Source organism: Colius striatus, chromosome 4, assembly GCF_028858725.1.
Source record: "Colius striatus isolate bColStr4 chromosome 4, bColStr4.1.hap1, whole genome shotgun sequence".
NCBI lineage: Eukaryota > Metazoa > Chordata > Aves > Coliiformes > Coliidae > Colius > Colius striatus.
The window spans coordinates 36,305,064-36,449,242 of NC_084762.1; the positions used below are offsets into that span (position 1 = coordinate 36,305,064).

At 38.7% G+C, this 144,179-nt stretch overlaps 2 protein-coding genes across 3 annotated transcripts in view; one reads left to right on the forward strand and one right to left on the reverse strand.

The window, feature by feature from the left end:
- Window positions 1–4,400, reverse strand: part of TIMM21 (translocase of inner mitochondrial membrane 21) — a 7,911-nt gene extending 3,511 nt beyond the window's left edge. Inside the window, exons 1-4 of the mRNA XM_010201125.2 lie at window positions 3,811–4,400; window positions 2,519–2,581; window positions 2,322–2,419; window positions 1,210–1,283 (exon numbers count right to left, since the gene is read on the reverse strand). Coding sequence (XP_010199427.2) covers window positions 1,210–1,283; window positions 2,322–2,419; window positions 2,519–2,581; window positions 3,811–4,099 — 524 coding nt within the window. The 5' untranslated portion in view covers window positions 4,100–4,400. The remainder of the gene's footprint in view (window positions 1–1,209; window positions 1,284–2,321; window positions 2,420–2,518; window positions 2,582–3,810) is intronic.
- A 6,500-nt stretch (window positions 4,401–10,900) lies between these two features.
- FBXO15 (F-box protein 15) lies at window positions 10,901–104,001 on the forward strand. Of its 2 annotated transcripts, XM_061995541.1 has the most exons (9): window positions 10,902–11,005; window positions 14,753–14,995; window positions 15,289–15,498; window positions 17,303–17,432; window positions 20,350–20,432; window positions 21,677–21,822; window positions 29,505–29,629; window positions 103,532–103,615; window positions 103,699–104,001. In XM_061995541.1, the coding sequence occupies exons 1-9, from the start codon at window positions 10,902–10,904 to the stop codon at window positions 103,720–103,722; spliced, it is 1,149 nt and encodes a 382-aa protein (XP_061851525.1). In that variant the 3' UTR covers window positions 103,723–104,001. The 2 variants fall into 2 exon arrangements, with proteins under 2 accessions (XP_061851526.1, XP_061851525.1); XM_061995542.1 differs by lacking the exons at window positions 103,532–103,615; window positions 103,699–104,001 and adding an exon at window positions 33,370–33,639 and having other exon boundaries at window positions 10,901–11,005.
- Window positions 104,002–144,179: the final 40,178 nt, after the last annotated feature.

Sequence of the window (144,179 nt, forward strand, 5' to 3'; positions counted from 1 at the left end):
GACACTTAGACTTAAGTTAGGTTATGTTCAAGTAAATGGAAAAGTCACATCACTTTCATGGCAACCACTTCCAGACACTAATGGTCAAACTGGAGTTCTGCTGCCAGTTTATGTTTCTTACTGAAATTACTAACTGCTGCATATGACTAAGCTTTTATTTCTATCAGTCACACCCAGATACACACTGTGAACTAAACTTCCAATACAGTTGACATGATGGGTTACAGAGAAAAAAGAATGAAAAGCCTTACTGCATTCACATTAAAAAAAAAAAACTCTGTACATTTTTGAGACATTTAAGGTCATTCTTATACTGCAGACACAAACTCTACAGTCTTACAGAGTCCTTCAGCTCAAAATTCACCTTCCTCTGGAAAGAAAAAATAAATAAATCTCAATTCCATGGTTTAAGTTGTGTATCTAGGCTTCTGTGTCTCACTACTCTGTATGAAATATCCTTGTATAAATTCAGATCAAAAAACCCAATAAAAAGAAAAGCCCCATTGGGTTATAGTAAAGGGAAGATTTACATTTTCTAGGAATTAGTTCTATTTTTTTCCCTCAAAAGAACAATAAAGACACACTCACAAACGGTTTAGGTGAGTGATGTTCTGTCAAATGCACAGTAGAGATGTGACCTCACGTACCAAAAGCCATATAAGAAATGGGCAGTAAATACTGTGTTATCAGCTTGGGACGCTAGTCACTGCAGTGACTATAAACCACACGGTCAGACTCAGCCTAGTTTTCAACAAAGCAAGTTGGGTTCTTCAAAGTCTGAAACTTAGTATCCTCTTCTCTTTCTGGCCTGATAAAAACCACTGCTTCAAAAGGAGAAAGAAATCACAAAGAATTTTTTTTCAAAGAACAATTTCACTGTATTTGAGGGTTTCAGACTGTAAGCTTCAGTGAGATCCCTGCAGATGCATGCCTAGGCCTCTGTACTACGCTTTTCAGACTCATCCTGTTTTGGAGACCAGCTCTATGTTTACTATGCTGACCACTGCCTGTTTTGAGGCAGTCAGAATTAGCATTTTATATTGTATATGCACTGAAATTAGTGGTATGTGCCACATAAGAAGTACTGCAAAAGCCTGCTTTCATTTTCACTCAAAAGTGACAGGGTACATCATATACAGTTCATTAATCTAGATCTAACTTGCTATGATGTGACCCAAAATATCTGTATGGGCAAACACCACATGGCACCTGACAAGCTGTCGTCTTCCTCTTCTTGTTGCCTCCCCATAACCTTTAATAGATTCACCAAAAACACCGATTATCTACAAGAGAAAAGAGGTTTGAATTGTCAGAAGCTATCACATTCAAACAAGATATTCCAGTATCAGCTCATGCCTGTTGTGAATGCATTTTCCTTCCACAAAATGTCCCTTGTGAGTCTGACGTGACAAGAATAAAAGAGTTTATGAAAAAAAACCTCTAAGGAAAATTCCCCAGTACTTCCTTACTTTTTGAGTCACATATTAAATGTATAAAATAAATCCTGCTAATATCTTTCATCTGTACTATCCTCTGAGATTATGACATTTTAATCTTTCTTCTTACTATTTTATACATACTGAAATTTTGTGTTAAAAGGAAAAAAACCTGACATATTTGCTTGGCTTCTCCAAAATAATGTTTCAGAGTTTAAAATGCAGATGCACTCCCCTTCACATTATCTAAAAGACATACTACTGTTCAATATTAACCTCGTTTTTAAAGTTGGTTAGAGAGTGTGATTTTTACTATCTCTTTTCCTGTTAGCCATAGGAATGCTAACTTTGTTGCAAATTAAGAGCTTAAATTTCTGGATACTTATGCAGTGCTCCCCTGAATGCCATAACCCTAGTGAAGTGTTCCAACAGAATAACCGTGCTGAGAAAAGGCAACAGGCCAGATATGCAAAACTTAAGCAGGACCAGTTGTCTTCCTGACCTGCAGAACTCCTCTTCCATACTACATTTAGTAGGCACTTTCAGGTATGCTATGAGACTTGCTGTCTGGGGACATAAACACATGATCTGAAGGGGCAGACATGGTATTTGCATCAGTTGCTGTGCTGTAGTACACTCACTGAACTTGGCTTTTAGCAGGCTAATTCACTCAGGCTCAGTGCTTGCTTTAACTTGTCCTAATGCAGGCTCCAATCTGGGGCTGACCCACCACTGGGCAGCTAAAAGCACAGACAGATGTGCTGGTGTTTGCAGTACAATGTGGGTTTTCCTATAGCTTTTCTTATAAGACTCCTTGTGCAAACTTCTGACTCAAAGACAGTAACTACTGAAAAACAAACTTATGACTACGGTTCACAAACCAACCTCAGGGTGAGATCTACATTTCTCCAATGCATCTCCATAGATCTTACTCGGACTAGAAGAAGAGAATAGCTCTTTAAAAATCACATAGAACAAACCACCTGTAACAGAATCAACAAAAAGCAGAAAGAACACTAATCAAATCAGATGGAATTAATGAAAAGTGTCTTCTGATGAAGAAGATAACTTTAAAAAATAACCTGTAACACCGATTCCCACAAGCACCACAATAAAATAGGTGAAGTCTCTTCCAGCTTCTTTCACTGAAACAGACAGAAAAGAACATGGGAGTTATAGTTCTGGATATTAAAGACTTGCATAGCTTGCTTATATAAATGCTCTTCTATCAGTCTGCAACTCAAATAACATTTTAGTAGAAAAAAACCCCTTCATCACTAAAAGAAAGAGACCATAAACCACATCTTTATGTGGTACAGGGCATGTTTATATCCCTGTACTAAACTTTATTATATTGTTTTCCTACTAGATGTTTTAGAAAACGAAATGTTTAAAAAGTAGATGTTTTAGAAGCTTATTGTTACTTTTTGTGCACAGAACTAATGAGGTATTAAGCACTGCAGTATTTAAGCTACCATGCAAACCCACAATCATTGCAATCCTTATACAGAGAAAGGGCAAAGCAAAAATAAAAACCTGTAAGCTTATAAATTGCACATGCTGACTGAAAAGAACTCATTTTATGAATTCTCAATCAAGTTAGCAATAAAACAGGGAGGTATTATACCAAAATACGTATTTGATTTATTGAGATCATTACCTGAAGATTACGTGACTAGTTCTTATCTGTTAGTTTTGAGAAAATATGTCAGTACACACCCCAAAAAACCCAGAGATTTTCTGTAACAAAATATTTTTTGAGAACTTGGAGACTACTGATCAGCACAAGCGATAAGGTGTTCCTTTTGGTGAACATGTTACAGAGAAAACTTTAATCATCGTCCTTTTTGCAGTCTTTGAGTCAGTTGAAGGTGTTCTTCATAAACCATTCTGAAGCGCTTGAAATTTCTGAGGCTAACTATGTAGTAACCACTTTTCACTGAAGTGAAGGAGACCAACCTAACTGATGGATATCCTATAAAGAAACTAGTATCAAATGTATAGCTTTCACACTTTTATTGGAGGTAAACTTGTTTTAACATCAGCATGAGGACACCTTGTGCGTGAAAAGGAAAATGAGATACTACTACATCTCCTCCCCGATGTCACTTACAATGCTACACCAACAAGTGGTTTGGAAGAAGCCACATATTTCTGGTTCTGCTTGTGCAACACACACAGTGAAACGTATCGACTGCTGCAAACAATACGACGTGAAAAGAACTGAGCTTAGTTCACTACAAATTCGATTTTTCTTTTTAATTCCTGAGTTTTGGGCTACAAAATCTCGGCTGCAGTAGCAGTTTCCTCCGCGCTCAGGCTCCTTGAGCGGCGCACAAAACTCTCACCCAGGAGTGCCTACAGCCCTCCTTACCTTTCTGCGCAGCCGACAGCAGAGTTTCATCTTTCTGGCCCCTCTGCACGGCCACACGTTTGCTCTCCTCGCCGGGTTTTTCCGCTCCCGGCCCGCCCGCATGCGTCCCCACGCTCTGTCGGGCGGCCCGGAAGAGCAGGGCGGGCTGCTGCCGCCGCCTCAGGCAGAGCCCCAGCCCCGGCCCGGTGGCCAGCAGCGCGCGGCCGGGGCGGGCGAGCAGCCACTTCCAGAGAGAGGCCCGCAGGCCCTCACCGCCCTGTCCCACCCGCGCGAGGGAGGCGGGCAGCATGCCGGCGCACGGCTCCCCAGTGCCTCACGCAAGTACGGCCGAGGCAGCGCAGACAAACGGAAAGTTTCTGCCGGCGGGCCTCCCGGGGAAGAGTCACGGTAGCCTCCCGCCCCGAGCGCGGCTCTGCGGCCTGTGCTCCAGGTCAGGAGGCCCCATTGCCCTTTACTCGCCAACTGCCGCCGTCCTCCATCACCACGGCGGAAATCTCGGGAGTGGACGGGGAAGAAAGTAGCAGCGGGCCCTGGGAGCGGTAGTTTGGACGGGCTCCCTCTTGCGCCCGCCGCCAGGAACGGCCCCTAGCGAAACCACTACAGCGACCGCCATGCCGAGCGCAGCCGCCGTCCCGTGTGGGCGGGCTGTGGCCGTGGTGGCGGCTGCTCACAGAGCTGCGCGCCCGCTGCAGTGGACAATTACTCAATTGTAAGCTGAGTTTGTTGACGTAGTGTTGTCGTGTTTTGGGTTTTTTTGGTTAATATATTGTTCTTTGATCTTGCACACATAGGTGCGCAGAAGCAATGCAGTTGCCGTTTCCATGAATGGAGACCACAACACTTGAGAAGACTGGGATACCGGTCTCGCCGGCATACCGGGAACAAGCGCATCGGCGCCGAGCTCACTGCGAGGCGCGGCGGGGAAAGCTGACAGGGTGCCTGTCCAGGTCCTGAGGATGTGCGTTATAAAGTGGAGTTTTCCTTTAAGCAAGGAGCTTAGTGTCTTGAGAAACAGGGTCTGGCGGTTAGAAGAAATGGTTAATGCCGAGCCCATAGATAGTAATACTGGTTAGGTTGGGATGACCATAAATCACTAGCTGCATTGCTTGAACCTGTATCCTTCAAGAGGGACGGGAGACTGATAAGGAGGTAACCTCTTGCCAAGGTGCCAAGGGCTGGATGGCTGCCTAATGAAATCATCAAACATCTGCAGCAACTGGGGAAGAGGTTAAGGTGTGAGATCACAATCACAGCCCACCTACCCAATGTATACCCCAGAACCAAAAGAGAGTGCAGGAAGTGAACATGTGTACTCATTTATGTGTCAGGCCATGAACTATTAACCAATCACTAAATGGAATAACAGCACAGAAGTATTGGAATGTAGAATATGCTAATGTTTTGTGTGTGAATACAGCAGGAGAGGCACTGTTTGGGTGTGCCACCTTTGTGGATTACCACCTAGCACCCATATCTGTGCAAATATGCAACAAAACACCTCTGCTCAGTGTGTGTTTATTCGCGCCTCAGACACAGGGTAAACGACCCCACTTTAGGGAAAACACCGACAGCAGCTCATGGCGGGAGCCACTGCGGTTACTCAGTGTGTTAAGGCTTCCTGTGTACCCCACGACAGCCTGCTTGGGAACCCCACACTGCGGCGGTGGGCACCGCAAAGCGTGCAGCTCTACGTGCACAACGCCACAACCCCGTCCTACCCCCGTGCTGTCCTTGATACCAGCCCCGGCGCACGCTGAAGACGGCGCACGCTGAAGACTCTTCACTCCCCCATTAAAAATAACCCCCTTCCGAGGGGTGAACACCAGCAGTGCACGCAGGTTGCCTTTCCCTCGGGCAGGGACAGAGCACCCGGGACGGCGAGCCGGGCTCGCTGCCCGTGCGTGCCGGCTGCCCCGGACAGCGCGCCCGGGCATGCCGCCGCATCACGTGGGAGGTGGCAGCGCTCCCTTAGCCCGCGGGCGGCGGGAAGGCGGGCTTGGCCGTGGCGGAGCCGGCCATGGCAGAGCTGGCCATAACGACGGGATCCGGTGCCGCGCCAGCAGCTGATGTGGCGGATTCCTCTGGTGTCGCCGAGGCCGACCAGCCGCGGCTGTTTACCTCGGTTGCTGAAGCTGCCGTCCCTCGGCCCGGGCCGGCTGTCAAGCCCAGGTAACGGCCTATCCTGCCGTTAGGAAGGAGCAGGGCTCAGTCGTCCCTGTGCGACCTGCCCTCCCCTTTTCTCTTTGTCTGTGGGGAGCGGTTTGTTACTTTCCCTGAACTCCCACTGCACCTCTGGGAAGCCCCCTCCACCCGCCTCAGTGCTCTGGTTTCCAGCTGTGAGCTTGTCAAGAGCTCTGGCCTGCTACTTCATGCCCGTGGTGCTTTTCTTTCCCTCCCCCGGCCTTGTGAATGGGGATGGCTTTTGTAGAGGCCTTGCAATAGGAAACTCATTTCTAGGTGTATGGCAAGCACAGGTTTATCACACTTGTTTATTGTCCAGGTAGCAGGGCTTTAACTGGGTATGTGCTTCAGCTTAGAGGAGGTAGTGTCGTAAGTGGTAGCCTGTGTACAAAGTGCTAGTTAGTTTAGTGGTTAGTGTATATATTTTAGGGGTAGTTAAGCATTTGTATTAAATGGGAGGATTTCGTTGTGGAAGATGTGATTTATTTAATTCTTATAGTTCAGCACCAGTCTTGGAAGCAATGTTGAGAAAGCAGGTTTTTCTGCTAATCCATTTGTACTCCCTTGAGTTTCATGGCTGTTTCATTCCCTCCATTTTTTTAACCTGTAAGTGGAGTGGATGTTACACGCCTTTTTGAAGGACTTTGGGATTCTTAGCTGAAGAAATAAAACCCCAGATGTAAAAATATTGCAGTAATTTCTGTTTATCCCAAGGTATGCTCTGACATTTGGAGGAGATGGGTTTTATCACTACTTAAAATTTTCTATACATTCTTTGAAATAGGTTTATTCCCTGACCAGCAAAAAGCCAATAGTCACGTTGCAAGTATGACAGGGTATGAAAGTGAAAATACCAGTACAAAACTGAGTCCCATAAGTTGAACACTAATGAAATAGCAATTGAGATTGTTATGCCTCCAAGCAAGAGCATCTCAATTGTTACTAGAAGTCTCTAAAGAGCAAGAGTAACAGCTGCCACCAATTTTTAACATGCACATACAAGCTTTGTCAATGCATCACAAAAGCGTTTTGTTAATACTAATTTTAAATCTTAGCACTCACAGTACTTGAAAAATAGTTTATGCAACAGATTTACTGTTGTTTCTGCATATCTTGAGAACATTTTCGTTTTGGAGGACATAAAAATTCAGTGTTTTTTTTTTTAAATTGAAGTTTCCAAAAGTGGTAGACAGTGTGTTGAAGTTTTCAAGGTGTGTGTAGGCAATACTCCTCTTACTTCAGAAATTCCTTCATGGAGTGAAGAAGAGGGGGATGCAAGGAGTGGTTGAAAAAGGAGCAAGGAGGACTGATTACAAGAAATGCAGATTGTGTTTGTATCAGGTAAATTTTGTTGTAAAATCCGGAATCCATCTCCTGATCTGAATTACTTCTGTGTCTGGAGTCTGTCTAGGTATGTCATTGTAGGGTATGCCCAAACTGGATATCTTTGTGCTTTCAGCATAGGTACAGGATAGAATAGCCTGGTACAGGCTGCCCAGAAAGATGCTCTGTTGAACGTGACTTATGTCTCTGAATTGCTTTGATCACACTTGAAAAATGCAGTTTTACAGCCTCAACTCATCACATATTTCTTGATAATAATACATAAGTAAAACATTTGCTTGACCTTCAGAGCATATTTGATACACAGGTACTATTTTTTTTTTTGCTATCAGTGATTGGCATCCAAGTTGCAATGTGGATCTTTTTGTGTTATGCTTATAAAAATTCTCTGCAAAAACTTCAGGATTTGTTTTTTTTTTCTTACATCATGCCATTGACAACATAGGGCAGACTTGTTCTGATTTTTAGAGCATAAAGCAACCTTAAATCAACAACAGTGTGCATTAAACGTATGTGATACTCATGTACTTCAAAATCAGATTATTTTTTTTCCCCCACTGATATCAATTGGCTGCTTAAAAACTGAGAGTTGGATTGACCAAGTGTTGGAATGTCAGCTGACAAAAGAAACCATCGCTAATAGAGTGTGTGGAGACCTTTGCCTGCTCAGCGGTATCAGTGGGTATGAAGTATAAGAATTCAAGTAAGACTGAAACTCCATCTGAATATATCTGTGTGGTCTACTGATAGCATTTGTAATTATAGTTTACAGAGTTCTTACTATCAGAAAAGTTGGGAAAATGTGTGGCCAGTTGGATTGTGAGAATTTGTGTTAGAAATACGCAGAGTTGTGCTTATCGTAATAACAAACAATTTCAGTCCAAATTGTTGCATGTTAATGAGCAATAAAAACATCAATATCCATCTCGCCTGTTGAACTGATGCTTGTCTCAGATTTGTCAGTATTTTAACTGGGGAAAATCTGAAAAGAGACTGTAACTTTGTTTTGAGTATGATTCTGTTGTGTAGTCAAGGGAATTCTTTTTGAGAAAGTTTCAAGCTTTTGTGTTTTTTGGTATCTTTTAATAGCTTGGCAGAGCTGGATGGCTCAAAAGCATCTCTGGAGTAATGTTGCAAAAGAGAAGATTAATCAGTGAGTTTGACTTACTGCAGGGGCCTGTCTGGAGTTTGATTATGGTGACCACAGTGGTGCGGCTGTCTGACGTTAATAGATCTCTTCTGGATTCAGGGTGATTTGGTGGTGTGACACGGTTCCCTTCCGACTGTGGAGAGATTAATCATAGGAGAGACACCTATGAGTTTAAATCTGACATCTTCCTGATGTCAGGTATTTTAGCTTGGTGATAATAGTTCAAATTTGTGAACTGATAATAGTGAGTTACTGTGTGATGCATTCCCTGAATGTTGTCTCGGTTGAGATGTGGCATCTATGTGTGCACATGCCTTTGTCATAATTTTGTGATGATGTGACTATGACAGCTTTTCCTTTTTGGAACTAGGTCAAGGAGGTTTTCTGACAGGCCTGGGAAATGTTCTCAAACTGTAACTGCTGGAATTAGAAGTCTATATTTGACACATTCCATGAAACTGAAACCTAATTTTTGCATTGCGAGGTGAGTATGTCCTTTAGTTTAGGAGTAAGAATGGAAGACCACTTGTAAACTCTAAGCTATCTTTTGACTGCCAATGATTCTAATGTTTGTACCTTGCAGATTTCCATGCCAGGTGTTCTGAGTCAAAAAGAAAATATTTGCTTTCCTGGCCTGCTTTGTGATCCCATGTTGATGTTCTAATGTTCTCTGCCATGATTCCCTCTCACCTTCTTTTCTAGGTTCATTTGAAGTATGTAGGCTTTCCAAGTCTTACGAAGCCTCCAGCAGCTCCTTTGCAAATCATGGACTGTGTTGTTCCTAAAAATTGTTATTCTGTTAGTTCATTAAAAGTCAGTTTGGAATTAAGCTTTGCATGTTTCTCTTGCTGCTTGTAGCTTTGTATAGAGAAGCTTAGAATGGTGAACGGGATGAGAGGGAAGGAATTAAGTGCCTGTTGTGTATTTGCTGCAAGGTAAATGTTTCTCTTCCTGTTTGTCAGTGAAAGGGCACTGTCAATATAATCATGAGTTGTTTTCTTTTTGAAAATCAGTTATATTTCTACTAAAAAATGTCTGAGAGTATGTTACGTGAAAGATTAGTTTTCTTTGTTTTATATGTTTTGTAGCTTCCCGCCCAATCATTTCTTCGTTTTCCATTGGATGGCCAGTTCAGTCCTTTATGCTCTTAGTTTGATGTGAAAGGCAAGAGAAAAAAGAGAAAAAATTTAATGTCTCTCAGCCTCCTTCAAATTAAAAATAATGTGGTTATAAAATCTACTGTTGAGAATTCTGATCAAGCCTATTCTTTTAGCTAATTTGCAGCTTTTTAAGGGATCATTTCTAAATTCTGTCTGGAATAAATGCACTAACTGCTTTGAGTGTTCAGAGTTTGAGTTATTTTGTGTAAGAACCACACAAGTTTTTGTATGGTCACCTCTATGTTAGTGCAGCCAAGATTGTGAGTTTTAATACAAACCTTGGAGAACTGGCATTATAACCATTTTATGCTAGAAAGCTATGTGTCTCTCAAAGTGTTATAAATCAACAAGTGTTGTAAATTACATAATAGTAATGGACGAGAGACACGGCTGAGGTGTTGACTTCCATGGCAGCTTGTATTTTCAGTGGTGATTTTGGTGTTACTGTACTCTCGTTCTCCAAAAAGGGTATAAAACATGTATTTTTTTAAACTCTGCCATTACCAAATACTACTTGAAGGGTGTATGAGGTTTCTAACTGTTAATACAAAAATCATGGTGTCTCACCTCTAGCTTATGCTCCACTGCTTGTTCGTAGGCTGGCACCTGTATTTCAGGCAGCCTTAAAGATGTTGCAGAAACATTAACGTTGTTAATGCTGAGTGGCATTGACATTAATGCCTCTCAGCTCTTATTTTCAAGTTCACACCTTTCTGTTGACATAACTGAAAAATATACATGACCCCTGAGCACACATGGCTTGAAGATTTTGATGAAGTAGCACATGGTCTTGCTGACCAGGACATTTCCATCCTGGTGGATCCTGAGTCCTGACACCACGGTGAGGAGAAGAGTGAGTATACGCAGTTCTGCCAAATGCTGGTGGTTATGGACTAAAGTCTTAAAACCACTGTACAAGCACTGAGAAAGTGAAGTTGAATTAGTTGCTTTAATGTCAAACTGGGTTGAAGTTAGCAAAGTTTAAGGACAATGCAAGCCTGTAACTTTTCATGTAATTGTGCTGTGCCGCTCGAATGGGTTGTGGTGAATTGTTTTAAGCAAATGTCTTATTTCAGAGGGACAAATTGGAACCAAAACTCATCAAATTAACTCTTCAGGTGAGTTTTGGTTTTTGTATTTTCAAAATGCTAATTTCCATCTCTTTTGTTCCGTGCTGGTTTGAAATTAAAGTTCCTTGCCGTTGTCATTTCTGGAATTTACAGGCAAGTCTAATGGTATTTATCTTGTTTTCCAGCATGCCACCGGAGATGCTGATAAAGATATTTTCCTATTTGGATGCTGTGTCCCTGTTGACTGTTGGTTGTGTGAATAAGCACTTCTATCATCTTGCCAATGACAAGTAAGGAGGAGGGAAGCATAAGTGCTAGTCTTAATCGTACAACAGTTAAGTTTACCCGAGCTATGAGTCTTTGTAATTTAGTTTCACTAGATGCCGGAGCACTGATGCATGTACCTACTGGCAGTTACTCTGCTGAAAATGTGCTGCATAGCTCATAGTAAAATGTCTAGCTGTGCAAGCCCTGTTAAGTTTAGTGGGAGATACGAGGTGAAAACTAAATACAGTGTTTTGAAATATTACTATTAGTGGGGTTTTTTTGTTGTAAAATTTGCATATATTTGTTTGTAGCTACATGTGCCTGCACAGGCTTTTTGATTCAGGCAATCTTTAGTGGTGTGTAGCCAGTGGCTTTGTAGAATTGTCATAGCTTTCACAATTATGAAGTCCTACTTAATTATCTCTTTCATCACGTTTCTGCATGGGGTTTGATTTTAGTCAAGTGATTTACTATTGGGTTTTAATTGTTGGTCTTTATGTCAAATTTGAAGACTTCTAACTGAAAACAAAATGAGCAAAGATAAATACTGATGCTTTTTTTTTGTAAGCAGTTGCTTATACAGAATTCACAAATTGCTCCTACAATATCATGATAATTTTATGGAAGGATCGAGAGGAGAGACCCTGGTTGGTATGAGACATCTAGGATGTCTGAGAGTTTTCTGTCTAGGATTCTGCTGCATTAGGATTGTTTAAATGAGAAATTGTCTTCCTACATAGGAAATTGCTGCATCTGGTATTCATCCATTTCTCTTTTATTTGACAAAATATGTACAGTGTATCTGTTAACATTGGCATGGACAGTTTTAGGACTGATGAATTTAAAGGCAAGACTATAATCCAGATTTATTTTTTGAGGCTGTTGACAGGTACATGAAGATAAAAATTATGTAGTTGACACGATTGTAAATCTTAATATGTGCTTTCCACTTCAGGATGGTAAGGTAGGATAAAATCATTGAGGCTCTTCAGGGGAAACTGATTAATCCGTCTCTATCTCCACAATGTCTCTTTCCATTTTCTAATCTCAGCAGAGATTACTCTATGTGCACAAATGGGATTTGCAGAAGAGATACTTTCCCTTATCTAGGAGACTGATTGGTTCAATGAGACCAGGTCACTTCTTCCCGCTGGATTTCCATGGACCTTCTTTAATCTCAATCTTGTGAAGTAACAGGAGTTATAATTGCAGTCCCTGCATATCTCTGTGACAAATCTGATCTTGGCTTTTAGGCAGAGTATCTTTTTGAGGATACTTCTGCTGAACTGGACGTATAGGATGTTGTCCTTGATGAAACAGGACCATCAGTCTCTCATTGTGATCAATCTGTGCTGCCTAATGCAGTGTTTTGTCTTTGGGCTCTTCAAATAATGTCTGCACTTAAAGAGTTTCTTGATACTGATGTCTTCAATGTAACTGTTGAAAGTGAGGAAAGGTTTCTGACCCCCTTTTCTGTACCCTCCTTTCTGTGTTATTCCTGCCTTCTTGTCATTCAGTGTGGGAAGCTCACAGAGATGGTAGATCTGAAAGCCTGAAGGTTTTGGTCACCAGCAAAGTGCTCTTTTGGGAAAGGAAGAAGCAATATGTAACTGAGACTGAGGAGAAAGTTTGTAGGAATTGGTGGCAAGTCTGTCTTTATTCAGCCTACATTGCCTGTGACTGTACCTTCAAAATACAGGAAATTCCTAACCTCTGTCTTTTCAGCATCATGCAGCCAGATGCTGAGTGAAAGAAAAAATGTCTGTCTTGGGAAGTTTTCTAGTTAACAGGAGCGGAATACAGGCAGTCATCTTGATGGACTTTTTAGGCTGAATATGACCAGTTGGATGATTTACAGATCTGTTTCCCCTGATGATGATGTGTCAAGGATATATCTTGTTTTCATCATCCTGCAGTCTGTAGCTGCTTCAGAGTTAAATAAGCATTTTCTCTCTTCGTCAGAAATATTTTATACCGTCTGATAATTGGATCGTCTTTTCTTTTCTGGTCTCAAAAGTGAAATATCTTAAATCTTTGTCTCACTCATAGGATTGTTCTTCATGTCCCTGCCTCCCTCCCCCTCCTCCTCCTCCACCGATTTGCTGAAAAGAAAGCTGGAAGCTCATGTTGACTGTGAACCCTCCCTTTATTAGTCATAGAAGCTTATGGGTCTGTGTGTTTTAAATAGCTTTAACTCAAAAAATGACAGTGGGAGATTGTGCATCTATCTGCAGAGCAGCAGGCTGGAAGGTTTTGCAAAATTCCCAAGGCCATTTGCATTAATAACAAAGAGCCCGACTCTCAGTGCGTGGGGACTTATTCTCAGCAGCTGATGAAGTCAGAGTGGCTTTTGTGGGTAGGAGGCAGTGTGGGATGGATTCAGTCCTTGAATGCTTTAATGCTTTAAGGAGAGGAAAAATGCTTTACAAAGCAGGTTAATGTAAGTTTCTCTGGAGATAAGTGATGACTGGTAAAGGTAATCTTGCTGATAAATGGTAGAGAATTTCTCTTGAGAATGCTGTTAATTTTCTTTAGTGAAGTTATTTAGACTGTGTGGCTAGCACTTTAAAATTAGAAAACGTATTGTAAACCTTTGATCACACATTGTTGTGTGAATCCTTTTAACTTCTTATACTTCCCTGAGTTATCCTAGAGATACTGAGGCACAGAGGGCAGAAATGTGACCTCATATTTTTCCTAACGAGGTGAACCCATCATTCCTGTTGCATGTTTTTTTGTCTCTTCAAAAAGACATCTCTGAGCTATTTAAAAGAGAAGGATTTGATGTGACAGTAGTACCTCCAGCAAATGGTGGATTCTAAGTGTTCTCTCCAACTCCACTTTCAGCTGGATCTGTATGAGAAACTTGAGGGGTCAACTTAGCACTTTTCCCTTCAGATAAACGTGTGTGAGGAGGATGCAGTATTGTTTTGGGGTGGAATTTTCAGAAGTAACTGCTTTACCTTAATCAATTTTCACTTAAGTCGCTGAGCTGTCCCTGAGCATCATCCTGGATCCTGTATTTTCAGGAAGAAAGACAAGACTTACTTTTTCTTTGTTTTCATGATAGCTTTCCCTTGGATATTTTCTGCTTTGTTTTGTTGTGATTTTTGTTTTAAAATTCTGCTTCATTGTGTGTCTGTGAAGGAAGCAGCAGCATAAGGGGAAGGTTGACTTTTTAAAAACCATATACTCTAACATGCTATTGAGATATCTGATGATCCTACTTCATCGAGTGCTAGACAATTTTTGTATATGTAGTTGAGATGTTTATCAACATTAGTGGCACATTGTGAGAATCAACTGAATAACTTTTAGGGGTTTTTTTTTACCCTGTGGTAGAGCAGAAAGTTGTAAGGGGGATCTCATTTGGGATGTATAATCCAGATCAAGAAATGTGTTCAGAGATTCCACATTGTTAGAGATGATCTGTTAAGCGCATGAGAAATGCTGGCATCTAGCATCTTCTGGTTTCCGAGTCTTCATGTTTGCAGTAGGGAAAGTGACCTCTTACTAGCTATTGAAAGGTCAAAATGGGGACAAGTGTACAACTGTGCTTTTGCATTTTCTTGATGAGTGCCTAGGTGGCTACAGTTTTTGGTCTTCTGTAAACTCAGATTTAGATCAAACCCAGTTTGTTGATAATCTAGGATTTTATATTTTTTTCCTGCTAACATTATGCTCAGTGGTAGTTGAGATGTGTGTGTAAGAATGATCACCTATTCCTGAAATTTATGTGATTTTCCTCTTTATTGCATTTTTATTTTCAGTGGCATATGGCTGAAAATCTACTCCAGTTGTTTTCAACCAAAAAGGAAAATTTGGAAAATGATATCTGAGCAAGCAGAAACTCTTTCCTTGGGCTGTGCTGCTCTGGATGATAGAAAGCCTGGGTATTGGAAGAGAGAATACATCTTCAAACAAATAGCTGCTGTCAAAGCTAGAGTAGCACGACTTGTTAAACCAGTAGATCCTTACACAGGTCTTCCATGTAAAAACAAAGAAGCTATGAAGTAAGCAATGCCTTGTCACAGAAGATGTATATACAAGAGCAATGTACAGAAAATTAATGGCTTTGCAAATGCTGGGGGGATATGGAACTCGAGCTATAAAATATATATCATAATGGGAAGATACAATGGCAGCCTATAACTGACCTAGCCTGAGCAACCTGTAGCAGTTAGTAGAAATGTAACATTTCTGTTGGAGGCATGGTTTCAGTTTTGTCACTTTGAGAATCTTTTTTTTATTTTTTTTTTTTAAAAAAAACCAACACCCCTCTCCCTTCTCAATTCCTAAACAACAGATCATTTGGCTTGAGTTGGATAATTGTTCTAAAGGACAAAAATGGAAAGGAATATGCAATGGAGAAGGCAAAACTGTCATTTAAAGACACGTCTGTTACTATATGTTGGTATAGTACAAACTGGCCATGCTTAGACATCCTGTCAACCCTAAAGTTATACGGAGTTGTGCCATTGTTTCCTGACCAAAGCAGAGTTCCCAGCAGGAATGGGTGAGTTTTAACATAGGATTTAGGGGTTTTTGACGTAACTGGGTTGGTAATGTGTCTGTAGGAGCTATCTGACCTTGGTTGAACTTAAGTTAGTTCTTAAAAAGCCTCTCTATATTATTTCTTCCAAAGCCTATGTTCTTCTCATCATTGATAGAGCTTTATAATAAGAAATAGATATAATCCAGCGAGCTGTGACATTAATTCATAGGTTAATGTAGCTACTGGCATGGAAGATATAGAGTGATACTACCTGCATTGCAAAGCTGAATCTAAGGCATAGATACAAGTGGGCATGAAACAAACATGTAAATCTAAAAGAATTCAATGTGAGACATTTAGATTAAAGCAATTAATAGTGTTTATTTATGTGGCTACAATCAGGTAACGTATGTTACTGGCACTTTTTTTTCAATGTGATAGGTGAGTATGTGAATTTAGGGAAAGTGGTGGTTGGCTGTGTGTGCGAAATAAATACATCCATATAAAAAATACTCCACAGCACAATGTGAGATAGCTGTTGCTTTGTAACTTAAGTGTGTACAATAATTTTCTGGCATTACATTCTGAGAAAAGATGTTTGAATTAAAAGTATATATTTGAAGTATGTATGTATTTGGTTGCTGTCAAGGAATTATCCACATATCTATGACTTGTGTGTCAGTTTAGTATAAACATTAACATCCACGTGCCTCTTAAACAAAGCACCTGGCAGTAGAGCTCTGAAAAGCAAGAATTGTTCACCTACAAAAATATGGTTGCTGAAGTAAAAGCAAAGCATTTTCCTAAAAAAAGAAGTCTTGTGTAAACAAGTCTTGCAGTCATATTATGTGGGATATGTAGTTGTTTTATCAAGATGATGACTCATATGTAGAAAATGGTAAAAGAAAACTTCTAGGCAGGTAGTGTATTTCACAGAGTTGTAAGTTGTTAAAGCTTGTGAATATACATGAAGGTAATGATTTCACAAATATCAGAATGCTACTCAGAATGTTAGGACTATAAGGAGCTAGTGCAGGGACTTTGGAAAAGCCCCTGTATTTATACCAGCCTGATTGAGACAAAGATGGAAAGGGCTCATGTCTCGTGCCTTCCCCAAATCTTCAAGTTCAAGGTAATGTGATGAAGTTGCTGTCAGTTGCTGCCTTCCTAGCACTGTGTAGTGGTAGGCGACACTACTGTGATACTATTGGAAATCTAGGAACGGCCTTGAATAGAACAAGTGCATGAGTCTGCAAAGTGTTTTGAGTATAAGAAAAGCCTAAGTCCATGAATGGTTTTAGAAAGATTAATTCTGAATAGGTAATGCAGACTGTGCTTTTTACTTTTTTTTATGCACCATTAGCCAATAAGAATGCCTGTATAGTCTGAACTTTAATTAAAGGGTGTTATAGAACTAAATTGTTTTAATTACAGGCAAAATCTAGAAATAATTTTCTAAAACATGAAAACTTCCTCTAACAGAAGATTTTAATTTATTATATGTACAGTTTGATCCTTTCTTTGGAATTTTGCTCTGTGGAAGAAGAATTTACCTTCTTACTAGCTTACTTCATACTGACGAATGTTCAGTGATTCCATCTGGTATTAAAAATAAATTAATAATGTAATTCTGCAGATAGTTTGAAATATTGAGCAAGCATGTAAGTTTTTAAAATAGCATATGAGGCCATCCTATGGTGGCTTTTGTTTCTTGTCTAGTGTTGAAATCCTGCTAGTATGCTGTGGTTGTTTAGAAGAAGGTTTATGGCTATGCATGCTGGATACTTTCAAAACCATTTACATCATCTATATGTTCTTTTTAAAGACCTCATTGGCGTTCCTTAGTTGCTGAATACTGTCTTGCTAACCTGACTGAAAGCAGTGTAGCAGCTGGTGCTGATAAGCTTGTCCAGCTCTTTATTCTGAATCCAGGACTCTTAGTAGGACTTTGGAAGGTAAGATAACAATTTTGTTTGTTAGTACTTTACTACAACTTGAAGAAACAGATTCTTTTGCCTTGTAGTTTGGGATTTTGAGAGTTTTTATGGGTTTTGGTGTTTGGTGTTTTTTTATTTTCAATCTTAATTTTTTTCATTGTGTTTTGAAACATCTTGACTAAACTAACAAAAAGATACAGGTAGTGACAGCTAGCTGATGATTTATTATATTCTAAAGAGTTGTCTCAGGAGCATCTATACTTTTCAAAAAATCCACCTCTAATTAAAAGAACAGTTATATATCATAGTATATCGGATACCGTCCTGATATTGTTTCTGTGTTCAGTTGTCTTTGCTTTGCAGTCTTCACATGCCAAAGTTTGGTATCCTAAAGACATTCTAAGTAGAACAGTTAGAGGACAGATGTTCTTCTTCCCCTGATTCATATGTTGCCTTTTCTCAATCACTCAAAGTGAGGATTTCCCACAAGGCAACTTTGCTATTTTTTCCTTTAATGTATGTCTCCAAGTAGTCGTGTCCTGCTCCAGCTGTAAGTCATGCCCTTCTGCGAGTATTCAGTTCTTGGTATTAAGCATCTAAGTTATGGGTTTAGACTATGCAGACTATGTGTAGAAATGAGTGCCTTTAGAGAGCAGTGTGGAGCATCCAAAGTAGACTTCTACTCTAAAAGAATCCGCATCTTTGCACTGAGTACATTGAGATGTATGTGTCTGCTTGAAGTTACATGTAGTTAGGTGCAATGGAAGCCTATCGTGGGTGTTCTGCTCTTGGACTGAATTCAGGGATGGCAGCCCTTTCTTCTGCCCACTGCCATGTTTATGACCTGGGCTTTTTATTAGGCACTGGCAAGAAACTTCCCTCAGGGAGCCTGTGAGCAGTTTCTCTGAGCTGTGTCTTGTTTCCAGATGGAAATTCTTGCTACCTCAAATATGCACAATCACTAGAGGAATTGTTTAAAACCACAGGAGGAATATTTGTTTCACTCTTTCTTAAACGTAAAATCCATTTTCTAGAAAACTTGAGACTGGCTGACCTGCATGAGCCTATTATGGGCTGTTGCAATCTATGAAAAGCCATTTCTTTTGTATCTTGTGCCCTTGTGGCCAAGAAGGCCAATGGCATCCTGGGATCCATCAAGAAGAGTGTAGCCAGCAGGTCAAGGGAGGTTCTTCTGCCTCTCTACTCTGCCCTGGTGAGACCTCATCTGGAGTACTGTGTCCAGTTCTGGGCTCCTCAGCTCAAGAGGGACAGGGAACTTCTGGAGAGAGTCCAGCACAGGGCCACCGAGATGATCAGGAGAATGGAACATCTTTCATACGAGGAATGGCTGCGGGATCTGTGGCTGTTTAGTCTGGAGAAGAGGAGACTGAGGGGAGATCTTATTAACATTTATAAATATCTAAAGGGTGGGTGTCAGGAGGTTGGGACATCCCTTTTTCTATAGTAGCTAGTAACAGGACAAGGGGTAATGGGATGAAGCTGGAACACAAAAAGTTCCACTTAAACATAAGGAAAAACTATTTCACTGTGAGGGTGATGGAGCAGTGGAACAGGCTGCCCAGGGGGGTTGTGGAGTCTCCTTCCTTGGAGGGCTTCAAGACCCACCTGGACATGTTCCTATGTGACCTGATCTAGGTGACCCTGCTTCTGCAGGGAGGTTGGACTAGATGATCTCTATGATTCATTCTGTGATTCAGAAGTTTACTCTGTGGTGGTGTCTCTATGGCCTTGCTAGCATGCCACCCCTTCCCCTGCTTGGAAAGAAAACTCTTTCAGCACCTGGAAATAGTTCAATCATAACTAAGTTCCACAACATTGTTAAGTGTCAAATGCCTGACTCCAGTACATTTTTCCTGCTTACTTTTCTGAACAGCTGTTCTTATTCTCTGTGTAGGCAGAGGAACATTAGGCAGTTAACTGTAGATAGAATGTAATAATCGTAAATGCCACACATTGTGGTTTTTTACACCTAGCTACGCAACAGAAATTGTTGATGCTAGCAATTTTGACAATCAAGGAGAGGTTATGTGGGCCTTTTGGTATTTTAGATAAAGTCTGAGAGACTCTGTGACTAATAAATCTCTGTCATTACATCTTTTATAGCTGTAATTTTGCACTACAAAAGTACAGGAGTAGCTGGAAAACAAAAAGTTTAGGTAGGGGATGTCATTTTCTGTTTTGTAACCCAAAATGGTGAAAACAATAGTCGACCACTTTTCTGGACTGCAATAGACTGCTGGCAGCAAGTAATGTTGCTATTGACTTGTGTGTTTGCAAATGTAGGACTTAAAAATGCTTTTTTTTCCCTTTTTTTAATAAAAAAGCTGAAATCCTAGCATTCTGAGTTGTTGAAGTGAATACATATCTGAGCTCTGAAGTTTTCTTTGAGCTATATAGGCCTATAGAAGGTATGTCTTATTATTTTCCCAGGAATATGTAATCTGGGGAAGACATCTGGGGTTTTACTTTGCAATTCAGTATTTCTGTTGAATAGCTCTGTATTCTGCAGTGGTGTTAGTCCTCTTTGCAAATAGTTCCTAACAACAATAAGCTAGTAAGTATGTAGTAGCTAGGTGTAAGGCCTGTTTGAACCTTTTTAGGTGTTTGATTTAAAGTGATATAAGTAGAAGCCAGAGAAGTACAATTCATGGATTGTTACTGAAAACTTTTGCCCTGGCATATAGTTTGTTTCCCTCTCTTTCCCCAAAAGACAGAAATGCTGTGATCTTTTACATATATTCTGTATTTTTGTGAAAAGACAATAGCAGTTACAGGAGTTAAAGCCATTATTAACATGATTACAGTAATTTTGAGAGTAATAAGCAGCGACATTTATCTATGAACACTAATGCTCAGGAAGACCTTGTGGAAAAAAGGTATTTCTGGATGATAATGCATCTACCTTAATTTTCAGGAGAAAAACGAAATTGCTTTTGTTATGGCAAGTCTTCATAATCATCAGCTTATTGAGAGAAGCATTTTGGGTTCTGCTACTGTGTAAGTTTTGGTTTCTCCTTTGTAGGTAATAAAGATAAACTTTTTAGAAAGCTTTGAGTTTTACAGTTAAAATTGGCTGCTTGTTAAAGGTTTATATTTAGTCAGTAATTAACTTGTTTAATATAAACAACAATTAAGGTAACTAGTTCCGTAATAAAATGTTGCCATTGTTATGCTATTAAGGAAATAATTTAGTCATACAAGTAGACTAGTACTTACTCTATTCAGAAAATTAGATATGAACTGCCCATACTTTCTCACTTTTCACAATCAGTCTTTTTATTCCCTCTTCTTATCTGAAATACCTAGAAAAGAGGGAGACATTTTAAGAAGCAGGAAAACAATTTTCAGCTATGTAAGAGGGGTGAAAGACATTCCAGTAAACTAATGAAGTGCTTGCATTTGCCTTTTGGTCCAACGGAAAAACTAGCTGGATTTGCTGTGAAGTATTTGTGTAGATGTGTATATAGCATTGTAAAACAGAACACGTGTTTATACACTGTAAAAATGTTTAAAAATATGTTTGATGTTTTTTTAGCTCTAGAAATGATTTTGGTGATTTAGTTTTCATAGAATCACAGAATGGTAGGGGTTGGAAGGGACCTTTAGAGATCATCTAGTCCAACCCCCTTGCAGAAGCAGGTTCACCTAGATCAGGTCGCATAGGAACATATCCAGGTGGGTCTTGAAGACCTCCAAGGAAGGAGACTCCACAACCCCCCTGGGCAGCCTGTGCCAGGGCTCCCTCACCCTCACAGTGAAATAGTTTTTCCTTATGTTTAAGTGGAACTTTTTGTGTTCCAGCTTCATCCCATTACCCCTTGTCCTGTTGCTAGCTACTATAGAAAAAAGGGATGTCCCAACCTCCCGACACCCACCCTTTACATATTTATATTTGTAGTTAAGCCAGTGCTTTGTGTATGTGTGTGTGTAAACAAGTCCATAATTTGGAGTTTAACAGATATACCTTTAAAGTTGACTGTCATATTTTCTGCCTTTGGCTAGGCTGGACAGCTGATTAAAAAAATGATGCTATATTGAACAGCTTAAAAGAAGTATGATGAACTAGAGATATTTACTTTTTCAAAAGCATTAATAAACAAGAAAAGTTATGCGTTCCAGTAATTTTTCTTCTCTTAAAACCTTTCCTAAGGTGATAGTCTCAGTCTAGGGCTGTTTACTATATCACTTTCTATGAAGCCCTTCCCCCTTGCCTAGTTCTGTAATAATACTTTTTTTTACAGTCAGTATGCCCTTCCACCTAACAAACCCCTACTGGATGATGTCGACTCACAGTATGGACTGCATGGCTACAGTCTACATCTTGATATGCACGGTGGAAAATGCACCTACCTGTGTGGAACATTAAAGAGCCTGTTCTGCATAAAAGGTAGAGTTGACAGAACAGTAATGTCTGTTTTTAAAATGATCCCTGCTGATATGTTTTCCCTCTCATATCCAATATGTCTGTTTTAAGGGGAGAAACTGAAATGGAGTTTTAAGAATAAGCTGTCTGTTTGTTGTGTGATTCCTTTATATTTGCATGGTGCACTGTGTGGTGTCGTGAGTTTGCTCTATATGAAGTCTACCTGCTCTTACATTGACACAGTGTCAGGCCTGAGATAGAAGTTCAGCAGATTGTCAGGATATTTTCGTTTGGTTCAGTGCTGAGCTAATAATGCAGTGGCGCAGCTTTTCGTCCAGGTTGATGTTCTTTTCACATGTGTGCTATAAGGGAGAGTTTTTTTATCCTCATAAATTTTGGAGTGCTATTTTTGTAGAATTCTACTCAAATACAGTTTGAGTGCATTGGCAGATTAAATATATAAATATATTTGTAGAAGATACTGTGAGTTTTGGGGTTTATAGCTTTTATTTAGGTCAACCTAAGATTGCCTGTTCTATTATCCTTTAGTTGTGTAATAAACAGCTTCAGTGGTTGTTTTTAACTGTATTGCTTTTTTTATCAGTTCTTCACATTTCTTTTCATGAGATATGATTAGCTGTCCTTGTTCATATACAGCCCAACTTAATAATTCTCCTAGGGTTTTTCAAGATATATGGGTGATCTCTCTTTTGACATAACTTCAACACAACCCTGCCTACAGCTACGCAGCTGTCTTTCTGTCAGCAGAGACAGGTTAAAATGTTAAACACTGTAGATTTTTCTTGTAGCTACTGGTGAGCCTTCTGTTGATTTCAGAAAATACTGTTCTGGATGAAGACAGTAGAGGGCACTGTTGTCGGGCTTGAGCACCTTTACAGTGTCAGAACAATTTTCCCTATTATTTTTTTTTAAATTGTATTTGATGACTCCAAGAACTGTCATTTAGGCTGTAGCCTTGTGTGCACAGTATGGAGTGTTTTAGTCCTTTGAATTTGAAACAAACCTGTTTTCAGATTCTCAAAAAGCTCCTGGCTTGAAATAAGGGAATACTCACAGCGAAATTCTGTCCATGTAGCAATGCAAGTCTCTCCTGAGGTGGTGTTCGATACAGGAATTCTCTTTATACCCTGAAATAATAAGAATAAAAAAAATGTTCTGTGACTTGGCCAGAGGGTTGAGTTTTTGCTTTAGTTTAGGGTTGTGTTTTTTTTTTTATTATTAGATGAATGTCATGTTTTGTTTTCTAAGATGCAGATTGTTGCTCCTAGCAAAACAAGAGCTATACAAGAGACAGGACCCTTTCTGTGTTGTTATTGTTTTGCTGCTTAGAAGCTACTTCTGGTTAAAGATTAAGCTGATGTTTATGCAAATTGTAGCAAATGTCCAGGAGCTACAGCTGTGATGCTGTCTCACTTTGCAAGTTAGAGAATCTGTTCTATGATCAGGAAGGTTTTCTAAACAGTTTCACTTTTATGTCCTTTAGCTGTATGACAGCTACTTCAGTCTGCTCTCACAGGACATCAGCCAGCTGAAGCCATTTGTCATCTAGTCCCTTCCATGTACCTGCACAGTAATTCTTTTTGGAAAATGCTTGATTTCCTCTATAATTTCTCCTCAAAAAATGATGTAGTGAGGCAGCTTATGGCTATCTGCTGTCACATATCTTCACAGTAATTTGTTGTTCACTTCACTCTTTCTGGTAAATAGGATGTTTCTGAATGTGGCCAACAGTATAGGTTTGTCTGAGCTGGTTGTACTTGGTGCTTTGTGCTTTGGTTTTAGGCTCACTTCTAATGATAGCCTTTGGCCTATTCTCTGAGAGGGCCTTGAAGCACAAAAGGCTCTGACAGATAGAGAAATCCTATAATTTCTTGGAATTCTCTTACCAATCCAGATTTATTTTAAGGTATGGATGAGGCATGCCAATGACAGTTTCTACAACCTGAAGCACAGATCAGTTGTCAGCTATTATACTGGGGTTTTATTTCTTTGTTTCCATTATAAAGCTGTAGGTACTCCTAGGTTACCAGGGAATGTCCAGTTGTTACTTTGCAGAATGTTTCATTTATTTGTTCATGTTTTATTTTTATGTGTTTTTTTCTTAGTGTTCATTAATGTTGTGCTTTATTTTGCTGCTCTATATTAAATTCTTTCTGCAAAATTCTCAACAGTAAATTGAAAAAGTTATGTCACTTCATTGAACTAAGGTGATGGACTGTATATGGCTTCACCTTTTTTTTTTTTAGTTTTTTTCCTAATGTTAATCACAAAATGGTTGGGGTTGGAAGGGACCTTTAGGGATCATCTAATCCACCCCCCCGCTAAAGCAGGACCACCTAGATCAGGTCACAGAGGAACACGTCCAAGTAGGTTTTGAAAGCCTCCAGAGAAGGAGACTCCACACCCTCCCTGGGCAGCCTGTGCCAGGACTCTGTTACCCTTAGAGTAAAGAAGTTTCTCCTTAAGTGGAACTTCCTGTGTTCCAGCTTGTGACTGTTACTGCTTGTCCTAGAATACTTGCACTGCAGTAACTAGCTGCTTTACTGCTCTGTTTTTGATGTTTTTTAGAGTTTTATTCTATGCTTCCTTCCATTTAAACAGGATTGGTAATATGGGCATGTTCACAGTGTAGGGTGAGCATGCTAAATACTTTCAAATTGAATTGAAATGAAAACATTCATTGTTTTCAGGAAGCTGTGGCAGATTTTTCATGTGACTCATAGAAGCCATGAATACTACATCTATCTTTTTATTAAACATTATTGAAATGTGTTTAGTTAGTTTTTTATCTTTTTATGCATAGCTTTGTAACCACACGGTAGTCTAATCTTTGGCTTTTCCATGTTATTCCTTGTTAGTTTAAGTGTATGTGTTTGTAAAATGTAATAGGTGGTTTTTTGTGTATTTAGGGAGCTTTTAAGATTTGTTTGTAAAACATTACATCATGTATTGGAAATGTTTTTGCTGGACCTTGAAGATTACAATGCAAGTTTAAAGGACTGTTTCAGCATGGTAAGCCTGATTGTTGCCATTAAAATTACTGTTAAGCATAGCCTTCCCTGTGAAAGTAACAATTGAATTACAGCTTGCAAAAAAGACTTGGTTAGCAAAACCAAACTATTTGTTCCTTTCCCCTAAGGATTGTCTACATGATACATGTTCTCTGCATTGATAGTCCCTTTATTTGGAAGTAGTTGTTCCCTATAACCTAGACTGATTAATGAGCTGCTTTGCTTCTATATGTGTCTTGCATAACCTCTGGACTGTAGATATTGTAAGGGAACAAAGAAACAAGTTCTAGATCAAGCTGAAGAGCACCCTGTCCAATTTACTTCCCCTGCATTTCCCCCGGTACATTTTACATTGCTTACTCTGCCCTTTAATTCGCTTTTCTCCTCTGACAGGGTGGAGGAAGGGGAGATTTCAGTATTTAGCACTTAAGGATCTTGGTAATTTCTAGTCTTACCTTTTCTTTCTTCTGCATATGAGGATTGTAACAGAGCTGTTAGATTTTTAATAAGTATATTATGAAGACTGATTTAACTAACCTATGAAAAATTATCCTTCAGATTCCTGATCTCTGTCACATATTTCTGGCTTCTGGCTTAAAGTTAAGAAGTAGCTGCAGAAGGGGATTTATAACTTACAGCTTTGCCAGGTGACCTGTCTAGCAATGCAGCAGTTCATGTTATTAATTCCATGCAATAGTAACAATGTCCTGGGCCTCATTAATTTATTAGCAATATGCTTTTTTTCTTTTTTTTTTTTTTTTTCCATTAAAATTTTCACTTATTTTGAGTGAGAGGAGTAGCTGAATTGTGGATGACTGAGCAGTCCTTTGGAAAAGCTGCTGGTTGACTGGTGTTGTTTAAGGTCTCTTGTATCAACTTTCAATGCAGACTTTCAATGCTCACTCAGTAAAGCTTGACTATTTAAAATATTTTTGTCTTGAATGAACTCTTGTTGTTGGATTTGATTTACTGCGGTTTAGCACTGAACCACTTAGGTATTCACTTAATAGCTTTTTTTTACACTTTGAGCTGTATCCTGAAAGTGGATTTTGCATACACTTTTCTCACTGACTTCTCTGAGACTTCGCTACAGGACAGTGGGTGTCATTGTCTGGAGGGATGCATTTTACTTCAACCATGCAAAATATTTCCTGGGCATAGTCATGATGGTTTCACTTTAGTCACACTCCTATTCCAGACAATGTCTGTACTGAAAAATCTGCTGTTCCTGTCCTCTTAACATGTGTTGGTGGGCTTCCTCCACCCCATAAGTATTCTTTGGATTCCCAGCTTGTGAATGATGTCTTTACAGCTTTGGTTTATGGCCAGACGTCACTTGGGAGTTGCTTGTCCCCACAATATCAATTCAAGGAAGTTTACTACATAAGCTAGAAACTATGAGCTCTCTTTCTTTGTCAGTTTGCCTCCAGCTGTCTGCCCTTAGCAGCCATCAAGCAAAGACATTTATTGCACCTTCACAGAGGCTTTAGCTTTTTAACTCAAAGCCAGGCTTTCTGATGTTGCTTTTGCCTTCATCTTACCATCCAGGGTCCTTTGCTACTGAATCCTGGCAAGCAATATTTTCCTGGGAATTCCTCTCTTCGTATCAATCTCTTGCAAGAGCTGGATACTTAAATCAGTTACTTTCTTTTTTTTTTTTTTTTTTTTAAATTTTTTTTAAAGAATTCAACTTAGAGGTCTCTAGTGCTCTAGTTTGCTCTTCTAAGACAGTATCTCATGTTCAAGGAAATTTATTTAAGGGATATCCTACAAAAAAAATCTGCTAATGTCGTTATGTCATATTGGTTTTTATGTTTTGTTCTGATTTTTCTTTTAGTCAGAGATCTTGTTTGCTATGATATACCCAAAATTATAATTGGACTGTTGGACTCCCTGTTTAATTTTCCTCCTCCAATAGTGAAGGGAAAAAGGAACAATTAAAAAAAAGTCTTCAGGGAAGAAATATAGTTATGTGTAGTAATAAAATAGAATAAAAATAACAGACAAGTCTTCATAATTTGGTCAAGAAAGGAAGGTGAGACTTTGGGAAGCTATTTAAAAAATGAACAATTCTGTAATTTAAAAACTTGATTAAAGCCAAGCTTGTCACTTAAAATGAGGGAACATTCTTTCTGAGGAAGACTGATAATTATCCTTATTTCCTGTTGTACAGGGTTATCTGAGTTACCAGAATGAGCAAAGAGGTTTGTGTTTTTTTTTTTTTTTCTAGAGAAGGGAGTTGGGGGGCTTTTATCTCACAATATGTTTCAAATATTATTTGTTGATTTCAATTCAGGGAAGTTTACTGCAGAAGCTAGAATCTATGGGCTCTCTTTCTTGGTCATTTTGGCTCCAGCTGTCTGCCCTTAGCAGCCAACAGGCAAAGGCATTTATTGCTCCTTCAAACAGGCTTTAGCTTCACACAGGCTTTCTGCTGGGAGAACTCAGGCAGAAAGCAGCTATCTATGAGAGGTGGAAACAGGGGCTGGCTTCTTGGGAAGAGTATAGGAACATTGCCAGAGCATGCAGGGGTGCAACTAGGAAGGCTAGAGCCCTTCTAGAATTAATTTTTGCCAGGAAAGTTAAGGACAGTAATAAGGCGTTTTTCAAGTACATCAGCAGCAGAAGGAAGATGAGGGGGAATGTGAACCCGCTACTAAACACAGAGGGTGTCCTGGTCACTGAGGATGCAGAGAAGGCCGAAGTACTGAATGCCTTCTTTGCTTCAGTCTTTATAGCCAAAGCCGGCGCTCAGGAAACCCAGTCCAGCAAGGATAACAGGATGGCCAGGACAGCAGAGGCCTTGCCCTGGGTGGAAGAGGAAGAACTTAAAGACTTGTTGGCCAAGCTTAAGGCTCATTAGTTGAAGGGTCCTGATAGGATGCATCCGAGAGTGCTGAGGGAGCTGGCTGATGTGATTGTTAAGCCTCTCTACATCATTTTTGAACAATCGTGGAGGACTGGAGAAAGGCCAGTGTCACAAGGACAAGAAGGATGACCCAGGAAGTTACAGGCCGGTCAGCCTCACCTCCATCCCTGGAAAAGTGATGGAACAACTCATCCTGAATGTTATCACTGAACATATGGAGGAAAAGATGGTTATCGGGGGGAATCAACGTGGCGTCACCAAGGGGAAATCCTGTTTGACCAACCTGATAGCCTTCTATGAGTGCATAACTGGCTGGCTAGATGAGGGGAGAGCAGTGGATGTCATCTACCTTGACTTCAGCAAGGCTTTTGACATTGTCTCCCATAACATCCTTGTCAGAAAGCTCAAGTAGTGTGGCTTGGATGAGTGGAGAGTGAGGTGGATCGAGAGCTGGCTGAATGACAGAGCCCAGAGGATGGTGATCAGTGGCACAGAATCGAGTTGGAGGCCTGTGGCCAGTGGAGTTCCACAGGGATCGGTTCTGGGGACAGCCTTGTTCAACATCTTCATCAACGACCTGGATGAAGAGACTGAGGGTACCCTCAGCAAGTTGGCTGATGACACCAAGCTGGGAGGACTGGCTGATTCCTCAGAAGGCTGTGCTGCCATTCAGCGGGATCTCGATTGGGTTCAGAGTTGGGCAGAGAGGAACCTCATGAGGTTCAACAAGGACAAGTGCAGAGTCCTGCACTGGGGCAGGGACAGCCCCATGCACCAGTACAGGCTGGGGGTCAAACTGCTGAAGAGCAGCTGTGCAGAGAGAGACCTGGGAGTCCTGGTTGATAATAAACATGAGCCAGCAATGTCCCCTTGTGGCCAAGAAGGCTAAAATGGTATCTTGATTGAGGTTCTGCTCCCCCACTATTCTGCCCTGGTGAGGCCTCATCTGGAGTCCTGTGTCCGGTTCTGGGCTCCTCAGCTCAAGAGGGACAGAGAACTTCTGGAGAGAGTCTCCTGCAGGGCCACCAAGATGATCAGGGGACTGTAACATCTTTCATACGAGGAAAGGCTGTGGGAACTGGGGCTGTTTAGTCTGGAGAAGAGGAGATTGAAGGGAGATCTTATTAACATTTATAAATATCTAAATGATGGGTGTCAGGAGATTGGGACATCCCTTTTTTCTATAGTAGCTAACAACAGGACAAGGGGTGATGGGATGAAGCTGGAACACAAAAAGTTCCATTTAAATACAAGAAAAAAATATTTTACTGTGAGGGTGAGGGAGCCCTGGCACAGGCTGCCCAGGGAGGGTGTGGAGTCTCCTTCCTTGGAGGACCTGCCTGGACATGTTCCTATGTGACCTGATCTAGGTGAACCTGCTTCTGCAGGGGGATTGGATTACATGATCTTAAAAGGTCCCTTCTTACCCCTACCATTCTGTGATTCTATGATTTCTGGGGAGTGGCCAGTAGTGGAGGCACTGATGGTATGGAGTTGAAATACTGAACATGGAATTTACTGCTTGTGCCCTTGCTTCAGTCCTTTAGGTGACATTCAGATTTTTATACTCAAACATACATTTTTTTTTAGCTGTTGGTTCTACTGTGAATCACAGAATTAAAGCCCCAAACTGTGACTTAAATTTTTTGTAATGTGTTTGGTATCTAGTGATGTATATGAGGATTCTTCATTGGGCAGTGGAAGGAAAGTAAAGACATGTAGAGAAGCAGAGAGAACACTTGCAGGGTATTTGGGCTTAGTTTGATTTGTAGCAGTATAATATTATATATTGTTAATATTTTCAGGTGATGTTGCAAATGAATATTTGAGACTCACAGCTATAAGCTTAAAGGACCATACGAAGCATTTGCCTGTTGGTGGAACGTTTGGTTTATCGTGGGAAACAGATGTGTTTAAAGGAAATGTAAAGGTCAGTCAAATATTTTTTCTTTCTGGAAATACTTTTCTCAGAACAGAATTATGTTTATGCATCCTAAATATAATATATTTATTTAAAAGAGTGTTAAAAGAGTGTAACTAGAAAAAAACTTGATTCAAATGTTGTAAAAATTATGTGAATTTTGAGGAAAACAGGTTTTATACTTCTTGTCTTAGACTCCAGATTGAATGATTAAGGGAGGTTCTCTTCCCCTTGTACTCCCTTCTCCCCCTGCTGAGGCCTCAGCTGGAGTCCTGTGTCCAGTTCTGGGCTCCACAGCTCAAGAGGGACAGGGAACCTCTAGAGAGACTCCATTGCAGGGGTCTGTGGCATCTTTCCTATGAGGAAAAGTTGTGAGACCTGGGTCTGTTTAGCCTAGAAAAGAGAAGACTAAGGGGTGGGAACTCATTAACACTTATAAGTACCTAAAAGGTTGATGTTAGGAGGATGGGGTGACACTTTTTTCTGTAGGATCCAGTGATAGAGATAATGAAGGTAAGCTGGGACACAAAAAGTTGCACTTAAACACAAGGCAAAACTTCTTTTCTGTGAGGGTGAGGGAGCCCTGGCACAGCCCGCCCTGGGAGGATGTGGAATCTCCTTCTCTGAAGGTTTTCAGATCTGCCTGAACACGTTCCTGATTGTTTCTGTGTGACCTGATTGAGGTGAATCTGCTTTAGCACAAGGGTTGGACTAGATGATCTTGAAAAGTCTTTTCCAAACCCTACCATTCTCTGCTTCTGTGATTCTATGATAAAGCTGTTACACATATGTGATAACTTGGCAAAGATGCTGTGACTGACAAGCTCCATTTGGAAATGGTGGACAAATAATGTACTGTGCATGTGCCTTTTGTGGGGATTTTGGTTTTTTGTTGTTGTTTTGTTTTTTGGGCAATAAGTTGAACCTCTGGGGAAATACTATGCAGTTCTTTTCTGAAAAATGTGACTTACTACTGAAAAAAGACCCGGTTCAACATTTACTTTCAATTTTGGCACTTACTTTGAAAAAAAGTAGAAATTAATAAAAACTGCCATTTCTGCTATTCTTGTGTAAGTGTGAAGTGGAATACTGTTTGCTAACGTAAAACTGTGCTTATAGACATTCATATACTTGTCAAGCAGCTTTCCTGTACAATTTGGAATATAAAATTTCTCTTAAAATTTAGTAATCTGCTAGGATCTGTTGGGTACATGAACTACAGTTGAGCTTGGATTACAGTCTCCATTTAGTCCTCCCTCTCTAATTGCTCATAGCTTTTTTTTTTCCCCCTTCATATTCCTTGTTTGCATAGTGATAAGTTTGTTCACTTTCATTTTCTTCTAGGTTTTTACTGTCCTTTTTTGAGTTGGTTGTTTGTTTTCAAAAGAACAAATCCTTCCCCTATACACTTGTAACTAGAAGGAATTCAAGATTAGAAGAACAAACTTTTGAGGCAATTGCTTGCCATCTTTCTTTAGTCGTTGGGAATATTAATTTTGAACCATTACAGGAATGCAGAATAGGTGAGGTTTGTTTGAGGAGCTTGAATTATTTTTGTTTACATTGATTTTTATGATGTCTCCCATTAATTTTGGTAAAACTATTTGCATGCTTTCAGTTAGTGCATTAGTGAGATCTGACATGTCATTACAGAGTATGCTTCATTTGCTTGGAAGGCATACAACAGGAGATGGGAGATCTTGCTGCCATGTTGCGCAGTTATCAGAAAATTAAGGCTCTGGGGAGACCTTATTGTGGTTTTTCCATATATAAAGGGGGCTTATGAGAGAGACTCAGAGAGACTTTTTGCTAAGGACTGTAGTGACAGGACAAGGGTTTTAAAAGGAAAGAGGGAAGATTTCGATTGGACATGAGGAAGAATTGTTTTACAGTGAATGTTGAGACACTGGAACATGTTTTCCAGAGAAGCGGTGGGGCCTCATCACTGGAAATGTGCAAGACTGTGTTGGATGGGTCTTCTAGCAACCTGATCTAGTGGAAGGTGTACCTACCAATGGCAGGGAGTTTGGGCTAAGTGCTTCTTTAAAGCTCTCTTCTAACCGAAACCATTCTGTGATTCTATGTGGTTTACATTTGCTTGGCAGAATTTTGTCTTCCATGAAAATAACCATGAGTGGCACAGTAAAATCTGGGAAATTAACTGGCAGAGGAAACAGAGAGCTACAACCCTAGTCTTTAGTTTTGTCCTATATGCTTACAGCATAAGTTATATTGAATATTTGTTTCCAGGGAAAAATAAATATCTCATTTCTTTTTAAAAAAAACCCTGATTTTGTGATGTGAAGTTGCACATGTCAAAACATAGCTGTGTGTAGCTGTGTGGGTAGAATTCAATTTGACTTATAAGATAAATTTCCCAAAATCTTAAAACAGGCCAACTAAAATCAGCCACAGCACCAGAACATGCCACTACTTTGAAGTTATTTGAATTTTCTCCAATACTCTAAGGAAAGAGAGGAAAAAAAACCCCACAACAACTTTTTTTACACTTCTTAGTATTTTGTAAAAAAAAATAATTGCTGAGGTACAGAGAGTTGGAAATGCATAGGAAGAAAAAACCCTCCAGTGCTGAAGGCCACTGTGCTTTACTTTTCGTAATTAGCCTTTCATATGCAAGATGTCAGACCAGAAAACAGTAATTCTTTCTTATTTCTAGTAAATTTGTAGCTTGTATAAGTTATTAAATGATCATGAGGTTTGCTTTGAATTTTGTATTTTTGACACAGTCTACAGTAACAAACAAGAAATCTCTGTGTGTCACATTACATTTGTAGTGTGACGTTTGTGCCATCTGTTCTGTATTGTTTGATTGAAGTATGGTAATAGTGAAGGAAATGTTAAAGCAATGGAAGCACAACTATGTAGTACAGTGAAATAAAGCATTCCAAATTATTTTTTTTGGCATGGAATATGTGATTGGGGTTTATTTATGCCTTTGGAGCATATGATACTCTTGTAAGTAATGTATATATACAGCATAATTAAGATAATCTGATTCATTTAGTGGATTCAGAACTCGTGAGAAAAGGTAACAGCTGACGTTGACAGTGACACACAACCCATGTTGTCTGAAGGCACATGTGAAACCAGCACTTTTCAAGTCCCCATCCTGACTTCAGCATTATCAATCAGTGTAATTGTGTAGTGCTGTAAAGAAGTGTTTTCAAGAACTTTTAAAAGGAAGAAATTATTTGGAGGATAGAAAGATACATTAATATTACATTTGGGACCTGAAGCTTGCAGCCATTCCAAAAGCTGACATAAAAGGATAATATTGTGTGTGTACACTGCCTTGGGCGTAGTCTCTGTGCATATCTTTGTGAACATCGTTGTATTCACACAAGTTTAGCACCTGAGTTTAAACTTTGGTTTCTTTCTTGTATCAAAAGTACTCTCTGTATTTGGTGGGGTAAGTTAATAATGGAGAAATACAGATGTTAAAGGCTTAAAAATCTTCGAGAAATAATGTTTGGTTTGGGCTGACAGTGCTACCTTCTGTAGCAGTTTATGATTCCTGTAGGTTCCAATGTTGATTTCTGTAGGAAATCTCTAAGTAAGTATTAGGTGCTTTGCAGTAGTCAGTGACACTGCATCAATTATATTGTCAGCTTTCAGCCTTCATACCAAAAATTGCTCTCTGAACCCTTGATATTTCTCCTAAAATTGGAGATTAGTCTACTTACTGTGCTGTGGCATAGAGGAATAATCTCTTCTGCTTGTGTTTGTAGGACTGCTGTGTGATGAATGTTACTCTCTTGGATGAAACTGGAAAGCCCTTCTGGTGTTTCAGTGCTCCAGTCTACATTACACTGTCTTCCAAGGCATCTGGCCTTTATGACTACATGGGTCCTATTTATACCATAGACTATGCAGATTCAGAGGGTAAAGTGTGTGTCCATTTGATATGGTTGGAAGAAACCAACGAGTATGTTGTAGTAAATTTAGTGCTTTATATAAGCATTGAAAAGGTAAATAAGTGGTTTGGAACAAATTACTGACTTTTGGGTCAATAATTTCCTTGCATTAAAAAAAAAAAAAAGGCAAAAAGCACACCAAACCTTTAATGTTTGAAATTGCTATAGATGAGCAAAGCTGTTCAAGTTTTTCAGTAGCAAGTGCAATTGCATCATTTTTTTTAAATTGACATTTGAGAGGTTGAAGAACCATGTTGGTATGGTTAGTCTGATTCTCATACTGGGTATGCTGAAATTATTTTTTAGGAACATTTTTCTTTATAGGTACTTGTTACTGTGCTTAATGATTGCTTTTTGCCAAAGCCGTACTGTGAAGATTACTTTATGTAAGCTGCACTGATTTTGAGAACATTGTCTTTTATGCCTTGTAGTAAAACAGCTGGTTTAACCACTTTGTGCCGTTCTCTTCAGAATCGTTAGAGTGTTATTGGTAAATAACAGGTTTTGTCAGGTTTTGTTTGCAGAAATACTTTTCAGAAAATACTTAAATGTATTCTAGTAGAGGATTTACAAGGTAGTCAGGAAGTTACAGATCTGAACCATATGGCAGGTAAGGCATTTGTTAAGAAAGTCATGTATAGTATCTGTTATGAATTTTCTTTCAGTTTGTTTGCTCTGCTTTCCTATATTCTATCCTTCTCTCTGACTCAAGCCTCAGTATTTATCAGATGTGCTGGCCTGTGAATAGGTGTCCCAGTTATCAGCACAGCTGATCCATTGTCTACTTTTACTGAGTATATGTAATGATCAGTTATTTTGGAAACAATGCATATCTGATACCATTTATCTAACAGTAAGCATTCATGTAAAAATTCAGTTTGTTAGCCTGATCTTTCAGATTCCTTGAAATAACTTTAGGACCAAATCTTTTACTCCGTGTATAGAGAAAAAAAGAGACATGACTATCAAGACTCCAATGTCGTTACATAGTTTGTTACAAACCACAGCAAATTTGTGCAGTTTCACAGTACCGTATGAAAGAAAAAAGCACAAATGTGTTGTCTTCTGTGGCTTTCTTATAGTAGTGATTTCCTTAAAAACAGTTTCTCTCTTTATTTGTTTAAATACATTAATTGGTTCACATAAGCAATGTTTATATGCAAGCACTTATGCTCTCTACTGCAGAGACAGTAGGAGATCTGTATTACAATAATAGGGTTGTTTCTTAATGTAACTTTCAAAGATAATAAAGTTAAGGCTGATTGACTTCTAGTTTGACTTGTGTAACTTTGCCTAATGAAGAAACTGAAGTGTTTCTGTGTTTTATGATTATCCAGTGTAGCAAGTGAGATCAGCTACATTCTGTCTCCTTTGTTACTGACTGCTGGTGGTAGGCTGGGACCCTTAAGTGCTATACTCTAAGAAATGGGTTGGGTGTGGTGAACAGCAGAACAGCAAATGCTGGAATTCATGCTGTACAGACAGGTGACCAGTCAAGATTGTTTTCTGCCTGAATTTAGACTTTGAGACACCACCTTTAGTAAGAAAATGGTAGCTCAGCCCCAAAGTCCTCTTAGTCAAAGATGTAGAATTATTCTGGCTGTATTGATCGTATTGAGAGTTGCAAGTATGTTCTCTGACCTGCTGTGAAGTTACCAGACTAAATGAAATGGTGGGAGTTCTGTCACTGCTCATTCTAGCTGAATTTTTGTGGCATTTCCAATGTGAGACTTTTTGGTTTTTTAAGAAGTAATGTTCTTCCTTTTCTTGAAAAAGCAATTTTAATTTCTAAAGCATTTGACTGTTTTATTCTATGGAATGTTTTATAGAAAATTCTGATGTCACTATTGGAAATGAAACAAGAGAGTACACTGTCCCTACCTCCAGTACCCCAGCTGAGCGAGAATGTGTATATGCAGCAGACCCAAGTACATAGTGGTTGTGAGGTCTTAAAAAATGCACATAATGGTCACAGAGCTGTTCTCACACATCTTCACTGAAGTAACAGGACCATCATCTTGTCCATTCTGAAGATATGAAGACTAAGAATCCGTTTTTACTTCTTCAGATGGGCCCGACATGGACCTAAACCATGTAGTATTACATGTAAGCGCCATGTGTGCACTTACAGGATCATAGATTCTTCAGTTTCAGACGACCATGGCTTTTAACTTGCACAGCAGAAGCAAATTCAGTAGTTACCACCTGGATGATCAAACCTGGAAAGTTATGTGTGGCTTCACTCAAACTTGCACTTCTTCCTTTCTTGTAAAAGTGAGGACATATGGTGAACCTTTACGAGGAGAAAGGATGACATTACGTAACTGCACTGGCTGTTTCATGAAAGAAGTTATCGTCTATTTAAAAAAACTACATGTTCGGGTAAAATCTCTTTTTTTATACCTGATGCAAAAAGCAGTAGGCTGAGTGGCATGTCCCACTCTGCACCGAAAGATTATTGCTGTGTGAAAGACAATTGTTAGCACAAACAGGAAAAATGGAGGCACTGGTTGAAATCTGATCAACAAAAGACACAACTTTTTGTGACGCTAAGCTTTACATCTCATTTTTCTGTTAATGCCTTAGGATTTCTTTGAGCTCCTTTTAATGGTTTTGTAAGTCGTCCTCGTTGGGGAGCCCTGATTGGGCTTGAGCTCCCAATCGTACATCATCTGGAGACAGGCTGCCTTTTGCACACTTTCTACTAACTGATACACTGCACCTATTATCACCAGGGGATCTCCTCTCTCCAAGGGGTTAAGTCCTCCAGCCCAGTACGCAGCTCTCTGAGTCAATAACTACTGGTCTCGGCAGTCCCCAGGGGTTATAAACACACCTGGACCCAAGTGTCCTTCTGCTTCTTTCTCTCACAACAAAATTCCATCCCCTCCAGACAAAGGTGCTCTCCACACATACTCTGTCTCCGATTCCTTTGCAGTACTTACAAACTCTTTTCTCAACTTTGCTAATTCAGTCACTGTAAATGAGACTTCTTTGGTGATAACCTAAGGATGGTTATCACTATCATCCTCATAGATGTACTCTGTTTTAGTCAATGGACACATATTCAGTGGCTTTTCACAGCCTCTTTTACCTTTTGCAACTCCTTCTGGGGAAAAATTTGCTGTGTCCCCCTCCCCTGTGCACCTCCACTTGTCCCGTTATTATAGATGCTCCTCTTGCTGGCACATGCCCAGTACTATCTCTGGAGGGTCCTGGAAAGTTCTGGAGGATCCAGGAGGGTCTTGGAAAGTCCCTAAAAGTCTGTGAGGGTCTCAGCCCCTTGATCCAGGTTCATGCGCAGAGGTGGTGTATCTTGAAACAGTGGGACATGCAGTGCAAGGCAACAGCCCCTCTAACAGGTAGGATCCTTGGTGACAGTGGTTGACTATGCTGCTAGCAATATTGAGGCATATTACTAGTACCTTACACTGTTCCCAGCTGAAGACAGGACAACATCTTTGTTGTAATTGCATCGTTTATTCAAGAAGTAGAGAGAAAATATAAGTACTTGTAAGTGGAAAAGAATCTGAAAGTTAAGTATTTTACTTGTATTTTTGTGTGCTTTGACTCATCCAACTGAAAAGAGAGTAATCACCAACAACTTTTAAATGTGTATGTTTAAGTACTCTGCAACAGATAGAACTATAATATTTTTTAAAGGGTGATTTACCTGGTAGGCAAGCATAAAAGCAGTACTTAGGTTTATTTTATTGCAAATATAATAGTGCTCATTTAGCATAATGAGTTTACATTGCATTGGAAAGGAATTGGTTAGGATGAAAGAGTGATTTAATGAAAGGGCTTTTATAAGATCATTGCAGCAGTGGAGGAGTTGTCTTTTTAATTGAACTACATCTAAATGTTAATTGTGCTGTTTGTCATTGTTTTGCCAGATGTCTGCTGGGTACCTAAACACTTCCATGTTCTGTGTTCTTGACTTTCTTTTTTCTTTGAGGTTTTGTTTTTTTTTGAATGAAGTACTTGTAAGTGGAAAATGTCTTCGATGAACAATTCATTAATATTCTTGGGCACTTCATGTGATCTTCCATTGATACAAGCTGGAACTGTGTTGGTTTATGTCATCTGAAGAATTGCCTTTAATTTTAACACTAGCACTCTGGAATCACTGCTCTTTGCTGCACTTCGCTCACTTTAGTGAGGAACTAATAGCAGCTATACATTTCTCAAGTCTTTGTAGTGTAGTCTAGTAATCACAATATTTTTCTTCAAATTGGCCTTTCAGTTCTTTTGGTTTTTCTTCCTATCTTTTTGCAATTCCTATTAGAGAACCAGCTCTGCTTTCATAATACATTTCTGTTCCAATGCAGTTTTGGTGCGTGTGCTTGAATACAGAAAACAGGCCTATGGTGGATATCCTCATCAGAGATAATTGGCTTTTTTTCCTTCCTGGTCTCTGTCTATATAGCAGACATATGTTCATTTGCAGTTATCCATTAGATATTGAAGTACAGTCTTGATCTTGTTGAAACTATTTTTATTGTCATATGCTTGCTTTTTGAGATGAGGACTGTAATTTCTTTTGGTTTTTTTTTTTGTATTCAGCTACATGGCTATCTGATGCTAATGACTGAGTAATTAGCAAAAATATATTTATTGTATAATAGTGATGCCATGAGCTGAGATGGATGAATACTATTTTTGATTAAGAATCTAGACAAGTGATAAAGTGATATCTTAATGAGTTACCATCCAGCTGCTGTCATACATTTGCCTACCTGGTATTTACCAGGTGTTCAACACATTCAAACAGTTGGAAGGAGATTTAGGTAAAAGCACTTCTCTTCTGCCTCTCTGGTTTATTACTACACCTCAGCTGATATGCAGTGACTCACTGACTTGTGATAGTGGAATTTGAGCTCAAATCTAATTGCATTAGAAACTGCACAGATAAAATATTTTTTTAAGAAATTAGAATGGGAACAAGTGATGGATTTTAGTCTCTGATTGTGTGTAGTTAGTTGGAAGGACATTCATATGAAAAGTTAAATCCTGTCATTGTTTCCCGTCTGTGGTTTCCACCATAAATCAGGATGGAAAATGGTGGCAACACGGATAACTAGTGAGTTGTGAGTAGTAAGGGAAGATTTATTGTATTGAATGTCAAAGCATTCCTTATTCTGTTCTTACTTGAAAGTTTCAACCATTTAGATATCTTATTCTGTACCTCTTTTGAAATGTCCCTGAAAAAGGAGTAATACTTCAATTGTGGAAGTGTTTATAATAAAGTTGAAAACTATAATCATAGAATCATAGAATGGTATGGTCTCTTTTCTAGACTAAACAGCCCCAGTTCCCACAGCCTTTCCTTGTATGAACGATGTTCTAGTCCCCTGATGAGGTCTTTCTAAGGTCCTTAAACACACTAAAGAAAAGTAAAATAGGAGTTATTCCTTCTAGATTTAAGTTTAACTCCTCTTGAAGGGAAACACACTTATGAGTCATCCTGGTCATATATTAATGGATAGAATTACTTTTTTCCTGTATATAGGCCTCTTGGAATGCACTTTAAGATTTTTTTCTGTCTTGAATCATGCATGAAGTTACATTCAGCTATTTTGATGAAATCTTATCCAAATAAATGCAAGATAAGTGTAATAGCTAGGTAATGTCTTGTTTGTTCACTGAAATACCATAAATCAGTTTATTCTGCAGGAATTAGAAAGTATTTAACTATCAAACAAAAAGCGATTCCTATCAAACCTCTCAAGCTAAGGCAGATGCTTAGCTTACCAGAGTTCAATATCACAAAAGTTTATTCCATACTGAAGGTAAAAATTACATTTGGAAGCATAATGAAGAAAACCCCCTGATTTTCAGAAAAACCTGGAAATAAGGAGTAAACATTAAAAAAATCTCTTTAGAAATATACTGAAAACTCTCAACATAAAAAAAATCTGGCAAAAATAAAGTCAGTATTCACATTTGTGATTATCAGCGGTTCTCTGATCATTTTTATGTCATTTTTTTAATATCACCTTGATTTACAACTTTCCCTTATTTTTTTTCCTGTTAGAAATATGCAGAGAAGTGTTTGTTTATACCTAGTGAAAATGTTTAACAAAAGTCTTAAAAGAGAGGTAAGATAATCTGAAAGTAAATCATTCTATTGCAGATTTGCTACTTCTGTGTTATGGTAAGTAAAAGAATGTTTTTGAGAAAAATAAAGTCATCACATTATACCATGTCCACTATATTTTGTTTGAACACATATATAAAGATCATAAAATTTCAATTTTAATTCTATTGTAGAGTAGATTTGTGGAAGTGGAATATTTGTGTGTGAGGAAAGGCAAAACTTCGTAATGGTAAGATTATGCTATCCCAACAAGACATTTTATGAGTAAATGACAGAGTAATATAATAACTTAGTAATTTCTATATTTCGACATTTACATCTGTTTTCACGGATTGTAGGATATATAGTGAAGACTAAATTGAGAATACACTATCTTTCAGAAGAAGTAATTGATGTTCTTTTTTTAATCTGAGCACTTCAGTTTTACGGCTTATATGCATTCTTAAAAAAATTCAGTGGCACAAATGCATTTGCATGGACAAGCCATTAAGTTACTGAACATGATCTATGTTTTGCTCTGAGAGCAGCAGATTTATGTCTGAATCCTACCTCCTGTTGTGTCTTAAGCAGGTGATGTTCTAGTACTAACAATCTATTTTCTGCTTCACTTCTCCCTCCATGGTATTCTGAATAAATCAATTATGTGTATGTTTTCAAAGTCACAATCCCAATTAAAGATTTGCAGCACTTTGCAGAATAAAGATTCTTCTGATGTGAGGTGATTGGTTCAGCTAATTGGGAATTAGGCGTATGACCAGTCTTGAGGCTGCTGGAAATGAAGCTTGAGGTTAGGATAGTGTAACAAATCTAGCAAGATGTGAGATTAGGGGAGAGTCACATAGTAGTAGTTAGTTTCCCACAGATAAATATATGTAAATAGACTTTTCTATGTACAGAGCATGAGCAAAAGGCTGTTATTTTGGCCTTCAGTTTTCACTAATTTTTGTATCTCTGTAGGAATTTGTGGAGCATTGGGATTCTTGCTGAACATATACTCAAAATTTTCCATACTCAATATTTCTGGAGAATCAAAGCTTAAGTATTGGATTCCAGTTTTATGAAGCTGGAGACCTCTAAATGTATATTGGTTTAGGATATTCTTTAGAACTGAAGTGCTAGTTACCATATTTGTTGTTCAACTGTATATGAAAAAGTTTGCATTGGTTTATTCAGCTCTGTTCCAATACAAGCCATCCCACAACAGTGGGTTCTTTCTCAAAAGCACGAATTAAAAACTTTATCCATTACCGATAAGTACATTCATACATGACCTTATTCTTACTAGCTAGCAAACAAAACTGGAAAAACTCAGTGCCAAAAATTCATAGCTTTTGAGAGAAGGAGGCTTTTAATCTGGCATCTGATTGAAGCAAATTACCTGTTTCCAACAAATACTTGGGTATTAACATAAAAATAATCTTGATTGTTGCTTTTTTTGGCTGGAATTTGTATAGAAACAGATTTTTTATGTTAGCAGACTGCCCCAAAGTTATGATTGCTTGATCTAACTGAAAATAATGTACACTCACTGTTGTAGCACCTACTTGTTCCTCAGAGATTCTTCTCTGAAAAAGTAATTTCTTCTCTTTTAGAGATAATAACAAAAGTTGATTTATCCCTTTTGTTGTCGGTTAATAATTTTTGCCAAGCTTTCATTACATTTACATTCTCACAGTGTAGACATACTTGCCTAGGTAGAGAGTGTCTGTTTAATCTCTGTGTGAAAACTTATTATGAATACTTGGAGCTATAAATATATTTTGTAGCTGTGAATAATTTGCAATTGGAATCTTTTTCCAAGGATCAAATTTTTTGAAAGTTATTTTTCAAGACCCAAAGACTGTTTTAAGACATCAAATTTCTCTTCCTTAATCAACTCCCTTTATTCCTTCCCTCTTTTTTTTCCTTCCCCTCCCCTTTTTGCTTCTCATTTTACTTCTTTTACTGATTTTTTTCTTTTTTTTTCCCCTTTCCTCTCTGTAGTCCTGTGGAAGCACCCACCACCTTTTACTAACCTTGCTGTGCATTTGGCATTCCAGGCAGCTCCTGTGTAAAGCAATCTCATTCCTTCCATTTCCTTTTCTGGTTTCAATGTGAAATATAAAATAACACAGACTAACTTGTACATAAGTCTTGTTCATAGAGAATGGCCCATGACAGTTCACTCTGTTTTTCAAGTAGGCAGCAGCTGGCTTCTGTGCAAGGTCACCTGCGGTTTAGCATTCATTTTTCCTACTGTTAGGGTGCTTCTTCTCAAGGCACCAAATGAGCTGGTAGTCTGGCTGTCCTTGTAATCCGTTTTCATTGAATTATTCTGTCTTGCTTACCTGTTCTCTCCTAAATGTATTTTTTGTGAAGGTGCTCATATGAGGAAGTGAAGAACTTCTTACTACTAAGGGAGGATAAGGTAGGTAATAGCTGTTAATTTTGGACACCAGTCACTACCAAAATTTCCTGTTTTAGCAAACTATAACTGGAACTGGTTAGCAGCACTGGGTTTTGCTGTTGTAGAGTGAATCTTTTCCTTCCTCAGCTTCCCTCATGTATCTCTTTCCTTTGAAGGTAGTGAAAGACTGTAGAAACAAGATTGCTACTCTACATAATTCACTAAGATATGTAGAGGCAGGTAAATTTAAGATCTTTGAGTCTATGAAATTCTTACAGCAAGGTAGAACAAAGATTGTCATGGGAGTAGTCCTGAAAGAGAGGTGGAGTTTGGGTGGAAGCAAAAAGTCAATGTGTATGGCCCATGGAGCCCGTTGGTTTCTTGTAATCCTTTGGGAGAATTGCATTTCTTTTACTTCCAGGATGTCTCTCGTAATGCAAAGGTTATCCATGAGCAATTTACTGAGCAGTAATTTACCAGAGTTTTGGACTAGGCTTTCTGTAATTTAATGATGTGACTGATGATACTAGTCTTCTATGCTATGAACCATTGTGAGTGTTCAGGAAATGCAAAGTAAGGCAAATTTAGCCAAGAAGTAGTTAATCTTTTCAGCTCCTCCTTGAAAACCACAGCAAGAGACTGTAAGAAAAAAGTCACTGTATGTGATGGCAGCTACAAGGGTTGTAGCTGAAGGTGGAAAAACTTAAGACTTCAACCTCTGCCTCCTGGGGTTTTTTTCCTATTACTTCTGCTTCTTTACCTATTTTTTCCATACTTTTTACATCAGCTACTGCCTTTGTTTTATCTTAATCCAAGTGATATCCATAGAGGGGATAAGAGGGATGTCCCTTGTTCATTTATCTGCTGAATATTTGGCAGATTTGCTGCTCGAAGCTGCCAGGACCATTTTTAGCTTTGTAAGTGTAAGGCAAATGATCTGGCAACATAGTGACTACAATAAATCTTGTTTGATCTCTTCCCACAAGTATGAAACTGAGTGGCTTATAAAGATGTGGGACAGTTCCTGATGTCCTTGATGAAAACAGTAATGTAGCGGTTTTACCTGGGCAAGGTTTTTTGGTAGCACGGGGGCTACAGGATAGCTTCTTTAAACAAAAAGAGTTGCTGGAAGCTTCCAGTGTAGCTCACAGGGTTAGGGCTAGTCAATTCTAAGCTGGACCCTGCAGCTGACCCAGGCCTGGCCAATTAGTGATGGAGGTAACACCTCTGTGAATAACATATTTGAGAAGGAGAAGAGGTTGTTTTGCAGTTGCAAAACTGCAACAGCAACAGGGAGGGAGAATGTGAAAACATCTCCGCAGACACCAAGGTCAGTGGAGAAGGAGAGGGAGGAGAGTGCTTAGGTGCTGAAAAGGCTCCCCTGTGATATGTGGTGAGGGCTATGGTGAAGCAGGTTGTCCCTCTACAGTCCATGGAGGCCACTGGGAAGCAGAGACCCACTCGCAACCTGTGGAGGAGCCCACACTGGAGTGATTGGATGCCTGAAGGAGGCTGAACTCTGTAAGAAGTTCATCCTAGAGCAAGTTCCTGGCAGGACCTGGGAGTCCGTGGGGGAAGTGCCCATGCTGGAGCAGGTCTGCTGTCAGGACTTGTGATCTTATGAGGGACCCAGACTGGAGCAGTCTTTCCATGAAGGACTGTTCTGCCAGTGGATGACCCACACTGGGGCAGGGTGTGAGAAACTGCCCCCGTGGGAGGTCCCATGCCAGAGCAGTTTGTGAGAAGTTGCAGCCCATGGGAAGGACCCACACTGGAGAAGTTCGTTAGGGACTGTCTCCCGTGGGAGGGACTCTACAGTGTAGCAGTGGGAAGTGTGAGGAGACCTCCCCATGAGAAGAAGCAGCGGCAAAGTCCATCTGTAATAAACTGACCACAACCCCCATGCCTCATCCCCTGCACGGCTGGTGGGGAGGAAGGGAAGTCCTGGGAAGAGAATGGGTGGGGAGAGGTGTTTTTAAGACAGTTTTATTTCTCATCTCCCTGCTCTTATTGTTCCTTTAATAAATCAAACATTTTTCTCCCTAAGTTGAGTCTATTTTGCCCGTGGTGCTAATTGCCAAGTGATCTCTCTGTCCTTATCTCAACTCACAAGCCATTTGTTGTATTTTTCTCTGTCCCCTGTCCAGTTCAGGAGGGGGAGTAATTTTATGACTGCGTGGACATCGGACTAAACCACCACAAGTAGCTACCCAGTTGATTAAAGCAACTGAGAGACAGAAGATTCCAGTACAATATAAATGTGTAAACCAGCAAAATTTATACAGAATATGTCACACTGGTGACATATAGCATCTTCTTAATACTAGCAGAATTAAACAGGTGATAGAACAGGTTTCAGCCTGTATTTGTAAGGAAAATATGAGCTGGAGCCTAAATTTAATATATATGCTAGCTGCAATCTGGCAACAGGGACTTAGTGAACTTTCTGTCTATCCATTCTGTAAAGGACATAAATCATAAAATTATAGGGTTGGAAGGGACCTTTAGAGATCATCTAGTCCAAGCCCCCTTGCAGAAGGAGGTCCACCTAGATCAGGTCGCATAGGAACATGTCCAGGTGGGTCTCGAAGACCTCCAAGGAAGGAGACTCCAAAACCTCCCTGGGCAGCCTGTGCCAGGGCTCCCTCACCCTCACAGTGAAATAGTTTTTTCTTATGTTTAAATGGAACTTTTTGTGTTCCAGCTTCGTCCCATTACCCCTTGTCCTGTTGCTAGCTACTATAGAAAAAAGGGATGTCCCAACCTCCTGACACCCACCCTTTAGATATTTGTAAATGTTAGTAAGATATCCCCTCAGTCTCCTCCAGACTAAACAGCCCCAGTTCCTGCAGCCTTTCCTCATATGAAAGATGTTCCAGTCCCCTGATCATCTTTGTGGTCCTGCACTGGACTCTCTCCAGCAGTTCCCTGTCCCTCTTGAGCTGAGGAGCCCAGAACCGGACACAGGACCCTAGATGAGGCCTCACCAGGGCAGAGTAGAGGGGGAGAAGAATATCTCTTGACCTGCTGGCCACACTCTTCTTGGTGCATCCTGGGATGCCTTTGGCCTCCTTGTCCATGAGGGGACATTGCTGGCTCATGTTCAGTTTATTATCAATCAGGACTCCCAGGTCTCTCTCTGCAGAGCTGCTCTTCAGCGGGTCAATCCCCAGCCTGTACTGGTACAGGGGATTGTTCCTGTCCCGGTGCAGGACTCTGCACTTGTCCTTGTTGAACCTCATGAGGTTCCTCTCTGCCCAACTCTGAACCCAATCGAGATCCCGCTGAATGGCAGCACAGCCTTCTGGGGAGTCAGCCAGTCCTCCTAACTTGGTGTCATCAGCCAACTTGCTGAGGGTACCCTCAATCTCTTCATCCAGGTCGTTGATGAAGATGTTGAACAAGACTGGCCCTGGCACTAGTCCCTGTGGAGCTCCACTGGCCACAGGCCTCCAACTCGATTCTGTGCCACTGATCACCATCCTCTGGGCTCTGTCATTCAGCCAGCTCTAGATCCACCTCACTGTCCACTCATCCAAGCCACACTGCCTGAGCTTTCTGATGAGGATGTTATGGGAGACAATGTCAAAAGCCTTACTGAAGTCAAGGTAGATGACATCTGCTGCTCTCCCCTCATCTAGCCAGCCAGTTATGCACTCACAGAAGCCTATCAGGTTGGTCAAACAGGATTTCCCCTTGGTGAAGCCATGTTGACTCCCTCTGATAACCATCTTTTCCTCCATATGTTCAGGGATAACATTCAGGATGAGTTGTTCCATCACCTTTCCAGGGATGGAGGTGAGGTTGACCAGCCTGTAATTTCCTGGGTCGTCCTTCCTGCCCTTTTTGAAGACTGGAGTGACATTGACCTTTCTCCAGTCCTCAGGCACCTCGCCTGTCCTCCATGATTGTTCACAAATGATGGAGAGAGGCTTAGCAATCACATCAGCCAGGTCCCTCAGCACTGTCGGATGCATCCGATCAGGAGCCTTTGACTAATGAGCCTTAAGCTTGGCCAACAAATCTTTAAGTTCTTCCTCTTCCACCCAGGGCAACTCATCTGCAGTCCTGGCCATCCTGTTATCCTTGCTGGACTGGGCTTCCTGAGCTTTGGTCGTGGCTGTAAAGACTGAAGCAAAGAGGCATTCAGTCCTTCAGCCTTCTCTGCATCCTCAGACACCAGGGCACCCTCAGCATTTAGCAGCGGGCCCACATTACCCCTCACTATCCTTCTGCTGCTGATGTACTTGACAAATGCCTTATTGCTGTCCTTAACATCTCTGGCTAAAATTAATTCTAGAAGGGCTCTAGCCTTGCTAGTTGCACCCCTGCATGCTCTGGCAATGTTCCTATACTCTTCCCAAGAAGCCAGCCCCTGTTTCCACCTCTCATAGATGGCTGCTTTCTGCCTGAGTTCTCCCAGCAGATCCTTGCTCATCCATGGAGGCCTCCTACCTCCTTTTCCTCCTTTCTTGTGCATTGGGACACACTGATCCTGGGCTTGGAGGAAGTAGTGCTTGAAGACTGACCAGCTCTCATGGACACTTCTGTCTCCTAGAAGCATATCGCATTAGATCTGTCCAAGTAGATCTTTGAAGAGGCCAAAGTTAGCTTGCCTGAAATCCAGGGTCACGGTCCTGCTTTGTGTTCTGCCCCTACCACACAGGATCTTGAACTCTACCATCTCGTGGTCACTGCAGCCGAGGTTGCCTCCAACCTTCACATTCCCAACCAGGCCCTCTCTATTCGTCAGTACCAGGTCCAGCAGCACACCCCTCCTTGTTGGCTCTTCGATAACCTGTGACAGGAAGCTGTTGTCAACAATCTGTAGGAACCTCCTGGACTGTGTGCTTGGCTGTGTGGCTATCCCAGCGAATATAAGGGTGGTTGAAATCCTCCATGAGGACCAGGGACTGTGATCATGAGGCAGCTCTCAGCTGTTCGTAGAAGGCCTCATCCATATCCTCCTCCTGATCAAGTGGCCTGTAGCAAACTCTTACAACAATATCACCTGCCTTGCCCTGCCCATTAATTTTTACCCATAAACATTCTACCCATTCCTCATCCCCACCCAGGCACAGTTCAGTACACATTAATTGCTCTCTCACATAGAGAGCAACTCCACCTCCACACCTTGTCAATCTGTCTGTCCTGAACAATACATAACCCTCCATGGCTGTGCTCCAGTCATGGCAGCTGTCCCACCACGTCTCTGTGACCACAATGAGGTTGTAGCCCCACATCCTCACCCACATCTCCAGTTTCTCCTGCTTATTCCCCAGGCTGCGTGCATTGGTGTAGAGGCAGTACAGGGGCTTACTCAAACACACAGGTTCCCCTGGGCAGGTGCAGGAGGTTCCTCCCCGGTTTGGTTCTTTCTCAGGGTGGTCAGCCTTCCGTATCTCAGCCCAGTGTGCAGATGAAGGGCACTTATCATTGCATTCCCTGTCCTGCCCTGTTTCCCAGCTAGAGGGGACAGCTTGTTCTATTTTGCTTCTCTCCCCATCCCCCAAGTCCCTTAATTTAAAGACCTCTTTATTAAGTTTGCTAGCCTTCTCCCAAATATTCCAGTGCCCTTACAGAAGAGATGAATCCCATCCTGTCCTATGAAGCTGTAGTCCCCAAGGAAGGATCCATTGTCAAAGAACCCAAAGCCTTCCCACTGGCACCAGCCTCTCAGCCAGGAATTCACTTGGCTGATTTTTCCATTGCAGACTCCCCCTTTATCTCAAGAGAACAGGACAAAGGAGAAAAGAACCTGAGCCCCTCTACCTTTTACCTGCTTCCCCAAGGTTTTAAAATCCTTCTGGATCCTGGAGATGGCATGCCTCATTGTATCATTCATACCTACATGGAACACAAGTAAGGGGTAGTAGCCTGCATCCCTGACAAGCCGTGGCACTCTCTCGGCCACATCCCAGACCTTGGCCCTAGGCAGGCAGCACACCTCTCGACTCCCTACCTGCTCCACAGATGGGTCTTTCAGTGCCCCTTAGCAGTGAGTCACCCACAACAAGCACCCGTCGCTTCTTTCTGTGGTGTCCATTGCCTGTTGCGGGTGGAGTAGCTGATGGGTTTGGTGGATTTTCCCCTTTTGGAGCTTGCTCGTCAAAGTCCCTTGTTGCCAGTGCCTCATGGGTTTTCCATTTTGGAGCTTGCTCATCGAAGTGCCTTGTTGCTAGTGCCTCATACTTATTTGTAGTGGGCACTCCAGAAGGAGGGCTTTGAAGACAAGCCTTTGTCCATTTTTTTGCTACCAGGGTCCAAGTCTTGTTGGATTCACTGGAGGCTTGCACCTGATTGCGTAAGTCTCTGTCTTTCTCCACCTCTGCCCCTCTAATACTACAGAGTCTACTCACAGTTTCCTGCAGCTCTTTCACCAGGCACTGCGGTTCCCGAACTTTTGGGCACCTATGACACATAGTTGTCTCAGAAGCATAGGTCCCTAAGCATCCTAAACACTCCCTGCACTCCGCCTGGACTGAAGTGTCTCTACTAACCAGCTCTGTCTGAGTGGATGCATCGACCTTCACCTGGGTTTTGTCCATTTGAGCCTTGGCTTTGGCCCTCTGATGAGTGCTCACCATCTTGCTAGGTTGAAGCTGGGGCACTTCTCTGACATCTGTTTCTCTATGTGGGTTGTGGGGTTGTTCCCTGCCCATCCTTCCTGCTTGCCCTGCCTGAGTGAACTGCTGCGCAAACTGCCGCAGCACATCTGGGTACTGCGTCACTCCTTGTTCGGTGAGCGCCCTGGGGAGACCACTCCCCCGCGGTTGCTGTGTCTCTGCCACCCGGTAAGACCGTTGCCCTTGTGAGAGCTGCCTGGTCCTGACGGCTCTCCTCGCTTTCATCCACTCCCTGTGCTCCAGGAACCCCATAGACCACCACTTTCACCTGCCACTTTCACTAATTCTTATTTTCACATTACACTCACATAACTTTGTGACAGCAAGAGAAGTCACACAGGCATGTGAGATTTGTCTTTGCTAGTAGTTTTTAGGGTGTAAAATAGAGAAGAGGGCAAAGAGGGGGTCATTTTGTGAAGATGTTTGGCTTCTGCAGTGGCTTACTGCTTCAGTAAAAGAAATTGCATGCTAATGATTTAGCCTTGAGAACATTAGAATGCAAGGGAGTTTAATGAGTTCATTTAAACAATGAAATTTTGTAATTTGTACTGAAATCGGTTAATTTTATTCATTGAATTTAAAAAACTCCTGTTGATAATATGGGCAATGCTTTTCCTAGTTTGCATTTTAAGTGAATTTAAGGCTGTGGAAAATGCTTGCTTTAGGCAGAGATATTCTAGGCAGATCAAAAATGGTGCATTGTGGATGGCACCCAGGGTTCATCAGAGACTTCACCCTGGGATGTCACCTCCAGACATATACAAGTAGTTCAGCAGTCATGTCCTTTCAGCTTGCTGCGTCTAGAGATACACTACAGATGATGCAGCAAGTTAGCAGCATCATCACACAGAAATTTCGTCCTGCAGTAGCATAAACCTGCAGTTTCATTGCAGTCTTCAGTTGACTGAAGGGGGGAAAATAGGTTTTAACATGCCATCAGATAATATCTGTGTTATATGCTTTTCAGTTTTGTTACTCTGTTACCTTGAACTAACTATAAGGCAGCATATCTTACCTAATAATGAAAGAAGGCTATGCTGAATTTCTATGGTCTGGATTTTAACTGTTGACTTGAAAGGTACTTTCTACTACAAAATCTTACTTTGAGTATCTACACGTTCATCTAGTTTGTATTTTTTGGAATAAAATGACCACCTGTTTCTCCCGTGGACTCAGATTTTTCTCATTGAGAATATTGACAGAATTATATCTGTGGGAAGGGGATGGATCCCAGCAGGACTTAGATGATAAGCATAGTCAAAACATGTGAACGTACATTTGAAAAGTCTGGAGTTCTGTCAGTACACAGTTTGCTTTTGTTATCCACATTTCTCTCATCTTTATGAGAAGACCTGTTCCTGTGCTTATTGGAAGATTTCTTTATCTTTTCAGCTTTACACAGGAAGCACTGGTTTTGCATTGAAGCACTTGCAGTCATGCACTGTACTGGTAAAATGCATCTTGTTGTAATGGTTCCTAATCAATTTACTGTGAGAATAATAATTTTGTAAGATCTCTCTCAAAGCCTGTTTTTGTTTTTGTTTTCTGAGAAGTGAAGGTTGATGATTGGAAATGGATACCGAAAAGCATTCCTAAAGTAACTAAACTGCTCAGCCAGTTCTGATGGGTTATCTGAATAAAGTGAAGTTTGTGTCCTTTCCCTTTTCCTCCTTTCAATCAACGTATCTTGAAACTGCAGCAGTAAATCTAGAGGTAGTCGTGCAAATATCCTTTCCAAGTAACTGCTCTCCCCATGTGGTTACACTGATTAGCAATCTTTAGTCTGTAAGTCAGGAATCACTTGATTATATGTATGTTTTTCACTGCCTTAGGGTCACTCATTGAAGAGCTAGTTACTGAGTCTGCAGTTCTAGTTTGTTCTCATTGACCTTTGGGCTTCAGCACATTTTGTCTTGGTAATGTTTTTTCAGTAGCAGTCTAGCTACCATCTAGCAGTTCCTGTCTCCTTGGTGAATTCTCTTTCAAGCTCCTTGTTTTCATTATGCCTGGATCAATCCCAGTGTTCCTATCTTCTGATGCATTAATTTCTGTAGTATATATGAAGTCACTTTGTTTGGGTAGAAGAGTCAGAATGGTTCCACTGTAAAACTCTTTTAAAACTCTTTGCTGCCCATGCTCTGCATATAACTTAAAATATTTTGTCTTTGCTACCAAAACAATGTTTTTCTCTAGTGCTTCCTTAGAGCTGCTCAGTTTTCTAGATAGATTCAGAAAATGTTGCACTTCAGTTGAATCTCAAAAGCAAAGTTTTTGGGGAGTAATCCTAGGTATTCTTTTTATTATAGGGTTTGGAAGATCTGATAATTTGCATTATGCCTTTGGCAGCCTTTGGCAATGGGGTTCCTTAGTATAGATTTGTAGATTGGTGTGCAGGTTCAAACCAACACAGGGTTAATGTGTTCATATAGGACCATGTTGATACAGTAATTTTTTGTTTTGTTTTCTTTTGTTAAAAAACGTCCCCAAGGCTTAAAACTGTGAGTGTTCTGAGCTAATAGAAAGTCCCCCCCAATCTTTTTTAAAAAGAAATAATTAAATCTACAGGCTTTGTTGCTTCTGGACTTGATGTGCAGCATCTGGAGATAGCCAAGAGCCAGTCTGTTATATATGTAATGAGGTTAAATGAGACACAACTGTATAATATTTATAATACCTGAGGGACCAGGATAGTTCAGCTTGTGTTGAAACCAAATAATACAGCAAGAGGATGTTGTTTGCAGTAATTAGATTCACCTTAAGTAGTGTGCAATGCCACAGTGACAGCTGAAGGATGATTCTAGCAGGTAACAAGAAATAAATAAGTTTCTGAGACAAGAAACAAGATGTACATCGTAAGAGATAACTTCTCATAAGATTGAAACTGAAGATAATTCATTGTACTGCTATGGAGAAAGCTGTGGTTGCTGAACAGATTATAAACTTTACTTTTATTAGGAAATTATGGTAATTGTTTGGCCACAATGCTTCCAAAAAGTAAGACATTTGGTGTCTGGTGTTAGGAACTTGTTGCATGCAGTATACTACACTCAGTGAATCATAGAATCATAGAATGGTAGGGGTTGAAGGGACCTTTAGAGATCATCTAGTCCAACCCTCCTGCAGAAGCAGGGTCTTGAAGACCTCCAAGGAAGGAGCCTCCACCAGTCCCTCTGGGCAGCCTGTTCCACTGCTCTGTCACCCTCACAGTGAAATAGCTTTTTCGTATATTTAAGAAGATAGTTTTAATTGAGCATTTACATGATATAATTTGATTCAAAAGTTCTCTGTCATTCATATGAGAGTAATTTATTTCAGCAGCTGGAAAACACACTTGAATCCATGGTATACATTGATATATAATTTTCCATTTTCTTCCACACTGGTGGAATTTAAAGGCTTTGAATTGTTCACATCAGTGCATACTCCTTCTTAAGTGGAACAACAGCCTTGTAGACTTGGATCTTTTTAGTGCATTGTACTGGTTTTGGTATGTATTTGAATAAATGGATCAATACAGACAATGTAGACCCATGCAAACTCACAATCATCTGCACTACATGAAATGTTGTAACCAGTATTGTTTCAGAACCCTATTGTCAGGCATTGTAGCACTTGGGAATAAAGATAAAGCTGCAGCACAAAGCAGGCTGCTTTTGGATGCCAGAGTAAAGCTGTATTTGCAGAGAACAAAAAATTGCATCAGAGATAAGGCAATGACACAAAGGAAGTACAGTCATCTCTCAATCAAAACAGCTACTCTAAAGAGGATAATATAATAACGTCAGTCTCACGCAGTCTTTGTGTTTGTTCAGTATGTGAATACATAGTGTATCTTCCTCAGTGTTCTTTGTAGCCTTTTCCCCTGGCAAAAACTAGAGATGGGAAGAGGAGCTGCCTTCTTATTTTACACTAACAAAACCACATTACACTTTTTTGAAAGCTTTATTTCTGTAAGTAGCCAATATTTCTCTCCAATTAAAATACACATTTTAGCAGAGTTGAGGAGTGAAGTCTTTGTATTGACATGGATTCACTTAGTGGTGAATATCTTGTGGGGTTAGAATCTAATTGCAGGAGTGATGCACTGGGAGAGGCAAGAAGTGTATGTATTCTGTTTGTCATTCTCATGTCATAATAGTTAAGGAGAAAGAATGAACTTGTAGAAGTGCTCATTGATAAGTGTTAGTCTCAGTCCATTTCTTTGTGTGTGTGAAGCCTTTTAGAATGCAAATATAAGTAACTGCAATGATTAAAGATTGTTCTGCAAATCCTCCTCCTCTTTATGTCCATTACCCTTTCAGAATGACTTCCGTTACTTTCACCTCAGTGTTAATAGTTTAGCTGAGGGGTGTTTTACACTACATTTCCTAGTAGTCATTCACATGTAGTTGACATGTGAATATTCTCAAAGTAAATCAGAATCTGTCATTTTAATGCCAGATTGATCACCTATGACTTTGTTATGTAGGAGGATTGATTATGACACTGCAAAGTACTTTATTGTACAAAATTGCATAATAAGGTGTAAAACTGTGTATTATTTATTTCCATTTACATCATTAACACTGACCTTTTCTGACAGATGTTACTTTTTCAGCAGAATCTTCCTACTAAATTGGAAGTTTGTTCTCAATATTGAAATGTATCTTTGCATTATTTTATTATATGCAAATGGAGTTTCTTTCAGTATTTTTAGTAGCAACTAGGCTGTTTTTTCGCAGTTCTTTCAATTTCTGATAATATTACCTATCTCACACCAGCAAGACCTATAGAAGCTTTGATGTTTAACAAACAGAACTTCTTGCTGAGTATCAGCAAGAAGTGAAGGTCTGCTTGAGTTTATCTCTTTAACAAGGCAAACAAATTAAATTGTTATAGTTTAGGTCTCAAATTCTTCCAGTGCAAAGCAGAATTTTAATCTAAAAGGCTATTCTCATTCTAGAAGTTATGATTTCTAAGCAGGTTAATTATTTATGCAACATGACTTTTCCCATCAATAATGGTTAGATTATACTAATAAGATTATATAATAATTTGCATATAAAAGATGTAAGATGGCACTGATATATCATTACTTAGGGCAATATAGATTGCACTGATGAAGAGTGCGAAAAGGTACTGGTGTTACGTGTGCTAAATAACCCTTCTGATTTAAAGTAATGCTATGATCTGCACCATTTGTAGAATGAGTGCTTCTAACGGCTGCTTGTCTATGTTGTATTCTCTTTGTAGCCTCTTCTGGAAGTATTTGAAGGCTTTAAGCTGGGTTCAAAGTTCACTGGAACCCTGGTCTGTGAAAACTGGCAACTTGTTTATCGTGAACCTACAGAATGAAGAAAAATGCTGTGATGATTGTTGTATTGTGCTGCTTTTCTCTCTGCTTAATTTCCCTCTTTAGTCAGCCTTCTCTCTCCCTATAGTACTTTTTTTCACAGTCTCATATTGCTCAAGTATAACAGCTTGTCCTGTCTTTCTTAGTTGTTTTCTTGGGTGTAAATAGGGATTTACCTCAGGACTGTTGCAATTTCAGTTAAATGAGAGAATTGAAAAAATTTTATAGTAATTTTTGCTCCTTTTAGTTTGATGTCAAGATTTCTGTCCTTTGTTTGGTGATTCTCCCATCTTTCTTTCTTAGTTCCCTTCTCTGTTGTTGTTCCAGCACTGAAAGGGTTTCTCATTTTTAATACTTCTTCAGAGCACTGCTTTTTTTCTGGTTTCAGATCCTTCTTTCACAGCCACTTTTTTCACCAAACATTTGGAGTCAGTTTTTTCCTCATATGTGTCCTCCCTCCACAATGTCTACTCTTCCTCAATTTTTTGTGTACTCACTCTTGTTCATAATTGAAATATTTATAAGTAACTGGACAAATTTTGACAAAACTTGAACATATCCCAGTTGTCTTGGTTAACCGGGTTAAGAAATCATATATTTTGCTCCTTCCCAGCCCTCTGTCTTTCAGAACTACTTTTTTTTTGAGGGGGAGGGATATTTAAAGACCTATCCTTGTAAACTGTTAGATTAAGACCTGTATGATATTCCTAATACATCTATGTGTAAGTGAAATAGTGTTGTAGGTGAGACCAGAGTTTCATCTGTTCTTCTTTCTGTCTGAGACTGTTTATAGGAGATGCCTATTAAGTTTAAGGCAAATATATGAGGATACTTTTTGCCAAGCAGTCTTCTAAGGTCTTGTGATTTGTCTTACACACATTTGTCTTAAGATATCTATGTCTTTGTATTTAGTAGTCCAACCTGGATGTAGTTTTGCCCCTCTTTCATGAGTTTGTCTATTCTGTTTTTGACTGCAAAGGTTTTGGTTTAATAATATGTTGGTCTTGATGATCTTAAAGGTCTTTTCCAACCAAAATGATTATATGATAATAGCTTGGGGCAAGGATCTCCACAGCTGAATTGTATGTGTGAAGTGATATCTCCTTTTTTTATGCTTACTATTTGCTGATTTTGTTTAATGCCTGTAACCTGCTATGCTGGTGTGATTATGTCCCTTCTACTTGCAATTTTATAGGCATCCCTATAGTAGAAAACACAAACTCCACTATTTCTCAGTGATACTTGATGCACACCTTATAACTGTGTACACAAATTGGGGTTGTTTTTTTTTTGTTTGCATCTCACTTCGTGTTGAGTAAGTACACTGTGTCAGTAGCACACATTTGTGGTAAAAAATGTTGAACCACATATTGTGTCTTATTTGCAAGACTGTGGCCAGCAGATTAAGGGAAATAATTAATCTCCTCCACTTTCCACTTAATAGACCGCATCTGCAATACTGTGTCCAGTTATGAGTTCTCCGATCTGAAGGAGATATTGACATATTAAAGCATGCCCAGCAGACTATGAAGTTGGTTGGAGGCTGGAGCACATGATGTTACAAGGAAGGGCATGCAGAGAAATGGACTAGTTCAGCTGGAAAAAACAGAAAGCTCAGGAGGGATGTGTTATTTGCTGTCCTGAGTAGTGTAATAGGAAGATGGGCAGAAGACAGAGACAGAATCTCTTCTTATTACACAGTGCTTGAGAGCAAACCACAGCCACAAACTGAAGCACAGGAATTCTCAATGCAGTTTGTGGTTTTTTAACATACTCCAAACTGAGCTGACCATCCAAGTCCCTGACCATCCTGATGTAGCTGACATTTGCTGTGACCACCAAGATGATCTCTGGAGATTCCCTCCAACCTAAATAATTGCATCATTGTGTTAGTTCATATCTGCTGTTTTACTGCTCGTTCGTATAATAATATGAGCTCCCTTTGGAACTCCTTCCTATTGGTACTTCCTTTCCTTTCCTGATTAAAGGTAATATTGCTACCTAACTTCATTGAACCACTTTATTTGTACCTTTTTGACTCCAATGTCTTTCCTTCCACTGAGGTATTGAAGTAGGCAAATAAATGGCTGCTTTTCTGTCTTTTGACATTTAATGGCAATTTATTATTAGCCTTATTTAAAACATGTGAAATTCTTCCTGTGACTGGTTTTTTTTTCCAAATGTTTTTTTCTTTAGAAATTCTACTTCTGAAAGGCCTTCAGCAATCTGAGTAGACAGTGTTGACTTGATGTCCTTTGTTCACCTGTTTCCCGATTCTTTCCTCAAACATAGAAATCTGGGAGGTATGACTGCCCTTGACACAAGCTACATCAGTTCTTAGGTGGATCATGCTGATTCATATGTCCACTAACGCTGTCCTAAAGAACTGCGATGTCAGGTTTATTTGTCTGTAGCTCCTGAATGTTGCTTGGAAGACTCTAAAATTTGAAGCACAATTTCAATCTTCTTTTCTTCTGACACAGAGGCAGTTTGGCAAGGATTGAGAGTTTAAGAACTAAAACAACACGAGAGGTAATAACTGTTGTGTAATGTTGGGTAGCAAGGGGGTGGGTAAAAGACCTCAGTGCTTTCCTAGAAGAAAGAAAAGAAAACTTTTTTTGATCTGAGTAATTCATGACATTGACTAAGTAACTCACTGAGGCAACACAAAAATACCTCCTGAAATTTCAGGTAAACTTTTTAGGTGTGAGCTCAATTCTGGTGTTTCTCAGCTAGAGATTCAATTAAAACTTTAAATGTCAAAACCATTCCTCTTTCCCAGTATCTCCTCCTTCTTCCCTACCTCCTTCCCTAATTAAAACACTGGAATAGAAAAGAAGATTGCTGCCCTTCCTAATTAGTGCTTGTTACTATTAATCTGTGGCTATAGCACGTTTCAAAATGTCTCCTCTGTGGGGAGCAGCTTGTCCATGTTCTTGCTTTTATTCTTGAATGCTAATACAAGGTGTTTGATCTCACTTGAAAGACGATTTTGTAGTTTACAGAAGAGCTGGTGTGAACTCTCACAAATAACACTTAGGTTAGATTTTTATATAGACATACAAAAAGCAGGTCTTGCAATGCCATGGTACTTGCATCTTTCTGAACTGAATTCTGTAAACAACAGGGTCCAGTCACAGATGATACTACAAAAGCAACACAGGGGGATCTCATTAATATTTACAAATATCTAAATGGTGGGTGTCAGGAGGTTGGGGCATCCCTTCTTTCATTGGTATCTAGCAACAGGACAAGGGGTAATGAGATGAAGCTGGAACACAAAAAGTTCCATTTAAACATAAGAAAAAACTATTTCACTGTGAGGGTGATGGAGCCCTGGCACAGGCTGCCCAGAGGGGTTGTGGAGTCTCCTTCTTTGGAGGTCTTCAAGACCCACCTGGACATGTTCCTGTGCAACGTGATCTAGGTGACCCTGCTTCTGCAGGGGGGGTGGACTAGATGGTCTCTGAGGGTCCCTTCCAACCCCTACCATTCTGATTCTATGATACAGTTACTTCCTTTGAACTTACTAGGTAAGGTTAATTAACAAAGTTGTGGCATTAAACAAACACTGTATGCCCTCAAGAAAATACTGAGCTTTACTCTGAGAAAAATGGAAGCATCTTTGATTTTTAGATGGGAAAAATATCAGACCTAGGCTTTTTTACAGACTTCCTATTTTATACAAAGTTTTGATCAATGCAATATACTGCCATTGCCATTTAAGTTTTGATCACTTTGTAATCTCTCGTACTTTATAGTGAGAGCATGACAAACTTGATTTTTCATTAGTAATGGGGAAAATCCACATTTTTAATCATTAGGAAATGGCAAAAGTTTCCAGGTCTGTTTGACAAAATTCATTGGTACAATAGTTCTATGAAATGTCTGTATTCTGTTATTTTCTATATCAGGTGGTGGCCTGTGTTAAAAGAATTTATTTGAAACATCTGCAGCTTAGAAAAACTCTATGTGTCCAGCAATATGCCTGCTGCTTAGACATTCATATGTTTTCATCTGTGAACTTGACTAGTTGAGTTTCTGTTGTCTTGGCTTGCTTTCTTTCAGAGTAAAATGAATTAGAATTGAAGACATTCTGAGTAACAAATAATTTAGGCTTGCCAGGATGCTGGAGATGTAGAGGTGTTGTAAATGTACTGTTTATATCCTTTGTTATTCCAAAGTCTTAAAATGCAGATTTGTCTCAAGCTTTCATGAGAGGTCAGTCATAGATTTTTTTGAGAACATATTTTCAAAATTATCAAAACTGGATTTAAAGAAATGAAAGCAAAAATAATAACCTACAGGTTGTGGAGTTTTTGATGAAACACTTGTCTATATAAATCTACTAATGTTTTCATCAAAGGAATGTAGTATTACACTTTTTATAGTTTAAAAGAAGTCAGAAAAATCCTGGCCTGCTGCAATGAGTCCTTACTGGACTGCAAAGAGAAGGCTGAACTTGGACTGACAAGCAAGGTGAAGTTTTTTTCATAGCATAAAATATTTGTCTTGTGAATCTGTTTTAGCATTAGGAAATAGGAGAGCAGGCAGTAAGATGGAGGGCACCTACAAAGAAGCTGATAATAGAGATTTTAAAACATGAGTGGAAAGACTATTACATGGGGTGGTTTGTGTGCTGTAGCTATAATATTGAAATTATAATTCCTGTCAAATCCTCAGAGCTGGAAGTAGTTTTTGAACAAAGAAACAATTTAGTGCAGGATATGTTGTTTTTTGTTTTAAAGGATGTCATGGTTTGACACGACAGCCTTTTCTGGTAAGGGGGAAGAGGCTGTAAAGATGGTTCCTGTAAGAGGTTGCTTTAAACTCTTCCCCAGCTCTGAGCCAGACCCACTTCTGGGGCTCAGCCAATTGGGTGCCTCCACAATCACTTTTTAAGAAGAAGCAGCTGGAAAAGGAGAGTTCTTCCTGTTCCTTTTTGCTGTTCTTTTTCCTTTTCCAGGTAGTGGTGGAAGGCAATGGAGGAGAAAAAGAAGTGATCGTACAGGCCCCAAGGTCATTCAGGGAAGAGAGGAGGAGGTGTGCTGGAGCAGAGAGATCCCTGCATCCTGTGGGGAAAGGTTGTGGGGAATGGTAGGCTGTCCCCCTGCATCCTATGGAGAGGAGTGGTGAAGCAGAGATATGTTGGCTGTTCGCAGAGGATGCCACAACAGGGGCAGTGACTGTGCCCAGAGGTGGCTGTGAATTTGTGGGAGGGTGGTGTTGCAGCAGAAGGTACCCAGAATGCTGCTGGCCACAGAGGAGTCCCACAATGAAGGAGTTTGTAAGCAGAAGCCGTAGTTGCTGGGAAGAACTCACATCAGAGAGGTTCGTTAAGGACTGTGAACCATGGGAGGGACCTCATATTGGAGCAGGGGAAAAAAGCAAGGAGTCATTCGCCTCTGAGAAGAGAGATGTGGCAGAGACCATCCGTGAGAGACTGAACACGTCCCCCATTTTCTGCCCCCGTGAGCCATTGAACAGGGAGGAGGTAGAGATATCAGGAGCACTGAGCTGGGCCCGGGAAGAAAGGAGGGATGGAGGAGGGAGATCTTAAAGTGCTGGTTGTATTTTTCTCATCATACTGCTCTGTTTTTGCTTTTTGTCTGGTCTGTTTCTTGTAGGTAGTAGAATAAACTTCCCATAGTTTCCTCTCTAAGTCAAATGCTGGAGTCTGTTTTGCCCAGAACTGTAATTGGCAGTGAGCCCTCCTTGCCCTTGTCTCAGTCCACAACATCCTTGGTTCTCTTTATTCCTCCTCTCTTGCTGGAGCCTCCGCCCTCCTAAGGAGAGTGGGAGTGTATGGGGGCCGGTGAGTGAGAGATTGTTGTGGTGCTTCATTGCTGGCTGAGCAAAACCATGACAGAGGATTATTAAAAAAAATAGGTAGGCTGTTTTGAAAATAGAGAAGCATTCAGTTAAGAAGGTGTTTGTTTGAAAAATAACTGCCATGTCTCAGCATGTAGCTATGATTGCCTACTGGAGCTAAATGTAAAATAATCAAATAATGAACTTGCATATCCTGAATTGTTACCTCCTGCAGCCCTTGTAAAGTACTCACTGTGATGACAGTGTTTCTCCTGGGTTTAGAGTTCTCAAGCACTGCTCAAATGAAAGTGAACCATCGAAGTGAAAGCACTATGTAAGCAGACAGACAAATAGCTCTGAAGTTTGACAGTATGGTAGGACTTCAGAGGTGGAAGAGAACTGCAGAAATTCCATTTATAGAGTTGCAGGTGAGACTGTCAGCTTCTCTCATCAGTAAAACCTAACTTTGGAAGTGCAGAACTGGGCTGCAAAACCTTGCTTTGGACTGGTAAAGATGCTTTATCCAGTATCTGGAATTTCTGATCATAGTGTCTTGTTCATGCATCACAATTTTGTGTTATGTGGTAGTGTAACTTGTTTATTCAGCTTTTACTATAATACCTGTGAAATTGTAGTAGTAAAGTTACCATTCTCTCTTTTATAAACTTGTGCCATGATATTCAAGACATAAGTCTAACATCTTAAAAGGTGGCAGCAAAATCCAGAATTTGTATTCCAGGGCAGAATTTTTTCCAGAGAAATCACGATGACTGATAATAATAAACCTAATTATTTTCAATGTGAACTTAAAGGCATTAGGGTGGTTGTCGTGGTGAGAATTGTTTGACTACAGACCAAGTCCTTTTCAGCAGTCTGTCTTCTTTTACCTTTTCTTTTTCTTATTTCTCCCTCAACAGTGGCTAAAATAGCAAGCTTTGGGGACTTAAGGAGGCTAGAACAAGCCTGTAATGATCATTTTACAGAATAGTATCCCACTTACTAACCATTTTGACAGTAGGACTTCTAAAGCCGAATTTGGTTTCTATTCATTTAACAAGTCTTCTTGTTTTCAGAGTATTGTCTGTGGAGGACCTACTGTCATTGTGCCTTCCGTTGCAGATTTCTTTGAGTCTCTTTCTGCAGTGCAACCTGGAAGCAATTGCTCAAGCAGTACTTCCCAGCAAATCTGATTTCAGGGCTTCTCTGAGGAAAAAGACACTGACCTAATTTCCTTTGATATTTAAAGCCTTTCTTGTAAGTCCTCTGATATTGGTACACAAGCCAAGGAATGGATGAAAAGAAAGATAGCAGTAAACATGCTGAAAGGTATCTTTGCAATGAATGGACAGTGAAGCAATAAATTATGCAGGTGTGCAGCACAATAGAGAAATCCTGCTCTTGTTACATCATTCTTTATTGTAGTAGATAATTATGTGCTTGTGCAAGTAGAGCAAGGTTGAAATACTAGATTTACCTTATGTGTGCATTTTCAAGGAGAATGAACCTCTGTTGAGTTACTGAACTTATTTCTGTTTCTGGGGAAAAAGAATGACAAAAAAGCTTTAATAAGGTGAACAGGCACATGAATTTCTTTGGTACTGAAGTCTACCATTTTTCAAGTGCCATTAATGGGTTTGCTACTGCAGTGGTTGGGGTTTTTTTTTGTGTGTTTCTTTCTTATTTTTTTCCTTTGTCTATGTGAGGATGCTTTATAAACTTTTTAATGGTAGTAGTGATCTGATTTTACATGCATGCCAGTGCCTAAGTATACAGGCTGTCTGTTAATGACACTACTAATTTTATGAAGTTACATACATGCTTTTTGCTGGATGATTGAATAGTAGCCTCAATCTTCCTGATCAGTGGAAACAACAAAGTGTTGTGGAGTGAGAGGGACAGCTGCAATCTGGTATCTGTGTAGCACCAGATGCAGGCTCTGTGTATCATTAGGGGTAGACAACAAAATGGAAATCTTCCTTGCAAAAAGTTTAAAGTAGAGAGAGAACTTTAAAAGTACTTAGCATACTTTGAAAGCGGTTGTAGATAACCTCTCTCACGAGTTAGCAATGATTTGTAAATTTCCTGTCTTCTCTGAGCATAGCATTTTCTGAGCCTTAAAAAACAAGCTGTGAGAAATCACAGAATCTCAAGGGCTGGAATGGACCTAGAAAGATCATCTAGTCCAACCCCCCTGCTAGAGGAGGACCACCTAGAGTAGGTCACACAGAAACTCGTCCAGGTGGGTTTTGAATGTCCCCAGAGAAGGAGACTTCACAACCCATCTGGGCAGCCTGTGCCAGTGCTCCCTCACCCTCACAGTGAAGAAATTCTTCCTTGTATTTCTTTGGAACTGATTATACTCATTGACCCTTGTCCTATCATTGGACATCACTGAGAAGAGCCTGGCTCTCCACCCTCCTGACACCCACCCTTTACATATTTGTAAATATTAATAAGGTCACCCCTCTGTCCTCTCCAAGCTAAAGAGCCCCAGCTCCTCAGCCTTTCATCGTAAGGGAGATACTCCACTCCATCATCTGTGGGAAACCAAGATGCAGGACTCAATACAGTGTGAGAAAGAAGTGGACTAATGTGAACATAGTGTGCACATGTAGCTGATTGGAGGACCTTTCACCTGAACAGGAGATGCAAGTAGCAAACAGCCACTGCAAGTAGCAAACAAGTTATCAGCACAGCTGCTGTGAAGGCCACTGAGCAAAACCAATTCTGATCAGAAGGAACTAAGGGAGTATAAATAAAGGGGGTGCTTTTACAATAATTGATTCTGATTCTGTTTCTGCTTGCATGATAACTGAGGTCTGTGTCTTCACTTGCTGCAATCATCTTGGTGGCCCTATGCTGAACTCTCTCCAGCAGCTCCCTGTCCTTCTTGAACCAAGGGGCCTAGCACTGGACACAATATTACAGATGTGGTCTCAGGAGGGCAGAGTAGAGGGGAAGGAGAACCTCTCTTGACCTGTTAATCACCTCGTACACCCCAGGATGCCATTGACTTTCTTGGCCATGAAGACACATTGCTGGCTCATGGTCATCCTGCTGCCCACCAGAACCCTCAGGTCCCTTTCCCCTTTACTCGTTTCTACAAGTTCATTCCCCAGCCTGTACTGGTACATGGGATTCTTCTTTCCCAGATGCAAGACTCTACACTTGCCCTTGTTGAATTTCATTAGATTTCTCCTACCCAACTCTCCAGCCTGTCCAGGTCTTGTTGGATGGCAGCACAGTCTTCTGGTGTGTAAGCCACTCCCCCCAATTTAGTATTGTCAGCAAACTTGCTGACAGTGCCCTCTGTTTCCTCATCAAGGTCAAAATACAGGTACATTGTTTTAAATACAGTATTGTATTTTTATGCTTAATTAAATCAGAATTCTGTGTGACTGTTGTACTAGAAACAATATAAGAGCAACTAACATATGTTCTAGTTTAATGGAGTTTCCTTTGAAAGCTATTTTATGTGAGTACAAAACAACTGAGCATTTACTAGTCAAGAAGTAAATGAACCATCTTTCATTTGGATTCATTATCCTGCATATCACTGCAATTGGTAGGGGACATACAGGGCATCAGTACACTTTCTAACAGCCAAAAAAAACCCCACAGAATCAAATAATTTTTTAGGCTAGGCTTTGTTGATTTTCTCATTATCAAATGGCATGCCAGGGTGCGGTGTTTAGTTGTTCAAATTAACCTGCAAATTTTACTTAAAGTTGTTTGAGTTCAAATAGTTCAAAGAACATAAAATTAATCATAGTGAATTCTGGCTAGTCATTGTTTATACCAATCTGTAAAGAAAACAGCACACACTCCTGCATCCTGAAACCTCTTATTTGAGAGGAATAAATGGTTACTAGATATCTTTTTTGTTTGAAACAAAGAAATCCTTATCTCAAAGGCTAAGTAGCTGCTTGATTGCTTACTGATTTGGGGGGAGAAATTTCACTGGAAGGGGTATTAAAATATTTCTTGAAACTGTTGTTTACAGATTTTTAAAATTTTTTTCTCTTTATCATCCAGCTGTTTTAAGTGTTTCAAACAAGTCTTTTAGTTTAGGCAGATCTGATGGATATTTACCTGAGTTGTTTTTTCCCTGTTCACCACTAACAGCATCACATAGCCCTGCTTTTTCCTTGGAAATTAATTGTGATTAAATGTGAATTAAAAGGGCTTCCATTTTTTTTCTGCCTGATATACTCTTCATTAGAACTTGAATTGTTAACTTGCACTTGCTCTTTTTCTTGCTGTCTAAATAAAAAGTATTTGGCAGTCCTAGAAACTGAATTAACTAATTAGTCCTAGAAACTAATTAACGAAGTACAGACATTGGTGGCATTGGCAACTGTATATTTTTCCACAACAACTGAGTTCTCTTTGGCCTTACAACTCTTTGGAGGAGAAGGTAGTGGTTTCTTTGACCTTTTCATTCATGGCTTCCATATCAAGTTTGCCAGCTGATGTGCCAATTATTATTAAGTTTGCTGATAATTTTTGTGATGTTAGCACTTGTACATGGGGATTTAATTGTAGTGAGTTCAGCAATCTTGTTTCAAATAGATTTTTGAGCTCTCCTGCTATGTCATACAAGTGTTTTGGAAACTGACATGAGCTTAATTTAAACTCTTCATTTGTATATCCCCCCAAAGACTGAAAGGAAAGAAGGATAGGTGTCAAAAGAATCAAACACAGAACTAGCACACCATGTGTGATTGCATTAATGTTTCTAGGGTAGCTAGACACTGCAAACAGCCTTTTCCACTGAGCACAATGGAAGACTGAAATACAGGTTAGGGAACAGAACAGATAATTTGCAATCAATGGAAAAAAAAGTAGGATACTAAGCTTCAGAAAACACTCAGATGACTATGGATCAGTTGTGCAGAGAATTTTACTTAAACCAGCTTTTAGTACATTGGCTGTTTACACAGAGTTTAATGCAGTAGGTAAACTGTTAACAACTTTCACAGGTTGCATTTGGACTTTTTTCCATCCAAGTCTTCTTTGCCTTACTGCAATGATCAACACAAAGGTGTTTGTGTCTTCTGTAGCACTCGTTTTAAACCTGACAGAACTTGTGTAATGAAGGAGTGAATCTGCTGCTGTGCCTCAGATAGGATGGTGCAAGCCTTAACTGCTAATGAAAATCTATTGAAACTGGATGTAGTTAGAGCAGCAGTGTGAATATTTATCCTTTAAGCTACCCAGTAGATGGGGAGCTACATGGGGAGGTGCTACTACTGTTGTAATTACTTTAGGATTTTTTTTGTCAGCCTTGGATTTAAGACAGCAACGACCTGAGCATTCCTGTATTGGAAATGCCTTATCTGGTGCAGTAAGGCTTAATTTACATCTTATAAACTCATATAAATCAAGAGTTTATTTCTTCACAGTGTACGAGAAACAACCACCTCTTCCTGGAACCTTGTGTTCCAGGAGGATTAATTTCCTAAATTGCATAACTCTACTGATTTTTTTTAGTGAAGATCCTCTATTACCAATGGCAATATGGGGTTTCTTGTGAGAATATGCAGCATGTTAGAGACTGGAAAGGTTTTTGATTGGTTGATTTGGTTTATTACTGGTTGATTTTCTCAGTAGTCTTGAGCTATGTCAACTTTGGGAATGTAATACTTGTAGGTTTTTCTGTTCAAAATGCTAACGTGTCACAATTCCTTCATACTTTTGCAGGGCTTCTGGCCTATCATGAATGCACAACTCTGCTTTTGGGAATGACAGTACACAGGATTGACAATTAAAACCCTCTGAAAAAGGAGAGACAAAATGTGCCCCAAATACTCTTTGTATTAAAGACTTCTCTAATTGGAAACAACAAAATGTTTTTCAGAGTCTTTTTAATATGTGTAGACTTGGTCTAGAATTTGGGCCTTTTCTACTCAGCTGGACTATAAGGTCTACATTTGTATCATCAGTGACAGCCTATAGCTTCATCTAGGTCATTAAAGTCATGATGGTCAAGGAAGTTTGTTTCTGAAGAGTAATTTAGTCCTTCTGTGGATATAATAGCTAATGATAACACAAGTGACTAATGTGTTCACTTGCTGTTCTTCCTGGCAGAGTGTCCCCACAGCCCAGTGAGTTTTCCTTCAGTCAAAAAGTTCCTGTCTGTATGCCAGCTTTTATTAACATTATCATGTAAAACCACATGGATGACCCTAAAAGAATAGTAAAGTATAATAATTGTAGGCAAATCTTATTCACCAGGATTTAAATTTGTTTCAATTGTCAATCTTTTGAGGTTTTCAGATTCTGATTTTCCCCTGTTAAATTCTGCCTTCTTGGCACTGAAAAGGGATTGCCACCGCTCATTTCAGGCTGATAAATGTCGAAATGTATTTCAGGCTTGTTTGTAATTTTGTTTCTAACATCCAAGAGTGAGGATCTGAAGAGCCACTACACTGCAACAGCTAGTCATTTGGACAAAACATATATAGATACACATCTTTTTCAGTGAACATTTAATAAACTAATGTGCCTGGATTATATTGTGGAATTTTTAAAGTTCATAGAAGTTCATGAATAGGCCTGTTCTTCATGTGAGCAAGAATCCCATGGGATTCACTCTGTATTATGATACAGTACTTGTGTCTCCTCTGCCTTGTACCCCACATTGTTTTGTGATTGCATAGGATGAGTATCAAATGGTATCAGTGGAAAACACTATAGGCAATGTCAGAAGAATGGACAAAAGCACTATTCAAGACAAACGTGGCCCTAATTGTTTCTTGCAATAATATCATGCTCATAAATAAATGTAATAAATCTGTGCCTTCTACTAAACAAAACAGAGGAATCAATTCATTTCTTGGGATGTACACATGACGGATCACATCTTGAGGCTTCTGATGCTGCAACAAGCTAGTGATTTATAGTTTGTCATCTATAATTAAGAGTTCTAAGTGGAGGTTTTTATTATTCTTACATAGCACCTCGGCAGTGAAGCAACACCTGTCCACAGTGGTAGCACAAGTGTAGGATTAAGCACAAATGAGCTGAAAATTTAGCTTATAACTCTGACTTCGTTTATTGCCTTCAGATTGAGCTTGGGCTTTTGACTGTAGCATGCCAAGATCGGATTAGTGTCTTTACCTTGTGAAGTTCTAAAACTTACTGACACCCACATTTTTGCTTTTGAGTTATGTTTTCTTTTCCATATTGAAGGTGTTAAATTAAACTTTCTTTTCTAGTAAATTTGGAACTAGGAATTCAGGTTTCTTTAAGGTCATTTTTCCTAACTATTATCTGCAGTCTCTCTCTTCAGATATGTGTCTGATCTTCTTCCTTGTTTTTGACTGCCTTTCCACAAGCACCTAGGTGAAATACATAAAGCTGATTTGTGTTGGTACACTACTCTGTGCAGCTATGAATGTGTGTGAATTTATAAATGTAATTGTGGTATTGTTTTTCATTTTTTGACATCTTTAAAAAAAACTCACTAACTCTTGCAGTATTTTTTTTACTTAAGTATCAGCCTCCTTAAGTTCTGTGTGACTAACCGTAATGATAATTTTAAAAGAACATTAGCAGCTACAAAATGACACTCATCTCTATTGACCCATCAACTAAAAGCCTTCAGGTACCTCACTAAACAGTTTGTAGGTTTTCAGGTTGTTCTTGATTTTCTTTGCTCTTACTCTTGTATTCTTTTGTTTCTTAAGGTCACGGAAAAAAACAATTTGACTTAAAGTAGGAAAACAGAGGGACCATGAAGGAAAAAGGTTCAAGGAAAATTCTGTCTAATGGAAGTGTTTTAAATAAGTGATGATGTTTGATGGGAGTGGAATTTATTTCCAGATTAGTAGCATAGGATGTGTTCACAACTTGCTACTATTCTTAATTCAGAGTAAATATTTTAAAATACACCTTTTCAAAATGATTAAATCTGCCCTTGAGTCCAGCATAAAATTAAATGCTATACCTGCCTAAGAAAATGGATTGATATTTTTACTTTGATTATATAAATACTTGTCAATGGAATCAAGTGTAAATATGAATTTATGACCAGGGAAAAGATCTATTATGATTTCTGGAAATAACAGATTTTCACTTTCTTGGAGGAATCAATTATTAGTCTCTCAATATTGTATTGTAAATGGATTTGTTTGGGTGGTATGTGACATTCAACCCGTGATTATTCAGATTGGTTCCCACTCTTGTAAACTACTGTAGCTTGTTTTGTGCTCTTAGAGAGCAATTGGAACTGAAGATTTGAGAACAGAATTAAATAATACCTTTAATTTCAGGGAGACTTCCTACATTCTACCTTTTCATTACTTTCTGAAATATCCTTTTCATAAAAAATACCTGAGACTTCTCCCTGAAAGTGTGTAAAGGTTTTCTGTGGCCATCAGTAACTAATATTACTGCCCAGCACAGTTACTCCATCTTGTTGGAGAGGTAAAAGCCAATGAGGTTTTTTTTCCTCTTTTTAAAGGGGGAAGATAAGGTTGGAATGTAGAGCTTACACAGACCAAGAGACAGAAAAGGTTACTATTACTTTTGTCATTTCAAGTAAGACTGTAGGGTAAACAAATTGGCAAAACTGACTTGCAAGCACTCAGCCTACTCTTTCTCTGTGTACAGTGCAAAATAAGTGGTCTCTGTGTGTGTATGTATCTGCATGTAGCTTTTGGGTTAGGATTTTAAATGATAATATCATGTAAGTACAGAATCACAGAATGTTAGAGGTTAGAATGCATGTCTGGAGGTCATTTGGTCCAACTCCCTCTGCTCAAGCAAGGCCACCTAGAACCACTTGCCCAGGACTGCATCCAGGTGATTTTTTAATATCTTCAAGGATTTAGACTCCACAGCTGCTCTGGGCAACCTATGCCAGTTTTTGGTCATGCTCACAGCAAAGCAGTGTTTCCTCATCTTCAGATGAATCCTCCTGTGTTTCAGGTTGTATCCATTGACTCTTGTCTTGTCACTGGGCACTACTGAGAACAGCCTGGCACCATCCTCTTTGCATCCTCCCTTCAGGTATTTGTGCATATTGATGAGGTCCCCCACAAGCCTTCTCTTCTCCAGACTGAACACTCCCTGCTCTCTCAGCATTTCCTCAATAGGAGTGATACTCCTAGTCCATTGTCTCTATGGACCCTGGCTGGACTCTATTCCATATATCTATGTCTCGAACTGGGGAGTCCAGAACTGACCCAGCACCCAAGGTGTAAGCTCGCCAGTGCTGACCAGAGGGGAAGGATCACTTCTCTTGACCTGCTGCCAGGACTTTTCAAAGGCCTTTTAATATTCTGCTCCATTACTGCCAAAGGCGCCTATCTCTTGTAGTTTGTCCTCTTAGACCAAATAAAGCAAAATTCCTTGATTTACAAACAATTTTGATTAATTCAGTTCTAACTTTGAGGAATTCTGGGTTCTGATTTCATATCACAGCCATATCATATAAGCTCAGTTTTACCTTGGCATTCTTGAGCAGGAAAGCTCAAGGAGAAATTCAAGCATCCAAGTCCTTACTGGCCACCAGTCTGACTTTCCAACTTCCTGGGGAATACAGAGGGCATCTCAGAAAAAAAATCCTCTTTGCATCATGGAGAGACTCTCCAACAAGGATTTACCCGAAAAATAAACTTCTTCAGAGCAAGGACACAGCTTGGTTTTGTTTGCATTGCCAGCTCCAAAGTGTTAACAGTTAATTCTGTTATGAATTCTGCCCAGTGCTGATATTTTGAATGGTCTTTGGTAGGGCTTGTGAAGGTGCAGGAGTGATAATAACCCAGCTGTCTGCAAGTAAGCTAAGCAGAGTCAGAGAGCAGAGAACATCAGGTTTGTTATGAGAGAAATCGAATTTAGAGTTGCTTTTAAAGTCTCAGTAGAGCACTTCTCTGCAGAGAAGTGCTTATTCAAGATCAATTTACAATATTTTGCAAAAAGCTTTTTCTAAAAAACATTTGGATATCCAGCAGTCATTGTATTAGCATTGATATGTAATAACAGTTTTGGTCTAAAACATGTATGTGAGAGACTGACTGTTGGATTCAGTATACCAAAACGGCCTTTAATAGGATTTGGGACAGAGCCAAGTTGTCAGCATTTTGTAGTGATTAAAAGTATATTTATATATTTGCCATCTCTTGGGGGCTATTACAACTCTCACAACAGCGCTGTCACCACTGGAAATGAAAAATTTCACTTCATAAGAAGTATATTTTTTGTTTGATACTGCTGAATAATTTGATATATTAATTTCAGTGGCTACAAGTGCAGTGGTTGTACACCTATGCCCTGTTCATGTGTGTCTGCTCATGGGGCTGTTCTGAGCTTTCTGCAAGTGGTTTATGCTTCCCTTCATATTACTTATTTTTAGACTGAAAAGCTATGAGATGATAGAGGCCTGTGTTTACAACTAGGTGGAGAATACAAACAAAATAGTGACAGTTTATTGAAGAGGCAACTGTTAGCCTTCCTACAACAAAAATGGCATTTGGGGGATTTCTGTGTTGAATCAGGATGGGCCTCATTTATTCCAACATCTGTTTCTATGAGGAGGCAGATATTGATCATTTTTGGAGGAAGAATCTGCTTTAAGGAGCTTGTGTAGATCTTCAAGCAATTAAAGCTGGTGCAAACTCTTCTGCAGATGGTGTGGATGTGCTCAGTGAGGGCTGTTGGGCAGTGCTGCTCTGCAGGGCAGGGTCTGTGCTCCAGTACCTCCCATGGCACAGAGCCAGCCTTCAGCTGCTGCTTGGGCTGGGGCAGGGGAAGGGAATACAGTGGCCTGCCTGCTCCAGGAGGGCAGAATTTGCCTACCACCAGGAACGGTAGAAAACAGATTGATGTATCTGTATAGAGACACAGCTAGAGTGGGTGTTGTAGACAGAAAACTGTCTTTTACAGCTATGGGACCATCTTTGAAGATTAAGGATTACCAGGGGGTAGAGAATCTACCTGACCAAGTGGAGTTTGAGCATCTTTGCTAACAGGCAGGCCACCCTGGTGAAAAGAGCTTAAACAACATGGAACGTAAGGGCACCATAGGTGATGATGTAGAGTGACAAGTACAAGAGAAGCCTCAGGAATGACAAAATAGGGCAAAAGATGCCCATACAAAATGTATGTACATGAACGCATGCAGCTTGGGAAACAAACAAGGTACAACAACTCTGCTTTTGGTCACTAAACCTACAGTCAAGCTGCATTAACTGCACAACAGGGGGAGTGATTTTCCCTCTTGTCATATCTAGTCTACTGCATACAGCTTTGGAAAACCTCCCCTGCCAGCGCAAGAAAAACATTCAGCAACCAGGATGGTCAGGGTGAGAGTCCTTGCTGGGGAGAGGCTGAAGGTCCAGGGCTGGTTCATCCTGGGGTAAAGGCAGCTTCAGGGGCATCTAGTAGCAGCCCTGCATGCTTGAGGGAAGGCTATCAAGGAGAATGACCAGCCATGCATGGGCAGGAGGTGGAATGCAACTTGCAAAAGTTGCAATAATAGTCTCAGGCTACATCTGAGGAACTGATTTTTTCCCCAGCAGCGGGGCAGGTGGCTCTCGCTTTGGTACTTTTTACTCAGCAAAAACTGGAGTAGCAGCAATTTATCATATTTCTATCTTGGCAGTCTAAGGAGGGCCACAGTGATTGAAATACATGGAGCTCATCCTATCTTCCTGTGTGTTGCACAGTGTCATCCTGTGGACTTGAGCAATGACATTACAAATACTTTATTTGCTGTTACTTTCTTACTCATTTATGGAATTGCCAGGTAACATAATGCTGGTCCTTCTGAGGCCATGTCACTTCCATTTACAAGTCCAGTGGACATTCTGGCCTCTATTAATGCCTTAGAAATATATGCGACCTGATCTAGGTGAACCTGCTTCTGCAGGGAGGTTGGACTAGATGATCTCTAAAGGTCCCTTCCAACCCCTACCATTCTGTGATTGCAGTTTTCTGTTTTAGAAAGAGTACTACAGGTACCCATATACTAATACGAGTCTATGGAAGCTGGTTCAGTGTAGGACTCCCTGCGATTATAATTTGGTTACTAAAGCTGGTCTTTCTTGATTATTAAATGTAACTGTAGAATACAGGACTTCACTCAAATAATACCTGAATCTGCATATGCAGAGATTTTCGCTTTTCAAAAGAAAATATTTTGATGGTTTTTTGTAAGCAACACGTATGTTCTCTGTTCAGGAAACAGTGCCTTGATCACATACTTCACACACTTAGCACATCATAAATAATTTAAACAATTCCATTTTAACATTAGAGGTGTGACAGTTCTAGCTAAACCATAACTTCAATTACAGACAGACGCTGCCAGTCTGGCTTTAGGCCTCTGTGTAGAGCTCTAATTTAAGATCTTGTGAAGTTTCAGCTTAATTTGTAGAAGCTTTGTAGGGCATTCATAATAAGATATTACAGGATGAACATCATAGACTGCTCCAACCATTTCTGTTCCTCTCACAGCATTTTTTTTTTGCTGATTTCAAGTATAAATTCAAATTAATTTCCTCTTTTCAGAGGAACAGAGACTTCAGAAACAGCTTCTACCTAGCTTATAAAACGACAAAATTTGCTGCTGCTCTGCACATACTTGTGAATCCACCTGTGTTGTTTTTGGTTATATCAGCCAGTGAGCCAGGGATTGCAATCAAGGTTCATCTATTTCCTTGTAGGAGAGTTCGTTCAACACAACATTGATTCAATCCATCTCCAAAAGACAGTACATCTTTTAACTGGTTAGTAATTTTATACCACATCAGTCATTGAAGACCTATGCCTTGAAGTCCAGATTGTTTGAATCGGCCTTGGGATATTTCCTTGGACTGTATTACTTTTCCTAGATCTCTTCTTGCAGAGATTTAGTTGCTAATTGCCTGCTTGATAGTAGATTTAGGTAATTGATACTGTCGAATAAACTAAAACAGACTTGTGGAATATTTCAACTGTCTTTTTATATAGCTTGTACTTTATGTTTTTCCTGCTTTGTTGGAAGAATTCGTTCTGTATATTTCTACTCCTTGTGCTTGTCTTTAAATCAGGTCTTACGTGTGGTAACTGTTACTGCATTCCTTCTAGAGTTATGTATAGATGAGTACTGTTTTTAAAGAGATTTATACAGTTGTTCAAACATGATTTCTTTTATAAATCTATATGTGGTTTTCTCTGGCATTGTGTATTTATTTTTTGGTATGAAAGTTGCCGATCCATGCATGGGCAATTCACATACTGTACTTAGTTTAGGGAAAAGAACTCTAGAGACCAGATTATGAAACTCAGCTGTTTACTATGCTGGAATATAGGAAATGTCACAGGCAGTAAGGTCACTGATTTACCTGTGAGAGATGTCTTCATTAAGCTACAACACATGGCTAAGGAATTAAGAATTGGAACATAGAGGAGTCTGAAGAGCTGAAGATCCAGTGAACAAGGTGGGCACGAGGTTGAAGAGCAGTTTTGGGCCTCTTCCACACTGAGCAGGGCCCACTGGAGATGAAAGTGTTTTTTCAGATCTTCAGTATTTCAGGCTGGTATCTGGTAAATTTCCAGATTTGTAGATGGAGCTCTGAAAGTGTGAGCACTGTACAGACTTTATTTGCTCCCAAACTCTGCCCTGACAAGCTAAATCTAGTGATGTATTTTAAATAATCTGGAATGTATGAGTAAGAACATCTGAGTTAGTTGTATAGATTTGTGACTGAGTAACTTAACTATTTATTGGCAAGTAACACACCTTTCATTGCAGAATTATGTCCATTAGTCAGCTCTGCTTATCACTACTCACTGTTCTGTTTTGTTTTGTTTTCTTTCTAATGGAAACTAAATTCCTATCTAGTCAAGATAGGAATTATTTATTAAATTATTTATTTATAAATTATTATTTATAAAAATTATTTCTGCTGCTAGCTCTAAGGTCCTGTTGACTTTAATGTGACACTTGCCATTGTCCTGGTTCTTGCCATGCAGCCATATGCCAGGAAGGTGTGCAGTTGGTGTCACAAGTTTCAATTGGCCAGGGAAGTTTAGAATAGTTTAGAAACTTCATAATTTCCTTCTGAGCAAGAGATCATGGTTCTGACCAGCTGTGTGCTGCACAGCTGCTCCATCCACCTGACCCTCATCTGGCAAAGACCAATACTTTTGGGTCAGGGCTGGAGTACGTGCCTTAGGGCTGCCTGCAGGTTGCCTGTCTCTGTGTAGATGCTTCAGGGACAATCTCTACTGTTGGACTGAAGTGCACAGCAGGTTTTGTGGTTTTTTTTTTCCTGACCTATACGGTTGGATAATGAAAGTCATGCAAATGACAAAGTGGATGTACAATCTTAAACTATCATTGTGCTATATTTGTCTGGCTGCTTCCATAGGACTTCTCTTGTACTTTATTTTTAAGCAGGAAGCTAACAGGGCAGCCCCCTGATGAGTCCAGATGAGCAGCACAGAGGAAGAGCATTCAGAGAACAGTGATCCCAGTTGCAAGCCAGAGATAAAACTTTTCTGTAGTGCTTTTCCATATCAGTTAAGAGGGACCAGGAGCTAAAAATAAATAAACGTTTGTTTTTTTTTAAGCAGATACTTTTTTCATGTTTTGCTACTATAAAAATAGTTTCATGTTCTGTATTATTGTGTTCAAAGTCTGACTTGGAGGAACTATGTGATACCATACTACTTCTGGCTCCGATACCCTTGTTTTTCTGCAAGTTCTCTGCAAGCTGAAAAAGCTTTCATTTAAGGGAGGGACTTGCCCCTGTCAGTTTGGTTTGGCTTTCCCAAAGGCTATTAAGCTTTTCAATACCACATTCAGCAACCAGGGGACAAAACACAGTACATTGCTGCAGGCAATGCTCTTCTTATGAATATGGGAGGATTGCTGCATCGTAGTGCTACTGAAGTCTTTTAAATAAAATGGTCTCCTAGCAGTGTGATACTAAGCCTGTTCTTATTTGAGTCTCAGTGATTCTGTATTGAGTTATAATTGTAATAATTGCCCTTGCACATTTAAAATTGCCAAAAAATGGGCATATAATAAGGAATTTTTAAAGACTGTTAGTCAGTTACCTATTTTTAAGGAAGCAAGATGTCTTTTAGGAAACTGTAATGTTGGGAGTAGAGGCATTGTTATTCAGTGAAGATTTATAAAAGACAAGTGTGTTTTCTGAAGGACCAGGTTGGCACTTTCTTCCCTTTTAAAAGACTTTAGAGTCTTGATTCAAATAGATGGACTTCTAGAACTGAAGGAAGGAGGACCTGCATTATGATAAATATAATTTCAAGAGTCCAAGGTTCTCATAAAGTACATAATGCCTGAAAGCTTTAAGTTTACTTCAAAGTAAATGTTCTAACTAAAGTGTAGTTGAATTAGTAACTGGTGGGTATGCAATAGCAATCTAAAGCAAGTTTTGATTGTTTCCTGTAAATATTTAATTCTGAATTTATTCTTCTCCAGCTGTGATGAAGATGTGAAGACCTGAGTTGCAATTACTGCAGTTGACATAAAATTAATCATTAATGTAGAATGGGAGAAGTGAAAATTACACCTTCATCATTAACCTTCAGGACCTAAGAATACCCTTCAATTTTTGCTGCTGTCAGTTAGTTAAATATGTTTCCCTTTCCAGGGTGTGGGATTTTCCATTGTCTTGAAACAACAGACATGAGCTATCAGGTTGCTGCTCACTGGTGAGGAATGCAGAGCTTGCAAAGAATTCAGCTATTCAGCTTGACTTTTTTAGAGCAGGACTGTGAAGCTAACCTTTTTTTTTTTGCCTCTGGCAGAGAAGGAAAAAGAATGAGTACACTTTTCTACTTCTGAAAATAACCCAAATATATCTATTCTTTGAAGTAATAACTATCTAGGGTAGTTGGTTTTAGCCTGGTTGGCTTACAGAGCTAGGAAGAATGAAATTCTCCAGTGAGAGCATTTAGAATTCATTTATGTTGATGGTTGAGCACACGCAGGGAACTTTCCTCTAGGGGAGCCCTTGCTACCTGCCTTTATGTGGGGAAGTAATTGAGCTCATGTTCAGTGGATTTCAAAAGCAAAATATTTGGTGAAGAGGATCCAGTATCTGTGCTGCGTGTGTGGGGAGTTTACTTGAGACTCTTCTATTCTGATCCTGTGGACTTAGCACTCATAAGCAGTTGTTGCACCTGTGATTTGACTTCATCTGAAAGGAAAACAGCTCATGTGATCTATAAGCACTTCAGGAAATGAACCAAAGCATACAAAGTGGGGATGACTGGTTTATCCTCTTCAAAAGTTAATTTCTCATATGAACTCGATGGTGATACTGACTCAATGTAGTGTAGTTCTGTGAATATATAAACCACTGTCCTTATATGAAAGTGAAAATTCTGTCAAATGGCCAATTGATTGTTTTGGTTAAAAGTTTTTGGAAAATACCATCCAGGAAGAAGAATTGACTAAGAGAAGTTTCTGCTAATCCTACGTTTTGAAGTCCCTCACTCCTTCTGCAAAAGGAGGAAAGCTGATTTGTTGTTGTACTAGATGTTCTAGAGCCTGCCTAACAGGCTGCGAGAAGTCATTTCGTGATCAACGAGTCACTTCTGAAGTGCGGGAAGCTGGCTGATTAATAGCTAGGACCATTTTCAGTGATGTGTAACTTCACTGAGGTGTAACAGGGATAAAAGTTTCATAGCCGAGTGATGTCTCAGATTTGTGTTTCTTGGTTTTATGACTGCTGTCCCATCCACCGAGCAATCATTTTAATTCATGTTCTTTAAGAACTGCTTGCTGAGAAATCTTTGTGCAAGTGTTTGCTTTTAATCTGTCCTGCTTGAAGCAGCCTGGAGGAAGCTGGCAGATGCTAACAGAGTGACTGTGCTCCTTTTCTTTATGCTTGGTGCTGGGGGTGGGAAGAGAGCTGGCTTAGATATGGTGTTATAGAATTCATGAGAGCTGGGAGAAGAGCTACATGATGAAAAATGTAAGGGAAAATAAGAGGCAATGATGGCTGTGGAACCTGAAATTAATCTGCTACTGTTATTTAGTTTACCTATTCTTACCTATTCTTATACCGATAAGCTATTGTCTGTATCATACTTTATACTTTTATAATGATATTGCAGAGGTTTAGTGATGGTCTCTCCCACTACAAAAGGGATTGACAAAATTATGTGGAAGTCTTGACCTCACAGATAACAGATGAAAGCATATGTCCAATTAGCCAATATGCTGTGTTTTGTTTGGGCCTACTCCTTCCTGTGTCTGTCCCCTCCCCCACCCTTTTGTTTGTTTGGTTTTTTTTACAAAGTGTTGCTTTTTACATTGCATGACAGAATTGCCTGCTTTGAATGTCTGGGAGATATCACTGCAACCATGCAGTTAATCAAGATAAATTTTCCTGTCCTCAGTTGTGCATTCAGGAGCATTTGTCAATGTCTACTGATTATTCAGAATAGTTTTGACGAAAAGATAAAAGCCACATATTTCCAATTAGAAGTTAAACTGTATTTAAGATATAATAGAACTTGAAAAATAGCTTTTTTTTTCCCCCAGTCCTGAACTTTATGAAAGGAAAGGTACAGTAGTGGATGAAATGGTCATCGGTATCTCACATAATACACTTCTTGATTAAAAGCTTCCAGTGCAACTCTGCTTGTTCATGAGTTAGGAGCTACCAAGAGGAAAAATTAATATTCTGATGGCCTTGAAGTTTAGTTGTTGGCCAGATGATGCCTATGCAGTGAAACTAAGTTCCTTAGTAGCAAAAATTTAGCTATTTCTTTATGGTTTTAGAGTTAGTTTTGCCCTGTATACCAGTGCTTTCAGACATTTTCAATAATATTTATTTATATACAATAGGATATTTGAAGAAGTGTTCTTGAGTGTTCGTGTAGGGAGCAGGACGTGGATTATATGAGTCTGTTTTAAACACTGTTTAGATAAGAGGAGAGGGAGCAGCCATAAGAAACAGCAGGAAAACTGTTTTTCTCTCTCCTTTATCACCTGGGCTACATTGGCAGTTCCTTGCTTCATGTTGGTATTTGTGCAGAGATTTCTAAAGTGGAAGAGGTAAGGATAAAATATAATGGAGCAAGGAGAATCTGAAACCATTGTTTTTATGTAAATATGTCTAAGTAGAAACAATCTTGCATTTTTTAAAAAGTGGAGGTTATATACTGGGGAAGCCTCCCATATATCTTTTCTTGGACAGTAGTGATGTTTAAGTCTCTGGAACAAGCTAGCTCCTGTCTGTGGCACTGCAATACTGACTGTATTTTGGCAGTAGCAGTTTCATTTAGCATATCCTCTTAAAACCAAATAATAGTATTATTTTGCCAGTTTTCTTACTTTATAACTTATAGGCTTTTGAAAGGCTTGAAAACTTAAGGTTTCTGCCTTTAATCAGATTAGCAGATTAGTTGTTTTTATTGCCCTTCAGGATATCGATGTATTTACTCCATACTAAACTCTCAATATGTCATTTGGAAACAAAATCCTTAGGTCATTGTTTCTCATCCTTCGAAAATCATCTACTCAGCTGCAGAGCTACTGTGCATCAATGAACCTGAGGATCTGTATGGGTGCAGGTAAAATAATTCCAAAGGGATTAAAAACAATTTACAGACTTGTGTTCACTTGGCAACACTCACTGACATTACACCTAGATTGGGTTGCTCCTGCTTCACATGGGAGAACCTGCTACGTGTGTCTCATCTCATCTTTCAGTTTTGTTTATGTAAAGTCTATAACAGACTAACATAATTGTTCCACTAAATTCTGATTCTTAACTATTTTTATAGCAATTTATTCCCTATTCAAACTGAATATTCTTTTTGTTGTCCAGTAAATTTCTCAGTGTTCATTCAGTTTCTGAACTGATTGAATATACGGGAGTATGAGCTTTGGTAGATTGTGTAACATCGGTAAATCTTTGCATTGCAAATGCTTTTGCGAGATCTACAGATGTACTTCTAGATTTCTTCTCTCCCTAATTTCCGGGAAGCGTGGGAATCAATTTCTCTCCTGCTTGCTTCATCTGGAAGATGAGGCTGTATCATTTTGTTAATTGTAAGCTGAATGAGACATTTGGACTGCTTTTGACCAATTGTTTTTTAGGATTGTTGACTTGGCATCATTTGTGAGATTGAGCTCCCTGTTATTCTTCTGAATTTGTAATATGTAGTAAAAGGGGTGGAGGGAAGAGTAAGCCTTCTAAATAATTAACGATTTTAAAGATTCCACGAGAATGTATAGGTTGCTTGAAGACAGCGGCTCGGACTTTTTGGTGTTCAGTCTATTAGTCCTGGATCTTTCTATATCCAGAGGATAAATATGAAGTGATTATATATTCCTTGAAATTGTAGTACTCTTAGTGAAAAGGAAAAAAAGTGTGGGGTTTTGCGTAGGATCTTTTTTTTAAATTGAATTGAACATTTTTGAATCACAACATTGCTTTTCCTGTTTGGAAGCAATAATTCATACATGAGCCTCTATCTTGTTTTCAGTCTAAGATATGAGATACTAACCAATTAGATATGCAAAGACCTGCTTCTTTTATTCAGCTCAGCAGCATGTTGTCTGCAAGCAGAATTGCTGATTTAAATGGAGTTGTTTCTGAATAATGTTGGAAAAGTTACAGCATATTTAGAAGGTTATTTGATTCTGATGAGACTACAGCTGTGGGAAAGTGTTCAAAACATGTATGAGCTGCAAAACACAACCTTATTAAAAATGGACAGTTATGCAAATATGAATGTGGTCTTTCATGTCTAGAAATGTCTTCCTTCACCAGTAGAACCATACATTTCAGTATTATACAACTTTAGATCAGGATGGGATGTGCAGAATATTTAACCTATTGTGTACTTGGACTATTCTTGCATTTATTTAAAAATTTTGTCCCATGGATTTGTGCATAAAAGTTCAGTAGAAATATTTTTTTTTCTTGTTTCTTCTTGGTTATCTTTTATGGACCTTTTACTGGTAGGCTATGAGCATTATCCTAGAGCACAAAACCTGTGGACTAGGATATAAAAAGCTCATTGCTTGTAACTGAAGTCGAAGTACCTCTAGAGAGGAAGATTATGGGCTTATACTGAACCGGATATCAACACCATTGGGTTTTTTAGACAATGTAATGTGCTAGCAGAATGTTAAATGTGAAGAGTAAAGTGATCATTGACCAAATATTACTGATGTTAGTGTATCTTTTGTGAAATGAAAAACAAAATGAGATCTGTGATGGTAGTAACGTGAGAACTCTGCATGTTTCCCAAAGCCCTTGGTGGTTTTTGTGTGTCTATGTTAAACCATGTAACCTCAGGGTCTCTGGCCCAGCCATGCTTTTGGCCTAATCCAGACAGATGCCTGTGCATATTATTAATTTTAAGCACTTTTTTTTTTTTTTATAATGTAGAGAAGCATTGAAGCTCTGCAGAAGATAAGTTGAAAGCTATTGAGTACGTGCTACTGTTTCCTCCACTGGAAAAATAGCTTGAACATTTTCTTCTAAGATCTCATTGTTCATTAATGTGGAGACACTAGCAAGTCTGTCTTGGGAAATTATATCAAATATAGGGCATTCTGTAGATTATGACAATGAAAACAGACTCTGTAATATGACTTCTTGACATTTGCTGGATAACTATGGTGTGTTGTGATGCTTAGGAGAAGGTAGTAAATTCCTGTTTACTTTGTATCAGTGTCCATTTCTCTGGTAAGCTGAAGGCATATACATTTTTTTACTAGATTTCATCGATGCCTGCAGTACTGAACTCGACCCACTGATTAAATTGGCCAGACTTATGTGGTTCATGGTCTTCAGTAAAGCCGTGCCAGAAGGTGTCAATACTGTGCTGTTTTAGCATCATCCCTTGATTCAGCCAGCAGTTGTGAAAAAATGTGTAAGAGCGAACACTGCTGTAGTTCTGTCAACTGAATGTGACTAGAGAAGATGTAAATGAACAACAAATCACTGTTTGATCCAAAATATCAAATTATCTAGAGGGATAACTTGTCAATACTTTTTTCTATTAGTATCCTTGCTAATTAGAATTACAAAGTCAGAGTAATCACTGCAATTACTTGGTGATTCTGACTGTGAGGATTTATGGGTATATGTGATACTACTTTGTAGTAATATTTTTTTATTTCATTTTATAGTCATTTAATCCCCACTAAAGGGCTTTTTTTTTTTTTTTTAATAGAAAAGCAGATTCAGTGAAATAGACAAAATCACATTAGAAGCATTCCATCCTAAGGAAGTGACACATAGGATATTATGCATCTGAAAAGCACAGTTCTTCCAATATAAAAATACATATGAGTAGAAAATCTTGCATTAGTCACAAGTATTGAATTGAACCCATGAATCTGATGAAGCTGTGCTTGGTGTTTTCTCATCAGCACTTCTGTGAATTTTCTGTTCTAAATTTCAGCATGTGTTTGAGATCATTTGAATGTCATTTGAATATGGCTCTTATATGAGGAAAAATCTCAAAATACCCTTGTACTTCATGATATGCAGCCTTTTAAAATTTATGTTTATGTATACCTGACATATTTGTTACCAGATTATGATAGGTAGAGGCTTAGATGTCTCAGTTTTTTTGCAGCTGGTCGATTCCTGTGAAAATAGGATGAATTTTGCTTATGTCTGTAACAGCTAGTATGGCATGGTATCTGTTGGCCAAGGATATGACTTCAGTTCCTCTCTTTTTTTAAACTGATGTGACAGGGAAGAGTTTGTGGAAAAACTGAAACAATATTGATGTAAGTGAACCTGCTTCTGCGGGGAAGTTGGACTAGATAATCTCTAAAGGTCTCTTCCAACCCCTACCATTCTCTGATTCTATGATAAACAAGGTTCTGTAATATACTGAAGAGTATCCCTGAGTGTAGCTGTGATACAGCTATGTAAGAAAAAACATTTGCCTTGCTGTTAGGGAAAAAGTATTTGGAATAGTAGCTAATTACTTTCTAGATCTTCAAAACATGCAAAACCAAAGCAAGACATGACTTCTGCCCAGAGATAAAAGCAAAGGCTCCTAAGGAAAGCTGGGAAAGCTCTCTGTTTCAGAGTATGTTGCCTGATTGCTGAATACCTTACTTGATCAAGAGTGAATGTTAATGAATTGTAGAGAAACCTGTTAGAACAGCATTTGGTATATGTGTGTTTGGAAATGGGAATTGGAAGTCATTAGGAAGACTGCCTCTGTCCCTTCCCTGCCTTATTACTGGGTAATGAACTGTTTGCTGAACAGCAGTGGTGAACACCTGATGGCCACCAGCAGCTGATTCTCCATAAAAATTACCACACTTTCACAGAAGGAAATATATACTTAATTTTCCTTCTGCCATAGGGAATCCTATGGTGCTTCTGTTTATTATTTCTTAGTGACTAGCAGTTGGTAGTGGAAGTACCAACACATAAATTCCTGAGTCTATCAGGAGCCTGGTGAAATATGCCCAACACTGAAGGTCCCTGGGTGTGGGAAACAGTGCTATGTTCAGTTCACTGGTGGTTGCTTTTTGATTGTTTTTAGCTTTTTATTTTTCCTATCTGTGGAGAAACATTGCAAATCTGAATGATGAACTCTTTTAATCATGACTGGGTGAGGAATGTTGATCTTAATACAATAAATTTCTCTTGAGAAGCATTTGTCTATTATGAAATGGTCTTATTTCATAGAATCATAGAATGGTAGGGGTTGGAAGGGACCTATGGAGGTCATCTGGTCCAACCCCCTTGCAGAAGCAGGTCCACGTAGATCAGGTCACATAGGAACACGTCCAGGTGGGTCTTGAAGACCTCCAAGGAAGGAGACTCCACAACTCCTCTGGGCAGCCTGTGCCAGGGCTCCCTCACCCTCACAGTGAAATAGTTTTTTCTTATGTTTAAGTGGAACTTTTTGTGTTCCAGCTTCATCTCATTACCCCTTGTCCTGTTGCTAGCTACAAAAGAAGAAAGGGATGCCCCAACCTCCTGATACCCACCCTTTAGATATTTATAAATGTTAATAAGATTCCCCTCTCAATCTCTTCTTCTCTAGACTAAACAGCCCCAGTTCCCACAGTCTTTCAATTTTTGTCTTTAATATTACTGGTTCTCCAGCTATATATGAAAAAGAGATCAGATGTCCAAATTATGTGACTTTTGGATACTTAAATAGCAGCAAGACAATAATTCCTGTCACCTCTCTTTAAGTATTGAACCCAAAACATTCTGTGCTCTTGTTTTTCTCTGCATCTTAACTTTCTCTGACTTGAGCTCTGGTTATTTCTAGGAAGTTTACTTTTGTTTTATAACTCTTTGTGTCAGGATCTGCCCTAAGCTGAAGGTCTTGCCTCCCTCTGGCTTCTCTCAGCAGTAGGTCCTGTGAATAGCAGGTTTTTTTCCCACAAAAGCTGAGTCTTGTGTAATAACTGTTGTACCTGTGCTTATTTGGGTTGGTATGTCAAAAATAGTTGGAAAAATACAGTTTGTAATACAAATGTTTGCTTCACACAGAGGAAGACATGCTTCCTGTAAACTGCAGAGGGAACTGAACATCAGTCCTATCTCTTTAGATCAGTAAATAATAAATTAGTGCATAGAGGTGAGGGACAATAATTTCTTCATTTGGACCTCTTGTGTGTTGCTGTAAACGTGGGCAGAGTGCAAGATACATGATATCTGATTTTTGGTTAGCTCTTCGATATCCAGGAAGAACCAGGGGGTAGGGTGTGTACTTGTAATTAAAACAATAACATCTTGAAAACACAGACAGAGCTCTGGCTTCCCTTTAAAAGATCACTTAATCTTGAAACTGAAGAACTTATTTCCTGCTTGTTCATTGCTTTCCAGATAATGACATTGCTTTCTACAGAGGGCTCATGAGTGTTTTTTCTCCCAGTAGAGTATTATCAGAATATTCTTGTCCTTCTCAACTGAGTAAGGAAAGAAATCTGTGAAGGAACTCAGTTCTTGGGGAAGAGAAGAGATTGCTGTGACTACTAGTTATGCATTACCTTCTAATTAGACAAGAAATACATTGGAAGATGTAGGTTTTCATGGGAAGTATGTTGACCTAGTAGGCAGGAAGAAAGAAGGCTTCATTTTCATAAATAAATTTATAAGAGCAAATGTGTTTTTCTTCATAGAGCTGCAGAGGAATTGGGAACCAATGCTGTATTAAATAGGATAAATTTTAGTTGAATGCAAATGCAGACTCAAGTGGGTTTTTTAATACTCCACTGGAACACTGGATTAATGTTTAATCTTGGTGACTAAATCCATTAATTCATATATTTCTTACTATCTTAGATAAATGAGCTTTTCAGGCAATTTTGTTGCTTCCTCAGGACATGGTTTCCACTTGCCTGAGTACTGCTGCAATTAGATGATGACACAGCATCCCAGTAGCTGTTTTTAAGATATGGCACCTCTGTTGCCAGACAATAAGTTTAGTTTGTTTTAGATTAATGAAAAGGAAGTCTTTTGTTTGAAGGAATCAGATGATACTCTTTGAGGATGTGAAGTATTTAGTATCATACCAGGCAGATTAGAACAGATATTCTAAACTTAGAAGACCTGGAAGATCTTTACTGAAAAAGACAGTTCCTGCAAGTTCCAACAACTTTCTAAAAAGAAAGACTGGAAACCCTGGAATTATAGAATGACAAGTCTGGAAAGGACCAATAAAGATCATCTAACTTTACTTGAAATGGGGTCTGAACTAGCTTCAAAGTTAAATCAGGGTGCTTATGGCCTTGTCCTGTCTAATTTTAGATACCTCCAAGAATGCAGATCCCCAGACTTTTCAGGGCAATCTATTCCAGTGCTACTGTGAGACCAAATGGGCTTTTAATCAATTTTTGTGAACAATGGTAGTAAGCATGATATGAAATACCTACTTGCTTCCATAAAACATATGACTTGTCAGTAACGTTGATATAAATTTTGGCTTAGTCTTATGTGAAAATCATAAGCCAAGAAATTTAAAACCAGAGAAATAGTCTTGACACATTGAGAATAAGCTCTTCTTCATCTTTTTTTACAAGTCAATTACATTCATTTTTGTTCTAATTCCTTTTTCTCTAAAGGAAACAATGGTTTTCAGTCTCATTTTGAAAGAATACAAATAGTGAGTCCAGCAAATGAGGTGTATAAATGTGTGAATTTGACACAAAATTTCAACACACAGTTGGCCTTTTTTACATTTGCAGTTGTCATTGCCAAGGGAGTATGTGACATTCTGCATTGGCTTTGGTGTTACAGCATGCCCCTATGGCAGTATCCCAATGAGCCAGACAGTGTTTCACAGTGAGAAGTGCAGAACTTTTACTTTTTTTTTTAAATGAGTGGTTTCATGATTTTTTCCTTTGTGTTAAAGTAAAGCCTTGAAATAGCATCATCTAAGACAAGTAAATTAAATGCAAGTTAAATACTTTCTTCTATAGCAAAAGTTTTCCGCAGAGAGGAAGATAGAGAGGGATGCTTCAGTGGGAAGATAGACTGGGATGCTTTAGTGGCTAGAGTGCTGACCTGAGTCTTGGAGATTGAGGTCCATTCAGCTTCTTTCTCTGAGACAGACTTTTTGTTTAATTGTTCTTTCCTCACTACTTCTGCTGTTTGAAGGGTATTGGAAACAAAAAGCTGAAAGGTCTGGGAAAGACTGAGGATGTTAGCTGTTGAAAGCTATGTTGATGCTTTCAGGATCAAAACTCTGATTTTTAGTTTCAATGTTCTGATGGAGTTCAGAATGTAGTATAGCGAATTGCCCAAGGTTCACCCCATAGTGTGCATTTTGGGAAAAAGTAATCCAGTAGCCTTGATACAAAGGAAATGTGTCACCTGTCACTCTCTAGATACAGAAGTAACTTTAGATCAGGCTAAAGAAGGAGAGATTACACTGTCTTGGACAAATCTGGCAATTCCAGTGTGTGTAGCTTTGGGTGGTGAGTGGGATCATAGTATCCCACAAATTTTTCAGAATCAATAGTAGGTGCTAAAGTGAAATGCTTCCCTGAGCAGTGCTAAATTCCAACAGACCTTTTAAGTACTGCAATATGTTCAGTCATGTACCAGACCAAGATATACAGCGCTGCTATACCTTGAACTTCAAAACACTAAAGCAAGAATGAAATTGTTTTCTGAAAATGGATCTATGGTTAAAAAGGAAAAAAGATAGAAAGGCTGGGAAGGCTAGTTTTTATGCTTTTGTGCAGGGAAAATTTGGTTCCACTGTATCTCAGTTGCAAAACTGATGTGCCTCCTACAAGAAACCATTTCTCTAGTGAAGCTGGCATGTCATCACCTTTATTGTCTGGAATTCCTGTAATTCCACCTGACACACCTTTTGAGTATGTGTGTTCTTTATTCCTTGGCAAGCAAGGGAGACATGCTTTGTATTAGCCATGCTGATGAGCTGTCTGTAGGATGCTGGAAGAATATGAAATGTAAAGAACAGTTAGGCAACTCATTGTTTTTGACCAGGTTTCCCAAGTGTTGGCTGCATCTGTCATTCATTGTATGATTCTAGAATTTCTATTGCCCAACACATTTGTCATTTAACTGTTACTTTAAAAAAGATAAAACTTGTCACTTCATCAGAATTATTCTTGAGTGTAGTTCAGTTCAGCTACAGTGTCTCTAGAGACTGGCTTTCTCATTTGAAATATTTATATAAAGGCATCATCCGTGCTCTACAGTGAGGTTTTAATCAGATGTGTTTTTCTGGTATAGTAATGAATTAATGCTACAGAGGCAGCAAGAGAGTTAGTTTCCCAGTGTTGACCTTACTGCATAGTGTGAGGCATGCTGCTTTATGTTGTATCATTCAGTCTCTACCATGACTCCATGCATAGTTAAGTGACTTTCTTAGCATTACCCCTTTTTGGCCAGCACATACATAAAGACATTCAGCTGCTTAGGAAGGAGTATCTTATTTGTATTTCAAGAGCATGACAATTCTTTTGAAGCTCAAAAATCTACTTTTTTGTTGCAGTATATCTGTTTTTTGTTTGGTTTGTTTTTTTTTTTTTAATGTAAAGCTATCTGCTTTTGTGCCTGCTTATGCCTTATCTGGTTTGTATTTGGATGAGTGGATGGTGAGGTGGATTAAGAAGTGGCTGAATGACAGAGCCCAGAGGGTGGTGATCAATGGCACAAAATCGAGTTGGAGGGCTGTGGCCAGTGGAGTTCCACAGGGATCGGTTCTGGGGCCAGTCTTGTTCAATATCTTCATCAACAACCTGGATGAGGGGACAGAGTGTACCCTCAGCAAGTTGGCTGATGACACCAAACTGAGAGGACTGGCTGATTCCCCAGAAGGCTGTGCTGCCATTCAGCGGGAGCTCAACTGGCTTGAGAGTTGGGCAGAGAGGAACCTCATGAGGTTCAACAAGGACAAGTGCAGAGTCCTGCATCTGGGAAGGAACAACCCCATGCACCAGTACAGGCTGAGGATTGACCTGCTGAAGAGCAGCATTGCAGAGAGAGACCTGGGAATCCTGTTTGATAATAAACTGAACATGAGCCAGCAATGTGCCCTTGTGGCCAAGAAGGCCAATGGCATCCTGGGATGCATCAAGAAGAGTGTGACCAGCAGGTTGAGGGAGGTTCTTGTCCCCCACTATTCTGCCCTGGTGAGGCCGCATCTGGAGTACTGTGTCCAGTTCTGGGCTCCTCAGCTCAAGAGAGACAGGGAAGTGCAGGGCCACCAAGATGATCAGGGGACTGGAACAGCTTCCTTATGAGGAAAGGCTGCAGGAACTGGGGCTGTTTAGTCTAGGGAAGAAGAGACTGAGAGGGGATCTCATTAATATTTACAAATATCTAAAGGTGGATGTCAGGAGATTGAGGCATCACCTCTTGCTGTTGCATCTAGTGATAGGATCAGGGGTAATGGGATGAAGCTGGAACACAAAAAGTTCCATTTAAACATAAGGAAAAACTATTTCACTGTGAGGGTGAGGGAGCCCTTGCCCAGGCTGCCCAGGGATGTTGCGTAGTGTCTTTCTCTAGAGGTCTTCAAAACCCACCTGGATGAGTTCCTGTGTGACCTACTCCAGGTGATTCTGCTCTGGCAGGGTGGTTGGACTACACGATCTTTTGAGATCCCTTCCAATCCTTAAGTTTCTGTGATTCAGTGATATGGTTTAGTTTAGTGATGGGCCTGGCAATGTTAGGTTAGAGGTTAGCCTTGATGATCTTAAAAATCTTTTCCAACTATAACTATCCTATGAGAATGTTTGGGTTTCTTTTTTTCTCAAAGTCATATTCACTGTCTTTCTTTTCAGTGTTTCCTCTGTTGGGTCCAGTTTTCAAATGTCTGAAGTTCTTGGTCAAATATCTAAATACACTCACAAGCTTTTGCAGACTAAATTAAGTAATTTAGGAAATGAGAATTGCTAAGGGCTCTGAAACTTGAACCTGACCTCCAAAAGTGTCTATTTGGGAGACTTTTGAAGTGTTAAACCACTGTATTTGTGATACTTCTATGGGGAAAGCAAGGAACTCTAATTTAGGAGAAAGAAGTGAGGAGACTTAAATGTAGCTGTGTTCTAGATGGGTAAGGTTAAATTAGATCTTCAATGCTGAACTAAAATAGTAAATACAGGCCTTACTTCGATGACTTCATAGCTACCTGCTGTGGTTTAACAACAGCCAGCAGCTAAGCACCACACAATCTCTCACTCACTCTTCCCTAGTGGGATGGGGAGGATAATCAGAAAGAAAAGTTAAGTTTGTGGATAAGAGCACCTTACTAAGAAGTAAACTACTGTAATAACTGATAAAAACATAAGTAATAATATTTGTAGTTAAAAGTAATATAACAAAAAGAGAGAACTAAAAAAACCAACCCCATAAGTGTTGCACAATGCAATTGCTCACCACCTGCTGACTGATGACCAAGCAGTGACAGGCCCCCCTGACCAGCTCCCTGCCATTTATGTACTAGGCACACAGCCTGGTGGAGTCCACAGGACACCAGCTGTGGCTGTTAAGATACCAGGGCTCTCCCAGAGTCAGAGTGTGTGATATTACTTGGTGGAACTGTTTCCTCTTGCTTTGGTCTTTGTCTCCTCACAGCTGGGAGGATTGAATGTGCTAAATACCAGTTTACGTGGCTTCCTGGTGCAGATAATTTCTTTCCTAAGATTTAGAAGATACCTGGCCCATCTTTTGCTGAAATGTTTGGGAATGAGCATTGTGCTGTTTTGGAGCAAAGCTATCACTGGACAGATGCTCTTGTGACTCACTCAAAACCTTGTAAACAGCAGCGTTCACATCCTGCTGAGTGAACGTGGGGTGAAACTCACAGCTGTTGAAGGAAGTCTGTAGATTCAGTAAACAAGAAAAGATTATGCCATTAAGCACTTGCTATACTGGTGACTGTTTCAGAGATTAACATCTAATGAAAGGGAGTCTGTGCATGCATACGGACATGGTGTAGAGATGCGTTATTTCTGTGTATAGTTTGATACAGAGGTGTGGGTTATAGTTTGCCTGTGGCTGACTGGAGATTCTTTGGATGAAAGATGGTCTACTAATATGATCATAAGTTTATTATTATCCAGCAGAGCAGCTGTTATCCATTTTGTCAACAAATTACAGTGCTTGGTTTATGGCTCCTATTTTGCCTTCTCATGGCTTGTCAAATTGCTTCCAGCAGAGTATCAATGTTCCAAATCTACAATTCCTGCAGAAGGCACTGCAAGTATATAAAATTAATCTTTTCTTATGCAACCATTTTCCTTGACTGTAAAACTTCAATGCTTTTTTTTTTTTATTTTTAGTGTGAGGCATTAAAGTCTACCTGCATTTGTTTTCTAAGGAACTCATAGTTTTTACCAAAAAACTCAATTGAGCATCACTCTGGCTTAGAGAACTTCCCGTGTCAAATGCTACTGCAGTTGTTACACATCAAACTAAGAAAGTACAGCATGGACTGCAGAGCAAACCCATTCATTGAGTGAGTTTTGCTGCTGGGGAGATTTTTTTCTTGATGCAACTGCTGAATTCTGAGTAACTGAGTAGGAATGATTAAGCATAGGTAAATTTCCTAAATATTAATGATTTTGAGACTCATTCCAAAACTTATTGTTAGTGAGGGACTCTCTTCCTTAATAGCTTCTGAAACATTTACATGTCTAGCAGTTAGTTCAATGAACTGCATTTCCCTAAGATCACTAGCATTTCAAATACATTCTTTGAAATTTGACATCTTTTATCAGAAAAAAAGTTTTGTATGTAACTGGTACTCTGCTTCTGCTTCTTGAGTATTTCGAATGCATGCTGAATGTATCCGAATTAATGATTCAATGAGTAAAGAGGAAAAATTACTACTCACTATGCTGAATCACTGCAGTATACCCCTATAGTTGCTTTGTTAGTTCTCATCTTTCTAAATCTCAGGAAAATAAGATTACTGTAAAACATAACCCACAATCAGAACTGCACTAGACAGCTGCAGTTCTGTATTGAGTCCTGGCATGAGTGTCCTGGGGTCACTCCAAGAGCACACTGATACAGGCTGCTAGTGACAGCAGTTTGTACTGGCACCCTTGATGCATACTGATTAGTAGGTCATCTCCTCACAGGTCTATCCAGTTTGGGCACTACTGCAAACAGAACTATGGACTGTTTTTACAAAGTCTTGACACTGACTAGTGGTGCACAAGTAGTAGATTGCTCCTAGAAATTTTCTAATTTTAGTTTCTAAGTACAGACATAAGTTCAAGCTATTTGAAGCTGCTGGGATTGTAACCAGGAACTTCCTGCAGACAGAACACTTCAACCACAAAGGAAAACCACTGAGCTAAATAAGCTTCTCAGCCCATAATATGATTTTTTTTGAGAGACTGTTAAAATTGTTGCTAAATGCTGTTCCAGTCTGGTTTTACAGGCTGGATATAGATCACTTTTGTTACAACATTTGTGGATCATAACCAAATTGAGGTACTACTTTATTCCTCTGGATTTAAAATAAGCTAAGATGGCAGACAGCAAGCAGGCTTAGGGATGGAAGGATGAGGACATTAGAGTCCATGTTAGAAGTGGAAATGCTTACACTTCATGTGAGTAATTCTATTTCTGCTGTAAAATCACTTGACAGGGCACAGGAGATTTTTTTTCTTTGGAGATTTTTCAGCTCAAAGCTTTTCACTGGTTATCACTAAAAACATATATCAGCTATGACTGTTTGAAATTTCTGTACAAAATGAAAATTGAAGCAGCAGTTACTATAATAGTCCCACTGGAAAGTGCTTTTCTACTAGTGTGTTTACCTAACCAAAGAGGATGGTAAAAATACATGGAAACCTCTGAATGTGATAGAAATAACATTAGAATGCTAACTAAGTTCTTGTATAGAAGTATTATTTTTCTAATTACACTATCCACTTTTTCAGGATCTCTGTGGGTGATGCTAAATAACATTCAGTCTTCTGTGAAGTGCTCACAAAAAGGTTTTCCTTACATGTGAATGGGATAATATACATATATAAGTAAATCTATATGTGCAAATGACAATAATAGAATTCCACCCCTCAACTAAGTATGCCTTGTTTAAGTTCATTTCTGTTGATTTACTTAAGTAAGGAGAGGAAAGAGAGCCAAGGAGGAAGTTTTCAGAACTTTACTCACTTAAATAACTTAAGTTAGGGGTTTGATTTTGCAAACAGGTTCCAGTTTTGCAAAGTAGATCCTACAGCTCAGGAAACATCTAAAGTAATGCTGTCTCTGCAACCTTTAGTGCTTTCATATGGTCTGTAATATATTTATGCAACTCTTTCCAGTTGGAACTATGCCTCCGTTAGATGGGCTAGCAAGTGATGGAGGCAGCTGCTCATGTTTATTTTCATCCTTCTCCTGAAACAAATGGACTTTCTCATTCTCAATATGCTGTTTCCCAGTCTGTGGTCCATTTGTCTACTGAAAGCCCAAACTACTCTCAAACTGATAAAAACCTGAATTGCATTCATTAACTTTTACATGGCTGTTACAGTTAAGAGTTGTGCTCAAAACAAAACACAGATGCTGAATAAGACAAAATGTGTTGTTCATACTGTTGACAAGGCTGGATCAATCTCCCTGAACATCAGCTCATTTTGACATGCACCAAGTAGATATTCCACACCATTAAATAAGAGTTCTTATTGTGGGCAGTCTTGTGTGCTTGATCTAAATGATAGCTGTGAGTTTGAATTCATCAAGCTAAATCGTGTAGGTGAGGAAGTGTCTCTTCATGTCCTTGAATTTCCAGCTGACTTTTGCTTTTAGATCCTTGTACCACTTGGTCTCCTACTTGGTTAATGAGATGAATATTGGGTAGATGGTGTTTAAACAAGCTTTATTCAAATTTCTTGGACATTAGGAATTCCAATATTATTTCAAAACCCAAAGAACTCCATTATTTTCCCTCCTGGTATGTTTAAAACGTTTTGCTGCATTTATTGGTCTCTGCTAATATTGTATACAAAGCACATCATAGAATCACAGAATGGTAGGGTTGGAAGGGACCTTTAGAGGTCATCTAGTCCAACTCCGCTGCAGAAGCAGGGTCACATAGGAATATGTCCAGGCGGGTCTTGAAGACCTCCAAGGAAGGAGACTCCACAACCCCTCCATCACCCTCGCAGTGAAATAGTTTTTTCTTATATTTAGGTGGAACTTTTTGTGTTCCAGCTTCATCCCATTACCCCTTGTCCTGTTGCTAGCTACAATAGAAAAAGGGATGTCCCAACCTCTTAACATCCACCATTTAGATATTTGTAAATGTTAATAAGATCTCCCCTCAGTCTATGTGCGCATACATTCATGAGTTTGTGTGATTGCACAGTACTTGCCTACTGGATTCTATTATTTAGAAACTCCTCAGTTGAATTGAGAAGTAGGAGGCAGCTGCAAACACCTTTGCTCACCTTCATCACCTACAAATTCCACTTTAACAGATAGAAAATAGTTGTGTCTAATAGAATATAAGTACATCTCTGCCTTCATAAAGTACTTTTTGATACTGCCATTATGACAGATAGGTAAGGTATTTGTTTTAAAAAAACTTTAAAATTGGTTAATATAAGGTATTTTTAACCTGCCCACTGGAAGATGTGTTTCCCTTCCAAGTTTCTCTTATTTATCTTTTGTTTCTGAATTCAATATGTATGGAATTATTTAAATATCATTTGATGTTAGGTATTTTGTAGCATACCTATACAATATTTCTTGCTCTGAATATGTATAAATGTGAATTTTAAGAAAAAAAACCCCATACATTCCTTGTGCTCTTACTGTATTGTAGAATGGAAATTGAACCATTCGATCTTGTTTAGGGTCGAGGTAGGTTTGGGGCCATTTTTACAGAATATCAGAGGGGAGCTATCCCAGCTAAGAGGGAATAAGAATGCATCTAAGATAAATATGCCATCTTAAGGAAGCCATAATGGCACAGAAACTGGTAAAAGGTTCATTATCATAGAATCAAGGAATGATAGGGGTTTTAAGGGAAGTCTAGAGATCATCTATTTCAACCCCACTGCTAAATCAGGTTTATCTCAATCAGGTGACACAGGAATGTGTCCAGATATTTTTTTTTAAACCTCCAAAGAACTGGATTCCACACCCTCCCTGGGAAGCCTGTCCCAGGGCTCCTTCACCCTCAGAGTAAAGAAGCTTTTTCTTATGTTTAAGTGGAGCATTCTGTGTTCCAGTTTATGTCTGTTACCCCTTGTCCTGTCACTTGAGACATCTTTTAAATACCTGTGAGATGAGATTCCCCCTTGGTCTTCTCTTTTTTAGGCTGAACAGCCCCAGGTCCTGCAGCCTTTCCTCATAGGAAAGGTGCTGTAATATGAATACATATGAATAAAGAATTATGCTGTAATAATCTACACATTTATAAGGAACAATGAATGGCTGCTAATGTTTTAGTGTAACTTAAGTCTAGATAGATCAACTATTTTTTTCTGTTCTATAATTTTCCACATTTCTTGATTTGTATGTGGAGGAAGATTGTGTATCTGCTTCCTGAGACCAGTGTAGGTTAGGTGATAGCACAGAAATGTTAATGTCTTGTATTTGTAGATGAACTTTACAAAACTATGTTTTCTTCTTTCAAGACTTGAGAGAAAAATGTATACTTCCAGTTCAAAATTTCTACATGTGTATGGAGTTGCACACAGAACTAAATAAGTTAGAATATGTTATCTTTGTACAGCGATATTGTGTCCGGGACCATTGCGATAAAAATTCTTTCGGCCTGCTCAAGCCTAGCAAGCCAAGCCTGTGAATTTCTAGTGAAATCATTCCTCCTCTGTGGCACAACAGCATTGTGAAAGGGCTGTTTTATTTCAGCAGTATAATGAATTACTTCTGCATTGGAGGAGTTGCCCTGTTTTTTTTCCTACTCTCCTTCCATTCCCCCTTTCATTCTATTTATCTTTTTTATTGTTAAATCATCTTTGATTATTTACTTGTTGCACAGTGTTTGCTGGGTTGTGTATTTTCTTAAATAATCTTACTGCAATGTTAGTAATATAATTAACTTTTATACAGTATTCAAGGTGTAATATCAATAGAAAGCAGGATAAAAGCCTTTTTAATTTGTATTTGTTTGTTTTCAAGATCCTGTGCAATTCCTTGAAAAGCAAGATTGTTGTTTTTAATTACCATTTTGCGAATACTTTATTCACCTGCCTTCAAAATGAGACTGAATTTGTTAGAAAATTTTCACTTTCTGTAGTCCTCAATTTCTGACTGACCATTTGATTTTTTCAATTCCAGTTAGCTTTGATATACACTAGGTAGGCATACATGATAGGACAAAAGATCTCTAGCAATATAAAAGGCTGGAGAGTCAGGGATGCAACTGAAGACCCCAGAAAAAAGAAAGACTTGGTGGTGCAGATGTAGAGCTGACAACAGAAAAATCTCATAGTTCTGCCTTTTTAAGATAAAGGTTCCTAAATTGATGGTGTTGAAGAGCTGAGTGTCATTCAGCTCTGAAGGTTTGCTACCTCTTAGAGCAAGGAATGCCTTTTCAGGGTAAAAGGAGCTGCAGGGCTGTCACCAGGGCAGAGCAGCCTCTGATCCTAGTGAGAATAACTTTGGAAAGTTTAGGAAAGTTGGTAGTGGGCAGAAGCTACAAGCTGAATTGTGAGCTGCACTGTTGGGGCATCTGGAGTCAACTGGTGGATGAGTAGCTGATCGTGTACAATTTTGAGAGTTGTTAAGACAGCAGTACATTTTTTTCAGGGACACAAGTTACTGAGCTCTACACACAGGAGGGGCAAGGACACATAGCATAAATGGGTGATTTATTCAGTCATTGTGTCTTTCAAAACAGAGAAGCATCAGAAATAATATCTGATACAAAGAGGTAACAATGGAGAGGTATGCAGTGCCTCTTTTCCTTCTGCCCTGTACAGACTTTAAATTCACAAGGCAGTATATTTCTGACACTGATTCCTGTCTCTTTACAGGTCAACAGGGTATTTTTCTGGAGTGATGGTAGGCTACAGGCTATACTCATGATTTTCTGTCTGCAATTATCTGCCTTTTAAAATTGTACAAAACAATAGGTCACCACTTTATCTTTACCTTACAAAGGGACAGTGAATGTTTGAAAGCCACTAGATTTGAATAAAAGCCATTTGGAGTAAGTAATTAGCATGGCTGATACCAGGAGTCAGCTGCAGGTTTTGAGCTCTTTGTATTCCCTAGTGTATTTCTGCAAACTACCAGAAAGACAGAGGTAAAAGGTGAGAAATTGTTTCCCTAGAATGTAACAGAACAGCAAAGTGTTCCAATATAGCTGGCAGGTTTGCTTTTCTAACATTATTTTAAGCTAAAGAAAGCAGTATTTCATCTTTGGATCAAGTTTTATACATATTCTTACAGTTGTGAGGGTTGTCAAAGTAATTGACATACTGCCAAAACTGCAGTGAGGATACAAATAGATTCATGTGGAGGTTGGAGTAGATCTCATGGTAATTTAGTGGCAGTTGGGATGTGCGTAGGAAGGATATTTAGTCCCTTGTACTGAGGTAAAAGCAGTCCATTGGTAATGTAGATCTGGAGGAATATAGATGTTGCCTTTCTGAATAGCGCCAGTAATTTATCTAACCTTGTATTTAGTTTAGGTCAATGGTCACAACTTAGAAGATGTTGCAACCATTTTTTAATTTGAGCTCTTACAGTTGGCTTGGAATAACTTCTGTTTACATATGCATGTGATGGTTATGTTTTGGCCTTTTAACATGGGTAAAGGTATGGGCCCTGTGATTAACTGCTGGTACAGAAGCTTTGTGAGACCGTGACGAAAGTATTCATAGACCTTGCTCTAGGTACCTAGCAAGGATGTCATGCAGCACACTGGCCTTCAGAAGCCAGGATTTCTTGTATGTCAGCAAATAGCTGGGTGACCTTTCTGGGTGGTGTGACTGTTCTCTGTTCTTCTCCCTGCTCATCCTTGTGCTGCAATGTAACTGTCCAGTGCCCTGCAGCGTTCTCTGTGATCTATGATCCAGACTGCTCCAGATCAAGGACATGGCCAGGAGCACATGGCAGCTCTTATTACGGCTTCTTGCCGAAAGAAAAATGAGGCTTCAAGGTGTGAGAGCAGTGAACCCCACACTCAGGTCTTGTTTTGTTACACACTTACCCAGTTACAGTGTGGATCTTTCCTGAAAGTTCAAAAGTGTTTCTACTTGATGGAGCTGTTTTGTGTTAATTTATATTGTCCAAAGTTGCTTCCGTTTAGGGAGTTAGTAAAGACTACCAAAGGTGTTAAATATGACCATATGTTTCAACAAATCGTTGATTCTTCTAATACCAAAAAAATTGATACTTCTCATGACACTATCTAGTCGTACCAGGTCTTTTGCTCTCCTGAAATCAGAAAGCAAACTCTTAGCTCAAGAGATGTGTGTGATTGCTTTCTAACAATGTATCTTAAATTGTGCACTGAGGTGGTTTTTTTTTTTTTATTTTGAGAAGCTTCATCTTATATTTCCCAAGATGTCCCTGCTGGACAAATGTCCCTTCCAAGTAGAAGTCATGACATCTTGTGATGTGCCAGTGCGGAGCAGGCGGAGAACTGGTTCAGTGTTTTGGGTTTCTTACCAGTGGAGAATGGCAGAGGAACTGCAGGCAAGAATAGAGGAAGACTTTGAGCCCAGTAAAATACAGCCAAGAATGGAAGAGGGTGTGAATGACCTGATAAAAATGAAAGGAGAATCTTACTGTGACTATTTTTGGAGATGAACAATATATGTTTTGCTGTTCCTGTTGCTATATAGTTTTAGATAGATCCAGTCTGCATTACCAGGCTTTTTAGAAAAAAAACAAAACAAAACTGCAATGTACTGGGAAAGAAATAGTGTTTTATTTAGGAAAAGCCTTCCAGTGATCTGTTACTACTGTGATGTAATCAGTCACTGGTGTTACTGATGTAATGTATGTGCCAGTTATGTTTATAGGCTTGATGTGCACAAATGGTTTATTTCCTTATTTCTTGCTTTGGCATCAATATGAGCTGCAAGCTTTAAGTGCCTGAAAAAGTAAAAATAAGAAAATAAGAATGATAATATTTTCCTTGGGTATCTCAGTTACCAGGAACACCATCTAGGTTTGTTTTTTCATGTGGTTCTTTTTCAAAGTTTAGTTACTGTGATCCACTCAGGATATTCCAGTATCCATGTCTGCAAGAATGTTTGGATATCTTACGGATCTTTTTTCTGGTTTATTTTTTTTATAGGAGTAGGGACTAGGGGTAGAAAGTACTACTGTTTTAATAGTTGAACTAAGACAGTGATTTCAATTTTCCTTATTTTGGGTCCTCCTCCTTTCAGATGAGGTGAAAGCACCCTAATAGATAATTTAAGTCTGCAAGTTGGTTTGCTTTCCTTATTGCCTGTTATGAGCTTCTCAGAAATTGCCTATGATCTTAAAGGGGTTGTTAGGTGATTGAGAACCACTGAAGTTTCAAAATTCGTTTCAGGGGGAATCGATTGAAAGCAGTTGTAAGATTGTGCCAGAAGATGGTGCAGTTAGTAAAAATATACTGTGGAGACCTCAGCACGAGTGAGCAAATTGGGGGCTTTGTGACTTCTAACAAGGTCTTTGGCTTGTGAGACAAATTAACTGGTTGGTTAGGTTTAACATTTTCTTCTCTTACAGTAAATGTTGCACCTGATTATCTCAACTATAGAATTTAGAGGAAACTGTAACTGCTGTAGTACTCAGAAAAATTACTTTGGAAGTAAATTTGCAATTATTCTGCTGGATAGTTGAATATGCTTTTAGGTTAAATCCTCTCTACCCTGTGTAGTGCAGACTAATACTATGAAAAATTTAGTCTTTCATGTTTGGATAACACATTTTGGAGCTTTCTAAGGTCATCAGCAGCTGACTGTTTTGAGACAACAGCACACTGCAACTTCCTTGTCTTTTGAACTGGAAGTTCCCATACTCCAAGGACTAGCAGGCTGTGGCTAACTTGAGTGTTTTCTGAGAAATGCTATGTTCTTAGGAGATACTGTGAAAAATTGCTGTAAAAACTTCTTCAGCATGGCTAAATTGATCAGCTACAGGTTTTTTAATGCAGCTTCTAGAGGTTATGCTTGGAAATATTTGGTATGAAGGATCAGTTCCTGTAATATATTTAAAAAATATTAGATGGCACTATGAAGAGCTAAAACTGTAAATATTTCAGAATTTGAGCTTGTCACTGATAGTGATGATGAACATCATGAAACTGAATTCATTGGGAGGATTTTCTTTAACGTTTGAAGTTGACAGAAGTGAAGGTAGAACATATACTTCTGAGTTTGCATAAAACTTAAAGTAAGGTTTTCAGGTATGAATTGACCGTTTATTCCAATGGATATGTACTCAAATTAATGACTTAGTGATAACACAATGAAAAATTTCACAGCATTTAAGAAATTAAAGGAAGTTTTTTATGATGACCTACATCAGTACTTTAGGCTGTGAAGCATGCTACTGGCCATGGAGCAATCAAAGTAAAACCCATTTTTCAGTTCTTGAGCACAATTTAAAAATTATAAAAATGAGATCAATAGCTGTCTCTCCTCTGTGGTTTTGTTTGTCTGAATAACCTTGTGGATAGTGTTGACTCTATGTTGTGAGAGAGCTGCAGATAAGGCAAGAGAAGCAATTTGGAATAGAAGGGAATAATAGGAGGGTAAAGTGAGGGGAATTTTTCTAAGTTTGGCTAAAAGAACATGTGCAGCTGTCCTGATGGGATTGCTCATTTTATTCAACACTAAGGGCAGTATTTTCAAAGGCAATTAGAATAGTTGCATATGTCAAACTAATGTTTTGCCTTTCTAGAGGAGTTAGAATATTTTAAGATGCTGCTAATAGAACATCTAAAAATTAAGTAGCTCAGTATCACTAGTAGAATTTGGTGAATTACGCCAAGATTGAGGACCAAGGTGATTTTGATTGTTTTGACACCAAGTGGATAGGAATAAAGTACTTCTAAAACTACTGATCCATGTTTTATTTTTTAGAAAGTTGAGCTACTTTAGAAAAATCACGCTGCTTTTTGACCCACTCACTCTGCCAGAGAGGTTCAAAACAGAAAGCTTTTCTTGCTTCCTCTGAATGGCATTGTCTTACATATCTCTATAGTTAAAAAGCCGTGTTTACAGTCCAAGCAGTGCACCAAGTTCTGCTGACATTTTATGTTTGTGAGCTAATCTTGCTTCCCGATGTCTGGCCTCCGCTGCTCATTGACAGTACTGCCTGCACCCCAAGCCTCTCAGCAAATCAAGCCACCCAAGATTTTCCTGGCAATCGTTTGCAAGCTGCTAAGTAAAAGCTTGCCATCTATATGCTGACACCGTGAATTGTGGTATGTGATACTTAAAATGACAGATGAATTGCCTATTTCCCTGTGAGGTGTTAGCTTCTCTCATCTTGAGGGGCTGTAAACTTTATATTTCACTGTATGAGGCATTTGCTTGGTGTTTTGAGACTTTGGATTAACTTTCAGGTGCTCTATTTGTCTTACAACTCAGTGATTTTTGAGAATTTAAGGACTATTTAACAAAAAACATGTTATTTCTTTGCTAATATTGCTTCTGTGTGCTCAGAAGGTGGCAAGAGACCAGGAGTTCACAATCTTCTGTCTTCTCAGCTCTCCACAAGAAATAGATGTGCTGTTAATATCACGCAGCTCCTTTAATTAGCTAATTATCAGTGGAATGAGAACGCTAAGAATTCAGGAGTGGAAAAAATAATAGAATTGGCAGGCCTTAACCGTCCATAGGTTACTACAGTGATCTTTTAGTCTCATTCCTTTATGATCTAATAGCCTCAGTGGTACTGCCATATTTATAATTCTGTTCCTATCAATGAAGCTGCACAACCTAACAGATCTATCCCAGGTAAGCAATTTTCACTCTGCAAAACATAGATACTTTGCCTACTCAATGGCCCATGTCAGCTATTAAGTACTGACAATGGTCTTTGAAGAGCCTCTTAGCAAACAGCTCATTTCAGTTAGCTTGCATAGTGCAACTGTAATATCATAGGGTAAGGGTTTTTTTCTTTTTGATTGGAGTTCTTGATTATTTTTGTTTTTAAAAATGCTTTTCAGTATTCAGTCTGAATTCAAGCAATAGTGGTATCTTTATGCAAGTGTATTGGGTCAGAAATATGTCCTTACTCAACATTGCTTTTTAAGAAATTGGTGCACAAAATGTGACTTGCCATTAGCCATTCATCCTTCTACTTCCAAATGCATTTATTGATATTGCAGTATGTTTTCCCGGTTCTGAAAATCTTCAAAGTTGCATTGTTTCAGGGTTCATCAGTTTGTTGGGATTTCTTAGCTCTTTTTTTCCTTTATTCTCTAAAGAGAGAAACAGTAAAATATACAATTTGCTTTTACGAAGTTAATTCTTTGACTTTTCCCAGAGTTTACTTACATGATTAATTGTTCAGACTAGAAGATAGGACTCTTCAGAAAGCCTTTTTTATTTGAATTAATTTATCTAAATTCATTAGGGGTGAGGAGAGGAAAACACATTGGTTTTAGCTTACAAAATGATTTGTATATTTTAAAAGAAACCCCAGACTTTCTAAGAGAAGAGAGACAAAGAAAGGAAACTCTGGTACTAGTACCATGTATAGTTTTGCAAAAAAACTGGACAAATTTTTAATTAACTTTAAAGTGCTCAGTTGTTTCCACAAATACTTGTAAAGTAGCTTGACTAGTTTGTAGCAACAAAAAATAGTACATCTTGTTTGGTTTTAGCAGCAATTAAAATGAGCTTCCTGACAATAATAAGATTAATTCAATTTATGCATATACTTCTGTAGTAGTGCTTCTGCAGGCTCAGCCTCTGGACCTCTGCATGACCCTTTGTGCAATGTCATTCACTGTTAGGAGAAGTAGTGTCTTCAGGAACCTCATTGCCAGGGAAAGCCATCTGAGTTTGTCTTACTAGGGAAGTGCACTTGATGTCATCTTTGTAGTTGAAAGATTGGACTGTCCAGTCCAGGATACCCTGTTCTCAGAGACTCGGATGAGCTATCTCTGTGGGAATGTTCACTGCACACCTCAGGGAGATGCTGGATGGTGGCCAGAGACTGACAGAGGAGTCAGGGGAGAAGCTGCTTAGGACCCAGATCTCTGTCTGGATTTCTACAAATAGTACTTACCACAGATGATAGGATCTGCTGATCCTGGTTAGAGGGACAGATAGTCCTGGGAAAGCCAGTGCAGACAAACCTGTTTGTGTTTGCTGTGCTGTCTTCCAACCCTAGATGCTGTCTGAACCTTGGGTAACAACTGCCATTTGTTGAATATTTCCTTTAGTCTGAGAATCCACGGACAGCAAAATCTCTCAAAGAACATAGTGACCTGTATGACAGTAGTGATAAATAAAGGATCAAAAATTAATTCAGACTCACTTCAGGGCCTAGAGGCATACAAAAATCTTTATCTTATGCTGTGTGGACCCTTTGCTTTCTCTTTCCGTATTTCACTGTGTATGCCCTTCTGCAGCAAGTGTTGAGCAGAAGGGCTGGGCTGGCATAGGCTGAGTTTCAACAACTGGCTCTTCTGCAACACAAAAGGAGGAGGAATCCATCTTATTTAACAGCCTCTAGACTGTCTCTTTTGTGGTGGTGACAAAATAGGGTTCATCTGTAGAACCCCATCTACCTCTGGTTTGGTTATTCTCTGAAGCTAATCTCGCTTTCTATTTCTGCTGCCATGAACACTGTGACAGCTGTGCACTACTGAGGAAAGCTACAGTGGTTTAATCTGTATCTATAAGCTAGTGTGAAGCGAGCCTCTTATGTGTTTGCATGTGGCAATGTTAGAGTGGATCTAAATACAGATGGCTTTGCTGACTGTAGAGTTTTTGACTGGGATGGGGAAAAATGAGGGAAAATCTTGTGAGGAGGGAAATTCCTTTTCCTTCTGTCTCTTTTTTTCTGTCTCCTTGCTTAGTGGATTTGAGAGAAAACTTATAGCTTTCAGGTCTGTATACTTTGCAAGAATTATTGCATTCCATATAGCAGGTTGTTTCCTGTAAGTAAAAATTAAAGGATGAATTTTGGGTCAGTTTAGAGTAAATAGATTCATTTTTTTCTTCAAGATTTTAATTTTGACAACATTAAAGCAAGTGTTGTTTGTAGACTTGTGCATTTTAACAGAACTTTTGATTTTTTTATACCCAAATAGTTATCATCCGCAATTGTCTTCCTTATCAGCATCCCAAGATGGTCCTCCTACTCCAGATAAAACCCAGGAGGAAATCAGAGTGCCAGAAGTGTCTTTAGTGGTCAAGCCACATTTCTTAATCATGTCAGAAAGGCAAGTTTTGTTTTTCAAGGAGTAGCTTAGAGAAAAAAAGGAGCAGTACTTGGGGGGAGAAAAAAAGTAGGGACCGTTTTGGAATGAAAGGTACCTCTCACCTCTATTGGTTCTTTTCTTCAGCCTTCAGGAATGCAAGGGTTAATCCTGTCCCAGAGTTAGTTAGAATATAGAACCCTTATTTCTGTTGGGGCTTTCTTGCCTTCCTCTTGGTATCACTTATACTGTATAACTTATTTCTGAGTTGTGTGAAATAATTACTTTTAATAAGTATGTTGAATTAACCATACAATACACATTGTTTTAGGTAGAAATAATCTAGCTTTAGGACAGACTATGTGATCTCTGGAAATTTTTCTGACACTTTGATTCTGGCATGATGAGACAGTAGAAAGTTTTTGTTTGCTCAGTTTGGTTGGTAGGTTTTTCTACCAGTTGAGACTGTTGAAAATATTCTAACCATTTGGAAAATATGAAAGCTGTTTTTCGACAATAGTTACTTCTGCCCCAGACTTCCTTGCTTCTGCTACTTTGCCTTTAAGTGAAAGATGAAAGATTTCTGCTATCTGCTATAACTGACTGAGGGACAATGGGCAGAAAAAAGTAAAAATCCAGTGAGAAAGACAAAGGTGAAAGTAATGAGGGCAATGTTTATCTATAAAGATCTCAAAGATGTGTAAATTTCTTATATGCAATACTGATGCGTTTATAGCAATATATACATAAAGGTGCCACATTTTGCCCCCTTCTGACTACAGTAAGGTAGGAGCTTTTATAACTGGGTCATTTGTTAGTAATTACAGCAGTTTTGTCAGACTAACTGTTATATTGAGAGGGGAAGAAGAAACAGTAAGAGCACAAAAGATGTTTTAACAACGAATTGAGTAACAGAAAAACTGAAATCCTCCAGCTTTTTTACTCAGGTTGAGCAATTGGATCAGAGAAGTCAATGGCACCTTGTACAGACAACAAAGTACAGAAGCATCACTATCTCTGGAGCTCAGCTGGTAAGTAACATGATGGTGCATTTCTTCCTGCCAGTAGTGTCTCCTTGTCAGCAGAATTGTCATCGTTAATCCTCTTCTTTCAGGTTTCAAAACAACTGTGGGAGTAGCTGATTGGCCTTGTGATGGTGATACAATACAGCTCAATTGAAGTTTTCTGATGTCAAAGACTCTGCATATTGTGATGGCTCTGAAAGTAAGATTGTACAAGTGCATTCTGTGACATGTTAGCACTTTTGAACTTTACATCAGATTTTGTCCTGTTTGCTTATAAAGTGTATCCACCATAGCTTTAATTGGTGGCTGGAAGACTCTCTTGTTTATGCTGTGAACAGTAATGTGGTGGCATAAATAGCAATGACTGGTTCTAGGATGTTAAGAAAACTGAAATTAGCCCACAAATATTTATATCAATTTTATTTATCTTATCTACATAAATATCTTGTATATCTTAAAGAACTAGATATTTAAATCTGAAGTGAATGTTTCATGCAAACAAACTCACTCAAATATCTTCTTGTGCTTCTTGCTTCCAGTTTGGCTAGAAATGTAAACAATCTTTTGCTTCTGTAACTTATATAACTTCTAAAATTTTAGAAGGCCAGTACAATTATGGGTTTTTATTTTTCCTTCCTTTTATTGTTATTGTTTTTGTCTTATGGTGAGATTTCTGTTTAGTTTTTTTGTTGAGTCTTCAGTGCTGAAAAACCTACTGAAATACAGCTTAAATCTGTCTGGGACTGTTTCTGTTACAGATGATACTCACTTCCACTGTTTTTGTTTGTTTGTTTGTGTTTTTGTTGTTAGATTGTTTTTTAAGTCTTAGAGGACTTCATTTTATTTCTTTCCCTCTCAGTAGGTTTTAATTATTTATAAGCAATTTTAATATTTAAAATCTGGAATCCCTGCTAGATATTGCTTGAGGATCTTGAAGCTAGTATGGAAAAAAAGTTACTTCATGATGGTGAAGATGAAGGCTTTGGGGTCTTTTGCTTCCTGTCTAGAACTGTTTGAGGAAAAACACCCTTTTTTGAAGGATTCTGAACTTGTATTGTAGTTGCACTTGGAGGATTCTTTGGTACTGTTGTAAAAATGAGCCAGGTGATGCCTAGAGTACATTCAAGGGTTTAACTGTGTAATATTTTAATCTACACTGAAAACAAGAAACAGAAGAAATGTTAGAGTATTAGGTTTATAATGAGGAACAGAATGTGTTAAGTTTTAATGAATTATCTGGAACAGAGCCAAAGAAGTAAGAATTGATCACTGTAGCAGAAAATAAGAGCGATGCCACCTTATATTTGATCCTAAAGAGGGATGGCAGGATGTTGTTTTAATATTATTAGAAAGTGACACAATGGAGTCCGTGTTGGAAGATGGAGTAGTGTTTGAGGAGTTAAATGCTGGTCTTAAAGATAGTTATTTTAGAAAAGATGAGCATCTATGATCAAATGTGATAAAGGATATATCTGGAGTAATATTTGCAAAATAAAATCATGAAGAAAGTACTGGTCTTGGCTACTTTGTGCTTACTATATGTCATTAAGCATATCTTTAAGACATATTTCCTGTCTGTTTCTGTGGTTGTGCAAACTTTGTAACAATTAACTAGTAGTCACTGTTATTTGAAAAAGGAGGGAGAGGGGAAAGAAGCTATGGACTTGGAATCAATAAAACACTTGTCTAATCAGCAATACAGGTATCATAACTTTTCTGAGAAGACCTGATTTTTGCGGCAAAGCTTGTTTATGTCACAGATTGCTCTATCTCACATCAACGGTCAAGAGAAAGAAGTTAGTGAACTTCAAGAATAAGAGAGCAGATATATCTTGTCTAACTATTTTTCCATGATATCCCTCAAATGTGACACTTGCTTCCTATGTAAGTTAAAGTAAGCAAAACTGCAAGGGTGCAAAGTGTCTCTCTTGACAAGGAGATTAAGGGAGGTGATATACTGACAGGTAACGAAATGTTAGTTTTGCCTGCAGTATGCTTGCTAATTATTTGAACATGCTGACTTTTTTTTAAATTTCTTGACATTGATCTAATATCTGCTAATCTGCGTGTGACATCTACCAGAGTTCTGCCTGTCTCTTCTTGTAGTTAGACATTGTTCTGTCTGTGCTTGAGAAATGTCTTTTTCCATGTGCCCCATGAAAGCTTGAAAGGGAAATGTGTGATGACAAAAGACTGAACTTAATAACTCATAAACAGGATATGTAGATACAAATGGGTGCTTTTATACTGCCTTTGAATTTGTGCTTTGATTTAGAAATATGTTACCTCTTAAACTAATTTGTGTGGGTTTTTTTAGGGGAGTTTGGTATGATGTTTGTTTTTTGGTTGGATTTTTGTTCGTTTGCTTAATAAATGCAATACAAATGAGTACTTGGTGTCCTTGCAATTCTGGAAGCTTTTAAGAAACTTCTGCATAGATTTTAGACCTTACCTGTAACCACGTAGGTGGCTTTTGTTCTCTGATGGACATGTCTGATGAGGGGTCTGACAGCACCATCATAATGATTTCTTGATTTGTCATGTCTTAGACCAGTTCTTAGGTCCTCCATCGTCACTTAAGGGACCTGAAGCTGCCCTTAGGCAGCTTCTGGAAGGAGTTTACTCTGAAGCCAGCTGGAAACCTTAAATGGTGTGATTTTTTTTTTTTTTTGCTTGATTTTCTTTGCTTTTTGTTTTTTGTTTCTGTGCTAACAGGCTGGTGAACCTTGATCTTTCCAAGCTTAATTCTCTAGAATTTTGGCAAGCTTCCTTACTTCAAGCTTCATTGCAAACATTGCACATCTAGAGAATAAAAAAGCACTACTTGACCAATCATGAATAAACAATATAGTCTTCTTGTCCATGAATAAATATTTCACAGAAAGATCTGTGTGAACAGAGATATGAAAAGACCATTGTTTAAATAGTTTCCAATAAGATGTGAAAATAAATCATGAGCAGTACTATCACTGAAGAGAGACTGAACTGTCTCTGTTCAATTATTGGTTCAAGTCTGTTTTTGTTCATGTCTTGATATTTGTTTTTGTAATACTCTGTGAATGTCCCTGTGAACATATTTGTCTGGCATCTTGTAGAAAGCAGCTTAAACTGTGTGCAGAGGTGTGCAGTCCAAGACTCCTGATGGAGCACTTAAGGATTGAAGAGATTAGTATTCTGAAAAAGAAGATCCTCATTTGTGTGTACAGACTAATGTCATGATACCCTTGGCTACTGCAGAGACTACCAGCTTTGATTTGGGTTTTTTTTCTGTTTCAATGGGTCAGTGGGAGAATAACATATTTTGGTAGCTGTCTGGTTGAGTGTATTTGAACTAGTAGATATTTAGTATTAGTAATAAAACATTTTAAAATGCAAACCAGCAGCACTGCAGCACTTTCCCTGGCCCTTAATGGACAAAACCTCACAGCTCATCTGTAAAATTTGCTTACAGTTTTTGTTTTTGGGTTTTTTTTTGAAAGATATTTTAGCAAACATTGCACTTTTTGTGGAATAGAAATGTGGTGATTTGTTGCTAGCTCTCATAATGTAGTCATGGTAAGTGACAGTTAGGCTGTTGACATCTGACACTACCCACAGAAAATATATTGTAACGAAGTTTGTGCTAGTACCAGAAAGCCACGTCTCTTACATCAGTTTCAAGAGTAGCTGCAATCTGTCCTTTTTTTCCTGTGTTAGGATGTTGTCTTTGATGCAGAGGCTGCAGAATGAAAAGCTGCTTTGGATCCTTTCCAGAAAGTTATTGAAATCAGTCTTTGGTAACTGTATTGGCTTTTACTGGGTACCAAGGTCATTGAGCTGGATGAGTAGACAGCCCTGTTAAAAACAGGATTTGAATATTTTAAAAGGTGTCTTTTCACAGTTTGAATAAATAAGCAGGAGCCTTATAAAAATATACTATAGATACGATATTTCCTACTTTTTTCCTGATCCTCCTTTCCTTCTCTCTAGTCACAGTCCTGCTAGTCAGTTTTGAGATCAATAACAGGTCCTGCTAGTCAGTTTTGAGATCAATAACAGCTTTCCAACATTTGTCACATTAAAGCTTTGAAGAGACAGAAGATACCAGTTGCCCTATGGTTTCTGGCACTGACAGTTAGAAATGCAAGTGTGTATCTTTTGGATGGAGCAGTGTTTTGTCTTTATATACAAAGGAGGGTGGTGGCTTTGGAGGAAGATGGTTGGTGTTTTCCTAGTGAAGTATTATTCTTGACAGAAGAATGTAAAAAATTGACTTGTCTCTGTTTAAAGCTTCATGATAGTTGTGTGCTGTGCTAAGCTTTTTCAGCTCTTGAGTAAACTGAAATTTATGAGTTTAAAGGGAGGTGCAGATGCCAAAGTGGGCCACTCTCTCCACCATACTGTAAGACCTGGATTAAAGTTTATCCTCTGCCTGTGTCAGACTAGTCACTTGAACAAGGTGAGTGTTAAGACACCAAGATATGAAATTTTTGGGGATTGATCTCTTATTTCTTCCTTTGAAGCATTTTGCTTCATGCGCATACTGATGCACACATTTGGTAATTGATCCTAGATGGAGACAGGAAGAAGAGATTTATACTTCATGTTTTAGGAGCAGGTCTTGGTTGTCAGAGCAATAATATCGGGATAGCTTCCTGAATCTCAGGTGCTTGTAGAAAAGGCAGTTCTTGTCTCTCTTCTTTAGGCTGTTCACTGGGATCACAATATGTCTTTAAATTACTTACACTATATCTACCTGACAGAAGATGAGAACATTTTAAAGGCCATGACATCTAACTAAGGTTGTCCAGGATTTTAAAAAATGGAAAAAAAAAATAGTGTGTAAATATCTAAAAGAGGACATGGGAACCTGCAGCCTGTGGAGAACATATGGCCTGCAACCTAATTGCTTATGACCAAAGACCAAGTAGTTACTTTCTTAGTTGTCTTTTTGGTTGTTTTGGTTGGTTTTGTTTTTTTTTTTTTATTGCTATTATTGAATATTGCTAAGATGGGAATAGCTGACGAAAGATGCTTCAAAAGCTCTAGTTCTCTCTCAGCAAGGGTAAAGAAATTCTTTATTGTAGAATTTCTGTGATCTATATCTCAGTGTGTGTGGTCTGTTTTATGCCTAGAAATCTACAGTCTTGACTCCTGCCTTCCTCATAGAATCTTTATGTGAGGGAAAAATTTCCAGATGTACTTAAATGTTGTGCCTTCAGCACAACAGACTTATTAACCTCTAAGCCAGCATAAAATTTCTAAGTGCAGCTGCTGCCAAAATGGACAGTGAGGAAACACAAGAAACATACCTGAAGACAAAAGAATAAATAGTAGTATGGTGATAATTACATACTGAAGGTATTGCATTATGGTAGTAATCAGAAACTTATTTACTCTGTCTACCTTTCCCTCTGTCAGTTATGAGTGTTCTTCATCTCCCCACACTAACCTGCCTTCAACCTTTTAGAGAAGTTCTCAGGATTATGGCTGAAATGTTAGAGGAGAAACTAGATAGAACATTACTGTTAATTCCTCTGAAAGGAATACATTTTTTAAATTACCTTAGTTGTGTTCTGGCCAAACTTAGCTTCTTCTGTATATAAATAATTGGATGAACAGATAAATAGTTGAGTAAAGTAATTTTGTTTTATCTACTTCTAGACAGGACAAAAGATAACAAACTGAAATGACTGAGGAATCAGAAAACTGTCACTCCAACATTGACTTGTTTAATCATGGCCAAACACCTTATTCTCTGTGCAAATTGCCAAACATGTGCTTCTTGTGTCTGACCTTGTCAGACTGAGAAGCCCTTCTAGAGAAAGGTCAGGCTTTTAAGCTGATGGTAGGTTGTTCCTGGCATGAGTCAAGGTGAGATGAAGTCCTAATGCATGTGCCTTCAGATGGCAGCTGGTATTCTCTGTAGGTGTCTGAGGAGTGGGAGATGAGCAGTTCCAAATGAAACCAATGTGTGCTGTGGCATATTGAGGTCTTGGATCGTGTAAGTGATATGCCTTGTGTCTGAAGCTTGGGTTCTGACAGAATTAGTGGTAGTTTGCAAAAATTAAGCTTGAAAAGTTGTATAAGAGTTATACAACTGAATATATATTGCAGGCAAAAATAAGAGACCAGAAATCAAAGTTTTGGAATTGAGTGAATCATACGAGTTACAGCAAACTCAAGTGACTAAGCAAAGATATTGAATTTGATGCTCCATCAAGATATAAGAGTATATTTCGTGTGATTGTGACTCAGCATTTGTGGGTGAGTCATTCCTCATCACTGGAACCTCAGTGCTGTTGGTTTTCTGGCTGAAAAAGAAAAGAGGAGGTGGGAAGAGATTTTAACCTATAGGGAAAGTTTAAACTTCACAAATACAAAAAAAGGGGGGAAAGTTTTACCCCCACTTACACTGTTTTTCTTCAAAGACTATTTTTAACTTTTGAATATGATATTTTCAGTGGAATAAGATGATTTTTCACAGGAACCTTATTTATAGTGAAGACTTTTAATAATTTATTTTGCAGAAGACTTATTTATGATGATATTGATCTTTTAAAAGAAAACCTTAAAGTAACACAGTTTGCTTTGTGGCTAACTTTCACACAGATGAGTTCAAAATACTGCACAGTTCTTACTCAGTTGTAAGCAGGTGATAATAGTTGAGGGGGATTGAAATCAATATGTGCAAGCAGGAGAATAAAGATAAATAATATACAAAGACTTGATGAAATATGTATGTGTAGTAGAAACTGCAAAACAAGAGGGTCTTGTCAACAATTTACAATATTAAACAAAAAAGTTAAGCTTTAAGAGTTGCATAAGAGTTATACAACTGAATATATATTGTGAGCAAAAATAAGAAACCAGAAATCAAAGTTTTGGAATTGAGTGAATAATAAGAGTTACATCTAACTCAAATGACTAAGCAAAGATATTGAATTTGATGCTAAAGGTACAGAAGTGAGGGTAGATGAGAGATGAAAAGCGGTGAAATCCTCAACTCTGATGTGTCTATGGGTTCATCGTATTACAGTGCAGCAATGGAACACAGGTGTCATAGTATGGATCCTAATGTCTGTATCCTGCCAGAGAAAAGGTCCCCTGCCTTCAAATATAGTGATGGTAAGGATGACAATGTTGATATTTTTGTGAAGCTTTGAACTTATTTATTAGTAGAGATAAGTTTGCTTGGGGAGCTGACTGGTGTGCATTGGCGTGTTAATCTGTGGTATCAGATTCCTATTCTGTTTTTGACAAAGTAGAATAAATCAGGCAGAGACCATGGGGAACTTGTAGTTTGTGTTGCAGTGTACAGCATGTTTAGCTACTTGGAAGTACCTGGAAATTCCAATTAACAAATTCTTTGTGCTCACATGGGGCCAAGGCATTGGCAAACTAAGCATGTTTTTTCTTCTCCATGTATCATATTGTAGTTGTGGTTTTGTCCCTTTTATTGCAAGACTCAAGTATGTTGTGAGGTTTAACCAAGTTCTTTGTGGCTCTTCTTTGTGGCTGTTCTTTGCAAGGATGCATAGAGGAGGCATCAAAGCAATATGCTGGACTGAGTGACTGTTGCAGTGCATTGTCTGAATAGAGGGGCTAGATATCATAGATATCATAAGCTGTTCCCATCCATGTATATGGTACTAGTTATATGTATAAATTATAAAGACATTTCAGAAGCAGCATCAATTAAAAAACGTTGCAAAATCTCTGGGTTTTTTCTAAATGCTGCTCCAGAAACCATTTGCTGGATGTCTTGTGCTGAAAAATACCTGCAGTGTCACGTTTTGTTTTGTTGGTTTTTTTTTTTAATGACAGAGTATGATAAAGTCACTGAATGTGGCAAAGAGACTGTCATATGTGCTTATTGCTTATTTTGTTCTCCAATTTTTGAGTTTTGTTTTCATATGTAAGCACCTCCGTAGTTATTTGTGAATATCCAATGGGAATATGGTTTGGTACATTAGGTGCAAAAGCATTCCAGTGTCACTACCATAAGCTTGAAGGAAGCTTTGCTTGTTTGTCAGTGTTACATTAAGGAACATACAAAAAGGTGATTAGTGACAGATAAGTTCTGTGAAATACATCTGTAGGATTGAACGGATGAGGACGGTAATTTTTAAGGAATATATAATTCTTCTCTTACTGTGGGAAATTATTGCTGGCATTTGATTTTTGTTTAGAATTACATAGTATTTCTTATGGCTGTGCTTTTATTGCAGATAGGTAATACTTTTCTAGATCGTTAGGTAATTGTGTTTAAGTGGTGACTGAGTTAATGTGGAGCTACACTTAAGAGCCTGAATAAATTGATGTATGGCAAAACCCATGTCTAGTTCAAAACCTTTTACTTCAAAAAGCCCACAGTGAGTTTTAGACAAGTTATGAAGGAAGATGTCTTGGTAAAGCATGAAGAAACAAAAGAAAATCCCAGTGTAATATTTCCTTTCATCTTTATTTTGTTATAGCCCACGAGTTCAGTGATGTCTCTGGTATAAGAGAATCTATGTGCTAATGTGAGCTCGTCTCTACTTCTACATCCTCAGAACATACTGATATACTTTCAAATGAGATCGTGTAATGTAGGCCTGGAAGTTCTACTTCGAAATGTTATCTAAGGTTTTAAAATTTAAGAGGTATTAAAAGTAACTCACCATTTCTATGATTGTAGGGAAAAAGAAGTGGCAAAGTAATGATTTAATAGATTCCTTAATTTCTCCCCACCCCACATTATGTCAGCAAAGCAATACGCTACAGAGTAGTTTTACTAAATACAACACACTACAGAATGTTTTACTAAAAGCAACCAGAGAGAACAGTTCTGTTTCTCATCAGGTTTAGGTTTGTTTTTTTTTTTTTCAATTTCCATCTTTGGCCCATTCTTCACATTAGAACAAAGCTGTTCTGTTTTGATGATGCTGCACAACAAAATTGCACAGAAGTTGCGCATTTTCAGTTTTGAAAGGCCAAGGTTTTAATTTCAGCTGCTTTAGCTGGAAACGGATCCACTGCATCTTGGATATCTTCCAGGAGAAAGCTTTGACCTGTTTCACTGGAAATGTTCTAATTAGTTCTCATTCCCGCTTCAGAGCCTTTCATACCCAGAACAAAACAGCTAACTGCTAGCAAATCTGAGTCAATAAAGACACAGTGTGCAAAGGATTAGACCCAAGGGCCCTAAGAATCAAAAGTTTAGTCGGGGTTTAGACCAGAACAATCTTGGCCTGGAAGACTTGTTGGTTCGACCGAGGCATTTGTCAGTTCTTGTCAGTTGCTTGTCTAGGGACACCACCAAACTCAAAACACTATGGCATATTTATCACTGGAAATGTCTCCATCTATTGCTGTTCTGCAAGGCTTCTTCACTTTCTGAGTGTTTCTAGTGACCTGAAGCCAGTGTGAAAATACTTTTACAGATGGTTTTCTTAATACATTTTAATTCAGATTTTAACAAGAGGGAAACTGATCAGTATTAGGTAAAAAACATTAGGAAATGTGAATGAGATGCTGAGTCTTCTTGTCAGATGCTGGTTTTGTTTTTCCAAAAGGGTCCAGTCTCATAAGTAACTTTTCTGATGTCTTTGGTTGTTTCTGCTTGCAAAATGATGACTGCTCCTTAGTATGGAGTCCCTGTTACTGTTCAGGGGGCAGATGTTAGGAAGAAAGGGAAGCCACATTTGTGCCCCCTGCCTCTCACTTTCAAGCAAATACTTATTCTTTTATTATTGTGAGATTTCAAGTATTCTCCACTTGAAAGACAAGGGAAGAGGGGGGTGATTTTTGATAAAAGCAGAATTTGGGGGTTTTTATCTACAATCTGCTGGTTTGTTATCTTCATATCTGCTGCAGTTGTGCTTGTAAGATTAAGACAGAAGACAAGAGACACTATTTAGACTGCAGATATTTCAATTTGAAACTCTTTTCCTTCTCTAAGCAATAGTAGATATGCTGGAAGAGTGTTGACTATTTTTAGTCTTTATTTGTTTTAAGATTAAGAACATTTTTTACTGGGAAAAAGCCTTACAGGTGTTAATTTTCTCTTTCTACTATTCAGCAGCTGAATCAGAGTCCGACTATGCACTTTTGCAATGCCTGAACTGCTGCTGTTTGGAGGTTCTAAGAACTGTGCTGTGAATGATATACTGTGGATGAACTTTTTTTCCTATAGCCTTCTGTATTTTTTTCCTGGAGGAGATCTTATAGTGTTATTTTTGTGTGATGTCCTGTTCTGCATTACTGCAGCAATATATGGATGTAAAAGACAAGTGTGTGTTATTTGTCTCTGTTTCATATATTTTATGTTAGGCCACCATTGTCCTCTTTGCTTCTTGAAAAGTGTTGAAAATGTGGCAAAGGTGGAAGCTGTTGCCATCAAATGTAATACAGTCCAGTTATGTGAAAATCTTTGTCATTTTAATTTCCTGTGTTCTTTGCTAGTAAAGAGATACTGAAAACATTTTCTTTGCTCTTGAGATGTTAATGTTTGTAAGTTATTACTTTATATTGTACATGTAGCCAAGAAGCTAGCTTTCCTTGCTTTGTTGTTAGTCACTAAAAGAAAGGATTCAAAGGATTCATGGAAGCCTTTTGTACTCCTGACTTTGAAGGGTACAACCTGTGCATATAATAAAATAACCATAGTTTTCATTGATTCTCATTCTTCACTCTGAATCCACTCCTGCCCTGTACAGTTTGTAGTCAGAATAATAAATCACTTTCTTTGCATGGAAAGAAATTGACTTTATTGTTCATACATATTGGATTTAGCATGGTATGCTATGTACTGATAGTCAACAATAAAGTGCAACATCATTCAGAATGATACTGTAGCTGTTCTACAGTCTTTCTCTGATGGAGACACATTAAATAGGTTTTGTTAATCATGATTAGTCCCTGAGACTTGAAATATAAAGCAGGAAAACTGAGACATGATGGCCATATTGGAATCAATTTGCCTTTGTTTTGTACTGCTCCTTTTCCAACACTTTATTTTGCTTTCAACAGAACGTTTCTCGTGTTGTCAGTTTTCCTCAATAATAATTCTATGTTTAGTGTTTAAACAGTGTCAAACCCACTTATTTCCTTTGCTTGAGAACTTTGCAATTATGCCCACCTCTTTCTGTGAGGATTTCTAACTTTAGCTATGGAAACTGGTATTGAAGCTTTATCACCGCTGTTAGAGTTGGTGTGGAACTGTGAGATAATAGGTTACTTGCAGGTGTTAATCCCAGGCCTGGAATTTCAAAACATTATTTAAAACTTGTCCTCAGTGTTAGTTCAATATTTGGTGCATTTTTCTTAGACATAGGCAGATGTTTCTCTTTCCCTTGTTCGCTTGTATGCACACAGAAATTAGTTGTTCCCTTGTTACAGTCTGCATATCAAATTTGCAAGATCAGAGAGTAATCTGGGCACTGGGACTTAATCTTACCTAGTTACCTTGGTGCCTTATCCATAAAGAAAGGTGATGTCCCTGTGCCACAGGGATGTAGGGCAGAAACAGACATCATTTTAGAAGTTTTGTTTCCCAATATAGTGTGCTCTGATGGAGCTGGGGCCTCACTTATGTAAATGTTTACACAGAATTATCACTGCATGGGTATTTATGGAATATTAAACAGTTGTACTGTTAAAGCCTTGTCTGTGTAAAAGAACAGTTTCCTGAAATTGCTCAATAGTTCTTCATATTATTCTGGTATTGATCAATTAGTCATCATCAGAAGCTGACCAACTTGGGCCAAAATTGGAGGGTGATGTAGGTGCCCTCTATAGAAATACACACTTTTTCTCATGTATTAATTATTTAAAAACAATGACCCTCGAAGCTCAATATTTGGAAAACAAAATGTCTATATGTATAGATCAAAATAAATTAACTCCTTATTTCAGATTATTTGGTTAGTTTTCTTCTGAGAATATGTTGACTTTGTTACCAAGATAGGTTTGAAATCAGAGGTCGCCTATTTTCAACTGGAGAAGCTATGCAGGGAAGTTATCTTGCTAGATCACTTAAGTGGTAATTTTGATGTGGGGAGGAAGTGCACAGGAGGTAAGGAATATAGTCAACTATAGAAAATATTCAGAAAGAGTAGTGTGGTGGGTTGACCCCAGCCAGCAGCAAAACACCCAACCTACCTCTCTCTCATTACTCTCTCAAATCTGCATAACGATTTTGTGGGAAGATAAATGCCATAACAAATGTAACTGTGCCTTGCCCATTTCCTGGAACTTTTGCTGCTTTGCACAGCAGGGTATGGTATGGTATGGTATGGTATGGTATGGTATGGTATGGTATGGTATGGTATGGTATGGTACATCCCTTTCACCAGCTGATGTCCGCTGTCCCAGCTGTGTCCCCTCCCAGCCTCTTGCCCACCCACAGCCTAATGGCCTCTGTGTGTATGTGTGAGGTTAGAGAGAGAGCCTTGGTGCTGTGTGAGCACTGTTCACTAACAGCCAAATTATTAACGCTGCTTCAGGCCCAAATGCAAAGCACAGCACTATATGTGCTGCGCTGAAGAAAGTGAAGTCCATCCCAGACAGACTTGCTGAAAACAAACACATTTTAAGAAACATTTAAGAAAAAATATCATGTATCTGTATTTGCATCTTAACAGTATAAAAGATAATCATCAGAGATTAAGTGAAAAAGAAGAAAGAAACCTACTAGGTCATGTCCAAATTCCATGCTGACTTAATTAGTATTCTGCTATCCATAAATTAATTAAATGATATGTTAATGACTGAAATGTTTCCTAGAATGCATAGGCTTTTGCATGATGGAAAGTGTTTGAACTTTAATTACAAGATTAAAAAATAAGCTAATAGGTTTCTCAGGACAATATGTGCCTTGAGCTATTAATTTCTAATTATTACTGACTATAGCTCAGACAAAAATATTACCAAAAGTACAGCAGGATACCATCTGGGATCTCAGTTCCATACAAGGACCACTCAGGCTTCTCACTCAATAGCGTGAAAATGTATTATATGGTAAAGAAAAGCAGAAGATAGGTCTTAAATCCAAAAATATGTTCATGACTCTGAGAAAGCTTTTAATTTCTGTTTCAGGAGCAACTGACTCTGATTTGATACAGTTGTAGGGTAAAACTCGGAAGAAGGGTAGTTTATTTAGTTGGATATTTACTCTTTTGGTGTGTTGTGGCTTGTCACATTATACATGCTACTTGTATATTTTGCCAGAGCTCCAGTGCTGACTTTCCATGTCTCTTGGAGAAGCAGAGAAAGGTGGTAAGTCAAGTGATTCAGTGCGTTCTCTATGATTTTGTCTGTTTGCGGATATCAAATCATAAAGCTTTGCTCACAGATTGCGAGTGTTAGCTCCTTATTCAGCACATGGACGAGGAGCTTGCCAGTTTGCACTTGCTGAAATGAGTCCTACCTGACAGTCCATAGCACACTCTGTAAAATGATCCTTTGCAGAAGTGCTCTCAGTATGAATCAGAAGCTGCACAGGAACACATCTCAGAGGTTGGGTGCCATGGCCATTGCTGGAATACTATATTCCTTTATCCTCATTTTTTACACTTCTGAAAACAATCCACAGCTGTTGGTTTCCTTTGAATCCACATTGGAATGTGAGCACAATCTTTAATGTCATGCCTTCATTATGTCACTCTGAGTTATGATTTTTAGACATTTGTAAACAGTTACAAATAAAGCAAATATAAGACATAGACTTCCTCCTACACTTGAGCAAATGATGCCTTCCTATTTGTTTTGACTTTTTTTGACTTTTTTTGAAGTGGGTCTGGCTCAGAGCTGGGGAGTGTTTCAAGCAGCTTCTTACAGGAGCCATCTTTACAGCCCCTTCCCCCTTAACCAGAAATGGCTCTCATGTCAAACCATGACAGTTGTTTACAAAGTGGTTTCCCCTGAGCTCTGGATGCTTCTGCTATAGACCTCTGCTTATTTCTCTTGTTGTTGTTAGGATTTTTCTACAAGTGGAAATGCTCTACTTACATCTTTGTACCACAGTGAGGATTTCTCATTCTGAAGTGATGCCTAATTACCTAAAGGGCATGGGAATGATGTAAATAGTTTTGTATGTTTGGGAAATTAAGACTGTTTCTCTTTTGTTTTTGGCTAGTGACTGATAAATGACTCTTTCTCCAGTGTGGCTGTTGAAGCAGAGGCTGCTAGTAAATTCATGTTGAATATTGGACCAAATATTTATATGCACATTTTGATAAGATTTTGATGTCTTTTGAATTGTCAGCTCTCTAAAGCTGAGAGATACATAATGCAGTATTAATGAAGATGATGCAATTAGTAATAAGCCACTTTGCTTGAATACATCCTCCCTGTATATGTGTTAATGAATGTCAATGAAGGGAGAAGTGACAGAGAGGTGAAGTGCTTGAATGGATTTTGACTCAGTCATCTCTGTATGAAGGCCAGCCTAGTTCTTTTTAGGCTCTGGAGTTTCATGAATATGGCTTAATAAATGGAAAGGAGTGATAAGAGCACTTCTGTACATAAGTAGATTGTGCATTGAGCTGACTTTTTTGTTTGCTGCATACATATGTTTTCTGTGTATACACACACGAGCATATGTACAAAACATACATTGTGTGTGTATATGATCTCTACATTTGTGGAGGTGTTAAATAATAGCTCTTTTGAATTCAAGTAGGATACTGGGTACTTAAAGTGTCCAAAGATTTATTTCTGGTTTTCCAGGCAGGAAACTTGAATAGATAATTTTGATGCGATAGTGTAGGATCTCCTAACTGGAAACTGGGAAGACTAATGTAAGGACCCCTATGTCAATGCTTTGGGTAGAAGTTCAGGATTTTGGATGAAGCTATATGACTTGGCAAAAGCAATGTTAGTGCTACTCACATCTTGATATTTGCATCACATCTTGTGAATTCTATTAATTAATGCATTATTTCAGAAAGAAAATCTGGCAATGGCCTTCAAGTACCTTGGTACTCTACAGGTATAATGTGTAGGTAAAGGGGCTAATGGATTTATTAGTATTACTATAATTGTTTTATGTCTTTATTTTTATAAAATTTGCTATGATTAGTATCATGCTGTCAGCAGACATGCAGCCACTCTGTGATCAACTCATTGTATATGACTGTCAAAGACATGACTTGGCACGATTTCTCTTGGACTTCTTATCATCTTTAATCTAAAAGAGTTTCTCTGTCTATGCATGTATTTCTGCCTTTCATATGGGGAAATCTGATATTTGACAAGGAATAAACAATATGCCATTCAGTACTGAAAATACAGATGGATACAACAATGCTTTGCAGTCTTTTTCTGTGCCAGAAATAGCAGAAGGCATTCAGTTTTCCCTCAACTGGCTTTTTCTTGGCAGAGAAATAGATGGCACTAGAAGCACAGAGAGATGCAGCTTGGCATTCCTGGGGCCAGCTGTAGCTCAGCTTCATGGCCCAGCTGTGCCTGGATGGATCATCAGAGGCAAAGCCAGAATCTTTCATTGTAGACCTTGATAAATGCTGAGCTGATGTGCAATAGGCTGTGGATCAAAATGTCCAGGATTGCAAATGGGTTGCCTGAAATGCTGTGAAGAACACAAGATGAAATGTGATGATAGCTAACTGATTTTTTTTCACAGCTCCTAACTCCCTTTAGTGAAGGCCATCCTTGAAAATAGATACCAGTCTCTAGTACTTATAAATAAAAGTTGGGCAAAGCTAATTCTTTGCTCTCTGAGAGAGTGTTCTTAGTCATGTGTACTGTTGGATATTTGTTTGCGTGCAGAGGGCTTGAGGAAGGCTTGAGTTGTACAAAATAGCCCATGTATACTGAACCTCAGAAAAGGGAAATACTCCACATTTACACTGAGGGGAAAAAATAAAACAAGCATTTAAATTTTAAGTTTTATTGTGGAATGATATTCTGTTGAATATTGTGATGTTCTGTAAAAATCTTTGGAGGAAAACAATTACTCACCGTAGCGGATGGAAGCTGGGATGCATGAAATTTTCCAAAAGCTGGAACCACTGCAGATTTTCAAGTATTGGACAGACTGGCAATACTCCATGTTCTGAACACTTTCATAAGTTTAAATTTGGCTTTGTTCCACAGTAGAGTTAGAAAGAGCTTTCAGAAGTTCAGAAAATTATATTGGAAAGTTTAGTTTTTAATGTGGTTTTCTCACATGAGCACAGAGCCAGTGCACAGTGATTCTCTTCCCATAAACTTGACTGGAATCATGAAAACAGTCCCAGCTCTGACAAGGTTGCATTTCCTAGCACAAACAATGGACTTCATCAGGACAGTGGTACTCTTTCAGTGTTCCTAACAAACCAACTTGTGTTCAATGACAACGAAGTGAAATTTGAATCTTCTAGCCTTGCCAAAGCTGACACTGAATGCTGTGCAAACTGTTATCCTCTCAGTTAACATAATAGCATCGGGAGTGAAATTGGACTGTCCTCTTTGTCCAGACAAGTGTGAAGGGAATTATGACTTAACCAACTCGACTAATCTCTGCTTTCTATTTTTCCAGACACTGTTGATGAGACTGCATCGAAAATCAGGTTGAGACTATGCCAATAACTGTGCCATTTCGCGACAGCATCCATATCATAATCCTGCCTAGCACTGGCAGTGTGTAGCTTTTTGGTCTCCCTCTGGATGCCGAGGAGATCAGGCTGGTTTTCATGCATTTCCCATCTTTCATGTCTGACCAAAATATTCGAAGTTCAATGATCATAGAAGACTCCCTTTGTTTTGCTAGCACTAATCTTCCTCCATGCTTAAAGGAGGGCAGTGTTTATAATGACAAATGGTTCACTGAGATGGTGCACAAGAGTAAGATGTTACTGTGCAAGCTCAGCTTCTTGTAATCCTTCTGGTATGACAGAGGCAAAATGTGTGTCATGTAACTTTATTTCTTAAAATGAATCTAAATTTATTCTTTCATTTGTGAAGCTGAATAGAGAGAGATGTGTAAAGATGTGTTTAAAGAACCATACTATATCTGATTTAATAACACTTTAAGTAAAACTTCATTATTTTTAGTTAAATCACTTAGTGGAAGTACCACAAGGAAATAGCAGCCCAGTTTGTTGTAAGACCTGTATTTCCACCTGAGTTTCTCTAACTGTAAAGAGTATTGCTATATAATTCTCCCCTTGGCAAGATCTGTGCAACACCATGATGCATTTATAAACAGAACGTGAAGTGACTGTGCTTAGTTAGATGAAGCCAGTAATTCGCTAGGTACTGAGACCTGGACTAAAGTCTCCTTCGGGATGCAGACTGTGTGCTGGTGCTCTTCAGGTCAGGGAAAGCAAAGTGCATTTAGTACCCTAATGAATGTGTGTTGCTATGAAGACCAGAATCTTGAAAAACAAAAATAAAAAATCTAGCAGTAATAAATGCTAATTTGTGTAAAGTGGACATGACTTCTCTCTGCACTCTGGTGCATTTTCAGCATGCTTGTAAACTACTTGTACTGCTCAGCAGATGCTCTGTTCTCCTGAAAAGTATAAATAAATTGCTGTAGTTAATGATTATAGCTGTTAACTGTTTCTGATAATTTCTGCAGTATGTTGGGCTCTTGCAAAATACATAAACACTTAAGAAAAAAAAAGCTTTCTATCCAAAAGGCATTTTTATTTGTCAAGATTTTTACCTTAGGTCTAACTTTGCTTCAGGCTGGATGTGGCTAATAGGGGATAAAACATTGGCAGGCAGGTGTCTGCATAGTTAGTTTCTATTTAAGTAATAATCCCAACCTTAAGCACCTTGGAAAAATGATATTCTGATGATTTCAGTCAGGAGAGATCTTTTTAGATAACATCTGTGAATGAGGTGAGTGTAAAAAAGCCACATAATGTTCTCTCTGCTCTTGTAAAATCTTGCTTAACACACAGAAAAAGTATACACTAATATTTGTAGAATAGGGCCTAATTAAAGCTTTATGTTTTGACGTAGAGAGATTCCTCTGATTAAAAATGAGAATGCTAGAGTACTGAGATTCATTTACAAACTCTGTGCTGGTGAAATAATTGTTTTTGGAAATTACAGAAAGCTTTTTGTCATAGTTAGCACACATTCTAATTATTGTATTTCCATGCTGGAAAGAGTTACGATACTACTGTCACACTTTTTCAGAAGAAAAAAGCCCCTCTGTTCTTCTTTTGGCAGGACTGATTCAGCGAGATCTCAAACGGCTTGAGAGTTGGGATGCAGAGTTCTGCACCTGGGAAGGAACAACCCCATGCACAGGCTGGGAGTTGACCTGCTGGAGAGCAGCTGTGCAGAGAGATACCTGGGCGTCCTGGTTGATAATAAACTAACCATTAGCCAGCAATGTGCCCTCGTGGCCAAGAAGGCCAATGGCATCCTGGGATGCATCAAGAAGAGTGTGGCCAGCAGGTTGAGGGAAGTTCTGCTTCCCCTCTACTCTGCCCTGGTGAGGCCTCATCTAGAGTCCTGTGTCCAGTTCTGGGTTTCTCGGTTCAAGAGGGACAGGGAACTTCTGGAGAGAGTCCATTGCAGGGCTACCGAGATGATCAGGGGACTGGAACATCTTCCTTATGAGGAAAGACTACGGAAACTGGGGCTGTTTAGCCTGGAGGAGACTGAGAGGGTATCTCATTAATATTTACATATGTCTTAATGGTGGGTGTCAGAAGGTTAGGGTACCTTTTTTTTCTGTTGTATCTAGTGACAGGACAAGGGGTAATGGATGTAAACTGGAAGACAAAAAGTTCCATTTAAATGTAGAGGAAAAAACTAGCACAGGCTGCCCAGGGAGGGTATGGAGTCTCCTTCTCTGGAGGTTTTCAAAACCCACCTGGACATGTTCCTGTATGATCTGATATAGGTGGACCTGCTTTGGCAGGGGAGTTGGACTAGATGATCTCTAAAGGTCCCTTGCAACCCCTACCATTCTGTGATTCTTTTAAGAAGAGTCTGAAATAATGACATAGTTAAAAACATTGTGATTTTGCTCTTAGTTTTCTATTTTATTCACTATGAAAAAGTAATTTGTGCTCTACCTATTGTTGAATTTCTCATACCCTTTCATAATCCAAAACTCAATCTCATTGCAAAAGAAATAGTGTGCAACACACTATGCATTTTAAATGTTAGTCCTGTGCTCCGGTCTTCAGTTAACTGAACTCCTAGGTTGAGCTTACATACCTAATAATGTCACACAATAGGTATTTTAGGGCAAGAGAGCTAGACCAAATATTGTAACCCGTTTCTTTATTCGTGTTATATGGCATTTCTGATTTTGTATGGAAAGATTAGTTCACAGTTTATGAACGTTTTAGTTGCATCAGTGTGGAACTTGAAGGTGACTCAACTGGAGGGAAAGGTTACCATCTTGCCTAGTGTGTATCTGGTTATTAACCTGTCTTTTATTTAACAAACATTAGTAGTGATTTTTTGGTGAGACTACATGCAAAGTTCACTGTGTGAATCACTAGTCATCATTCTGTTCTGTCACACTCTCTTCTGTTAAACTGCATTTCACTGAATAAGGTCTTTGGTTTCAATGTGAATTATTTTTTTTTTCCTAAATGAGTGTTTAAATTTTCACACAACTTTGTTTACCTTCTGTAAATTGTCAACTCTACATTAAATTTACATCTGTGGAGGATCTTCTTATTTCTGTCAGATGTAGAGGATTAATTATCGCTATTTAAAAATTGTATTGATCAGAAACTCGCTCTTTTGCATGAGAACATTTGAATACCTTTTGTCTTCAAATTAAAAAAAATACTGGCTTTGTATAAATACCATGCATAATGTATGGTCTTTTAACCTCCACCTGATATAAAGACTTTTCTCTTGAGAGTCTCCAGAGCACGTTTTGAACAGTACACAAATGTGATTAGACTTCCTTGAACTCAAAAGCGATACTTTTAATTGACATAAATGGTGCCAGATTGACAAATGTGTATACAAGGATTGTTCCTCCCACCACTGAACTGAAGCCCCTTCAGGGAGCAACAGCCAGTCTCTATTTCACCAATTTTCTGGCTGTGTAACTTCATTGATTTCCATTGCACAACCATGACATGTGAAATGGAGTGGAGAATCAGGCCCTAGGCATGGTGACTGCACAGTCAGCTCTGTGTCAGGCTTTGGGACAAAAAGTGTAAAGGGAACTATGCGATTTCCACACTAATACTTCCGTAAGCTGGGTACTGTCATGACTGGGTCTATCTCCTCTCCTCCTGTATGCCCCTTTCAGGGAGTATGTGATTATTCACTTTACAAAGAGTATAGTACTGCAGAGAACTGAGTACTTTGGTATGGAAATGCAACAAAAGAGGGACTGGGGCATGGTTCTATACAGTAGTATGTAGCTTTCCCATGCTTAGGAAAGCCAGATTAGCCAGAAAAAAAAAGCAATATTCTTTAATAATTCACTCAGTTAGGAAGGTGTCATCTCACAGAGGATATTTTATGCATCAGACTTCATGTCTGTAGTCACATCTTCGAAGAAATGAAGAAAAAATGTCTTCATTAGCACATCACAGGATATACCAATCAAGTAAAACTGTAATTTTTTGTTGTTGAGATTTGTAACTAATTTAAACCAAGATAATCTTGTGTATTGAAAATATCTCACCCTAGAAAAGAGCTATTTATTGTTTAGTTGTCCATTTAATTTTCTAAATAATGTATTTAATCAATATGTACTGTAATATCGACAGCAATTGTTTACATAGAAAGATTTGGCTTTACTGATAACACCACACAATGAATGATGAGAACATTCTCAATATAACCTGATGCACATAGTATCATTTAGCAGGCAATGTTAATTTCAATCTTCCTGGTTATTTTATTTGGTAAGAGTTGAAAATGAGCTCATTATTTCTGGAGTGAGAGAACACTTATAGGCCTAATCCAGACATAATTTGCCCAGGGCTGACAGGTAAACAACAGATCTATACCATACTAGCCCATGGTTGGCTGCATCTATGGTAGGCTACCTCTATAAATAGTTGTGTATCATGTACTGGAGTGCCTTCCTCTCAGGTGGTATAATCTCCACAGAGCTGGAAGAGCAAATTGAAATCAGCTGAAGTGCAGAAATGTGCTCTCCTCCTTGCCCCAGGGAGGACAGATGTCCCTTTTCAAGTTGGGCTGGTCCCACTCAAGGCTTCCTTATATACTACAAAGCACGAATCAGACCAGATGTCACTCTGGCTGCAGTGCCAAAAGTGAGCATTTGGTCTGCAGCCTGTGCTGAAGGCTTTGTATCACTGTTTTTAAGTTGCAATTGTTGTTGATAATTTTGTGACCATATAATGTTTTTCAGCTGTAGAACTCCAGTTACCAAGATCTTAGTGCATATTACAAACAAATCAGATGTTGGAAGGTTTAGTATTTGCCTCCAACTGTAAATTCTCTCAAAGTTTGGAGATGAGTGATTCTTGATGTGATACCAGAATCTGGTAACATAGGTATTGATTTGATTCAGAATGAGATCTTTCCTTGCTCCTACTATAATGTGTAGTTTCCCTATAACATATTCATCTACTATTTAGATATAGAATATCTTTATAAAAATTAACTATTTATAGGTATACAGGAAGTGAAGAATTGTGTTGGCATATCTATCAGTCCTCTGTTTCAGTGTCAATTAAGGCTTTTACTGTTGGCAAGGACCAGTTTTTCAAAAATATTTGAAGCTCTCCATGGGGTTTTTGGTCCTTCATGCCTGGTGCACAGGAACTTGGCCATTAGCTCATTCTTTCTATTATGCAAAATTATTTCCCTAGTCTCTTTCCAAGTATACAGGTCAGAATACAGTTCCCAATCCTCCTTCTCCATTGGAACATTCAATCCACTCACAGGAGACCCTCAGCAAGCAAATGAAGAGTCCTATTGAGGCTCCAAAGGAGGATGCTTATGGTCTGAGTTGTTCCTGAGTCTTTTGCTTTAGAATTCTGCACCTTTTTGATAGGTTTTTTCAACCATCTGTTTGCAAAATTCTCCATAATTCATGGGCTGAAACACCATCAGTCTTATCATGAGACATACTGTCTCTTAGCAAAGCTGTAAACATTTCCTTTCAGAAAATCCCATTCTTACTCCCTTTTGAATCATCTCGAGTATCCTAGTTTTCTGCACTCCCTGTTACCACTTCCTGCATTCCACCAGCAACATACACATTCTCTCTTTCTACAAAACAGTTTCTACTAGCCTCCTCCTCTGGATCTAAATTAGCTAAACCCAAGAAAGAGATTTATGGTGACTTTGAAACAAATAATTTCCACATTGTAAAAGTACAGTATCAGTTCTCAGGTGAACTCACCTGATGCCAGCAATTGGATGTTCGGAGACAACAAAGTCTGATGTCCACACATACACTTGCTGCCAATCCATTATTAAAATTCTGGAGATTTTAACTTAGTCTGGCGACTTAACAAAGACTCTTTCAAGCTTTCTCCATAGCTGCTGCAATGTTCCTTTCACCTCTTTTTACAGCTCTGTACTTTAGTTTAATTTACTTTGGTTTCTGTTAATATTCCAATAATCTGATATGTATTATCTGATTTTTATCCACTGTTTGGCAAATTATGTTTACCTGCTTGATTATTATAATCCAAATCAAAGTCATTTTGAGGCTAGATAGTTTTTTTTTCTTTATAATCTCACATTCCTGTCAATTATCTTCTCTTTCTCTCCAAACAGAACAACTTTCAACAGCATATTAACATCAACTTTAGATTATATCCTGAACAATATTAAAAAAAATGGCAGACATTGATTTCCTCACACATACAACACCAGAAAGGGGTTTAAAACTTTCATGCACACTCACATACTGGCCATAAAACATTTCACACAGACACACTGGCTGTAAAAAGTGAACACAAAGGGGAGGGTGGTACAGACACAGGGTCTGCAGGTGCCTTCAATTAAACTACTCTCAATTGCAGAAGCTGAAATTCCTCCTTCTCACCTTGTACTGTGCAACTCAAACTACAACCTTTTCGGCTACAGTCTGATAAGTGTACGACTTATCAGCAGTCGATTTATTCTGGCACTGTAACATGATCTGCTTTTGCAAAGCACACACTTGTTGCTCCATGAAGCACTCTAACCAGAACTGCTCTTTCTGTTGCTGCTGCTTCCAGAATATGCAGTTATCAGAATCCATTCCCTTCTTCCTGCATTTGAAATCTCTCTTCCTTTTTCAAGAGGCAGATTTTGTATGTATTTTAACACATCTAGTGATTCAACTTCTTTTATTTTTCCCTCCCACAGTTCACACGGTCCTCTGACCTTGGCCCACTCAAGAGCCAGCAAACTGTAAGAGGGGTCTTCCCATCCAGATATCTCAAACAAAACCACTTTTTTTTTTTTGTTTCAATTTAAAAAGAGGCATTTTGGACCCTATTTTATGTCAATTTGGCAGAAGTTAAACCCCCTTGCTTTCCAACTGACCTCTGATATTTCTGGGTGGCTGAGGGAAGCTGGGCTTAACTCCTGAGTGATATTCAATTAGAATTCTGTCCATGACGCCAATTGTGTTGCCCAATGTTTTGCTAAATGACAGAGGGCAGTGGAAAGGGCACAGACACCAATGAAAAGATTAATTTCACTTTACTGTCTGCTTCTAAATGTTACAGGAAAAATAGAATAAGGAAAAAATAGTATAAAATAGGATAAAACATTCAATTACAACAATAAACTTTTGACACTCTTAAGCGGCAAAAGCATAAGCAAAGTAATGCACCTAATCATTGCTACAGGAGAATAGCTATAGTTATTAAGAAAGATACATCATCAATTGCCCTATTGATACGTTTGCGTTATACAGATCTGCATTTGCTGGGGAGCCCCGGTTGCAGTGAAGGATTGGAGAGCCTGTTCTGGCAATTGGGAGCACCTACTCAGCATCAGATTTCCCAGCCTTGAACACCAGGCTCTGCACACACAGGAATAGATACATTAAAAAGCATGAATACATTCTCATAGACATTTTAGCTACACGCTTCACTAATACTTAGGGACTTTATTCTCATAAAAAATGATATTTTGTCTAAGGTACCTCTTTTGCTAATACTCATGCATATTTCATTAATGCAACTGTTGTCAGTAAAGAAACTACTTACTGTCTGTAAAGATGTAGCAAGTGCAATTATGCAGGGTCAATATGGAGGCCAATTATTACCAAAGGCTTGTTTCCCAGGCCTTGGCATATCAAGAATTGAGTTCATTTGTGGGCTTCAATGGTAGCAGCAGGTGTGATAATATGCCCTCAACCATTCCACATGTTAATGTGTCTCATCTTGTAATATCCCTGTTCTCACATGGGTACTGGCTGAATGATGATGGCTTTTACTAAAAGGAAATCCTGATTTAGAGTAGCTGGATGCAGTATCCAAGTCTGAAAATCCAAGTCTTCACAAGGGAGAGAGAAAAGTCACCCTCATGAGTTGAAGGCCCTAATGTAGTTCTGCTTGTTTATGCATCTAGTTCTTAAAAGAAGACAAATGCAGGGGCATGGAAATAAAAGAAGTGTGAAAGTGGTCTGAGATGATTCATCACAGCCTGAGTTTGGCTTGAGGTGGAAAATTAGTCTAATTTTCTTCATAGCAGCCCATAGGTTACTGTATTTTGGACTAGTGACCAAGAATGTTGGTAACACATTGGTGTTCTAACTACTGCTGAATCATCCTTGTGTAGCATTGAGGCTTTCTCCACTTCTCTTTTTGCCACTTTAGCAAGTAGGTTAGGGGTAGACAAGGGGCTTGGAGTGGGGCATGGTCAGGACAGCTAACCAAAACTGACCAAAGGAACGTTACATAGCATGTAATGTCACGCTCAGCAATAAAAACTGGGAAGATTTTTTGCTGAGGTAGATGTTGCTTGAGGACTAGCTGGACATCAATCTTCTGGCAGTGGATGATTGCTTCTTTTTCTTTCTTTCTTATTACTTATTAAACTATCTTAACCTATGAGTTTGCACATTTTTGCCTGTCCAATTCACTCCACTGTCCTGCTGGGAGAAAGACTGACTGTGCCAGAATTTACATGCCAGCTGGGGGTCAATCTACTACGGGTACTCCGGTCTGAAAATGAAAGTAGCAAGGATTCTTTTGCACTTAATGCTCAGTGAGGAGTATCACTTTATGAATCACATCCTGCATTTTTCTTTCTTGTAATTGTATTATTAGCTGTAGTATCACAGACTCAACTTTTATTTTGACTGGTAAGGTCAAGCTTAGCTAGCTCTTAGCCTCATACGAACCTAAGTAAGGTGACATATTTGTTGACATGTTGACAGCAGACTATGTGTCCTGCCTTTGTCTGGGGTAGAGGTAATTTTCTTCATAGTAGCTAGTATGAGGCTATGTTTTGGGTTTGGGCTGGAAACAGTATTGATAACAGAGGAATGTTTTAATTATTGCTGAGCAGGGCTTACACAGAGTTGAGGCCTTTTCTACTTCTGACACTTGCCCACCAGAGAGTGGGCTGAGGGGGCAGAAGAATGTAGAAGGGAGCATGGCCAGGACAGCTGCTGAAGAGTGTTGTGCCCAGTATATAAACCGAGGGAAGTTGGCAGGGAAGGGTGGATCACTGTTTGGGCATTGCTCAGTGAGTGATGAGCAATTGCATTATGTGTCATTTGGTTTTATGGGCTTTTTTTTTTTTAAATTATTTCTTTTAAATTTTGTTTGTTTGTTTTCCTTGGGCTTTATTTCTGTCTCTAACTGGGGCTAAACCATGACACCATCTATGTCATTCAGATGAAATGAGGTTATACAGATAGTTTAGGTGAAGTGGTTGGGGTATTCCCCCAAGAGAATGTGTTTGTCCTGGGAGGAGAAGATCATAATTATGCAATGAGTCAGTCTTCTTTCTGGTTCAGTAAATCATGAATCACAGTTTACTAAAGTGGCACAGCTCCAATGGGAGGTAAATTATCTCAGACCAGACAGCTTGTGTATGCCAAGGACGTTCTTTCGTCAGCAAAGTACACAGATTCCAACCTCCTCAGGCTGAAGAGGTTACACTGTATAGCGCTTTCCTTAACAAGTGAAATAGCCATCAAGCTATTGGATAAAAACAGTACTTCAGCCACTGAGAAGTATTTGTGGCTGTAATGTTTTAAAATGCCTAATTCTACTTGTGTGTGGGAAGTGTGCACTGTGCACATCTCCCATTAAATCATTCTAGGGAGCTGTGAAGAACATTTAGTTCTGTATAAACACTGGAACTGTGTTGCCCCAGACTCTAGGGTTCATGTTTGTGTTTCTCAGTGTCAGCTGAGAAGCATTAAATCCAGGATGACATACATTAATTTACCTGGAATTAGAAGTATTTACTTGTATTTATTTACCTATATTAGAAAGTTCTTCTAATACATTTCTGTAAGGTGTGGGAATAATGCATCTAATGAGTTACTGCTACTTGATTCTTGTTTCACTTTTGGTTAGGAAGTTTGCACAGAAGTATTGATCCAGCTCCTTAGTTCCAGATAACTGACTTGGGAAACTGGATAGTACTTAACTAGCAATAATAAGGAAACTGTTTTAAATATGGGGGTGAAAAATGAAAGAATATGCTGGGAGGCAGAACTATGTGCAGAGTTTGTCTTAAATTGAACTAGAAAATGTGAAACACATATCAGCCTTTCACAGATATGTGCTTGTATTTTGGCTATAATTTTCCAGATAAAACATGAAATAGATCTTATTTTTTACCTTTGCTTTTAAAAGAGAATTAATGTTGATGTCAGTACATGAAAAAAAATTAACATGTCATATTTAAACCTATATGCCTCAAATTTATTATTTTAAATTTTCCTTTTTTAAATTATATTTGGTTTGTAACACTTTTCTGTTTGATCTCAAGATTGTATTCACTAGGAATGAGTTAGAGGTATTCTATTTTATCTTTTTGTATTGATGGTGTCTAAAAGTGTGGGAGATTCTTCTTCACTAACAGCTTTAGGAAAAGCAAGAGGAGATTCAAATACCCATGAAGATTTCTGCTTTGAGAGTCTACTGGAGAATATCAAATGCTGTTTACCAAGCAGACTGTTCATCACAGGGTCAACAACTACAAGAGCAGGCTTGCTGTCTTTTAACAGTGTAGGTAAAAAATATCCTTTTTTCCACCCTCAAACGTTCCTTTTTGGCTTAGCTTTTTGCTTTTGTCTTCTGTTCCTTTGTTCTTTACTTTATCCCATTGCCTTCTTTCAGCAACTTCAAATAAGTCAATATATTAACTTTTGCCTTGCAAGACCATTAGTAGTTAACACACAGTTTTCTTAATTAGAAATTGTGCTGGCCTGTTTATATGATACCTGGGACATACGGCTGTATGACAAATATATAAAAGTTGTCATGGTTTAGACCCATCCAGGGACAAAAGACCGCAATTAGACTCAAGCACCGCAGACTTGAGAATTCCTAAAGGGCAGGGAGGGCTTAATTGCCGCTTAACGTTCTAGACAAAACAGACCAGGCTATTCGGCTTGGAGAAGAAAACAGAAATTAATTTTTCACCCACTAAAACATAAGCATAAAAGCCCAAAACACAACAAACAAAAACCAGCACAGAGTGGTACAATGATGAAGAGCAAAACCAGCCCTTTAAGACCAACCCTCCAGTTTTCTCAGGTTCAGAGCCCTGATCCCAGTGTGTTTTTCTCCTCCCCCACTGAATGGCCCATGGGAGGCAGGGAATGGGGGTTTCAGTCAGTTTGTTCCTGATAGCTCCTGCCGTTTGTCTCTCCTCAGGGCAGGTGGGCTCTGTACTGATCCTCCGTGCTCCTCTGCGAGGTACCTCACACACATGGCAGCCCTGCATGGGCTGCTCCAACGTGCATTCATCTCAAAGGCTGCAGCTCCTCTCTGCCTCTCGTGTGGGGCTGCTCTGCGGTGCGCAGGCTCTCCAGCATGGCCTGCGCCATGGCCGCCTCCTCACACAGTCTCTTGCCTGTATGGGTGCCCTCACACGGACCTACTAGAGGCTCAGTCCTGCCATTGCCCTCCATGGGTTGCAGGAGCACAGCCTGTGTTCTTGCTACAGGTTGCAGAGGGGTCTCTGGTCTGATGCTCCTCCTTCCTTCCTCTTTCTCTGGCTATGGGGGCTGCATGGTCACCTCCATCTTGTACCACACCTACACCTCCTCCCAAGCAGTTCAAATTCCCATCCTTAAATAGTGATCACAGAGGTGCCAGATTGGCCCAGCCCAGGTGGAGGTGGGTCTGAATCCAAGAGCCAGGAGAGAGTCCGAGAACTCTTTACTGGGTCTTCACTGCAGCCCTGTCTCCCTGTTACCAAGCAAAAGCAGCTCCTCACAGAATCATGACAAAAGTTCACAAAAATAGTTGCTTTTTCCTAATCCAGAGCAGGACCTTTTTTATGCAAAACAAAACCTTATGTTGTTCCTAAATATTTTTAGTGTTTGTGGAGGTGCTACTGTTTTATCTTTCACAACTTTTTAAATTACCTTTTGCAATTAAAAAATAACCCCACATACAGGTTGGAGAATGAACTGTTAGAGAGTAATGTAGGGGAAGGGGACCTGGAGGTGCTGGTTGACAGCAGGATGAGCATGAGCCAGCAATGTGCCCTCGTGGCCAAGAAGGCCAATGGCATCCTGGGGTGTATTAGAAGGGCTGTGTGCAGTAAGTTGAGAGAGGTTTTTCTCTCCCTTTCCTCTGCCCTGGTGAGACCGCATCTGGAATATTGTGTCCAGTTCTGGACCTCTCAGTTCAAGAAAGACAAGGAGCTGCTGGAGAGAGTTCAGCACAGGGCCACATAGATGATGGAGTGGAGCATCTCCCTTATGATGAAAGGCTGAGGGAGCTGGGGCTCTTGATCTTGGAGGAGACTGAGGGGTGACCTCATTAATGTTTACAAATATGTAAAGGTTGGGTGTCAGGAGGATGGAGCCAGGCTTTTCTCAATGATGTCCAATGATGTTCCAAAGAAATACAAGAAAGAATTTCTTCACTGTGAGGGTAACGGAGCACTAGCACAGGCTGCCCAGATGGGTTGTTGAGTCTGCTTCTTTGGCGACATTCAAAACCCACCTGGATGAGTTCCTACTCTAGGTGGTCCTGCTCTGGCAGGGAGATTGGACTGGAAGATCTCTTAATGTCCTTTCCAACCTTTAAGATTCTGTGATTCTGTAATAGAACTTGAAAGAAATATAGTTCTGTTTCCTCCACCTCCATAAAGCAAGAATAGGCATAAGAGTGAAAGAAACAGATCTTAGTATTTTAGCCTGTTATCGTGTCAAACTAGACAACTATCTAAAGCATTGAAGACACTTTATAGATGAATATGTAATAGACATATTATATTTTTATTTTGATAATTCTGAAATGCACAGACTTAAGGGGTGAAAGGATAATTCCAAAGGCAGCATGGGCCAGGCAGGGATTAGTCTCTCCATAGTTAATGAAAATTATGTTTTGTTTTAGAAAAGTCACTCGAGACTCTGGGTGGCAGTGCAAATGTATATGAATTGTTGAATCAGATGCTTGTACTGGAGTGTATTAGTTTTCATGTGTCTTCATGTTAGTCTTCAACCAGTCCTTTTCCTCATGTGATAGCCTGAGGTAACAAAAGGAAAGAGAAATGTTTCAAGAGGAATGGCTGGCTGAAAGACTTGTAGCCAAACTGATGAAGCAAAAAGCAGAATCACTGTCTTTGACTCTCCCCAGGACCTAGAAGGGCAGTGATGTTGGAAGATACAGTTTGTTGATACATATCTGGGAAGAAGAGGAGACACAGGAAGGATTAACAAACAGACCTGAAACTGGTTTGTGTTGCTCAAGATGTGATGTTATGTTTAAGATGCATTTCTAATAAAATAGGAAAATAAAAATGTAGGCCACATATCTGAACATGGAAAGGAAACTTTCTTTCTATAAAGAAAGGAGAAAGGCACGAGGGATTGTCCATCTCTTCTGGACTGCTTGGAAGTCAAGATGTTATTGAGATTTCCAGTGATCTGAGAGACTGTTTCTTTCTCAACACAATAAACATGTTTCTAAGATCTTAAACAGCAAACCAGTTTGTTGTTAAAAATTAAAACTAGAAAAGATTTGGATATAAGGCATGACTGGTGGAAGCTGTTGATGGGTACGTCAGCCTGAGGCATGTCTTGCAGGCTGATGGAGCTGGCTCAGATGACTTGCACCTGCAGATCAGTGCAGCCTGAAATCAGCCCTTGCTATCTAGAAGACTTAAATCACAGACTGTGAATGGTGGTTGCTGGAGTGAAGGGAAAGCAACCACCTGGCTTAACAGTTGCTTCCCCTGGGAGAGGGACTCTGAAATTTTATGGCTTTAGTTAAACTTTAGGAATTAATTCTTGTTATTGTGTTTACTTACCTTGTTCTCCCTTTTTTTTAAAAGTTAAACTGTTTTACTTAAATTTGTAGATGGGCAGAAGTGGTCACTTTGAGTATAATTAATAAAATTTCCCAAGGTCTCTGCCTAGGTCTTCAAGCAAATGTTTATTTAGTAAGTCCCTTAAATTTGAATGCAGCTGAATTGTGTCAGGAAGATTACACTGAGAAGTATCTTGGCTATCTGGCTACCTGAAGCAGTGATGTTGATTCCTGAGAATAGGGAATATAGATGATGCATGTAAATGCCTCAAATCCAATGCTGAATTAAGGCTTTTTTTACTGGTTTTGATGTTGCAGGAAGGAGAGGTAATCTGGATTTCAAAGGCATATATATTTCCCCGTGCATTTCTAACCACAAGATGAACTGGGATTCTTGAATGTTTACATTTTGGTTTTGGGTAAGCTAACAGTAATAATAAGTGGAGTGAAATAATTTTTCTTTTCTTTTTTTCTTTTGGCAAATCTCTTTCTGATCCTTTTTGCCATGAGATGACAAGTGATTGCAAGAACCTTTCAAAAGCAAATATCCAAAGAACCATGTGTTTTCAAAATGTTCAGCCCTTCCCCTTACAGCTAAGTAAGTTCTGTCTATGATAACAAAGCTGTCATGCTAGCTAGGAATTTAGGAGACATTTAATGCATTGCTGCTCTCAGAGAAGCTCTTTTCAGTAGAGTGGATTAGAAAACGAGTTGCTGAGGAACATTGTCTGTTGTACACTTTAAATGATGTCATTACTGCTGTTGTTTCGACATATGTAACTTAGCATTTCTCAGCACAGAGTAACAGCTCAATTTCTGCTATCATCTCAGTTTAGTTATGCCTACACCCAGAGAGCCATAGGGATAGATTTTTTAAAATTTATTTATGTTTTTCAGTTTATGTTTGTGATTTCCCTCTGTTTAACTTCTGAAAACTGATTTAACTCAATCATATTTAAAGTTTTGCCTCTTAATTTCTTTTTACCTCTCTGATCCTAAACTGCCACTCATGTTGCTCTTACCATTGCTTGGTCTGGAGGAACTCTGCTCATTTTCTTCTGGAAGGCTTTAGAAATTCTTGTGATTTGTGTGACACAGTAGTATTTCTCTGAAAGATTTCTGAAGTTGTCAGCTTGCTTCTCTTAAGGCTGTGAATCATTTAGCAGCAGCTACTACAGATCTGTCAAATCTCATGTGTTATATATAGCACACATTAATTTGGTCCATCTCTGGCTCATGTGTTTGCAACAGATTTGCAACTTCTCTTCTCTGGCAGAGGGGCTGGACTAGATGATCTTTTGAGGTCCCTTCCAACCCTTAAGATTCTGTGTTTCTGTGACTGACATGAAGGCAATTGCTGACCGTATAGTGAGAATTGTAGTCAGTAAAGTCAGGATTCTGCAGAGATAATGACAAAAATATGACTCTCCTTATAGCTGATGGTGCTATCTATAATGGGAAAAAAATGTTTGTCTTTCCTTTGTTGTTGACTGATTTTCCATAGGCTTGCCAAGTTATTACTTCTTTCACAACAGAGAGGATAATACACAGTGTAGAGACAAACACATGCATATGGACAGAGATTGTTATTAAGCATTACTGAATTGCCCTTTTTTGCATTCTTTCTTTCCATCCTGTCCCTTCCACTTTATCTGCCTATTACTTCAAATCTTAACATTCTGTGCAACCTATATTTGTGCTTCTATCTGAAGGCCATTTTGAGATCCAATGTAATATGCTGCTCTTAGGCTATTCATAATTCCCTACAATGCTACCTTGTTTGGAAATGTGTAAGCATCTATGTTTTCATGATTCCCAGTGTTACTGTGATCTCAGATACACCAGATGTGTTGTGTGTATAAAGTAGAAATATCCAAGTTGGAAAACAAGATGCACCTGAGAAAGTCCAAATGCATGCCACTCGCACCTGAATTGTGACAGTAGGCTTTAAAGGTTGCTGAATACATCAGAAAAAAACGGAGAGCTAAGGCAACTCAATCCGTAGCTTGCTTTTTGTGTTGGATTAGTAGAGAATGAAGGAGTTACTGTATCAGTATCTGGGGAACAGAACATGAAGTGGCCTAACCCTACCTGTTGATGTTGCAGAAAATGGAAAAGATGAGTGTTGGAGTGTTATTTTGTGATTTTTTTTTTTTATGAAGTTTTTTGTTGTTGTTCTTAAAGGTTTTAATTTTCTAAGAAGTTCTCTCAGATTATTAGCTGAAAAACTTGAGCATTTAAACATTTGATCTTCTGAATAATGGCTAAAACAGACATTATTCTGTGACATCTTAGGGCAGTAATATAATTTCCCTTACTTTTTATAATTGCTAGTGACATCTGTATTCTTCCTGCAATGCACTCCTTGAACTACTTCCTTGCTATCTTAAATAACTAATTATTAGATTGCATACAAATTAAGCAGCTACTAAAATGGAGTCAAAATGTCATTTTGAGCAATTTGAGTCATTACTTGGTGGAAAGTTAATTTGATGGTTTAAGCCTGCATCATGGATATAATGGAGTTTGTCAGATATTGATCTTTTAGTTTTATAGTAGTGTTCTTTAAATGTTTTTTTGCATCAAAGTTGCATGCAAAAATTTCACACATCATGAGAATGCCATAAATGAACATAATCTTTATGTTTTTTTTAAATTGAAACTTCTAATTTTGTCGTAATTGTGATACAATTTCACCAGACACTAAAACTAGATTCCACTGTACTATTAGAGCTGTGGTTAAAAACCCAGCCAATGCCTATACTATGCAGTGATTAACTAGTTCCTGCAACTGCATATATCTAGGCCGATAGCTATAGCCTACAAGGAGAGGTTATTTGCCATAATGACTGAGCAGACATGCCCATATATCACTGCATGAAGACATCAATCCTTCTCAAGGTTAAAAATGTATTTCACAAAAGCAGATAATACTGCATTTCATGAAGCAATAATGTAAGCAGGTTTTCATTCTTGAACAGTTTCATTTCTATTAGAACTTCTTAAGTTCAGGAGGATAAGCCTTTAAAGTATGCTAGCTAGCAGAAAAAAAAATATGTGGCATAGTTGTAGGCTACATCACCTTTTGGGCTCATCATCTCTTAAATTCCCAAGTTTTCAACAGTAGAAAGCTACAGTTGATGAGACATGAAAATGTGGCTGTCCCATCCATCTGCTTTTCCTTATTGTTGTATATATACCTTAGTTTTTGTTTGGGTTTTTTTTTTTTTTTTAAATTTTCTGGTCAGATTATACTGCAAAATGTACTTATTTTGTAAATGCTTTTAAGATATCATGGATTTAAGTTCAGGGAGTTTGTTTCCAGTGATGCAATTGCCTGACTGGGTGTGGATTAAATCCCTTTTGGTTTTTTTCTGTTCTATTACTGAGTCTTAATACATGTAAAGTATTTGTTTTTACATGAGCTACTGTCACATTGGTCCTTATCAGGAACAAAAACTAACTTCATAAATGAGATGTGTACATCTGAGTATGATTTCAGTTTCCAATGTTACCCAAAATATTTTTGTGTGGTTTTTGAGTGAAGGAAGGATTATTTGTATTCTCTGTAAAGAGCCAGTTTATATTTCTGTCTCAGAGCTATTTGGGGAGAACAAATCCATTAATATGTGTACAAAGCTCAGAAACTGCACTGACAAGAATCATAAAAGTCCAGACAAATAGCAAACATTTTTTGATGAAAGAAATTGAAAAGTTACAGGTTTTCTTCCCCTCTTTTCTCTCTTCTTCTTTTGTTTTTGTAATTCTCTTTTGTCTAGATAAATTCTATAATTTCAAAACAGAAGCTGACATTACTATAACATTTAGGATAAAATCACATGAAACCAATATAAATGATTTTTTTTAATAGTGTAATAATGTGCTCCAACCTCCTTTAATCAGACATTCAGTTCTGTATTCAGAGAATGTACTATTTCCTACCAAAGATTACATAACATACTCTTAGATGCACAAGGAGCTTTCCTAGAATGTGTAAGAATAGTCATTTATTATTTTGACATAAAATCAATTTAAATGCGGTCCCTTTGGAACATTAGTTTTTGCCACACCATTTTTATATCCCTAGTCATCTTAATAGAGTATCAGAAATTCTTAAAACTCCCTAGGTCTTTGTTCAACTTCATTTGCAGATGATTATTTTTTAAGTAGGGAAAATGTTATCTTTTAAAAATTATTCTCTGTAACTCATGAATTGGCCTTGATGGAGGAAGAGAGTACTCTTTTATGGAGAATTTCAGAGGCAGATCAAATAACATCTCATAGTGAAAATAATTTTCTCTTCAGCATACTGTGGCAGTCTGTTGTGTACACCTCTGAGAAGTACACTGTGCCTTTGCCTTCTGAGATGTACAGTGGCTAACCACTGGGTAAATGTTTTCAAAATATCTTCAAGAATCACTTGGTTTTGATTGGAATAAGGCCTGTATGATCAGGCTGATTTTGGCAGAAATATGGGTATTGCACATTGAGGTTAAAAAAAAGAGGTGGCAGTTGGCATGTCTAAAATCTTTTTTCTTTCATTGGAGTTAGTATTGATAGAATAACACAGTAGAGCTGGTAGAGTTACAGAGTCAAATAGCAGCATCCATAAGGAGACTTCTTCAGGTCACAGGTCTTTCTTCATCATCTTGTTATTTTGCATTTTATTGTAATATTAAACTACCTGTTACTTTTATCATTTTTGTTCTTGGTAGTTTACATTTTTTTTTTTTTAAATGGAAATGTCATAATATCAACTTGTACTACATGTTTGAGTTTTTTTTAATGTTGATTGTGTTTTGGTGATCTGTGTAACTTCATGCAAATAGAAATATTTAGTTGAAAAAGGACTTTTTTAATTGAAAAAATCCAGGTAATTTAAATTATCATTAGTTACATAATTTGTTTTCATTTATAGCAAGGGAATGCATCTCTAATACTTTTTTTTTTTTCCTTAGGTACCAGTAATCCAGTAACATGTTGGAGAGCCTGGGCCATTACTGCCACTAAATTATAACTTAGAACTGACCAAAGAGGCACAATCTTGTTTCTGATCCTTTTAGTTGCACTCTTGGAACACAAACACTTTGACTCTATTCCCAGTGTGACTGTTGAGCAACTGTTGAATAACATCTAAAAATATTAGACCTGAGGTGTTCTTACTGTTCTCCTTTGTCTTTTCAATGTAATAATTTCAATTTATCACCATTATTTTCCTGCATTTTTTCAAATAGTTTTAAAAATAACCTTAAACTACTCTAAACACTAACAAGGTTTTGGTGAGTAATTTGTTATTTCTTCAGCTGACCTTGCCACATTTCCTTTCTTCTTTCTTCTCCCCTTCAGTGTCAGTTGTAGACCTCTGTTTTGACTTGTGAAATGTGACTTTTGACTTTTGAAATGTGGTGTTGAGGATCTGACAACTTTAGGCAAAAACATACTGATGATCTTGTGTGGAACAGTAGATTCAGTAACACCTGTTGCATTATATCAGGCTGGTTTATAATTTACATCAATAAATGAATATCACTCATAGATTAACTGGCAGCATTTGCCATTCATTAACTAGTTTTAGGACTCATCCAGTGAGGATGTATGGAAGAAAAGGTGATGGATTGATGCATTACATAGTTGTGAATGCTATTTTTTGCAAACAAAAAATTTGGGAAGCATTTTCTTAAAATATTTGTCTTTGTAAACAAAGAAATACAGCTTTTATGAACACTTCTATTACCAAACCCAGTGCTATTTTATGAAATATGAACAAAATATGAAAGTTACAAACAGCATAACTAAAATACATCATGTCTATTTCAGGAAATATTTTTCTTCTCTATGCAGAGTCCTTAATTCAGATACTATTGCAGAGATGATAGATCAAAATATACCCCAAAAGCGCTTGGTATGTGATCACATTACAGCCTAAGGAGAAACTTGAAAATTCAATGATGCTTTTGATTTAGCTCAAGGAAGCCACACTTGAAGAGAGGGATATAGATGGAACATTAAGGAGAAAAACTTCCTGTGGGTATCTGTGCCAACTTCTACCTAATAAGGTATGTGGGAACATCTATAGCTTTAATGATACTAGAATTTTGCTTTTCCTCTGATTACAACCTGGCAAGAGAGCCTATACTTTAGGCATATTGCAGAATAGTTAAGATGAAGGGACATTTCAATATTTTGAAAGTAAACTGATCTTTATTCAATTTTTAATTACCTTAAGGAAAACAATTACAGGTGCAGAAAATGTGACATAAAATATAAAAAGGCAAAAGAGTAACTGAAGTGTTAAAGGTCTGAGGTTTTTTTGATAAATAAAATGTTCACATGTACATAGTTTTGTCATAGAACAGTATGATTTCAGTTAAGACCTTCTGATAAGTAATTTGAGATTAGATCAAGATGTTTTCTAGAATAAATTGGCTTTTTTTTTTTTTTTAATGACTATGTGAGATGGATGGAAAACTGTCTTCACTGCCTGCTAACTTTGCCTGGCATGTACTTTTGTAAGGAAGTGGCTGAAATTGAGAATGTCTTTCAAGAAAATCCTGGAAGAAATAGAATCTGGTCCATATCTGTCTTTCATGCTTTCTTTCTTCTAAAAATATGTTATGTTCTTGCCAGTTGCTGGATGTGGAATGTGGGCTGTCCCTTTGACCCATCCAGTTGCTCCAGAGCATCTTTTCAGTTGGTGATACAGACTCTCATGTGGAACCTTGGAGAATCCAACTCTGCATTCTGTGTTACTGCTCATCACTGTTATCTTCATCAAAATGATGCAGTAATTTTTCCCAAGAAAATCACCAAGATTAAGAGTTTGGTTTGGTTTTTTTTGCTTGCTTGAACTCTGTAATATCTTGTGTGACTAGCCATATGCAATAATTTTTTGTCACTAATATAATGACTGTATTATTTGTCACCAGTATAATAATTATAGAACCTTACATTGGAGAACTAGTACATCATAGATATGAAGCATGTCAAATTAACAGTACATAACCTGAATATTTTCCACAATAATTAATCTGGTGGGTTAATCAAGTAGCTTATCAAATGATGCTGTGATTTCTTCTCTAACATGACGAATTCTGGAGGTTTCAAGCTTATAATTTGGCACTTGCCTTTTTCCTTTAACCTCACCTTTGTTCCTACTGCAAAGCCATTAACATGCTTGTTGCAATGCACTGCGAGAGACTGTTTTAACTTCTATCTACGCATATGGCTGTAAGGCTCATTTGACACTGTTGATTATTAGGTGTGTTGGGATGCTAATAGGTTAAAACATAATTCACTATTGACCTGATTTTACATTCTTAGGATAAATGATGTTTGTGGCCTCTATAGAGATTATTTTAGAGACTAGTGCTTGCTTACTTTTTAATCTCTTCTCTACATTGCTAGCTGAAATCCAAAAGGTTGAACCAGGTTATGAAGAGATATAACAAAATATGTAATTTATTTTCAGTGAAACTTACAACATAGTGTTGATTAAAAAAAACCCCAAACCTCATAGCATAGAAAGTTCATTATAAGGATTTTGTGGGAGGAGTATGGCAGGGGGCTTAAAACTCTGGATTTTTGTCATTATCTCTTCCTTCTTGTAAGCTCTCTAATACTTCCCAATCCCTGCCACTGAGTGACCTTTGCTTAGAAAGTTGAATAGCAGCCCTTAACAGAGCCTTACAGTCAGAACACAGCAATGACAGATGAAAAATCACTCATATATCAGACAATATAAAAGGGGAAAGACGAGGTAGAAGAAACTGTGTATTTCTTTATTTCTCTTCCCTTTTTGTCTGTTTCCAGGTGTCAACTTGAAAATGAGTTTTTAGGTGTGTTAAAATACACAAACAGAAAACATGGAAATAACTTTTTTAATTATTAAGGATGTTTTTTAAATCAAATCTGGTCTTGGCATGTTTTCAGGTAGACTTTTTTCACTGTTCTGTAAAGCTGTGCCACATACATGTGGACAGGATAGAGGTAGTGACACCTAGTCTAGTCCTAAAATTAGAAGGAATTCTGATTTAGTGCATTTCTTTGTCAATTTTTTTTTAACTTAGGAACCTCGTTTTCAAAAGTATGTAGCAATTATTTTCCCTTCCATGAAGGCTATTGCTCAGCCTTTATCAAAACTGAGTGCTTGTAGAGGAGACTACATATTTGTTTTTTTCAAAGGCTGGGAAAGAGGTTCTCGGCTTCAGATAATCACAGTGAAAAGTTGGCATATAGTTTACTATTTATTAAGTTCTTCTCTAAGATTTAAACTAAAAGTGTTTCATTTTTCTTTGTCTTAGCTTTTAGAAGGTTTTAGAAATAATTTTTCACACAATTTTATGTGGTTGAATAAAATGTTTCATGATCAATGGAATGGTCCCAGTGTAGGTATCTAATAAGGAGTAGATCTTACTGTACAGAACCAGAAAAACTGGAGAAATAGTAAATATATGTTGATTATTGTTGATGGTACATCACACTTTGTATTGAATTAGCTTGTTCTAGGTTTTTTGCGAACACAAAACCAAAAAACAAAGGAAAAATACATTTGACATTTCTATTATCAGTGTCAATTTTATCTACTTCTCAGTATAGTATAGAATATGGATGTAAAGTTCACTAAGCATTAGGTAAGCTTTTAGGACAAAGCTTTTGGATTAAAGAACATATGAAGAAATTATCTGTTGTATGTAGACACATACCAATGAATACTAAGCAGCTATATATATTTTTTTAACTTGATATACAACTCCTGAATTTAAAAACTTGTCTTGTTAAGTGTGTGGATGTAGATGGACGTTGAATCATACTATAGTTAAGACTTCGATCTGAGTGAAGACACTTTTTCTTAAAATTACTAAATATTCATGTTTTTTAACCCATGCTTCTATTTAATAACAGTGGCTTAAAGGAAGAGTGGTATGAGACTATCATGACTGAAAATTAATATGAAGTAGTCTAGATCAATATCAGATGTTTGAAGTGAGATTTTTCTTCTTAAAACATATGGAAAAACTAATCTACATCAAAACCCACATAGAATATTCTCAGTACTGGGTTCTGCTGAGATTGTGTTATGGTATAGGAGTTCTCTTTGTTTGTGAGAGAGCTTATCATCTAATTCCGATCCTACCACCAATTCAAGCAAGTAGTATCTTGCATGTTCTCACTTCAGAGAGGCTCAGAAAATATACGATCCTTTAAAATTATTTCCCCGAGAGCATCTACTCATCTCACTTTATAACAACGTCTGGCATTTATGTATAAGAGGATGAATCATCTTCTGGGATGACTAGGGTAAAGATACTAAATGATTGACTGACTTAGACTGATTTGCTTTCTTAAAAACAGGGGAAAACAATTTTACCCTTAGAACTGGTATGAATTGCATACATTAAAATAGTTCCTGAACCTTGTCTGTCTTAAACTGGAGTTCAGAGTATTACAATTCCAAAACAGAAAAGTCAAGATTCATTTTTCTTAATGCCTTGATAAAAACAAAGTTTTTAGCATTTGAAATATATTTTCTGAGTAACTGTTACCCTACTGGAAAAAATGCACTGTTTTAAATTCTTGTAATGAAAACTTTCACCATTTTAGCCAAATAAGCAACTAGTCAGCCTTCACAGAAAATATCAACCTAGGAGTAAGAGAATGTTTAGAAGCCAGATTTGAGACTAAAGTCATAGGATAATCATTCTGTAGTTCCCCTTCCTAACCTGTTACAGATGCATGGGGACACTCATATACATCCCCTGAAGTAAAAATGCACTAGATATAGATGGAAAACTGACAGCTCTCTTTCGATTGGAAACTCAATTTATTTTTTAAGTCTTCATTAAACAAGATGGTTTTTTCTCAACTTTTTCATTAAAAGGAAAGCATCTTGCATGTGTGTAGCAAAAAGTAGACAGTAGAAATTGAAATTAAGCCTTTGGAAAATATCTGGAAAAGTGTGAAATGACTTCAAAAGCAGTATGGCCATGAATCCAGATGTTTGACATTAAGTAGGTAATGATTTTTTTTTTTTTCGTTACTCAATGAGTACTGTTTTTAACCAAAGTCCTTATTCCTCTGTCAAATTTTCATTTATATGAAGAAGACTATAGGGAGTGGTTTGATTGAAGAATTTTTTTAGTATTTATAAGATAATTTATGTTGGAAAAGACAAAACGGTCAAGTTATATGAAATTGCTTGATGCTTTGTCCAGTTGAATGCTGAATATATCCAA

Bases quoted from the DNA above. Each gene is read 5' to 3' on its own strand.
- FBXO15 (XM_061995542.1), top strand. From the start codon at position 10,902: ATGCCACCGGAGATGCTGATAAAGATATTTTCCTATTTGGATGCTGTG. The intron at 15,499-17,302 runs GTGAGTTTTAAC...TTCTTTTTAAAG, and splicing joins AGAGTTCCCAGCAGGAATGG to ACCTCATTGGCGTTCCTTAG. The intron at 20,433-21,676 runs GTAAGTTTTGGT...TTTTTTTTACAG, and splicing joins ATTTTGGGTTCTGCTACTGT to TCAGTATGCCCTTCCACCTA.